This window comes from Argiope bruennichi, chromosome 5 (assembly GCF_947563725.1).
Source record: "Argiope bruennichi chromosome 5, qqArgBrue1.1, whole genome shotgun sequence".
Taxonomy (NCBI): Eukaryota; Metazoa; Arthropoda; class Arachnida; order Araneae; family Araneidae; genus Argiope; species Argiope bruennichi.
The window spans coordinates 131,496,211-131,640,389 of NC_079155.1; the positions used below are offsets into that span (position 1 = coordinate 131,496,211).

A 144,179-nucleotide genomic window follows, 5' to 3' on the forward strand; every position below is an offset into this window, starting at 1 on the left:
AATATTCACACATAAAATTCTGCTCTCTAATGAAATATATAGTTGAGAACTGAAGATATAGTATACAGATCTAATGAACAAATATAAAACAATTCTTGAATGGTGGCAAAGTGAATGTGCCCTGCAGTCATTTGTAAATACAAATGGTTTATTTCAAATATTTTAATTTTCTTCTGACTCCAGTGAAAAAGGAGGACAACTGTCGGAATTTCTTCCAAATGTTTACCATTGGAAATTTATACATCTCTGTTAGGTTGTACAACACTTCAACCTATTAAACATTCATTGTTGGAAGCATTTGATGCATCATGCAGCACTAGCTTGATATTTTCTTGAAAACGAAATCATATTATTTTTATATAAAATTTCCAATTATGATACATGAGTAGTATGTACAAAAATGATTGATCAAATAGTTGATATCTCCCTACACACTGTTTAAATAAAGGTTTAACTTTTGCATTATATTTAATAGAACATATTTTGTTCCTGGTGCAACATGAAAACTTTTATGCATTGAACTATATTTTACACTTAAAAACCTAGTATCATATATTACATAAACTATTTTGCCTGGTAATTTGTCAAGTATTTGTAAAAGGTTAAAAATGAAGATGTGTTAAACATAATGCTGGAACAGTTTTATCCTCAAATTAAGTTCAGACTGACATGCTACAAAAAATAAATCTTTTTAATCAACTCATATTACTTCTGTTAAAAAAAAAAATACATTGCTATAGAAGTTTATTTTTCAATTCTGTATGCTCAAGACACATTTTCTCTCCCTACCCACATTCTTGTAATTTTTACAAATAGAATAATTTTCAAATCTCTTAAATTGCATACATGTATATAAACAATATTTGAAATAATGAGATATTTTTAAAAAACTGAATTTATATTTCAAGTCATAAAAATGTTGAGCATGCTTTAGATATTCCAAAATATGTATAAGTACTTTTCAAATTAATTTGTATACTTTAGTATTTATGCTATGTATAGTTTAATAATAATATATGTTTATTGATCACAATATTTACTCATTTTAAACGTTTGCAAAATAGGCTGCAATTAATGTATGGCATTTTGTAGGGACAACTTGTTTCAAAATAACTACTTATAGAGTTATCAACAGAATATGATTTTTATAAAATATTCGAACTTCTCATGAGATTTGAATTGAATTTCATTAGTAAATCTTCCCAAAATTTATATGTATTAAGTTTTAAAAGTTTATTTATTCAAAGCGAAATTTGGGAATAAAAAAAATTGTAAAAAATTACTGGCCTTGTCTGCATCTTTTGGGGTAGGCTTTTATAATAAGGTCAAAATCGTTCTCTTTATTAAAAGATATAGTAAAATAACTTCAAAGTTTTTTAACCTTGAGGTTAAAAAAAAGTTCCATCCCCAACAATTTACAATCATTAATGTAAATATATTAAATTTCCAAATTCAGATAAATTTTAAATAGAAATTGCATATACAATTTTGTTATTAATTTTCTCATAAGTTGACTTCAATCCATAGGTAGCTTGTAAAGCTATTATAATTAGATTTGCATACACTCATTAATTATAATAGCTTTACATTGTCTCTAGCTAATTGGAATAGATAAAATGTTAATGATATTTAAAAAGAAGGGGATCCTACTCTTTGCAAAAGAATGAATTTATTTATCATTACTTCAACCACAGAAAAATGACTTTTCAGAAGAGAAGTATTTTTATTTCTGAAGTTTTCTTTTTTTAAAACTATACTCGCACTTGAGATTCTAAATGAAAGTTAAGAAAAATGCAATATTCTCATTCTTCTTTTAAGAAGATCAAACTTAAGTACAATTTTTAAAAAATAGACCAACAAGTAGATATAATACAAATCAATATATATATGTGCTAGGGAAAAAAAAAAATTCAAGTGTCTAATTCAGCTTTAAACATTAAATCAATATTTGTTAAAGTTCCTCATTTCAGTGTATGTAAATAATCATCACATTTTATCAGAAACAATGCATAAAACAATATTAAAATGTAATGTGGTTCAAGCTATTGAGAAAATAATTCAAATTGGTATGTAATGAAAACTTCTCATGAATTTTCTTTCAGGGATGTTAATTACTTGAGAATTCATTCCTATTTCAGTCAAATCAGTCTGCTTTGCAACTGTTTCTTGATATTTAGTTTGTATCATCAAACAAATTCTCAAGAAATACCTTCTAAAATATAAAAATTAAAGATATTTTTGAATGATACTGAGTCAAACAACCGTATCATCATAAGAAATTGCTTTTAATTCAGCTAATATCTTTTACAATCAGTAATATTTACTTCAAGTGAATGTCACTGAATATAAAAATATCAGAAAATCTACAAAAATCAATACATTTATTTCCAACAGATATTTTGGGCTCAACGTATGGAAGAGCATTTTGTTTTAAGTAGCACAATTAAAAACACTGAAAAAAGAAAATTCAAATTAATTTTCTTTTAATAACAAAAGTATTTTAATAAGTTAAGATTTGTCTCACACAAAAACCAAAGCAAGACTTGCATGTTTTCATCTCACCTTCATACATTATAAAACAGATGAGTCACAAAGATTAACTTTCTAATTACATCCAGCACAAAATAAATATGTGATGAACTGAGAACTTTAAATGAAATGCATTCATAAAAATTTCTAAAGAAAAAACACCCAGTGTAAAAAAATGCTAATCAAATCACACCCAAGTATGGAAATTTATCCTTGTTGGTCATCATACAGGCCAGAAGATAAAACAAGCCAAAAGATACATTCAGTTTGGCTGTCTCCTTGGGAACTTTTTGTAAAGTCCGGTCCCTAAACATCTTTTCTAGCTTAAATGCAGTTGGAAGGGTAATCAGTGGAAGCAAAAAACAAAGGCTGTACTGCAGACCAAGAATGGAAAAAAAAATATAAGGAAAGAACAGGAGAACAGCATATAAAATGTGGGAACCAGCATAGCCAAACAGTATGGCAAGGGTAACAACACCTGCTCTGTGATCATTCTCCATATCACGGGTATTGTTACTGTGCAAGATAGCTTCGGTATTCAATGCCAATGGCATAGCATAAAATAAGGTGTAAAAATCCATGTAGCCTGTTTGTGCCATAAAAGAAAAGAGAACACTTAGGGGACCAAAGGTTACTATAATTAAGACATCCCCCATAGCTATATACTTTAATCCTATACCCCCAGTGTATAAGAAAGAACTGGATAGACCTCCGAAATAGACAAGAGCCAAGTGTTCCATCTTGGCTGTGGATAGAAGAACAATGCCTATAAACCCACAACAACCCAAAGTGTACAGAATGACACCCAGATGGACAATCTCATCTGGTGTCAATATTTTGTCAACCAAGGTTCGATCATCACTTCGCCGACTGTCTATTCCTTTCATGTAGTCAAAATAAGTGTTAACAACATTCCCAGCTGCATGAACTGACACTGCTGTTAGACAAGTTATGAAAAATATGATAAAGTCAAATTGTTCAGTGGTCTTGTAGGCAAGGACAGCTCCAATTGCTACAGGCATAAGTGATGCACTGAAAGACCATGGCCTTAGTGCATGCACATAAGTGGAAAAAGTTGATAACTTAGATGATTGGATGTTAACTGCATTATGGGTATCATTCTGATGGTTTGGAGCATCTCCTTGCTCCTGAACTTCAGAATTTTGTTGATGATGCACTGATGGCATAGTGACTGGACCACCTACAATAAAAATAAGAAATATATGTAATACATATTATGATATTTATTTTTATTTTTATATTAGATCACTAATTCTAATTTCTCTGAATACTTCCTTAACTTGACACAGAAGAACAAAATGTCAAAAATTTGTATCCTATTAAATAAAAATTACTAGGAATTTTTCCATCCTTAAAAATGAGATTAATAATCATTTTGATATTCAATTTCTATTTTAATCATTTGATTTTTTCAACTGAAAATAACAAGCAAATTTGAAAAGGAAGCAAAATGAAGAAATTCTGAGATCTTCTTATTTAAAGAAAAAAATAGACAACTGGCAGGTATCAGTTGAATCTTTTACATACAAAATGTGATTTATTCTAAAATAATTTTCTATTAAATACTTTGTGCAAATACAAATTTTGTTACAAATATACTTTTTAAAAATAAAGAATGATTTGAAAGAAAAATGGTAATCAAAGCATCAATACTGCATGCAAATGCTTTTAGCTTTGAAAAGAATAAATAATTTGATCATACAAAAGGAAAAATCATTGAGAATATGTAAAACTGCTTCACTATAGATACGCTGCAACAAATTTGAAGTATTTCCAAGTTCTGGATACAACTTTTAAGAGTAATAGAACCAACTGAACCTTAAGCATGAGCTACTATATAGCTTAAGAAGAAATTTAAATAATGAAGGGACACTTTCAATTTAAATACTTCTATTGGACACTATTACATTCATCCAATTTCTCACGCTTAAATTTTCTGTATGGGATCATATGAAAACTTTATACATCCTACAACAGTCCCAATAACTATGACAAGTACATAATTACCAGGTATTCTGCAATTGTCATACAAGAAACATCTGTGTTCTCATTAATATCTAATAATCATTAGATTAATTAATGGTGTAAAATGTAATCCTAAGGGGAAGGAAAGGTACGACAGTAATAATATACAGGATGATAATTTAAAATCTTGACACGCCAGCATACAAAATAAGCATATATTTTCAAAAGACAAGAAAAATCTTATAAGATGACACCATGTTCACAAGGATATCAATTTCTCACGAAATCTTAATGTAAAGCTAACTCGAATTGGCACAAAAAACTTTTAATATTGAAACCCCAAATATCATTCTAGCTAACAATCTGTCAAATTTACACAAAACTTACCAATTGTATCAGCTTTTGAATGAGCCTGAAACCATATCACATGTTAGATCAGGAGCAATTTTGCCTTAATTTGTAATATGTTCATGATATTAATATTCATCAAAAAAGAGAACTCTTGCTTTTTTAGCTACCAGGTTTTACAAAATTTATGAGAAAGCTTTCTAGAATTAAAAATTTTTAAGTAGACCTAATACTCAAAGATAAAAGGAACTCGATATCCCATGTGGATATTTTTTCATGGTTTAAATAAATAAACAATGTGCAGAATACAATCATTCATATTTATTAAAAATACTGATGGGTTTTTTATATACATATTTCATTTAATAAGCCAAAAAACTTTGCTCATATCCATTTTTTCTATAAAATAGAGAAATTATTACAAAATAAATTGGTCATGGAAAGATCCATGAAAACTCATCGACATATTGGTTTTAATTATGTTCCTCTCTACATTCCAAAAGCAAATATGTGAATCCATTTACTTCCTTTGAAAAAAATCTGTAATACTTTATCAAGCATTGAACCATATAAATTAAAATCAGTTGGACATAAAAGACATCAGCCAGTTAAATAAAATACCCTTAATATATGGAGCAATGCTAGATGATATTAAGTTAAGCATTTTGCTGACACATAGGGGCTCTTTTTTTGTGTGTGTGTGTGCAATTATGCTGTATGGAGACATTTTTCATAAAAAGTTTAAAATGTCTCTACATGCATTTATAAGAATAATGTGCAGCATGCATGCCAAAAATCGCTTCAGTTCTGAATCAAGCATCACATAGACAAAATAAATGGCATTATCTCTAACTGCCGGATCTATTGAAGATTCTTGTAAATATAATCCTGATTGCTGTCACTTTTTGCAACTATATAAAAAGAGACACTGGTGACAAACAAAATTCCCACATGACATCTTTTTAAAAAAAGATGCTAAATCAAAACAATTTAGTTTCCCTTCTCTAAAAAATTAACGAGTTTACATTTCACCTATTGTCAAAGGATTTTTAAGGACCACATGAGAAATCAAGTACTTTTATGGGTGTCCAATTGCATCAAAATAAAATTCTGAAAGTTTCCAAAGATTACATGAAAATGCATTTTCTTAATCTGCCATCCTACAAGCATACCATTAATGCAATATGCTTTCATACCTTTAGTTTCAACCATTCATTGTATGATGATTAGTGATTACATAATGCATTTTAAAGTTTGCAACAAGAGTTTTGAAACATCTCATAAATACAAAATGATAATTTTGAACACTTAAATGTGTGATAAAATGAATGAATTATTTCTATCATCACAGAAATATCCACTCAGCTAAAAATTTCCTATAATTTTTAGTAATGAAATAAATTATATCAATAATTCTCTTAAATCTTGTAAGTTTTGGAACATGATAAGCAATATAATTTTTAATTGTTTAAAGCTTCATAGAGTATAAAAAAATACTGGAAATTCTAAAATTAACAATTTTTTTTAAAAAAATCATGATAAATAAAAATCAAATTCTGTAACCCAGGAGTTTCCAATTTTTTAAAAATTATGACTCGCTTCATTCTACTTACTGAAACATACTGAATTTTCTTAAATATGAACATCACATATTTTTTATGAAAGATTTTATAAGGCAAAAAGAAACTTCCATGAAAAAATATTTATAATTCAATATAATTTTACAAAATAAAAAAATAAAATAAACTCCTAATGTGTGGCTTGATGAAGATTTTCAACCCACATTGCATCTTTGCAAATTATGGAAAAATATAGATACCTTCTTGTCATACCCCCCCCCCAAATTTAAACTCAACTCAAAGTATGAATTTTTGAAAGCCAAACAATTGTAATTTCATTATAAGATCTCTTCTATAAAATCATTTTATTTGAAAGTAAAAATTTCAATTAATCATGACTAGCAGGATTACAATGTGATTAAAAAATAGAAATGATAAATATAAAATTTCCAGATTGAAGCATGCTCATTTCATATCCTAGATAAAATCTCTAAAATGGAAACTATAGGAAGGAGAAGGAAAAAGGGTGATAAAAGAGAATAAGTATCTGTAGGTTGGCACTTTATGCACCAGTCTATCTGACATTGCACTACCAAATTTAACACAAATGCATGTGATAAAAATGTAAACTTTGGTGCTATTTCTTTTTTAAATTTTCATTAATTAAAAATTTATCAAAATTTTGTCATTTTTCTGCTAAAACTTCTAAAAATATTATTACAAAAAACAGTTTTCACAAAATTTTAAGATTAAAAAAAATCATTGTTTTAGTTTCTTCTTAAGTAAATGACTCATCAATCTTTTCTTTCAGAATTTACTTGCTTAATAAATACTGAAGTTTGTTTTATATGAGGAATATCAGAAGTAGAATACATTTGGATACTATAATACATGACTGCTTTGTATCATATATAATCCTATTTTTGGAAATTTTTATTCTATTGATGTGATCCATACGAACAGAGTTGTATTTACTTAATAATTCTATAAACTTAAAAAAATTCCATTATTAAGCTTTCTCATTATTCCATGTTTCCTAGAAGTGAAAGATTATTATATCCTAAAAATTGAATCCCATCCAAAATTCTTTGAAATAGTAATTTAAGTAATTACATTTCCTTATTTATATTAACTTGATTTTTTTTATCAATAGTCCAACATAAATTTAGTTGTTTCAGTAACTGTTTCCAAGCAATAAATAAATTGTGACCCATAGAATACTCATGATCTTGAATTACAGTTGATAACTTACTCCAGTTATTATAAACACCTATTAATCACGTAGATTTCTCATTTCCTCTGGAAAAAATATACAACGAAAACAAAACACCAAGTTTTGCGTTTTTGAATAAATCAGTCAGCTGTGAAGTTGCTTTTCACCAATTGGCACTTTAAAAAAAATAATAATAAGTTGAGGAAAATGATCTACCATCAGCATTCTTAGTAAAATCTCCTTTGTGTTGACAGGTCTATTTTTTAACATAAAACATTTTAAACTTATCATACATAATGCTTAGTCATAAACCTGAATCCCCTATATGTACTTGATGACATTTGTTATTGTCATTACTTTCTGATTCAATCATATTTGCATAAAAATACGGTTCTTCAAAGATTTTCACTGTTTCTTCACTTTCCTTGCAAGATTGTGTAGTTTGTGCAGAACTTTCTTCTCCAGTTGAAGCTTGAATTGCGACTTCTGAAGGCGAAGCAATTTCATTGCCAAAATTACTTTGTAAACCAGAAAACATATATTCATGACTTTTTGAAATTTAGCTTTTCTTCTTTCTTTTCTATTAATTTTCTTTCTTGAAACAGAGTCTTGACACCTAGATAAATACTTCCTTGGCATGGACATGATTACATCTAACAATATTAAACCTATTTAAGTATGAATTATCAAAGCTATATATGCAATTTAATTTAGTAGGCGAGGTAAATGACTGTACTTTATACTTATAATATGTTTCACACTTGCACTAAACTGTAATAAATCTGTAAACTTTGTATATATCAAAACCCATCAATATTTCCAGTTAAATTTTGCCCCTTCTTCGTTCCATAAATCTGTAAACTTTGTATATATCAAAACCCATCAATATTTCCAGTTAAATTTTGCCCCTTCTTCGTTCCTTACTGCTATTAGCATTCAGAATATTATTTTAGTTCTTGATCACATTTGGGCCCCTCGATCATGGGACCCCGTTGCATAGCATCCACCGCACACCCCGCCAGATGGCCAGCCCTGCCACTAAGAGCTCTGTAAAGCAAGTGCATACAAACAACTATTGATGTGAAAATGAGTAAAATATCTTGCACAGGAATGTAGAAACATTACTTTATATATACATATATATATATATATATATAGCAGATTTAGCATGACCCAAGGTGCACCACAAGGAGGATTGCTCAGATTCACTATCAAAGATCAATTCTTGAAGCATTTATAGTGCTTAATTAACTATAAATAAAACTTAACTATATATAAATAATTTTTAAAATATTTATTCAATTATATAAACTGAATGCTACAGAATCTCAAAATCAAGAGGAAAAAACCTGTGCAGCTCTAAGTAAAGATGAAAAAAGCTACTGATAACACACACACACACACACACACACACACACACACACACACACACACACACACACACACACACAAAACTTCAAAGACCCAGAATAAGGGTCAGTCATTTTCAATAATTGTAAAATTATCAAACAATATCCTTTAAATTGAATTTATTTCCCATGAAAAAAAGAGAAGAGCATAAAATGAAGACACAGATGTTCCCTTTCCATCGTAGCATCGAGGCCCAAAACATGTTCAATGTAGTTTCCTGCTGATGGAATACCTACTTTATTCCATGATTATATCTACATTTTCTATTTAAATTTTCTTTAAAATATAGAATAAATATTTTAAGATACAGTTGATAAAATAACAGAAAAATTTTTCTATTTATTATTTTTGTATAAGGAAAAAATTTAACAAAATTCTTTGAAGAAAAAAAAAAAAGGGTTTTGAATAGGACGTTATAATTGAAAATTTATTAAACATTTGATTTCCAATTTGACCAAAATGGCTGGTCATTCAAACATCCACAGAACAGCCAAGCTGTTGAAATACCATATGTTTATTTTCTTCCTTGTTTTAAAAGAGAAATGAAAAAAGGGGTGGAAAGATAATAATAATTATTATATATTTTTTTTGACATTTACACAAAGCTTTCTAACTGCTAACAACTAAAAATCTCTTGCTAAAATGCCTGGATATTGGGAAGTTTCAACTCAAAGAGAAATTAATTGTGTGATGATACAGTTGAATCTGATTTAGGTTTAAGTGACGAACTTCAAATTTTTTTCAAGATGAAAATCTTTTTTACTTTGCTAGAAAATTATTCTGATTGTGAAGAAGATATTGAAGTTTGTCAAAATATTAACACGGAAAAGATTATTGAATAAGTATCAAATTTGGCAGAAAATCGAAATATTCAAATTCCAAAATTTGATCATCTCTTAGGTCTAATCCATAACTTATCAACAATTCTTCAGCTTTGCAATATTTAAAACAGTATTTGACTGACAAAATCTGTAAATATATGTGATTGAAAATGAACAAGTATGTGGAATACCATATGAAACAACAAAGACAAAAGATAAATCTTGGGTCCAATTGCACGCAAAATAAAAATTGGGCCATTTTTTAGTTTTCTTTGTAATGAGCATAGACAAGATGTTATGATTAATAGATTGAGCAAAAACTGTAACCCTTGGAAAATGAAAGAGTGGAAAGCATGATAGGGAAACATAGTTTTCTGAAAATTAAACATTCTTACATAATTGATGGGGGATCAGAATTAAAGAAAGATGAAAATAACTTCATTGACCCTGAAAAAGGAATTCAGAGGTTAAAAAAGAAGTCAAAAGTGTATCTTAAATCTATATTTTATATTTATAAATTAATTTAACAGTTTAAGAAGGAAATTAAATTAAATGTTCCATGCAGTGGAATACGACACAAAAAATTAATGTAAAAAAAAGCTATGTTTAGAAATTAATAAATGCCATCCAACATCTTCTAATTAAATTCTTCTGAACTGAAACTGTTTAATAGCTGAACAGGTCCATAAATTTTAAACAGAAGAGGTTTGAATTTGCTACAAATCGAGACTTATGCTGATTAATTCTACATGGAGCATTCAGAGGATTAATTTAATCAATTATTAATTTATCCAATATAACTTGTAAGAAGCCTGTACTGATATGATGAACTAAGACTATTATTTTAAAACAAAAATTACTTCTTACAAAATTATGATTTTTGTTTTTATAAATATTAATCAGATTGATATGCTAGTTATTAATTTGGTTAACTACACAAATTTGTTACTCAAAATGTTGCTTAGAGTTATAGACCACTTACAAATACATGATCAAACTATTTATATCAAAATTTTTTTAGAATTAAAAGTCATTTAATATATATTTACATTAAATAGTCTCGAGAGTATAAATTAATATTATGCAGGTAATATAATACATAATAAATAAAAGTTATCTAATATTATACAATCATTCTTTATCTATAAACATAACGACATAAAAGACTTGAAGAAAAAGATTTAAATTACAAATTAATTAAAGATTAAGATTAACACATTCATCAGATTTTCAAATATTAATTGCAAACATTTAAAACTAAATAAGCTGTGCTAGTTAAAAAAAATACCAACAATAATAAATGATTTGATATTTGTTAACTAATCCCTTTTTGAACTCTGTTACAAAATTTAAAAAAAACCAAACTATGAAATTAAAAAAAAAGAAACTGTCTTCATGATACATGCCAACTTGATTAGTTTTCTACATAATTTTAAACATAGCTTTTATATTTAATATGATACAAAACTGTATCCTTTAGAAAAAAGAAAGAAAAGAAAAAATTCTTTTCATTATGTATATTAATATTTTCTTTGCTTTAAGTTACTATTCTGTATAAAGCTAATATATGAATATATTTACTTGTGAATGAGATATTAAAAAATATAAACGGTAACAACATTTTCACTGGGAAATGTTGCATCCAATGATGTATACAATTAAATTAAATGTCTACAATGATGAATACTTCACACTAAAAGATGCTGTTTTTTTTAATTGTGAATTTCAATTAATATTACGCCTACAAATTTATTACTTGAAACTATGATCTATTTCTTGAGTGTTAACAAAAATAAAAATCCACTGTAATAAAAATAGTAATTAGTACTAAAAAAATTAAAATGCATTTATTTACAATACAAATTATTTGCATACTCTGGAATTCAATTATTTCAATCATAATTTAATTTCATGTTTCAATCTAAGAACAAATTGCTTTCTTTTCCTCTGTATGCATATTATATAATTTTATTTAAAAAAACACAAAAATAATATTGTTTATATCATCAGTTCCAAGTTTTTATATTATATTAAATTTTAAAATAAAAATTGTTATATATAAATCATAATATATAAATTATACTTGCATTTTTCAACCACACTGAAATGATAAAGAAGCTTCCATTTAAAACGATATGTAGATTTATAAACAAGTATGCAATTAACTTATTGCAATTTAATATGGAAAAATAAGTATTTTATACTTTTGAAGTGAATATTTTAAATAAAACATACAAATTAGAAAAATATTCAATTCAATATAATTTGTCGAAGATAGTAACTGATTTTGACTCTGAATAATGATGATATGAACAAGAATAACTATTTATATCACAGCACTTAATGAAATCCCCTCCTAAATGCTATTTTTAACAATGCAATAGTCATAAAGGATATTTCTAAAAAATCTATGAATTTTAACCCAATATTAAATCGGATATTTATGACCAAGTATTCAAAGATGTGTGTTTTTAGTTTCAATATCTTATTTAGTTGTATTTTTTCATGCAGTGCAATCAAGGAAAAACCCCAAACTGGAAGAAATATATTAAAATGCAAATACATACTTTTCTAGATATAGGTGAAATAATATTAAGCTCATAGATGCAGGTCAAAGCTCATTTGAAAGTACTTGATAGACCTTTTTGAATACATTATGAGCTATCTACACGCTGTATTATTAATTAAATTCTTTATGCATAATAAATACACCTACATTTCCCCCAAAAAAGTAAATATTTAAAGAATGGAAAATAATTAATGCACTTGTTTTAAAATTAACTGAAATTTCGCATTTTAATTTAAAAACAAAAAATACCAACTACCGCAATTTACAGTCAGCCACCTATTTTATTTACATTTGCTGAGATGAGTTGTTAAAAAATTCTTGTTCGTTCTTTTTTTTTTTTTTTTTTTTTTTTTAATTTCTTTAACTTTATATCATTATCCTCTATTCAAGGTTTTTCGGTTAATTGAAATTTCTTGGATGTACAATATAAGGAAATTAATTTGAATTACAATTTCTATACATTTTTGAACAAATATTTTTATTTGATCAATACTTTTGAATATTCTTGACTGAATTTTTTTTTCTGTCTCTGAAATAATAAATTTGCGATAAAAAAATGTAATTCATTTTTTCATCTTATTTATGGAAAAATCAAATAGCTATTAAGGCAATATTTATATATAATTTAATGTAAAGATGATTCAGAGTTCATCAAACAAATTTTTATAAAATGGCTTCGTTCTAAAAACTGGCATCTTACAATTATTGTTGTCAAAATAAATGCTGATCAATTTCGGCCGCATTTGGGAACGAATTGTATAAGTATTGAAATGGCTAATTCTAAGGATTATAAAGATATTGGATTAAGTGAGAAAAATCAAAATGTATCTGGTAGTTCTCCTAGTAGTGATTTTGATCGTCTTGAAGATTGCAACGAAGCTGAATTCCGTGGTGCTACTCTTTCTCTGTCTCAAGAAACTTCTCCTCCTGAATCTATTGCAGCCAGTGCCTGTGGTAAATTGATCTCCTAAAATAAATTATATTACTCTGAAGAATACAAAATTCATACTATTAGCTTTGTGAAGTTAATAATGCTATTGAAGATATTTGACAGTTAGCTGTTAGGAAGTGGTTTTATTTTATTCCGTACCGTATGTTTGTTCTGGGCGAGGTCGCGTAAGTATTGGATGAAACAATTTGATAACTTAAGCATTTCTCGCCCAATGTATTGCCATCTGTTTTCTTTTGCAAGGATTATTTTTATTATTAAAATAGGCATATATCTTCAAATTTTAAAAATAAAATATGAGATTTAATTTACTTCTTTTAGTTCTTATAATGCATGTTATATTATATTCTAAAAAGAGAGATAGGAAGAGTTCTGTTGTCAGATTGCATTTGTGTGATGAAATTATTTGAAATATAAATTTTTAAAAAAATTATTATTCTGAATTTTAATATGTAAAAACTATTAAAAACTGAGTTTAGATTTTTTTAAACGCGTCTCATGCTGATTTTATTTGAAAATTTAGTAAACATATTTACTGATTAAAGGATGTAGGGATCAATGTAAGAAACTTAAATTATTTTACCAATTTTCTTCAAATTTTCATTCATTTGTTGCTTAGTATATTCATAGCATTCAGTTATTACTTAGTACCATATCTAATTTATTGCTAGTATGTTATCTGAATTTTTAAAAAACTTATCTTCTAAAAATTATTATTTTTTATCCTTTTTTGAAATTTAAGAAGAGAATCTTGACTTATCCTAATGGCATGCGTAATTATTAAACTTAATTCCATCTAGTTTTAATTTGAGTAGATTTTTTGGGGAGTTGAAATGTGCAATTTATTGTAATTTTAATTGGAATACTATTTAATTAAAATTTAAGCAAGATTTTCATGTTTTCCCATGATATCATTCAAAACAATTATTGTACGAAATTGAACTCTATAAAACTTTAAAACTGTCATTTTAATGACACCAATTTAAATTTTTCCAAAATTTTGACATTTTTTTTAGAAATGATTTTTGTTGTTGTAATAAAATTTTAATTGTTTTATCAAATATTCAGTTGCATGCTCATTTTTTTTTTTTTTTTCAATATTTGAAAGCTAAGGAAAGAAGATTCTATCCAATATTTGTTTAATTTTCATGAGAAATAAGGAATGACCGTTATGATACCATTTATGCTAGAAAATAAATTATGCAGACAACTACATTTTTAGTATCACAATGATGTGGAATCTGGCATGATAAATATGGTTAATATATATAAAACAAATGGAATGAGTGTAAAACTGTTACATCATGGCTTCAATATGTAGCCTGTTTAGGACATTTCAAACAATCAAGAAGCTGACCAGTGTTTTGTAATTTTATATGTAGTGAATTAATGAATCATGATGCTAATGATTTGTTTAGGAGTATATAATTAAGTTAAGAATGTGTGTTAAGTTTTTGTTGGAGATACAGATTCAATTCCTAAATACAGGTGTTTTTTTCATTATTTGATTTAATAAATTATATGAGTTAAAAGTTAAATTTAAGTTAGATTTTTTTCTTAATGCTGCACTCTTAGAATCATTATACAGGATGGCCAGCCGACATTTAAACCGAAAATTCTGAACAGTCGGAAAAAGTCAGGAAAATTTATTATAAAACTGGAATTTTTTAGTTTAGTAATTCTTAGCAAATTTGACAATTTGTTGTTATTTTTTCATACATTAAAGGAAAAATCATCAACATTCCATTGGCAATCAATGAAAATCAATCATTTGCTCATAATCAAAAACAGAGAACATCCTATTTTTATGCATACTCCAGGTAATGGAAGATTTACATTTAAATTTCTGAGGAACCAATTTTCAGTTATGTAGCATCATCAGTGCTGTATTTAAAAAATTCTTCATCTCTGAAGAATAACTATTGTGCATTTAGTTTATATTGGATTTTAATTTTAAAAAATTTGTGAAATCCATTCATGTCTTTAAAATATTTTTCTTTTTATTCAACAAACAAAAAAAAGATGGTAAGGACCAATTTTCCACTTTTTTTCTGTACATTATGGGTTAAACATTTTGCCATTGTACAAGTGATGTTTTTGTAATTGTTTTCTTTTCTGTTAATAGAACTATTGTTCAGTTCTGATTTGTGAGGTTAATGAACTGTATGAATAAGGGAGATTGCACTAGAAGGAAACAAATCGCATCATTCTTAAGCAATCTGTTGATGTGCATGTGTTTTCATACTTCATCTCTCCTGAATAAATCTGACAAATAATTGTGAGATATGACTAGTTGGCTAAAATTCAGTCTACAAGGGCATGCATCTTCTAGTATTGGTTAATATATTTACAAAAACAGGAAAGGGTTTACTTAATTGATGCTTATCTGAAATCCAATAGATGAAAATAATATTTTGTTTTCTGAGCATTTAATTTTATTTTACATTGATTTTCATTAAAAAAGTAAAATAGATTTTCATGTATAGTTAAGAAATATCGTGCAATTAATAAAGCAAAGGAAATAAAGCAGCGTCATTCTGAAGATATTAGATACATCTGAAAAAAAATCAAGGAATTTTTTTATAAAGCCTGGTAATATCAAGGAAAACCAAACTGCAGTAATAATGGCTGCTCTGTTATAATTAATTCTTTCCTCTGTTATCTTGAATTCTTTTCCCCCCTGCTGTGAAGAATAGAGTAAATTTTTAAACACAAAAATGTTTAAAATATATGCTTATAAATTTATTTTTTTTCAATTTACCTTTTTTTTAAACATCAAAGTATTAAAAAAAAAAACCTTTTATTGTAGAAATTTTTTAGTTACTAGCCATTATCAATGGCCAACTAATTTGTCTACCTAAAACGGAATGATTAAATCAGTTCAGGGCATTGCAATACATACTTTGCATTTTATTTGAATTATTTAAATTTATAATTGAAATTCATTACTTTGAATCTAACTTATCTAATGAGATAATTTCAAGTATAAGATATGAACCAAATAAACAGTTTATTTTTTGATTAAAGAATAAACTTAATTCTTACAAAAATGACTTTTATAAGCCTTATAAAGTGTTAAAAAAATTAAATGCATTTTTAATGATTTACAGAGCACAGTATGCTATGAAAGATAAACATTTAATGATAAAATTGTGAGAAGCAATTTAGAAAGTGAAATAACAAACTCTATCTATTTCTGTTCTCCCCTCCTGCAGCATTGCAAAAAGAAAACACAATTTTATTATCTTGTCTGCAAGCAGATTAATCAATTTATTAATGCTATTGTAAGAGCATATTATGCCTTTGAAAATTTGACACAATTCTCTACGGATCTTAAAATTAATATAATTTAAAAGGTCATTTTTCACATTTTAAAATATTCTAAAAATTATGTAACATAATTTTTTGAAAAATTAGTGATGGAAACTGTACATAATAATCATTCTTATTATCTAAAAATTTAATAAGTTTTTGCTCTTCAAATAGTTGATAGTATTTTTGTTTCAATCACATTTACTTAATTTCATCAAGATGAAACAAAAATGCACTCTGCTCTGTGTATATTTTAGTTAGCTTAGTTATATTAACATCCCGTTTTAAAGCAACTTTAGTACTATTTTGGCATAGACCTTGTAATTCTGAATCGCAGTCAAATGATGAGGACAGCACTTGAGCTGCCATCCCCTCTCCAAACTTCCACACCGCACCAGCAGAAGAGCCTTTAACCTTTCACATGTATCAAACCCACTTAGAGGATGGTTCTTCGATAGAATCGGGTCTTCAACCTGAAACCCTGCGGTTCCGAAGCCGAGATCTTACCACCAGGTTTTGCTTTATTTCTACTAATAATACAGGAAAATATGTGCATCAAAGTGATTTTTTAAATATTTAATTAGACTTTATTTAAAAATTAGGCAAGGGTTTTTTTGCAATAACTTTCAAAAATATTGAAGAAACTTATTTTTTTAAAATAAAATTTTATATTTATGCAGTAACGTAAAAGATTACAGTGTTAGTAGTACCAATTTGGTTGTCCTCCAACTTCCCCACCACCTCCACCTAAATTTTAACAACTCTTATAAAATTCTGTTTTTTTTTTTTTTTTTTTTGCTTAATCTTAAACAGTTTTCATGTTTATAATGAATTCCAATTTGTTTTATTATTTTTTAAATATTTATAATTGCATAATTTTCATCCTTTGTTGAAAGCTAAGGAAGACAGTTTTTATTTATTATTTATACAATTTACATGGGGAATAAAAATTGGAAGTTATAATTCAATGAAAGAAAATGTAGAAATGAAAAAATTACATGGAGATATTTTTTAATGGATATATGTCATAAGATTTGATTCCAAAAAAAATGTTTATTAGCAGAATAGGTTAGCCTTATATTATGTGTATAGATTTAATCTAGAGTACAGATAAGTAGGTAGATTTAATGTCTACCTTAATTATTAATTACTGCTTAAAATACTTTGTTATCCATCAACTTATGCATGAAATTTATGAAATATTAAAACTCAACAAAATTCATTGGTTTATATGTCTTTATTTAGAAACAACTTGCTTATTTTTATGACATTTTCTTTTCTGTTTGCTAATTCCGAAAAATTAATTCTTATTTGGTTAAAATGAATAATTTACTTACCTTTTTTTTTTTTTTTGCAAGTTTTGATTATTGCTATTTCATATTTTTAGATGATCCCAATGGCAATACTGAAATAGATGGAACAGCTGGCAATCGGCGATCATCTTCTATAAGACCACTACATACCAGCAGCATTCAAGATTTTTTTGCTGTTCGAGTAAGTAAATATATAAAAGTGTGAAATAAGGAGTAATGATACACATAGATGCACAGAACTTAATTTCTTTAATTTGCTTGCAAATTTCAGTCTTCTGTAATTTATTTATTTGATTATTACAAATAACCAACAACTTTTCCTCATTATTGATATGTATATATTAATGTAAACCAAAGAAATCTGCTGAAATAATTCAACTATTACAAAATAACAAAACAACATATATTAGAGATTAGATAACTATAAACTTTGCATTATCATTTAAATAAATGAGGGTTGAAAAAAATCAAATATGAAATTCTAAATTTACTTGTTATCCTGTAAAATATGGTATGCATGGTAAAGTAGCATTAAAGGTGAAAGTGGTGAATTTTTTTTTAAAGACTATTTGAAATATTCAGTACTACCTTATTAAAATATTCTACATAACTCTTTATTTTATAGGAAGTAATTATTCACTTTATGAGCAAGGAAATAACATTTTATTTGTCAGCCTTGAAGTGCAATTTCTTTACAAAATGAATTTTATTAACAAGATTATTTTGTCAGCATTTAAAGAAAGAATGCAATATTTAATCTTTATTAATTGCTAATCATTTTTAAGAACTTAGAATCTTTTATAGTTTAATAATAATTAACTGATTTTCATGCAAAATAAAATATATATGTGATAAAATAAAATGTAACTAAATTTTTTATACTTATTTGATTCTTAATGAGCTTTAGAAATTGTATTAAATATGAAATCTTTAATACATGTTCTTGTGAAATAAATTATATCAAAAAACACTTCCTGTGTTTAAAAAGTTTTTGATAGACATATTCGTGTAAATTAATATGATGTAGGAATGTGTTTTCCCATGCCAGAAATTTTTTTTTTCATCTCTCTCTCTCTCTCTCTCTCTTATCCTAAGTTTAAATATTATTATTATTATTTCCTTTCACTAAATTTAGTTTGTCAGTCCTTATCAGTTTTTTTAATAATGCATTAAATTTGTTTAAGAAATTAATGATAAAACTTCAATATTATTTATTAATAATTAATTTAATATTATTACATAATATTTACTATGAATAATTTCTTTTGTATATTTATTACATGATTTTTGCATTGTATTTTTTGGGGAGATTTAAAGTCAGTGGTATTTTTTCATAATTACCACTGTTTAAAATATTTATTTATAATTTTACAAATTATTATTTTTTTTTTCCTTTTTCTCGGAGATTTTTTTGTTGAATTATGAAGTATTGGACATTATTACTATTATTTCCTTCTTTTTTTAAAAAAAACATTATGAACACAGATACCAAATTCTTCATATGAATGGATGCTATGGACATTATTACTAATATTTTCTTTTAACATTTTTTTTCTGGTGTTTAAAATTCCCCATCCATTTAACAAAGTGCTCTATAATTTTAAAATGATATTAAATGGAAAAGATTAATTTGTTTGATATATTATAAGTACATTTACCTCCTGTAATTTTTCAAAACATTTTTAAAAAGAGAAGGGCATCATTTAAAAGACAAGGGCAGTACGATTGGATGTATATAAAACTGTTTGCCACAAAAATTTACAAAATTCATTCATACTACCTTTTTTTGAAACTTAAACCTCTAAACATTTTTCTTTTTATGCAATATTTTCTATTTTACAGGTTAAGCATTGAACAGTGTGTAGGCATTTTTTAAAATTATAGTTAGTAAGCTAAAAGTCAGTGCAATTTTGATATCATTGAAATTTTTTTCTTATTTTAATGCAGAGATTTCATTTTATATTTTGTAAATGATTTCTTTTTCTATTAATAAAATTATTGTTCAGTTCTGTTGGCATGTTGATAAAAAGTATGGATCAGGAAGACCCAGTGGAAGGAATAAATGGTTTCATTCTTAAGCACTCAGCCATTGTGTATATATTTTTATACTGCATTTTTCATGAGTAAATTTAATAAACAGTTCTGAGATATGACTGGTTGGTTAAAAGTTTGGTCTCCATGGGCATGCATATTCTGATGTTGGTTAATATATTTTAAAAAGAGTGGGAGGTTTTAAGGGAAGGATTTTACATAATTGAAGCTATCTGAAATTTAATAAGTGAAAATGCTGTTTTTTTTTCTGAGAATTAAGTTTTATTTTATATTGATTTAAGTTCAAAGAGTAGAGAAATTTTTCAAATAAAATTTAGAACATATTGTACAATAATTAAAAAGAATAAAATAACAACAATACTTAAAGAGAATAAAATAAAGCACTACAGAAGATACTAGAAACATCCAAAAAATATCTGGGAACTTTCTTTAAAAAAACTTAGAAATGTCAGGGAAATTCAAACAGAAATGCTGGCCACCTGTAAATGCAGCATTATTCCTGATTGTTCTTTGAAAGCTTACATCTCATTTTTGTCCCATTAAATTTCTTTCTCTTTAATCAATGCATTCTGCTTGATTGATATAACCTTTTCAACATAATATGCAGAAATGTGGAAAGAAACAATCAATTTTTTAAATATTAATTGATGAATGATAATAAGAAGTGACAAATTTTATTGTGTGTTATAAAAATATTTGAGTTTGTGACTGATCCTGCTCAGATTTAATAAAATACTGAAGGTGGTTTTGCATTTCAGATCAACAGTATTCTGTTGCTGGAAAATAAGTCAAAAATCTTTTTTCATTACTAAAATGAAATGCATGCTTATTAATATTTTTAAAGGGGTGATTTTTTTGCATTTTAAAGTGAATTTACCATTTTTGTGCAGTAATATTTTCAGATGTTATCATGGAAAAAACCCTGAAAAATTCTGCCTAATTTTTAAGTAATTTAAATTCTGATTGAAAATTTTTAAAAAAAAAAGATCACTCCAATGTACACTTTTATAAGTGCATGTGCTGAAATTTGGTAGCTGTAGATCTGGTCTATTGAACTCCAGCATACAGACACAATCACATTCATCTTTGTTATTATTATAGATTATTTTATGGTGGATTATAAAATTATTAGAAGGATGCAAACATTATGGTCATCAAATTCATACTCGAATTTAATTTTTGGTCTCTTTTGCTCTTGTGCCATGATGTAAACTGACGTATTTCTTACCACTTTTTTTTGTACATAACATGCCTCCCGGGATGGAATAAATCGAGTTTTAAAAATTCAAAAGTGTCTTCTAATCATCCATGACATTGCTAAAAAATATGTTTATATATATATATTGTTACGAATTTCCTGCGATGTGCTTAGAGTAAATTCAATAAGCAGAATCCTTTTAAAAAAAATAAATAAAGCTATTTATTTAACGAAGACTACAAGAATAACACTGCGCATTCAATAGCTCAGTCACCAGCCTACAGCTTGCTTGCTGTCTAAGGCTCCAATACAACTCCTAATCTTTCGTGCTTGTTTTTATATCCTCTCTGCCGGAAGTGACGTCACTAACAGGAAGTTATGTCATATTAGAAAAATCCAGAACCTTGGAGAGAATTCAAGAAATCAGGATCCCTCTAGAAAATTCTCTCTGTCGCCAAGGTTTCCAACTTCCGTCGCCAAACTGGGCGAAATGTCGCCAAATTTGGCGACAAAAATTAGTTGCCTAAAACATCGCCAATGAGCCAATATCTCGCCAATTTGGCGACTTGCTATTGAAATACAATGGGATACATAGCTCTCGTGTCGTACCTGGTCTTCATCTTTTCCGTTGCGATGTCGATCCGATTACGGGCGAACTCGTGCACACTTTCTAAACGTTCCTGTAGTTCATGGACATATTCTTCAGGAGAAGAAGGCACATCAGGAGGGCGCCCAAACCGGAGATTACAGGGCAGACGGAGTTCACGACCGAAGAGCATCTGGGAGGGAGTGAATCCAGTGGTTTCATGGACGGCACTTCGATAGGCAAGCAGGAACATAGGAAGCTTCCGATCCCAGTCTTGTTGATTCATGGAAACGTGGATAGAGAGATGGTTTAAGATCGTTCTATTAAATCTCTCAACCATGCCGTCTGACTGGGGATGTAAGGGGGTAGTTTGTGTCTTATCAATCTTAAGAAGGACACAAAGTGCCTTGAATACAGCAGAAGTGAAATTTCTGCCTTGATCAGAGTGCATCTGAAGGGGCGTCCCATAGCGAGAAATCCAGTTCTGCAGTAATACTTCGGCAACTGTTGTAGCTTCTTGATCAGCGATCGGGTAAGCCTCGGGCCACTTGGTAAAATAATCCTTGACAACTAAGATGTATTTGTAGCCATCATTTGAACGTGGGAGAGGCCCTAAGATGTCCAACGCGATTCTTTCAAATGGTGCCCCTACATTATAGCGCCGTAATTTTCCACGGCATCGTGTTTTGGGTCCTTTTCGGGCCCCACATGCATCGCAGGACTTGCACCATCTTTCTACGTCATCTCTTACTTTGCTCCAGAAAAACCGCTCCCGAACCTTTTGGATGGTCTTCAATATTCCAAAATGACCTCCGGTTGGACTACTGTGTAATTGTTCCAACACTTCCGGTATTCTTGATCGTGGGAGTACTAATTGCCATTTTGATGTTTTGCCATCCTCAGACTCCCATTTTCTGTATAATACACCATTACGAATATGGAGTGAATCCCAGAGAGCCCAATAGCGTTTGCTATCCGGACGATAGCTGGAGATATCTTGCCAACTGGGTCTAGTGCTAGATGATTCAAGAAGTTCCAAGATAGGTTTTATGTCGGGATCCGTAAGTTGAGCTTCTCTGACTTCTTTATCGCTCCAACGGTCTATTTGTGTCGATACCGAATCCTTTATTTGACGAATGACAGGTGTTATCATGTCATATTTCTTCTCGACTGTAGTGCAGTAAGAACAAGCATTCGAGCATGGTCTTCTTGATAAGGCGTCAGCATTACCATGAAGGGACCCCTTGCGATGTTTGATCTCGAAATCGTACTCTTCAAGTTTCTGAATCCATCTAGCTATCTGGCCTTCGGTGTTCTTAAAATTTAAAAGCCATGTCAGGGACGCATGATCCGTTCGGAGCAGAAACTTCCGACCGTAAAGATAACTATGAAAGTTCTCAACAGCTTTTACAATGGCCAGTAATTCTTTTCTGGTGACGCAGTAATTTCTTTCAGGCTTTGAAAGACACTTGCTCCAGTATGCGATGACATGTTCTTGGCCGTTAATTTCTTGGGATAAAACTGCTCCGACACTTTCATGGCTTGCGTCCGTGTCAAGAATGAATTGCTTTTCGGGATCCGGATAAACTAGAATGGGAGACGATGTTAGAGCCGCCTTCAAGCTATTAAATGCTTCCTCGCATTCGTCTGTCCACAAGAACTTCTGTTTGTTTTCAGTCAGCCTGTGGAGAGGTCTCGCGATTGAAGAAAATCCTTTAACAAATCTTCTGTAATATGTGCACAGACCGAGAAAACTTCTAAGCTCATGCACATTTTTAGGGCGCCTCCAGTCTTTTACAGCTGACACTTTCTGTGGATCAGTTCTAACACCATCAGCAGAAATTATGTGACCCAGATAATTCACCTCGTGACGGAATAAGTTGCATTTGGTGGGGTTTAGCTTCAATTTGGCCTCTTTCAATTTTTCAAATACTCTCCTTAGGTTGCTGAGGTGTTCCTCGAAACTTTTCCCTACAATGATGATGTCGTCTAAATAAACAAGGCAAACTTCAGGAGTGAGTCCGTTCAACACTGTCTCCATGAGGCGTTCGAAGGTAGCTGGTGCATTACAGAGACCAAACGGCATGACCTTAAACTGCCAAAGTCCTTGTCCTCCTGTCGTGAATGCTGTCTTTTCACGGTCTTCAGGATGTATCTCTATTTGCCAATAACCGCTTTTCACATCCAAGGTAGAGAACCACTTGTTTCCGCTAAGAATGTCTAACGTGTCATCGATTCGTGGAAGTGGATAACTGTCCTTTTTTGTGACATCATTGAGCCGTCGATAGTCTACACAAAATCTCGTAGATCCATCTTTCTTTCGGGCTAACACGATGGGAGAAGCCCAGGGACTCGACGAAGGCTCGATGACATCTCGTTCCTGCATGTCCCTTAGTAGATCTTTAACTTCTGTTGTCTTAGCAATTGGTAGTCTTCGGGGATTCTGTTTAATAGGAGAGTGATTCCCAGTTTCAATTCGATGTTGAGCCAATTTCGTTCTCCCGAGGTCACCAGATGTACAGGAAAACAGTTCCTCGTATTCGTCAATAAGCATCCATGCTACACTTTTCTGTTCCTCATTCAATTCAGTGGGCTTCAACAGATTCAGTTCGAGTTCTTTAGAAGGCTTTTTCGACATGATTTCGGGATGTTTCTGTATACAGGTGACTGGAGCACATGTTGCTAATACGTCGCCTTTCCTGATTGTTTTAGGATTACCAGTTAGATTAACAACTCTGACTGGTACAGTTTCCTTCGAAAGATCTACCAGTGCGGAAGCAACCAATACACCTTTTGGAAAATTTTCAGAGTCCGGAAATTCAGTTAGACCATGTCGAAAGTTTTGACTTTTCTCAGCGGCCCCTCTTACAAGCATCTCAATTCGAGCTGGAATAGTAATATCACTTTTACAAGTTATTCGATGACACGGTTCTCTTTCAACAGCTCCTAACTGGAATAACGCTACATCTTCCGAATTTGAGCGTAGCACATTATTCTCAAAGTCAATTACAAAATTATGTTTTGTTAAGAAGTCCAAACCGAGTATAAAAATGTCGGTGATTTCGGCTACAAACACGGTATGGCCATATAACACATTTCCAAACTTAATTGTTATATGCATCTTGCCAATAATGGGGATTTTATCCCCTTTCACGGTCTGAAGGGTAACGCAGGGCGGTGTCCGAAGAATTTTTACGCCAAGTTGTTGTGCTAAATCTTGGCGCAAAATGGTGACATTGGCCCCTGTGTCAACGACCATTCGACACGGAAATCCATTTACATTCGCTTCAATAAACAGTCCATTCACGCTGCTTGATGAAATTTGTAACACTTCAAAATGGGGCTTTTCATTCTCTGGCAACCTCCGCCCCGCCACTACCTAGTTTTCCTGAGTATTATTCCTCGACAGGCTCCTAGGCCGTTGATCTTGGCGAGCCTGGCATTGCCTTTGGAGATGGCCTTCTGCTCCACATTTCCAGCAACGGGCGTTGTTTCTTTTAAATTTGCCTGTCTCCTCTCCAGACCTCAGCTTCATCCCCCGGAACTCCTCTAACAGTTGTGTCATAACTTTAAGTAAAGGATCCTCATCTCGTTTCACCTTCGCACCTCTGATAAAGTGACGATCCCTTCTCGATGCTTGTTGTGCCGCTTCAAACTTGATCGCGTAGACTAAAGCGGACTTCAGATCCTTAGTTTCCGCCATTCGTAGTGCCTTTTGTATTTCTACGTCTCTGACGCCATCGACGAAATACTGCACAGCTAAAGTCTCTCTTACTTCAGTAGGACAATCGGAGAAGGCGAGGTGGGACAGCTTTTCAATGTCCGTTGCGAGCTCTTGAAGGGTTTCGTTGGGTTTTTGTTGGCGAGTCTTTAACTGAAGTCGGCTATAATCCTTCAGGCATTTCTCGCCAAAACGCAACTCTAGGGCACTTGAAAGAGCATCAAAATTTAACTGTTCATTATCGGGAATGGTCCTCAGTATATCTGCAGCTTCGGCTCGGAGAGAAGAAGCCAATTGGCGAGCTTTGGTAATTGGATCCCAGCCATTAGCTTCTGCGACAATGGCGAACTGCGTCTTATACACCTGCCAAGATGTTTGTCCGTCATACGGCAGTAATTTCATACAGGGTCTGTTGACAACAGGCATATATCGAGCATTTTGAGATTGATTTGCAGCAGCCAATCCAAATTCTTGAGGAGTTTCATAGGACTCTCTTGATTCTTCAGTAACTTGAACTTCCATTTCTTGCTTCAATTTCTCAAATTTCTTTTCCATTTCTTCTAATCTTCCTTCAAATTCCTCTACTTTAGCATTGGCTACCTTCACGGCGTTATTAATTTCCTTCATCTCAGATTTAATTTCTGCTTGTCCTGCTTTCATTTCGACTTGTCCTGCTTTCATTTCTGTTTTCATTTCAACTTGTCCAGCTTTCATTTCTGTCATGAATGACAAAAGTTGCGTTAATTTGTCTTCCAATGCGGATTCTTCCTTCTGCTTTTCTTCCGCAGCTTTCTTACTCTGCTCATTCGTTTCACCAACGTTGTCGGATATACCACCACAACTTTGCTCTCTTTCAAGAGCTTCTCGAAGACGTTCGATCAAGTCATCTTTCAGTCCTGATGTGGGCAAATTCCTCGCCGACAGTTCGTCTTTCAATGCGGCCACAGTGAGTTTCGACAGAGATTCTCGATGAAGATCAGCCATTTTCCTTTATCTTCACTATTCGATCCCACTTCTGACGCCAATTTGTTACGAATTTCCTGCGATGTGCTTAGAGTAAATTCAATAAGCAGAATCCTTTTAAAAAAAATAAATAAAGCTATTTATTTAACGAAGACTACAAGAATAACACTGCGCATTCAATAGCTCAGTCACCAGCCTACAGCTTGCTTGCTGTCTAAGGCTCCAATACAACTCCTAATCTTTCGTGCTTGTTTTTATATCCTCTCTGCCGGAAGTGACGTCACTAACAGGAAGTTATGTCATATTAGAAAAATCCAGAACCTTGGAGAGAATTCAAGAAATCAGGATCCCTCTAGAAAATTCTCTCTGTCGCCAAGGTTTCCAACTTCCGTCGCCAAACTGGGCGAAATGTCGCCAAATTTGGCGACAAAAATTAGTTGCCTAAAACATCGCCAATGAGCCAATATCTCGCCAATTTGGCGACTTGCTATTGAAATACAATGGGATACATATAACATTCATTATCATAAGACAAATTACACCAATTTACAGAATTCGTAACAATATAATATATATATACATACATACAGGGTATTGCCAAATTCAACTGATAAATTCAGAGAGGTAACAGTAGGCATCAAGAAAATGGAAGTACAGTCCCAAACGACTTTTATTAGGTGAAAATTGCAAAAATATAGGGTATCCAAGAATTGTTGAAAACTGATATTAAAAAAAAAAAAAAAAAAAAAATTATTTACCGAATCATGTTTCAACTTTGAATTTTTTTTAAAGTAAAAACACGTTCAAGATTTTTTTCATGTGGGTTATATGACGATTTGATGATTCAGGGTGTTGTAAATTACTGAAAACAAAAAAGTAATTTTGAACCCTAATCTGCAAAAATATTAAAACTTGAAGAAAAATAAAAATTTAAGGAATTTTACATTCTTTAACTTGAAATAAACATGTAGTGTGAAAACTGGAGAATTTTTGAGGCATTCAAAAAAAAAAAAAAAAAAACTAAAATTAAGCATCAGAAAACACAAAGCAACATCACTACAGTATTTGCAGAGGATGTTGCCAAATTCAAAAGATAAATGCAAAGAGGTGATAGTAGATGTTTTGTGTTTCTAAAGATTAAATTTCTTAATTGATATTTTACTGGTTTCCTAAGGTGCTAGAATTTTGAACTATCATACACTTACATGCTTCAAGATTTACATTATAATATTTTTGAATATTGCGTAATATTTTCAGAACTTAATTATTGGTTAATTGATTTGTTGAATAAAACATTGATTTCACAACGGTGGCTCCACCTGTTATTGAATATACATTATTTCTTTGCATTTATAATGAATAATAAATTAAATATCAAAAAGTAGAAAATGGATTCTTTTTAATTTAATTAAAAATTAAACAAAATTTTGGTATTTTTCTATGATGAATTCCAAAATTATTGAAGAACTAAAGTAATTTTTATATCATCTTCAAATACAAAATGTATCTTTTCAATTATATCTATTATTTTGCACTATAATTTATTTTTTAATTAATTTCTAAAATAGAATATATGCATAATTCTTATCAGTATATTTCAGCATGTTTAAAACGCATGTTTGGTTTCACGGGGGGGGGGGGTGAATTTCAGTTCAGATTTTAGCACAGATGACAGGAAGTAGAAAAATGTATAGTTGAACAGAATAATGTAAGGTTTCTAAAATAGTGTGAGTTATATGATTATCAAAATTTCAAACTTAAAAATTATTTTGCTGAAGAAATTGTAAGTTAAATATTTAATTGAAAACTCTAGCAGTCATTTATCCTGACAAACTAGATGGTTGCCAAAGGTTGTTAATGGATTAATACGGTTGGATAAGCTGTAAAAAACTTTTTTTTTCTTTCTTTATAGGAAGGTGCACTTCAGAAAGCTGCTGAACATTGTCGTCCTGTTATTTTAGATCATATGGATGGAGATCTTCGTGGTATTTGGCTGCTTACAGAGTAATAACTAATTTATTAATTTTACATATTTATGCACGTGCAGCTTAAATTAATTTATACCTATTGTGCTCTTAACATAAGCATTTGTGATTTTTAACTTTTAATGATTTTCTGTTTTTCTAAATTTATCTTTAGATCATTACTAGTTTTCTGAAATACATCCCATGTTTATTTTTTCATAAAGAATATTTAAAAGAATAATTTTAAGATTGCTTTTCAGAAGAAGCAAATGTTTTCATGCTATACTTCATAATTATCAAAATACCTAATACATATTTAGTGCTTATTAACATTGAAAATTTTATCGATTAAATAACATTTCAAAAGTAGCTGACAGATTGTTCTGCGGCTAAAAATCGTGATGATGAACAATTATAATAGACATCACTTAGTGAGATCATGGTTAATGCCTGGGGTTTAGGCCCGGGATAGTCTAGTTGGTAGAGCGTCGGATTCGCATCCCTTAGGTTGCGAATTCGAACCCCGCCGGCCGAAGATTCCCTGCATGCCTGGTGGCTGACGCGCGTTAAATCTGTCGTGGTCACAAAGTCCTCCATGTTGAGAGTAATACCACTGAGGGTACTGGATCAGGGGTGATCGTTCTCTGATTCAAGTCTAAATTACGATCTGTGGTTGAGTGAATGAAGTCCGCCCCATAAAAAGGGTTGTGACGTGTGTGTAGCTAAATCGTTCTCTTGACCCTAGATGGTGCTACTATAGAAACAAGAGGCGCTCCCCCTCAGGCTTAAATCGGCTGTCTTCGAACAGCGGGCTTGTCCATGGCAAGTTCCATAAGAAACAACAACAATGGTTAATGCTGTCATTTGCTTTATATTATTAAAATCACTATATTATTTAATGTGTCAATTTTTAAGTAAAGAATTGGCGAATTCTTCATTTTTAATCAATATAATGACTGACATTTGTGAAATATCTCATTCCACCTGTAAGAGAATATTTAAGCCTTTTTTTTGTTGCCCATAAGATGGGATTCATGTTCTTTTTCTTTAACAGGAGCAATTGAGATTTATTTAAAGGGACAGTAATGTTGCCTACTATTAAAATCTGAACAAGCATAAACCACTATACTTGCGAATGAATTACAAAACTTATATGGATTCTTTACAAAAAGAAAGAATTGATTTGAGTGTTAAATGTAGAATTGAAATTCTTAACCAGTATGTAAGTTTTAAAAAAAATGTGTATACCCTGCAATATGGTTAAAACTTTCACACTCTCTCTGTAAAATTATTAAAATTCATTAGCCGTTTGTAAGCAAAACCAAGCAATAAATGTTGATGATCCTGACAGAGATGAATGTGTTGAAGAAAATTCGCTAAGAAATGCCTAAACGAATCAAGCTCTTAATAATTTGAAATGATGCATGCAGCACCCATCAATAATTTTTTTTAAAACAATACTATGGAAATATGTAAGTGGATTATTAAAGAATAATTGTCAACACATTACAATTAATGGATTTTTTTCATTGCTATTTTTTTAATTGTCAATGGCCCAGAGGTAAGGTGTTTTTTTTTTTTTTTGATGATGTAATAAAAAGCTATAATTTTAATTTACTTGCCATGGAAATTATTCTTATTACTTATTGTTGAATGGCAACAATCAAATATAAACAAAACATCATTAGAATGTTTCAGATTACTTCATTTTACATTTTTATAACTGCACTTAATTCAATATTTCATTTAGCTAATTAATGCAGCAAAATTTTTGAAATGCCAGGAGAAAGTTTTGCTGTAAGTAAAACTAAAGAACACAGTAGAGAATTTTTGCCAATCTGATAAATCTTGCTAAATTATAGAAAACTCACCAAATGTTTACTAAAGAATAGAGTTAGGTTACCATAAACTAAATAAAAAAATAAAAGGTAAGAAATAATAAGGAATTTTATTAGGTGACTATATTTTTAATCGTAGCATATACACATTTAAATTTTCCTATGAATGATTTATAATTGATTCCTTTTCATTTATATTTTTCTGTCTTATTAAATAACAAGATGAAATCTTAATAAATAACTTCATGTTAAGAGTTTTACAGCCAGAGCGATCAGCATTCCAGGTAAACAAGTTGATCTCGAAGATGAATAGAATATCTGATTTTACCCAATTTGGTTATTGTTATTAATCTTTTAATAACAATTTAACAGTAAATGTATTTTCACCAAGTTAATAAAGTAAAAAAAAATTAACCTGAAGTAAATCATTAATCTATTAAAAGTATGTGAAATTATGTTTTATTAAGTGCTCTGCCGAAAGCCACAAAAATACCTAAATCTGCCCCTGCATAATTAAATTGTTTTTATTTTTGAATTTCGTATTTGGATTATATTCTAAAATGGAAGGTATAGAAAACTGTGCAACTTCAGACACACACACACACAAAAAAAAAAACATTTTTAATTGTTGTATGTTGATAGAGAAATAAAAGATTTCCTAGCAAAAGATTTTTTTTTAATTGAAGAATTATAATTTTTCTTATAATATTTTCTTTCTTATTCTTAGAATATTATAATTTTTTTCTTTGAATGTTTTTTCATCTTCAGACTAGTTTTAAAGAATGTAGGTAATTTATATTTGCTATCAGTCAGTGCTTAGTATATCTTGTTTATTTTTATTTATTTATTTATTGTTTTTTACTTATAGAATTGATCACTGGGGTGCTGAAAAGGAGAGATTAATTTTTCTGACAGAGAACAGTTTGATATCATTAAAGTATGACTTTATAACTTTAAAACTTTTGGATTATACTCGACATTCTTTGAAACAGTTTACTCAGATTATAATTGGGGAATTAAAGTATCCAGACAAATCTTTAATGCCGTAAGTATAATTGTCCTATACCATTCTTTTTTTTTTTTTTTTTTGAAATTTTGTTCTAAATATTTTCTTATTTTGAATTTTTGTGCTTCATAGAAAATAATTTATTTTAAAAATTCATATTGTGTCATTTTGAAACCACTAAAAATTTCTCAAAAATAAAATTAAATAAAATATAATGTATTTCTTCATACAAAACCTCATCCCCCTTCAATAAAATTTTCATTTCATTTGGATTATACTCGACATTCTTTGAAATAGAAAATAATTTCTATAGAAAATAATTTATTTTAAAAATTCATATTGTGTCATTTTGAAACCACTAAAAATTTCTCAAAAATGAAATTAAATAAAATATAATGTATTTCTTCATACAAAACCTCATCCCCTTTCAATAAAATTTTCATTTCATTTGTGATTTTAAAATCAAATCAAAATAGAATACTCATTTTCTTTTAATACATTGTTTTGAACTTGTAACATATAATGTATTGAAATTAAATTAACTAATAATACTTTGGAAAAAATATTGAATATTTTTATTAAAAAATTATTTTTTTTATTAAGTGCTTTTACAATAATTAGAATCTAATGCATCAGTTGGCAAAAAGTTAATGCAGTAAATTGTAGATTAATTGCTACAAGTGTATTATAAAATGAATATGATGGCTCATCCAACACTGAACGTTGAAGGTATTTTTGAGTGCTGACTGTACAGCCAAGTATACTTTTTAGATCATGATGCTTTCAATGAAAGAGTCAATCATCCACTTAATTTCGGAGTTAGTACCTTAGTAATGAAGGTATTGGAGTATATTACTCAAGCACACAATGGTTACATACAGGGATATACAATGATGTGAGAAATAGAGGAGTAAATGGATTGAGTAATTTCTGCCCAAGGAATACCCCCACCATATGTTAAAGTTTTATTATTCAGATTTACAGAGCTGACTGATCATGGAAGGTTTAATAGACTTGCCTGTAATGAGGTTTGTACAGTGTTTACAACACTTAATGCTGTTCAAAGCTTTCCAGATAATGAAATGGTTATTCACCCACATATTAACAATATTGTCCATTTGAAGAGTATTGGTAAGCAAGCCGAGCCATACAGTCATTCAACTTGGCTTAACTGGCACAATACAGACTTTCATTTCAACTCAAGTTTATTTAATTATTAGGGAAAGTACCATCAAAAGAAGGGCTTGATTTATGACATGCATTTAATGCGCTTCGTTTTTGTGGCATGTTATTTCAACAATATTTAGTGCACACATACATTTGTTTAAAGCGTGACCATATTCAATTTATAAAATATAATCAAAACAAGATTCTCGAAGAACAATATATAGGAGTAACCAGTTTCTTTAATAAATAAGGCTGGAATTGGTGAAAAGATTATTTCACCTTCCTCATTTCCTGGCTCAATAAGATATTACACAGAGAATTTTGGCTTAGATTACCTTTTTTTTTTTTTTTTTTTTTTTATTGTTATGACATCGAATTCAGATTAGGCAGAAATAAAACAGACATTGCAAGTAAAATTAGAGGACAGGACAATTTTGGAGCAGCTACCATAGTATCACCCTGACTTGTGGCTCGAGTTGCTAAATTGAAATTTTCCCAAATTGTAGAAGATTTGGATAGAAAAAAAACAGATCTTTGGAATGGTATACTATAGTATATACTGTAGAATTTATATATACCATGGTATATAGAGTTTCTATTTACAATGGTATGTAGAATTTCTATATACTATATTACAGTATGCATGTACTATAAAATTTCAGAAAAGAGGATTACCACATATGCATTTGCTATCATTATGACGTCTGATGACAAGATTCATCAACCAGAAGAACACATTGATTTGGTTTCAGATGAAATATCCGGAAATCATGACTTAGAGTTAAGAGAATTTGTACTCAAATAGATGATTCACAATCCATGTGGAGAATTAAACTCCAACACAACGTATATAATTTTTAAAAAAATGGAAGAACAAGTATTGCTTCAACTTTCCTAAATTCTTCCAAGAAGCAACATCATTGGCAGATGATAGAAAACCAAATTACCGACAATGCTACAACCCACATTTAGACTCCTAAAATTCTCAATTTTTACACGAACCTATAATTTATCCCTAAGACATAAACAGTTGTTGTATAACATGAGACAATCATCATGCTGCCTCTACAATGCATATTTATTGAAAAAATTTAATTGTCATATTAATGTTGAATGTGTAAGGAGTATTTTGGCTGTGAAATATCTTTATAAATATATTTATAAGGAATATGACTGTACATTGATCAAAGTTTTAGAAGAACATAGAATGTTGATTTATAATGAGGTGAACACCTACATTGAAGGATGTTGTGTCGCACCTTTAATGACATTGAGGCTTATGATGTTGAAGTTAATCAAAATACCCAGAATATGGATGACTCATCAGTTTTAGGGGAGCAAATATGTTAACTGCTAAGAGGAAAACAGACAGAAATTGTTAATGCCATTCTTCAAGTTGTAAATAATACAAATGATGAAACAAAATGCTTTTTCATTGATGGTCCAGGGGGTATTGGAAAGACCTTCATTTATAAAACTTTATATTATATGCTTATTGGTAAACAGTGCAAAGTGAAATGTATGGCTTTTACCGGAATTGCATCCATATTGCTGCCTAATGGTCATATTACTCATAAAACTTTTGGATTGAAAGTATCTCCACTACTTGACTCGGTCTTCAATAAACTTTTGTGATCCATTACAAATCAAAATGTCCATTTCAGAGGTAAAGTAATAGTATTTGGAGATTTTTGTCAGTTTCTGTCTGTACAGCCTGCGCATATTTGAAATCAAGTGTTGTTATTTGAAAAAAATTGAATTTGAATAAATCTAAATGTGAGGGTGACCCCTTATGTGAAAAAGCATTTCACACACTTATAAAGAACACATTTCTATAACAATAGATATTTACAGTTTTATTATCCAGTAATTAGTTTAGGAATAAAGAGCAGATAATCTTTGACAGACTATACAGACTTATTTGCATAAAAGTTGTTACTTGAATTGGGATATCAAATAAAATTCTAACATAATAGCTAGGATTCCTATATAAGGTAAAATAATCGATTCAAATAAGGACAAAAGTAAAAATATTTGTTGACATTTCTATATGTAAAGAAAAGTTGTTTTAAAATTACTAGCAAGTATGAAAGATCACTAAATTTTGAAGTTATAACAAAAAGAGAAACAGTGATGGTAGATGTTTGACAAATGATTTATTACTTATCAAATGTATTCAAATGAATGACATCTGAAAGTAATTTAAGGATTTAATACAATTTCAAGATATCCTGGTTACATATATGTCTGGCTTTTTGTGTAAAAAATTGCACTCATTTTGAGCAATTGGCTGAGTTGTTTGTTAAAACAGTGTAAAATTGAGAATGTATGCTTTGGCATTTTGTCAAAATGAGGTTAGTTAAGTTTTTGTTTTGCTTTGAAACTAAATGAGGGCTTTTTTGGTATCATTCTTCAGATTCTGAAAAGAATAATGCCTATATTGACACCAAATCTCTTACTTTTATACCATACCCACAGGTAGATATTTAATGTTGACACATTTAAATTCCATCACAAGATAGAGAAAGAATTATGAAAAGTTTTGGATTTCTTTTAAAATAATAATATTATAAATAAATTATATAAATTATTTCTTTATTCTTTTATTGAAATATGCACAGATCAAAATAAATACCCTGATTTCAAAGCTTTGCTATATAAGATTTTTTATATTTTTAAAAAATGTGTACTTCAAAAGATAATATTTTTGAAGCAAGTATTTCAGATGCTCTATATGTTAACTTTTGATTATATGTTATGCATCAAATCTGTAGTGCAATTTTTGCCAAATATTCTATTGCATATCACTATTGTAATATGGCCAATTATGATTGTTAGTCATAGAGATTCTGCCTTAATTCTATGTATTCACACCAATAAATTGATCATCATCTACTAAAAATAGTAAAATTTTATCTTGACTACTATGATATTCTAATTGTACTCTGAAAGAATTTTTTGTACGGGTTTTATTGATGACTAGCCGCCTTTGGCGACCAGCCGGTTCTCCAATCTTAATGTTCGTTAAAATTTTAATAATTAAATATTTTATGCAATTCCAACTTTAATAGATTCTTCATCAAAATATTTTAAAACTTCAAATTTTGATAGTCATATAATTCACTCATAATATTATAAAGGCCTTCAGTCATAACGTGATATGTATCTCTCTAATTTTCTGTTACCCCTCGTAGAATTTATGCTTTAAATTAAAGTGTAAATGATTAATCTGCAATTAATATAATAATATTTTTTACTGAAACAAAGCATTTTTTTAATAATATGATTACTGATAATAGAGTCATTGAGAGTTTAAACTTTATGGGCACTAAAGAATACCTTTCTTAATTTATGTAATATCTCAAGAATTTGTCAACAAAATTTTCTCAGATTCATCATGAACGGATCGATTCATTAACAATGTTTCATTTTAAATGCATCAAACACTAAGAAAATAAAATGAATCGTTTAAAATAATCGGTCGAAAACAGGTTTAAAAAAACTACTTAAAAAACGATGTACTTAAAACTATAAGCATATATAAAAAAATATATAACTAACATAAATACAATTTACTTACAAATGCATACAACTAACCAAAAAGTAATTTAAATCGTCCGTTGATAATGGTTGCCATGCCAACAATCAGAATGCGCATGCGTGAATTTTCTTCGCCAGCTCCGGTAACGCAAATGCGTGAATTTTTCTACGCCAGTTGGGGTAACGCTATGCAGATTATACATTTTTAATTTCCTTTATTCTCTGTTATTTTAATTCAAAAGTACTTCAGAATGAATATGAAACATGGATTAATTAACAATGTTTAATTTTAAATGCATAAAACATTAAGAAAATAAACAGAATCGTTTGAAATAATCCGCCGTAAAATGTTAACCCTAGCCTTATTACTGTTGGGAGAAAAAAAAAACAAATTGCCTTACTCATGGGGAAAATGAAAGATTTTTTTGGCGAAAAAGTTGGCGGTGGGGAAAATGGAAGATTTTTTTGGCGGGAAAGTTAGTTTTTAATTAATAATTAAAATTCTAATTAAAATTTCAAAAAAAGGGACCCCAGATGCACATTCCCAACCTCTAAGGTATACATGTACCAAATTTGGTAGCTTTATGTCAAATGACCTGGCCTGTAGAGCGCCAACACACACACACACAGTGAGCTTTATTATAAGTATAGATAGTGAATGTGTTCAGCTATATTCAACAACCCTCACCAATTTGAAAAAGACTATTATTTCCAAAGTTATACTTTAGAAAGATCATAGTGGCCAACCTACTGGAAAACCGGAAAGATTAGAAATTTTTAGGATTTTTGAAAAAGTTAATTTAATCTAAAATTGGCATTTTTTTAAAAAATAATTCTTATTGTTTCAGCAATTGTCTGATCTTTTTCTCACAAGTTATATGAAATCATATTAATAACTAATGAAAATCAGTTATTTACGGACACTTATAATTGGGGGCCATCTGCATTTCAATGCATTCTTCAAGCAGTGAAATATTTACATTTAAATTTTCAAGGTGTCCAAAATATTGGCTATGTAGGATCATGAACACCATATATGAAAAACTCCTAAGGTTTTAAACAATAATGTCATGCATCTCATTTATTGCAGGATTCCTCCTCAAATTATGTTTCCTGCTTTGAATCAACTATCTTGTTTATTATTTGTCTTTTGTATTCTATATTAAATGCATTTATATAATTATTGACAAAAAATAGCTATTCCTTCTCTGTCATTTATGATATTTCTATAATACTCTGATGGCATTATAATTTATCATTTTTAGATTGTGTTGCATTTCAGGTTCATTTTAGCATTTGAGATCCTGACCAAAATGGTTTAGAAATTATGAAATTCCTTATATTAACATTTTGAATTGCAGTGTAGAATAACAATTAATTGCCATGTCTAATTTATTGCATACATATGTATATTCCTTGAAATTTCCCATTTGCTTTTTCCTTTCTCTCTCTTCAAAACTTCCAACTTAATTGACATAATTTATGAAAATAATTTTGCTTTTCACGTCTATGATAAAAGCAACATATAACAGAGGTTCAATTCCCATTGCTATTATAATTTTCAGCTTTAATCATCCTTTTTTATTCAAAAAAACAAAACAAAAAATGCTTTTTCCCCCTTAATTTTTTAATGTCACCATATATTATGAAAATGAAAGTATAAACTAGATGTGAAATATTGGCCCAGTATTATTATCCAGAATTAATTCATTGTAAATAAATAAGTAATGCTTTACAATTTATTTATTTTTCCACTACTAGGATTTTTTTTTTCCCTTGTATATGAAGTAGCCAGCACTATTGCTTGCTTTTTTGATTTTGTTTCTCTGAATATTTGAGAATATTATGAATATGGAACTTTTGCTATACTACAGAATCTTCAAAGTATCAAACGCATATTATTGCTACTATTTTTTTTTCAACATTTTTCATTCTCTGTCTCTTCAAATTTTCATTATATTGAACAAAATGCTTCTAAATTTATGTTTTAGTCTTGTGTATATTGGTTGGTATATTTGCAAAAAAAAAAAAAAAAAAAAAAAAAAAATTGAAAATGAAGCTTATTTGAAACCTCATGATTGAAAAAGTTTTGTTTTTGAGCATTAAATATTGTTTATTCTACATAGATCCTAGTTCAAAATAGTAAAACTATTTTTCATATACTATATTAAGACAATGCAATAAATAAAGAAAAAAAATAATATGAAATCATTCTGAAGATTTTAAATACATCTTTAAAAATGCAAGGGATATATATATATATATATATATATATATATATATATATATATATATATATATATATATATATATATATATATATATATATATATATATAAACTGGGGAAAATTTAACAGCAGAAATGATAGCCATCCAGAAAAACTCCATTATAGAATTGCTTTGTGTCATGTAATAATGAACATCTGTGATATTTACATTATAAACCTGTTGCCTCTTGGAATATATATCTTAAAAATAAATGTAGTAACAATCCTTGAATATCTGGTAATCAATTTGACTGATTCTGTATTTGCATGAAGATTTAACACTTTTCATGCAGGCATATTTCTCTGTGGACTGACAGTTTTAACAGGCTTCCCAGTGGAAATCTACTAAATTCATATTTTGACTCGCACACTAGTAACAGATTACAAAATAATAACAGTATGTTTTTTAACTGCAATGTGCTAATGATATCATCATTCTGCACAAGTTTTAAGATATAATCATTTAATTGTTCTAATTATTTTTAATCTCTATTTTGTTTGTTGTCCTGTTTCATAAGCACCTTTCAAAATGTTTGCAGGTTTAATTTATGTGTGTGTATTTGTGTAATTGTCTGTTTGCTTTTATTGCTTCTTGCTAACAGAAAGATCAATGGAGCCATGGATTTTGTTAAACAAAGAATTATACCAAAATTAAGGCAGGGTCGCAGTTTCCGCCAACCTTCTAACACGATGCAGCTCTCTGTTGTTGATAACAAGCCAAGATCTGCTGTGTATGTTTTCTATCTTTCTGTCATTTTCTGTTTCTCTTAGTGTTTTCTTTTCCTGTCATTTGTTAGTGAAACTCAAATCTATAAACATCTTATACTTTAAGCTTATGGTTTTACATTAAAAAATTAATAATGGAAGATACTAGTGCTTGCATTTTATGTTTTTCTTTATGAATATTTAAATATGTTCAAAGAATATGAGATAATTTAAGAATTTCAACATTAGGTATTTAAAACTGAAATGAAAATACTGTTTGTAGAAATTATTATACAAATAATTCATTACTCATCATTTAAAAATACTAATATATATGAAAATATAGTTCTAATGATTAATAGATTGAATACATCTAAATACATTTTACTTGGATTAGCAGAATAGAATATTTATTTCAAACATGCTGTATTCTTCCCTCTTTCAATTTTATTTAACATTGAAGTTTTTTGAAATTGTTTCTTTGGTAAGAAATATTTGATTCATTATAAAATGTAGATAAATAAACTATAAAAAATAATCCAAGCAGCATTATTTTCTCTTGATCTTAAAGCAGCAATTTACATTTATCTCCAATTGGTAATATAGATAGGTATATCTTATGCTTAAGCACAGGGGAGTTGCACAACTCAGTAATTTATTCAGTATATAAATATAATTACTAAATTATTTAATTTTGTTGAAAATAATGAAATCCATTAACAATCTGATGCAGTTTCTTTTTCAGTTTTCAATGGAAATGAAGGGTATGGGGAATTTATGTCTTTTTGTAAAAGGCAAAAGTTTCTTAGTGTTACAGGATTTTCACAGCTCTTGAAAATTAAATGTTTTATATTCTGTACTTACAACTCCAAAAAAGTACTTTTTTTTTTTCTTTTTTTTTTTTTTTAGATCTTTGAAAATAAGCTTGAAATGAAAAAGGCAAAGAAATTAAAAACCAGATCTGTGGTTTCACTTTCATGAGCTATTCTACAGTCAAAAATATATTGCAAGAATTTTGTTATTCTACAAAATTGGATTTTAAAAAGGTTTTATCTATCCATAGATGATCCATTAGTAAATTGGAAGTTTGTTATCATATTAAATTTTGAAATACAATAAAAAATTTTAACATTGTTAGTGAATGTAAATCTGTATGTTGTCAACAATTCATTTAGACATGAGAGAATAGTATCATTTGGGATATTACGCCCTTTTTATCTAGTGAGTGTCATTTATTTATCCCAGAATTTTTCAAAATGTGGAAAGTTTTCCCCATTTTTTTTTTTTTTTTTTTTTTTTTTTTCAGAACCAGGTGGGTGGAAATGTGAAATGAGATTTTGTTATATCATAACTCCCCCCACCCCACCCCAGTATCAGACCTGAGAAATTTCTGGGGACTTTCCTTTTATACCAGCAGACTCAAGTTATCCATCTCAGAAAAAAAAAAAATCCTTACACATGTCAGACCCCAGATTTTCTAGTAATCATTTTTTTCTCTCCTCAAATGTCAAGCTGGAACATAATAAGAGGGAATATCTTTGGTAAATGAATAATTAAATTGATTTAGTCTTTTGCCTCATGCTTTATCAAGCAATGTAATTTTCTCAAATTATTCTGAGTCGTCATTATTTATAAGACCTTGAAAGGACCCTAAATATCAAAATCATTTTAGAGCACCCCTAAAAGGCCATGATTTTTTCCCATGGCCCTAAAAAAGCTATGTTTCTCTTCTGAGACCTTAATTTTCCCCTCACTTGAAGTCTTAGCATGAAAATTTATAAAAGCGAAAACCGATTTAAGTATAGAAAATCAAAAATTCCTAAATCAAATGCACATTCAACATCAGTATCAGAAACTGAGACTAAGTGCTCTAAACCACTGACTTACAAAATAGTGCTATCACCCTGAAGTTATATCCAGTTTTCAAGAAACGTTCTAGATGTTGCAATAAAATGTATGTTAAAACATATTACTTCATATTATACATAAAGTTTCAAAATTGCTCTTTGTTTTATTTCACTGTTGTATAATCCCTTACACAATGTTGAAAATTATATTTTGTCTATTAATTAATCATTAAACAATCTCTACGAAGGAAACAGATGAACATACTAAGTGAGATTTTAGAATTCAAATGCACAAAAAGTTAAAACAAGGTATTTAATCTGTTTTTGTGGGTCATTCTAAAGCAGAAGACACCTTAAAGGTATTTAATGATGCTGCAAGGAAATCAGATATAAAAAAAAGGTGATAGATCTAAAAATGGATGGACCAGCAGTTAATTGGAAATTCTTTCACATGATTCAAAAACAAGTCAGAGATGAATTCCATACTAAGTTTGTAAATTTAGACAGCTCTGGCTTGTGTGTTTTAAATAATATGTTTAAAGGAAATAGAGCAGTTGAGAGGAATTTGGGCAGTCTATTTACAGATTCTTATTGGTTATTTAAAAATTCCCTAGTGCTTAAAAAAAAAGACTATATTAAAATTTTTCCAAAAAAATGCTATGTAAATTTTGCTTTTATAGATGGTTAGAAAACATGGCTGTAGCTGAAAGAATGCTAGAATTTTGGGATGACATAAAAAAATTATGTCTAGAGTGTTGAAAAAAGGAAGTTTCCAAAACCTGGTTGTAAATTATGTGTCATAGTATTACTAACTATTAGAAGAATAAATTAATGTAGTAATAATTATAGTTTTATTTATTTTAAATAAAATAATATTTAAAATAAATTTCTTTCTTACTTTGGCCAAAATGATACTACCATTTATCAATATTACATTTTATGCTATTCTTGTTGAAGAAAAATAAAACCCTGATCCTAGTTGTGACTTATACATGTAATTATGAAAAAGAGTCTTTGGAAATCATGAATAGCATTTATAAATTATCAAAATTTAATTGTGAAGACAAGTTAATTCTTACCACTCTATCTAAGATAATTGCGTATTAGTTTCAGAATAGTTAGATACTTATGTTGTGTTGATCAAAGAAAACTGGCTTCAAACAGTGTTGACTTTTGGAAGACATTGAAAAATGTATTGCCTCATTTAGTGAAAATATTGTGTATGAATGTAAATGAATATGATTATATATTGTGTTCAATTATTTTCTAAACAAAGCAGTAATACTAAAATCTTGAAAGTTTCTGAAGTAGGATATATCAAAAAGAGTTAGTATTGACTTTTTTTTTTTTTTTTTTTTTTTTGTATGTGTGTTTAAGAAAAGTTAAAACCTTTAGCAAATTGTGGAAAATAATACAAGCACAATATTTTTTTGTGGATTGCCAATATAGAAAGTTGTTGTTATAAAAAAAGTCAAAATTGTAAACCTAAAAGAATATAGCCCTCTTTTATAGCCCAACAGAATATTATTGATTATTTAAAATATTATGAAAATCAAATTGCCTTGAAATCATGGGAAAAACTAAGATTGTCTGTAGTAAACAAAAATATTTTGCTTATCTTGAAGATCAAAAGATATCGAAAGAAAAAGAAATTCTGCATATTAAAGAAAAGACTTTTATGATGATTAACTTAAATGAGCTAAAAAATAAGATGCTTACAAAGTGCAGTTGAAGATTTGGAAAAATTAGATGAGAAAGCCGAATTGACATAACATATAAGAGATGTCTATCTATCAAACAGTTTTCACCTCTGAGCATAAGTGAAAATGCTGGGGAAAAAATAAGGAATTTTATTTCCCCTTGTTATGATATTTTTTATATATTCAAGAGTTTTCTGTCTTTTGAAGAAAAAGTTTTCTTTGGAAACATTATTCAAATTCAATAAATTTTCAAAATGTCAAATTGCATATCGCCTATTACTTTGCATCTTTATAATTTTATTTGTTTTTGTTTTATTTAATTATTTATAAAGGCAAATTAAAAATATTATTGTAGTCTACATGGGAATTTTGAGTTCAACTATTTTTATAACAAATTAGTTAAATTAATTGTTAAAACTGCATGAAAATATTATATTCCAAATTGCCTAAAAAATAAAAAAAATTTAAAAAAAATTTTTAATTTTTGTGAAGGAAAACGATACGAACTCTAATTTGTATTTATAGAGTGAAAGTGTATCCAAAATTAGTTTTAATCAGCAGGTGGAAAATTGAATACATAAAAATAAATCTTATATATAATACATAAGTATGTTATTAATTGCATGATGTGTAGTATTTTAAAGCTTTTTAATTTAAGAAATGTTAATTTTAAGAATAAATAAAAATAATATAAATTGAAAAAATTTAAAACTTTGACTATTTTCTCCATTTATTGATTACTTTAATTTAAAAATACTCGAATTAAAATTGCTTTTGAAACTTGAATTTGAATATAAAATGCTGAATATGCAAACAAGATTTAATGAATATGTATGTTTATAACTTTTAATGAAACCAATTCATTATATTTCATTCACTAATGTATTTAAAAAAGATAATACATAAAATATATATGACAACATGTTGAACAATTTTATTTTAAAAAGGATTAACACTGATCATATAAAATCATGTATTTTTGAATGCAGTAATCTTTATATATAAAATTAAATGTCTGTTTGTTTGTTTCTTTTAATTTTATACATTTCCACTTTCCCCCAGTATTCAAATGGAATGCAGTACACATGTTCCTGGAACTAGGAAGAATTAAATGTGCTATTAAAAAAATTAATTTTCTTTCTAAAGGATTAAAATGGAGGTGAAAAGATTTTCTGTTTTTCTGCTATAACTTTGGAATGTAGAAACAAATGTTTTTATACCACTTTCAAATGTTTAAAAAAAATCATTTCAGTAATGTCAGTTTTATAACTATACAAATTTTCTTTGATTTTTAATCAGTTTTTCAAATCTTAATTTGAACCCGGTTTGTGTCAATTCATTTTTTCTTTGAGAACATTATATTTATTTTACTATTTAATTATATCCATCAATTTGAATTTGCAATAATTTATATTAAATACCTTCTTATGAAACTATTACAATTTTTCAAATGTTTGGCGAATTTTGTCTCATATTTTAGAACTTTTGAGATTTTATTATACACAGTTGACATATAATAAGCTTTCTATTTACAGATTCTTTCCCCCCAATTTGAGTTTGTAGAATAAATCTTATTTCTCTAGCTAAATTTGACAGCATTATGTGCTAGTTTTAATGCAATTTTTTTTAATATGTCGATGGACATTTTTGCTTAGCCTTTCTTTTCCTAACTAGGAATTTAAAACATGGTTTTTAAACTTCAGACAGTTTTTTATGATTATTATTATTGTTGTTGTTGTTGTTTCCAAATTTTCAGAATTTAAGAACTAGATTTTGAAAATTTGATTAAACGTTGTAGAAAATTAGAACAAGAATGCTCCTGAAATGGAACAGATATGTATGCAAATTGTTGAATCTACTGCAAGCCAAAAATAATTTTTTTTTCATCATAAATACAGCACATGCATATAAAAAACATTTAATTAAACATATGTTTAATTAAATGTGTTTTAGTATTCATCAAAATCTGCATTGCATTTTACTTCATGTAAGTTATTTACTTACACAATATCTTAATTTGTAATTGTGGAATTTTAATTTTAGTTGGAGTTTATGTTAAGATAATTAAACGTATTGCTTCAAGTATTAAATCAAGGGACTATTATACACAGTTCACTTTCTCTTATAAAATTCACATTATAAACCTTTTAAAAAAGCCAGTGTGAACTAGAAACTCAATGATTTACTGTTGGCTTGTTATATGTTAATAACTCCAAGCAGTGTTTTAATATTGGGTTGGAAACTAAGTGACCGCCAATTTTGTCAATAGATGTAGCGCATCTTAGCACATTCTTTTGTTTTGTCAACGTGTTCAAAGGAACCTAACCTATATTATTTTCTTGTTATTTGGACTTACCCTTTAATTTAGTTTTAAAAAATGTATCGATTAGTTATTTAGTTTCGTGTTTACACCTATTTAAAAATTTGAGAACAAGATGCGCATTTCAGGCATATTTTGTTGTATTATTTCCAAAAAGGCAAGAATGCATCGCAAGCACACAATAAATTATGTGCCGTATGTGGGAATAAAGTCTTGAAAGAAAGACAATGTCAACATTTCGTTCTGGTGAAAAACGTCCAACAACCTGGCCATCGAGTGGACCTGCGTCAAAGCCATTGGCGATTCCTATCGTCATAGCACAGCACATTTGATTGTGGAGACATTCAAAAAAATGATGGGCTATGTCAAGAAACTCGATTTATGGATCCCTCGTCAACGTATGGAAATTCATTTGACACAACGTATTAGCATTTGTGATTCGCTTCTGAAACGCAACGAAATTGATCCATTTCTTAAATGGCTAATTACTAGCGACAAAAGTGGATAGTTTATAATAACGTTAATCGGAAAAGATCGGGGGGGGGATACAAGAATAACCAGCCTAGACTATACCAAGAGCTGAGATCCACCATAAAAAGGTTATGTTGTCAGTTTGGTGGTATGATAAAATACAGCATTTTGGACTTTTACCAAGAAACCAAACGATTAATTCAAAGATGTATGTTCAATAATTCGCACAACTGAGCGATGCAGTTTAAGAAAAGTGACCAGAATTAGCAAATTGTAAGGGTATTGTTTTCCAGCATAATGCAAAGCCCCACACATCTTTGGTCACTCGCCAAAAATTATTGGAACTAAGTTGGAATCTGTTGCCGCATCCATCATATAGTCTTGACCTTACTCCAGATTACCATTTATTTTGTTCCATACAGAACTAAAATGTGAAATTTTGAATGATGCTGATTATGTAAAATCTTATTTAATTCAGTTTTGTGCTGACAAAAATCGGAAATTTTATGAACATGGAATATGACGTTGCCTGAATGATGACAAAAAGTCTTCGACAGAAACGGACAGTTCCCAATTGAATAAAGTTATATTTTTAAGCAAAAATTTTGAATGACTCTTATTGAAAATCCGCAATCATTTAGTTGTCAAAACATTATGTGCGGCAAATGTGAGACAAATAAATACAAAATTATAAATTAGTAATAAATTACTGTTGAAGAATTTATATTTGTAAAAATATAATTAGTTATCAATTTTTTTCACTCGATTCCTAATAGGCAAAAGATTACAGTTATGTACACCTATGTATTCTCGATAGTAATACACCATTTTAATATTTCCAGGTCATAATTATCAGTTAATAGATGAACTTTATTCCATAGATGTCATTGTCTGACTGAGAATTTCAGAAAAATTATCTTCCTCTAATATTTACAGTAAGGAATTATTAATTAAGCATGAAAATATGCGTAAATGACCATTAGGATTAAAAAAATTCTGTTCTTTGGAATACTAATAATTCTGGTTTATTTATTTTAATCAAACTTATTTCCCATTTCAGAGCCAGAAATCAGTTGGGTGTCCAGTGTTCGTGGCATAGTTCAGAACAAATTCCAGTTCTGAAACGCTGGAATCCATGGAGTCGTGACATACCATGGGTGACTTACACTTCTCATCCTCTCTTCAAAATGGATACAAATGAAAAGAATAATTACAACATAGAGGATTTCTCCAAGAAATTAATGGCTACAGTTTGTGGAGACAACATGACTGAAAATTCAGTCACTACGCCTACAAGTGGATCTTGCAAAGTCTTATATCAACCAATTATTATTGAGAGTTATGCTGGACTTGCTGCAGCCCTCCACAATGCCAATGAGCTTGGCTTCTTCAAATCTCGAGGCAAAGTTAGTTTTTAGAAAATCCAATTGAGCTTAAAATGAGTGATTGTGCATCAAAATTTCTTTGGAAAGCTGAAGGAATTTCCAGCATTGAAATGAAAAATTACATACAATTTTTTTTTATGCAGTGGAATTTGTTTAATTCTAGTTTTTTAATTGGGTTTCCTCAGTACTTTTGAATTTATACCTCATCCTTTGATTTTGTTATTAACATATTGTTAAAATATCACCTATAATTCACATTAATTTTTTTCATTCCTGTTTTTTCCTTTCTTTCTTTTTATTTAAATAAGTCTGATCATAAATGAATGCTTTTCTCCGGCCCTTAATTTCATTCAAGAAAATTCATTTCTGTATAAAACATCCAATAAAAATAATAAAAAGTCAGCAATGAAATGTTTCTATATTAAAAAAAAAATAGCATAGAGCATGTTGGATATGAACCATACTTTTTATTTTAAAATTTAACTGTACAATTGTTGCATTCAAAGTACTTTTATTTAGTAATTAAAATTACATTTTTAATAAATTATGATTTAATATTTTTGTTGAAATTAATTTTTTAATTTGTCACATATTTTATGTACATTTTTATTTCCCTATTTATGAAATATTAACAAATTTTTAAAATCATTTATTAAAACATTTTTATTATTAATTATGTATTATTTATGAAAAATAAATCCTTTGCTATCATTTTCCCTTTCTGTTGTTATTTTCAGGCCCAATTTTACTTAATGAAAATATTTATTATCATTCTGACAACTATGAATTATCAAATTCCACTCTAGTCATACAGGAAAATTTAATAACATGCCGTTATTAACCACTTCTTGCTTGCATTGTTTTCCAAATATGTGTTATTTTTTGTTTTTTCTGTATAATAAAAAATTATGTTGCTAAAATATATTTAAGCGAACTATCATATATATTTAAAAAAACAGAGCAAATACATTTTAAAAATTATAATTTATTATTACAATATTAAAGTAATTAACAATCTCTAAGAGGAACTTATTTGTAACAAACAAAAAAAAAATCTTGTTGAATTCTCCCCTCCCCCCTCCCACTTTATCTCATTTTGTGTTTCGTCATTTACTTTTTGCAATTTTTTTTTAATGACTTTTTATCTCTGAGGATTTTATTTTTCATTCACAAAATATATATTTTATTTCCTTTCTACCTTTTTTTTTTTTTATTTAAAGAGAAAAATCTATTTATTTTACGGCGAATTAAAAAAATGCATTATTTTTATAATTCTGAAAAACTTTATAAATCTAAAAATCATTTATCATGTCCTAAATTCATTATCAGCTTTATGGTTTTTTTTTTAATCTAGGACCGGATAATTAAAAATCAAGTGTCAAGCCATATCTGTCGGTAACAATTCCATATCTAGTTTAAAAAGAAAGAAAAAAAAGTCATTTGCTAATATGTAAACAAAATTTTCTTGCTATTGCAACTGATTAGTTGTTGGAAAGTTGTTTTTTGTGTCTGTGTGAATTTTCAACAAAAATTATTCAGAATTTGAAAATTGTTTATTGATGATTAATGAGATATATCACCATTTGTAAGTTGTTATCTTAACTTCTGTTTATATTGGTTTGTTAATTTCTGGAAGATCAAAAATATAAAAGTTAAATTTTCATACTTATTATATATATAATGTGCCCCTTTAAACTTATTTTTATTTTTTGTATAAAAAGGTTTTCTTCCACCCCCTTTTTTTTATTAGCCATTTCATTCTTACACTCATTCTAATGATATTGAAGTTTATTTGAAAATTAAGATGTATTTTTACATTTTTCACTTATAAAGTCATTCTAGTGCTCAAAAACTATTGCTACATGCAATTGAAAATTGTCAGCTGTAAAAATGATTGATTTGGTATTGTAGTTTTTGTATTTTACTTTTTTTCTCATTATATGAAAGCTCCAAACAAAAGAGTTTGAAATGCTATCATGTGACCAGCATCATCATAATCCAAAACACTTTTTAATGAATAACATACTACAAAGAAATAAAAGAATTTTTTAATACAAAAAATTAGCATATAAAACTGGTAAAGTACTATATGTTTTATCATTTGGTTATTTCTCATGCAAAGTTTTGATAAGATTTGTAATATAGGTCCAATTCTTTTTAATGCAAATGTTTCTGCTGTCAAAATGAAAAAAAAATGCAAGTGTCACTTTCTTCAACATCAGAATTATGAAAATGATCGACATTTTTCTTTATATTGTTTGAAGATCTATGTCATTTATAGAATGATGTAGAACTTCTAAAATAATCTCACAAATGGTGCTATGAAAATTTTTTAGAATGGGTTATTCAACAGTAGCATTTCTCTTCAAATGAAATGAGATGTTTTCCAGAAATTTTGACTGAACATCACTCTTATGAAGAAACACATCAAGAAACCACTCAATTGCCTTTGGGAAAAATATAGCCTAGTATGAAATTTTTGAATTCTGATTGTAACTGCTAAACAAAGAAAAAATATGCTTGCTTTTTATTTCTGGTTGTGCCAAAATTAATTCTAGTGACCACCATTTGAACCTGTGAAATATATATTATGCTGTTATAACTGTGAAAAACAGTCCATTTCAGTCTTGCTTGCTCTCTATTCAAAAGTTTTATCTTTATCAATGTTCATATAATAGTAAATATATTAATTGTTTTCTAATTTCTATAATAAGCTAGAAAAAGTAGTTGCATGAATTTTTGTAAATAAGCTCTTGGTATCACATGTTCATATTTACTATTAGCTTTATGGAAATTTCTAGTCATGCTCTTGTTAATTATAAGGGGTTGAGACAAGTTGATGAATGTTTTGAGAATTTTGTTTTAAAAATATGCAGTGTATTCAAGTCTTATTTTTTATATGTTCTTTGAATATTTATGAATTAGAAATAATAGATTAATCTAATTGTATCATCAAACAGAAGTTTTAATAGAGAAGGAAAAATAGGGAACTTGACTGATTCAAGTTTTTCTCTAATTTCTTGAATCTCCTATAAATTTAATATTAAAAAGTCAAATTCAAAGTCAAAAGTAAAAACTTTGTTTTGTTTTCTTCTTACAAATGAATAATTTTAATAAAACCTGTAAAAAGTTTTTCATAAAAAACTAAATATAATGAATTATACTGCGTATTTTGTTAGAAGATATATATAATGTGTTGTGTCTTGCTTATTCATTAAAACTGGCATTCATTTATGAAAATTACTTTCTCTTTGATTATTTAAAGGATTAAATATTTAATACATTGTTTCATCGTATTATACTCGTTTTTAGATGTAAGGTCTCTAAATTTTTATTATGTAGGTCTTTAAATATTTATAAGTTCTATTGGTAATGCTAAAGATGAGCACATAAAAATGGAATCATTTTTATCTCGATAAAAGAAATTTAAATTTGAGTTAAATAAAAGATTTTGAAATTCATCAAAGAGAAGTTTCCAACCAAACTTAGGACATGAATTTTCTTTCATAAAATTGCACAATTTGTTCAGTAAAATTTTAATAATTCAAAATGTTAAAAAATATAATGTAGCGTATTTAAAAAACAATATATCTTTTCGACCATTAACCATCTGCATATTTTTTAGATAAAATTCTGAATATTAATGAGAAGGATATTGAAATTGTAATATTTTTTAAAGTATTTGTAAGATATCATATAAATATTTTTTGTTAATTTGTCATCCTTATTTCAATATATATCTGGTTGTTTTAAGAGAAAATTTTACATGTTTATGTCCAAAAAGGTCAAACTTTTATTTGACCCTGAAATGACTGATACTTATATTGTGCATTGTGTGGCATGTCAAAGCTTTGATATCATTCCATTTTACAAATGAAACTGGAAGAAAATCTAGTCAGAATAGTTTCTTTAAGCTGTAATCCATTTGAATATAAATCCTTTATAAAAGGGTTACTCTCCTTGATGTTTTGCTTTACTATGTTAAAAATATACATATTTTATGATGTTTGCAATATTTTACAGCAGAGATATCTGTTTGCAATAAAAATGATATGTATAATGAAGAGTTATTGTTTTGTATATTATAAAATCTAGATTTTTAACAATATATTGCTGACCATCCATCACACATTAAATTAGAAAGACCTTTTAAAAGTATACATTTCTCCACTGCTGGAAATGATTCTTTTCTTTAGAATTGTGTTTGTGAACACAACTCAATTAATTTCCCCCGTTGCTTCACATTTAGGCAGGAGAATTATTGGTGTCCCAAAGATGGCAATTCAATGTTTTAAATACCTGAATGACTCTTCAAATTTGTTTAAAGAGGACTTGAAACTTATGCTGTATAGACTTCTGATAAATCTTTCTATTTCAACTAACTCTCCAGCCCTAATTAATATTTGCTGATAAAAAGAAAAATAAATTTGTGTTCATGATGATGTATCTCGTGCATTATTCAGATCTATAAGAGCAAGTTACAATATTGGACAATTGTTTAAAGCAGAATCCCAATAATGACATATAATCATTAGCACACTATGTAGTAAGAAGAAAAAAACAGATGTCTGCATGTTTTTGTTTCTATATAGAATAATTTTTATTCACAAAGGATGTATATTGAAGGAGTTACAAGAGATGCAAAATTAGACATTGTCCTTGAATGTAGAAATCGAAACATTTATTTTCCCATTAAAAGCAACAATCAAAACAGCTTTAGGTACAATAATTCGTTCAAATGAGCTGCCCCATGGGAAAGAAAAAAAGTCATATCAATGCCCGCATCCAATGAATGAGGCCCAAGAACATTAATATGAGATGGTATTTCTTAGCAATGAGAAATACTTGCTAATATTTTGCATATTAAGATGCACAAATTATAAATTTTTCATGTGAAATAACATGCAACAGACTTATAAATGTGAGAATTTTTAAAGAGTAGACAGATTTTCTGGAAACTTCACTTCAGAATGATTATTCTAAATGCTTTTTTTTTTTATTTCAATTCTATTAGGTATAAGAAAACAAATTTTCCAAATATTTATTGAATAAATTATACAAGAATTAAAACTATCTTTTGTGACAGGAAAAACATTGTGGTACTTATTATTTAATCTACTTGAAATAGAAATGGCAAATAGAAGTAACCAACAGAAGCAAAGTTCCATTGAGGAAAGGTAAATCTTCAAGAAATACATTTTATCGAATAGCAATCTATTAATATATATGTATATATATTTCCATAAAATTATATCAATTAAAAACATATACTATACAGCTTTAAAAAGCACATCACTTACTCCATCATCTAGCCCGTTTTAAAATTCGACCCCCCCCCCCAACCATAAAAACAATCCTTTACACTTAGAAGCATCAAACAAATCTAAAATAAATAGCACAATTTATCAAGAAACATTTTTTACCACTGGTGACCCAAGTGAAATCTTGGATCCTCTATACAGGGTTCCTAACTTTCCACACATGCACAGAAATCAATCCTCTCATGCAGGGTTTCCTTTTACCATAGGTAACTGCTTACAGACATCAGAAGAATTAGGCGATTGTCTACCAGACAGAACTGCTTTTCATTCCTTAGAATCCTAATAATAAATTTTTAATTAGAATAATTTTTTAAACTTTAACTATAAATGCATTATTTAATTTGATAATAAATTTACTATTACCCTTTTTGTACAAATTAAGGATTTAATTTAAAAAAAACAATATTTTATATTAAATTTAATTATGTCATAATTCCCATGTATATATAAGTACATATAGATAAAGGGGACCAAGAAATCTGAAATCAACAGGAATACAAAGTTAGAAATGAATTTTTTTTTTTTTTAATTTCCTGATGATATGTGTTCATTCCTCAAAATCCCTACGTTTGGTCAACTTAGGAGCCCAAATCTTATATGCAGATCAAAAAAAAATTATTAGACTGATTTTCAACCTTCCACAGAATAGTAATTTCATATTTATATCTAGGGTCTTAAAACCATAAATACAACTTTTCATGTACTGTTGGCAACTACAGGAATGTCATCATTGATGCAAAACTTTTTATTTGTAATTTCTTAGAAATACTAAAGAATTAAACAGCATTGTATATTCAAGAACCTTAAAAAAATCATGCATGAGAAGATTAATAATAAATAAATTGTATTTAAAAAAAGTTTTCAATCCAACTGTTACAATCCTTATAGCATGTTATGAAAGTTTACATTTGAAATATTATCCAAATGTAATTATTTTAATAAATATGATCGCAAAAAAGAAGTTAATTTTTTTAAGCCACAATGAATTTACATTTTCTTTAATACAGTAAAATATTCATATTACTCAGGAAAAATTTATATCATTTAGGATAGAATTCCATTAATGGGACCCCAAAAAGAAATCTACCAAAACTTAGGGCCAACTATTTTTTTTTTTTGTTGTTGGGGCATCACAAAATAACATCAACATTCAAGCATGATGATGACTGGACTCCCAGTAACAGTAAAGCCTTTCACTTAATTTTTATTGTACAGAATACCTTTCCTAGAAATTCACCAGCTTTGTTAGGAACCCTAAAGCTAGGACTAAATAAACATATGTTCATCAGCGAACATTTTACTTATTTATACACACTTCTACATAATATTATTTGGGACTCAATCAACAATTAGTTATTTACAACACATAATTTTACAAAATAAAAATATAGGACTACTATATAATTGGAGGGATTATATTTTATCGCTTCTCGAAAAGAAAAACTGCTCTACAGGTGCATCTGTACTAGACAGGCAATCGATTCTAGTACACTACTACGGGATAGTTACAATATACTCATTGATGAACAAAAGGACCCGAATTTCATGAACAGTTATTATAAATTCATGGATAGAAAGACAGTAAAAGACTCTCTATAGTATAAACTTCCTTTCTAAATGGTTTATTTTTTTATTCTAAAAATGATGCTAAAAATAAAATGATAAATGCATAAGGAAGGGAAAAAAAATAGAACTAGAGTGGCTCTGTGTATTCTTTATAAGGTAACAAAAACCATGTTTTTGTTAACAAATCACTTATAGACCACAGCCTAGAAGGGTAAAAAAAAAACTATAAACACTAAATTATTTGCAAAATTACAAATACATATATAGCACACAATTTAGTGATAAAATAGATAATTTAATTTTTGACAACTTTTCACAGTATATTAACTTTTTCAAAGTGAGTAATAAAACAGTTAATTTATTATTAGTAAATTGCACATAAGTTTTTATCTTGTATCATATGAATCCATTATAATAATATAAACTATTATAATTTGACTTACTCAACAAATATTTAAAAAAATAGATGCCATTTTGAAACTATACCGGTGACTCTTTAGAGGTGAGCATTATTAATTTTGTAGGATAATAAAGACGACACATAAGTAGTCATTCATAGTAGTAGTTATCCTTTCCACAGCAATTCATTGAAAAGACAGAAGATTTATTACATGAAATATAATTTAAATGTGAGATTTAACTTACTAAAAAACCTAGAAAGGCAAATCACTTCAAAGAGATTTTAAAAGTAAAGAGATAAAAGATTTTTAAAGTAAAAGATAAAAAAAAAAAAAAAAAAAAAAAACACTATATTAGTAATTCTAACATTCTGTAAATAAAACTATTGGAAACAAAAATTTAAGCTAGCATAGCTTATTATTTCTAGAATATAATAAAAACAGATTCGTTAAATTGAAGTCAGAAAAAAATTAGATGATACATTCTTTTAACTTCTATATCATTCTAATCATCAGGGGAAAAGATGCACAAATAATTTTCATTAAATCAATTCTTTAGAAAAAAAATAGTCATATACATAGTTCTAAATTATTAAAAATAAATCTAAGTTCAAGCAAAACATAATATGTAATACTACAATAAAAATAATAAAAAATGTAATACGACCATAATGAATCTTAAGCATTTTTCAAATAAAATAAGTGATAAATATTTTTACAAATTATGTGCCTATGTAGATACTATTCAATTACCTTTTTTTCTTTGGTGTTTGAAAATGGAAAAAATAAATCAATAAACCAATGCTTTTTTTAAAAAAATAATTCTGGACTTCTAAAGTTTTTTGCAGCTTATACTATAGGGAGCCAGTCCAGTGTATATGCAAGCTACCAAATCAATTTTTTGATTTACATCAAAATTTGAAACTGTAGCATTTACTATCTTAATAACCTTAACACTTTTTTTGTGATCATATGTCTGAAAATGTTACAAATGGCTTAACTTTTAGTACATACAGATTGAAATTAGGCATTCAATCATCTTTCTCCAATGCCTATGCACTGGCTTTATATACAGTTTTTAGCTTTCAGCACAAGAATTTTTTGCAATCATGGAATAAAAGTCGAAAGCTCAATTCACAATAACCTAACAGCTCTAAAGTAGATGACAGGGCTTTTAAGAAATAACAATTAAGAGATCATTATGGAAAAGGGCCAGAGATGAAACTAGATGGAGGCATTTGTTTTAGGTGCCAAATCTGTAGATTCCATTTTCCTTTAATCAGTGGCCATAAAACAGATACTTAATCCTGGGCAATAGGCAATCTAGTTTCATCTTTGTAAAAAGGGTCACACAAATTAAAAGAAACAATAAGTGCTCGAAAAGTGAAACACTTTGCATTTCTTTTTGAAGGCACCAAATATTATAGCTGAGAACAGAAGTAGTCCTAAATTCTGAACTTTTTGCTTCAATTCTTACCTCCCTTCCTCTAAAATATTGTTAAAACCAAATCCTGACAATCTGTTATAATAAAATAAAAAATCACTTCAATATCTGGTAAAATAATATTAAGATGTGAAATAGTTGATTAACTTTTTAGTTTTATAATTTTATATTAAAATCCTCCACCTCTCCCATTATTTCTATACATGATATTATACTTTTGAAAAAATATTTTCAAACCTTCTCAGATATTATTAAACATACAGAAATTTAAATTTTAAATCGAGTCAAATCAGAGAAGATATGAAAAATAGCCTGCGAATATACTTTTAATATCCATTTCTTAAATTTTAGTCAGAATTCATGAGATAAAATTTAATAATTTGAATTGTAAAAATAGATACTATTTCATTTTTTAGCACTAACTGCCTTGAAAATAAAATTATTGAAGGATGTTAGCGTTAGTTAGGCAAAAATGATTTTTCGAAATATTTTTAAGATTTTTTAAAGATTTATACTTTTTCCAAGACATTTTTTGCACAACTACATTTAATTCTAAAATAATCAAAAGCCCACAGGATTTGAAATAGTTAATGTCTCTGGTGGCAAAATGAAACCATTTGTGCTCAAAATATCAACATAAATTAGTTTCAAATTAAGAGGTCATGTAACAGAAATTTAAATCAATAATAAGTTGTACGTTTCCAAATAATCCACAAAACAATATATATTGCATTATTAAATACCAACATGAAATAATAAATATGGTCTTCTATGACACTATTTATCAAAATAGGATATTATATAAATCAAAGTTAGTAACTAATTACATTTCTCTCATTTAACATAATAACAGTCATCCCCCGACCGGCATAATATACAGGCCATGTAATTCAATGTTATGTAATAAATTTTGTAAATCCAGAAATTATTTACGAAATACATTTTTTATTAGCATTATTACATTTTATTATTCTTATAAGAACTTAAAATATATGTCCGTATTTTATTTACAATTAATTATAATTTCATTCATAATATTTATTCAATCCTGCACACCAATTTTATAATATAGAAAAAAAATGCACTTTAACCTATGCTTTCAATTAATTTGATACCTTTGAATCACAAACATATATTTAAAGTAATCTATCAAATGATCAACATATAAGCATATGGTGTAATAAGCAATCTTCATGTGATATTACATTTAAGCAGAAAACGAGACAACCGGAAAACCTTAAAATAACAAATTGTACCAAATATAAACATACAAAAATAAAATAAAAACAATTAACTGAAGAATAAAATGAATAAATTTATGTAAAAAGTGCTTGCTATATTACAAATATTGTAGAATTATTTCATAAAAGAAAATCATTCGATTTTAAGGATGGTAAAATTCAAGGTCGAAAGTACTGAAATGGGCAGAAATTTGTCATGTCTGGTATTTATCTACATTGCTAAAGGAAATTTATGTCCTATGTCACACTTTTATAATTTTCCAATATAAATTTACTTACATAAAATTCAGCTATGTAAAAGTTATAAAACTAATTACTTATGCAATTGGGGGATGACTTTAAGTAAAAATTAATTTCAAATAATAATATCATTAAAATCAGATGAGTTGAAAAATTTTATAAAAGTTACTAATAAATTTCTGCAATAAGTTATGCAACAGTGAATAAAAACTCTCAAATTTTTTTTTTTTTTTTTTTTTTTGGTAGCTTATCCATAGCACAGAGCAAGAATTTCCAATTCAATTTCATTCTTCATAGAAGAACTGCACTAAACAATATTTAAAATGTATCTTGTCAGTTAATTAACACAGTGTTTTAAGTTGGAAACTCGGCATTCAGAAAGACAACATACTTTTGCTTTCACTTTCACAAACTGGTTACCTTCATTGAAGAGATCAGATAACTTCCAGAAATGTAAAGTTTTTGCCTTCCATTTCATAGATAATTGCCTTTATCATAGATATCGGGTAACTTCAAGAAGGGCAACACATTTTTGCTCATAAATTGTTACCTTCGTTGAAGAGATCGGGTGAGAGAAGCTGCAAACAGATCAGTTCAGGAGAGAGGTCCAAACAACAGTGAAAGTGGGCAGGCTGCAGCCTTGGATGGATGATGTAAAGTTTTCTCAACGAGAAATGGGGTTGCCAATCATAATGATACAACTTTTCAAAGCGCTTTTTGGTAAAAAATAATAGTAAATATTTCTGGGTCCGACTTTCCCCCCCCTTTGTAAGTGCTGTTAGTGGGTATATAAATGCAAAAGAAGGGGGAAATCAGAATTGGGGCTGCCATCTATTATCCTCAATAAATACTAAAATCATATTTCTGTTATTATTAAAAAAACTTTCATTTCATTAAAAAAAAAAGCTCTTAAAAAGGTGGCTTCATATGTAACCACCAACCTTGGACAGGTTTTAAACAGTCAAATACACTACCTGAGTAGAGTGATAAGTGACAAAATTGCAAGATTGCCTACCTTATATTACACTAGAACTTGATTAATTCAAAGATGATGGAATTGTAATAACAATACAATTTATTCAAAAATTTGTTTTAGAGAAAACAAGACCAATAGTGAAAACTGAAAAGAAAATAACAACTTTTATGCTAAATAGGGCAATTTAAATTTATATTTCATATAAAACAGCTTTAAATATTTAAAATATAATAATTATAATTAAAAACATTTAATGTGTTAAAAATAATAACCTCAATAAACAAGAAATGAGTTTTAATAAGTAGTATTATTTGCATCTAATGTATTCAAGGATTTTTTTTACATTGAAATTTGTTTATTTTCTTTTTAATTAACTGCCTTATACAGCAAAAAGTGAATCTTCTGTGAATTATAGATTTTAAAAAATTAATCACATAAAATTACTAATGGCAAAATGTATGAAAGCATTTAATGAAAATAATTGCTAAATAAAAAAGTACCCCCAAATGCTTACAACTTTGTTTTGCTACTGTTAGATGCAGACCAACAGAAGTGTCAATAAAAATCTTCAGAACAGATTGATTCAATGAAATAAAAGATTTTTACCAATTTACCAGCAGCACAATGAAAGAAAAAGGAACTACAAACACTTAGTTTAGAATGAACAATAATCTAAAAATGTTTATAAAAATCCTATTTTTGTAGTTCTAATTTCATTCATTTCTTTTTTTTTTTTTTCCCTCAAATTTTTGCAATTATATCAGAACTAGGCCAAAAAATCAAATGTGTAGAGTTGACAAATAATTTATTTTCAAAATGGACCAATCTCTGATAAGTTAATAAATAATTCTAAACTCTAAAAAAAATGAAAAATTACACACTTTGAATTCAGATATAGAAAATTTAAATTCCATATAAATGCTTTTTAAATAATAATAATTATTATTATTACTTATTCTATTTTTTTAGTCATCTCACCAAAATAAACACACAAAGATCTCTCTTTTTCATTTTTGCACAACTCCACATAATACTAAAATATATGTAGATAAAAAAAATTCTAATAGATGCAAAGACATAGCTTTTAACATTATATATTTTAAGATTCATAGCATGCAAATTAAGAGTTAAATTTTTTTTAAATAAATAAAGGGTTATGTTTTTTACTCATGCAATAATTTTTAAAAATTGGCCTTTTTTCCCTCAAAAAAAAAATTCTTGGTGAAATGAATTCTAAAGATTTGCATTTGAAGAAAGTATGCTGCTCTAAAACTCTTATAGGAGAAAATATAAAATCACTCATCATTGGCAACCCCAGACATGCACTTCCTATGTACAGATTGCTCACAGTTATTTCTATGCTTTCGAGTCACCGTTTTCATGAGTAATGGTTCGTTCTTTATAATAGATCTCTTCTGTTTCTTTGTCACAGAGCAAAAGAAGTATGGCACCAAAGAGAAAAATGGCAGCACCCCAGGCTACACCATAGGCCCAACCAAATTCCCACACAGACCTGTTGCTGCGCTCAATTTCTGAAGCAAAACAGGCAGGATATATCACCAGTGCAATCAACACAGAAAGTACTGCAACAGAAGGGAAATTGTATTAATTTTTTTCACCCACACAAATTTACATGATTATTACAAGAAAAAAGATGAACAATAAAATAAATGATATGATGAAGCTTTGCCAATTTCATAATAAAATGGAATCATAATAAAAATTGGAAGTATGGAAAATTGGGTAAAAAATGAGAGTAGCACAAAAAAATGACAATTTTTAAACTAAAAATGAAATAATTCTAAAATTTAAAGGTTTTTCCTTATTAATAATAAACAATATGCAGTAATAATAAACAATAAATAAAGTGATCATTATAATTAAAAACTAATTCAAATAAATAAATAAATTTAATAAAGAGCAAGCAGAACTTTGAATACAATGAATATAAAAGCTTATTTCAAAATAAACCATGCAAATCACAAATAACAAATGCAAGGCCTTTTTTGAAAAATAAATAGACATTTTTATTGCTCTTTTGATTGAATGCATTGTACAGCAAAAAAGTTTTAAGTAAATTATAGACTTTAAAAAGTATTCACTTACAATAATTTAGAACTCACAGTATGGAAATATTCAAATGAAATAAACACATTCCAGAAATAAATTAATCTACAACAAAATACACCATGAAAATCTGTAACACTAGGAAGAATTTAAAAATATCCCTGTCATTTCAATCTGCATCATTATTGAAATCAAATAATGACGTCAAATCACAACTTTGTTTTGACAAAAAGCAAGTCAGAAAGGAGGGTATTTTTCCCCCTTTCTTTATATATTTGATTAAAATGGTTGCTTTATTTATATGTGAATAAAAGTAAGTATAACAAAAGTAGTTTTTGGATTATAAACTTAACAATTTATTTACATTATTTTATGCTAAACTGTAATAAAGGTCAATCAGCTGAGGTCTTTATTGCTTTACATTTATGTTTTTACTTTTTACGCTCATTTACTTTTTATGCATTTATGCTTTTTACGTTAAATTTATATTATTACTTTACATTATATTCTCCTCTCATGGGCGAATTGTTAATATTTTCCTCTGGTAATTTTTTCTTTATTTTATACTATGCATTGAATTTTTTTCTATTAGTGAGCTATTATTAGTTTTCAGTTGAGTATTTATGATTTTTTTATTTTTTATTTATAGAATTCTGAACTTCTACTGTTTATTACAACAAGATTATATATACATCTAAAACAGATACAAATTATATTTTCTTTCATTTCTTATGCACTCTGTCCATATGCATGCAATCTTCTACAATAACTTTCATTCATTCATCTATAATAATCAAATGAGATATTGCTAACAGAAGCTCTAGATGAGCACATCTTCTTTTAATAATAATAATAATGAATATATATTTTAATTCTAATTTTCAATTCATCAAATAAATTGTTTAACAACTTCATTTTTATAGAAGACATTTTAACATCATTAATAGAAAATTTAAGGGACCAACAAAAAATTTAAATTAAAGATAATGAAATTAATCAAATACTACCACATTAACAATTTATTTAATCTATTACAACTGAATAAAGCTTCATGAACTTCAAAAATATATTTATTTTATTCACTTTAAGAGTTTACAGAATACAATGAAGACCTCAAGCAAAATGTTTTCTTCCCCACTAAGCTGTAGTAAGAAATGCAGCTAAATCCAGTTAACAACGTTTAATAACCATTCAGTTAACCAATAATCGACAAATGAAGTAGAGCAGAACAAAATATGGGGGGGGGGGAATCAATACACTGCTATTCTTTACATTGAATATTTCTATTTTCTGCATTTGATCTTACACTTTTACATTACTGGGTATCCCAAAAATACGTGACAAAAATGAAAATGAGGTAGAGATTTAATGGAAAGTGTGAGTGGTGAAGGCAAACTGTGTAGGTGAGATGGATAGGGGTGTTGTTTAAATCTTAGCTTAAAAAGTCAGCTGTCATGTGATGTGCATACGATGGAGCCGCATCTTCAGCCGGAATGTCATTCATTATCTGGATGCCTCATACTCCTTCTCAAAATTTGGAAGAGTTGGAGTCCTGATGGATTCGGGGTGAAGGGGGAATGTTAAAATATACAAGGTGTAAAAGGAAAATGCATCTCCTCCCCCCCCCAGAATCCAAATATTTATACAACTATGCATGCATCTTTGAATATACATAGTTGAATATTATAATATTATTCACCCATTCAAAACAATTTTTCTTAATAGAATGTATTATTTCTATTAAGAAAAAGCTCGAAAATAATATAAAAAATATATTTCGAAAACATAAGGCTCTCTTTAAAACAAATAATAAAAAACAGTTAGCTAAAGAAAATCTTCTCAACTGCAGCAAAGACTTAAAAATGCGACTGTGTAGGACTAAATGAATTCAAAAGTGATTGCAGAGCTTTATTTTCCTAGAACTCAATCAATATTACAATAATTATTTACAAATAGTTTGAAATGTATCTAAATTTTGTTTCTATTCTGAAAATTATACTGATCTTTCCCACATCAACAGAAAATTCTATTCTATTTTGAGATTTTACTATATATTATTGCGCGTGTGCGTGCGTGCGTATGTGTGTGTGAGTGAGAGAGAGAGAGAGAGAGAGAGCGCTTGTGAGCATGTGCGCGCGTGCGTGCAAACAAAAGAGAAAAATTCAAGTAAGAATACAACAACAAATAATAAAGTAAAAACTGAAATTAAATCTACACCATTTTATGAAAATGTCGCAATCCGTTTGGTGGCCCATTGATTTCACCCCTTGATGATTGATGAGCAATGAATGCATTGATTGCTATGATATACCTTGTTTTAACATTTTGTCACTTCCTGACTCGTTTTATCTGTCAAATCAGAAGTGGCCAAAACATTGCCTTATCAATCTTATCTTATATCTAAATCATAAAAATAGTAGTTCAATAAAAATGACATTTATATCCTTAGTCTGGAAATTCGCATACCAAATTGTATTTAATAATTTTATTAAGTAATTATTTTTGATATTTGACTTATTAACGATTATTTGTGTAATTTAAAAGTTAATTTACTAAAATTATTAATTATTATCACGTATAACTCACATCCTTGGCAGTCCAATTTGTGCAATGTAATAAATTATTTAGTTATATTAAATTTGTTGCAAGGCCACACAAGTCAACTTTATACGGCCCCGCTTTTATTCGAACCGACCCACGGCAGAGTGCATTGGCACCTTAACCAGTAGGCTCGACGTTCATGAGTTTCTTCTGGGACACTGAAAAACCCATCGAGATCGATGAGGGTCATTTGCCCAAACTGCCAGCTGCTACTGGAAATATTCACTAATGCATTTCCAATCCATGTGTCGCTTATATCATTGCATTATTCAATTGTGTTGGTAGTCCCTCTTCTAAACTCTTATTGAAGAAAATGTAACCTTTACTTCCTTTCGATTTTCTCACTTAACGGTTGTTTGCGTTCTCTTTAGGTGCTGAAACATAAGTACAAATTTTTGCAAATTATTTCCATTACAAAATCTGCTTATTTCGGATGCCACCACATTCCAGAGGCCTCCTTTCGTCTTAAGCATCATTATGTATGAAGAGGCATTTTCGGTCTTTTCTCACAGATCAATTCAGTCTAAAATTTATTCATTTTTATTTTCAAGTCAAAACAATATATAAAAGTAATTTTTTTAGCCCGTAGTGTTTCTGCATTATCCCGTTCCCACGAACAGACAGACACTAAGCAAATCGAATTAAAAACTTGACATATGTCTAAACTTCTGGCGATAAAACCATGTATTAATTGTCATCTTTACGACTCGTTGTATATTCAAAGTGGTCATCATTTCTGCTATTTGAATTTTTCTGACTTTTCCCTGATATTTCCAGGGTTTTTGAGAAATGTCTCTACCTTTTTATGGATGCATCTCATATCCTCAAAATGATGTTGTTTTCTTTTATTTTATTTATTTATTGTACAATACGTTCTTAAATATATGTGAAAAATTGTCCTATTTTTTAAACTTAAACCTATTTTTAACTAAAATCAATGTAAAATAAAATTTAAAACTAATCAGTTTTATTTATTGAATTTTAGATAAGCTTCAAATATGTAAAACACTTCACTTTTTTAAAAATATTTTACTTCTTTTTATAATGCTTCTTATAAAGTACCAACAATGCTACATACTTGAAATTTCGATTCCTAAAAAATTTAAATATAAATCTTCCCCAACCTGGTGCACGCATAGAAACGCGGCTGTAAATTATCGATATTCATTAGTTTATAACGATGTTTCTTTCTACTTATTACTAAACAAATTGTCATTTCCGATAAGAATTATCGATTTATAAAAAATTTGTTTTAGAATAAATTTCCCCGACTTTTCCCCTGTCTTCCAGAATTCCCTGAAGATTCAAGGTTTTCTCGGTCACCTTGATGTCAAATTTATTGAATGAAAAATTTCACAGGTTTGGCATGTAAACACTATCCACCAGATTTCATTTTTGATTTTTCATGCTCACACACACGCAAACAAGCATAGTTCTAAGAATATTCTTCTGGACTCGGAGATGCATTCAAATCGGGGCCTGTATAAAGCAGCGGTGGTTTTAATCACCAACCCTTCGTGTGCAAAAAAGAAGGGAAAAAGAACACAGAATACTTACATGCTCCCACCATGACATAAAGAGCGAACCTGTACAGAGTATATTTCCGTGTCGGGTCTTTGCTGCAGAGGCCCATACCTGTCATCACAGTAGCAGCGATATCCAACAGCAGCGTGATAACACACAAAGCAGCAGCCCACTGGATATAAGCTGCAAGGAAAATTTTGTTTTCATTACATTCACTTGCCCCTTTTAAAATTTATAAAAGCAACATTTCGCATTCTCTTTTGCACTCATTTTTTAACAAAAAATCAGAAAACTCCAAAGCAATTCAATAGACGTCATGTTTTATGAATGCATTATTTGTAAGGTTGTTAATATATGTATTACGATCAGAAATTAAGTTATTCAAATAATGTTCATGTTAACTCACTTTGGATAAGTTATTTATGCATAGTATTTATTGTTCAGTCTTCCAAAATTATTGCTATGGCATCTTCATTTTGAGCACTGAGTTTCAGTTATTTCCCATGTTTTGCTATTTAAATGAGATTGAAATTCAATTCTCGAAAGTTTAATTTTTTAAAGAAAGTTTAACTTACATATATAACAACTAACAAGGGGAGGGCACGAGGTTGGAAATGGAGTCCGGGAGGAGATTTAGTATAATGGTAGTATGCATTTAGAATGTTCATTCTTGAAAATATTAAAGCGCAATAGCCAGCCAATTTCGAGAAAACGGCCCTCAAACTTTCAGCTTATATACAAATAGCTTATATACAAATTCATAGCTTATATACAAATAAAGTGACGTCTCTGCCAACTAATATATTCCAACAAAAACTCAATAAGAGTTCATAAAAGTTGAAAATTTTATGGCTTTAACGAATTTATGAATTTTAGAATGCTAAATCATCCTGAGGCGAATAGTATTTCGCCCTCCTCTATATAAGCCTTAGGGCTAGCTCGTTGGGCGTTGTAACTCCCAGTGAAGGGACGCCAGAACAGCGCTCAGCAAAGCTGTCCTGAACAAAGGGATTTCTTCCGCTTGCGGAAAATCCACACTGAATATTTTAGGATACTGCCTAGAATGCAAAGCTCCAGTTCGAAAGTTCGAACCTTATAAAGAAGTTCAAGCTGCCGATGACACCGTGTTATATTATGATGATTCAACTCCGGAATCTAACGTGGAAATCCAAGACAGCACAGGAAACTGGGCAGATAGATCAAATCATATCACAACATCCAACATCTTCACCCCATTAGAAACCATCTCCATCAACCCAACTCCGATCAAAAATTCTACTTCAATTCAACATTCTACTCAAATTCCCAATTCCGATGTCACCATGGCTTCACCAAAATCAGACAAACACGACTCCCAAGATAACTTCACTCTTGTCTCTCCAAGAAAATCAGTAAAAAAGCTTCGCACAGAAGAAAACTTCAACATCAGCACAGAAAATGTATTCTTCCATCTACAAGAAGTAAATGACAACCCAACTAAAACCGCAGCATCAATTAGTCTAGTAATAAAAAAGAACTACAACCTCATTCTTCAAGAAATCAATAGAAAATACCCTGAAACAGAAAACAAGTACCAAAATGGCCATATCCAGATCCTCCCAAAATCAGAAGAATCCAGACAAGAAATTATCAAATTTTACAGATCAAAAAACAAGATTTCATCCTGAACGAAACCCCAGAAGAGAGACCCATCAAGGTTGCCATTAGAGGACTCCCCATCAACTCCAACCCTGACGATATCAAATCAGACCTAGAAACCAACAACATACATATCCAACGAATCAGCGAGATGAAAAACTTCCGATCGAAAACCCTACTATCCCTATTCCTTGCAGAAGTCAGAAAAATAAGCAACTTCAAAAACATCTACAACATAAACCACCTCTGCTTCCTGACCATCAAAACAGAACCCTACAGAAATAAAAGTATTAGAAGATATAAAAGAGATGCAAAATAATCTAAATGACATCAGAGAAATTAAGGAACTCTTCACAGAATTTCCCAACACCTTACAAGTTAAGCAAAAAATAAACAAGAAAAACTACTAATCATCCTAGACGCACTCCTCCTAGAAAAACAAACATCCAACTGACCACGAAAACAAGACTCCTGATTCGTCCACCCCTACAGCTCCTCAGTATTACAAAAGCCGGTGCTCCTTTCCTCCCAACTTCATTCCAAGACCTGGCTCACTCCAGTCTAGACCATGTCGATCTGAACCCAAGTTATTAGTCGATCGGAGATGGCGCCCTCCGAGCGCCGGCACTCCAAATTTTTTCCTTGTGTCGTCAGGTGTTGAATCGTTAAGTTTTCTTTCGCGCTGTGTTCGAGTTCGCTGTTTTCGCTCTGCTGCCGCTCAAAAGCTATCTGTAGCGGCGTTCGTTTACCTGTCTTTGCGGACTGTGTTTACTGTGCGCAGGTCTGTACTTGCGCTGCTAGTAGTTGCTAACTGCTGGATTGATTTCTTTGAATTCCTTCGTAAACTCCTTCTGTAAATACCTGCCTATAACTGTAAATAAATTTGCTTGTGCCGTCTTCGTAAAAAGTCCATTCAATCTGAACCCACTACAGTAAAAAGCTAATAGTAGCTTTCAACGCAAAGTCCCGGGAAATATTTGCAAATATATCGAGTATCATCTTTACTAAATATCCTGACAAATAATTTTATCGAGTTAAGTTTCATGTGAATTATTTTATTTTTATTAACCAACGAATCAATGTTAACATTCATTTCGCCCGCAATCAGCACTTTTTTTCCCAGTGATCTGCATATCCCGACTATGCAAGTAACAAATGAAACGGCGATGCAGGGGTACTTTGTATATCCGCTTTAATTGTCCCAGGAGGAAATTGATCATGTTCATCAAGATCAACGATGCTCCTGATAACACAGCTAAGATTATTCTGATATTCGTCCTTAACTTTTACAGAATAAGAAACTGATACCGATGAATGGTAATTCTTGTAGCATATTTATATACACTTTGAGCCAAAATGACTATAAAAAGTCTCAAATAAAAGCATGTTTTCTTTATCATATTGTATCCAATGTAAGGAAATTGAGCAATATTGCTGCAATAAAAAAAAAATCTCTATCTTGACTTATGTATGGAAGAATTTTTATTCCCCTGTTTTTGTAAACATCAGGCTTAAGACAGTTTATTGTTATTATTTAGAAGCCAAAATTTCTGAGTCTCACTCGGCCGGATTAAATTCTCGTCTTAAATCATTGAATTTTCCTTCAGAGTGCTGTGTGGGACTTATTTTATACTAAATTCAGTGCTCTCTGTAACTTAGTGTAGCAAAAGAATACCAGGCAATGAAGTGAAATCTGGTACAGGAATATCACTGGCAAAGGTCGTTTTTTGGCTTCTAAATCAGGATAATTCCATTCACTTTTTTTTACAAATAAAAATTTTCACAAGACAAAAAATAACAGTGTGGTGATTAGCAGGTTCTTCTCGCACCATTAACATGTAAACCTGCAAGCATTTTTCGTGCATTTGTTAAAATTTGATTCAGACAATCCTGATTGTGGTATAAAATATATAAATAAAGTAGTAATTAAAATCACGTTAATAGTAACAAACGCCATTGAAATATTGAAAATATGCATTATTCCAAAAATTAGAACCAATTCAACAAAATAATAAGTTTTTAAATCAAAAGCCCCAAGAAACTCTAAAGTTATTAAATTTTCCTAGACAAATCAATTTTTTCTATGCAGTTGTAGTGAATAGCATATAAGCCAATTAACAACTACGCTGCACGAGCAATTGCTTTTGTATCGTGGTATGTTACTGGGCTGCGAACCATAAGCTCCCAAATTCTATCCTCGCGCATCTCCATTCGCTACATTGGTGACCTCGGACGATGAACCTTCAACCTTCGTACAGCTGTTGTGGCGCCATCTACCCGCAGCAACCAAAGTCATCAGATTCACTAGACGCAGCAACTACTCACCCACACACGCTCGCCGCAACTCAAATGGGTACAGGCGCATTAGAATCAACAGCTAATATATCACCACTCAACAACCATAATCCTCGTCTCACCGCCGACTCACTGGAGGGAGAGTCTGTAGTGAATAGCATATAAGCCAGTTAACAACTACGCTACCCGAGCAATTGCTTTTGTATCGTGGTCATGTTACTGGACTGCGAACAACAAGGTCCCAGGTTTTATTCCCGCATACCCTAATCCACCACACAGTATAATAAATAAAAGCATATGCATGAAAAAATGCACAATTTTTCCAAATAAGCGCTTAAAACGACAGGCGGGGGAAAAAAACAATTTCTCAACAAAACAAACATATAATTATCAAAGATTATAATTCAAAAAAATTATTACTTTTTTTTTTATTAAAATTATTTTATTTTAAAAGTGCATTTTTCCGCTATTTTTAAGGACATTTTCTTTTTAAAAATTTTTATATAACTTGGATTTGTTTCATGCTTATAAAAATGGAATTTTGTAATTAAGTCTCCATTCACTTCCTGTTGTACAGATGTACATGATTCGATGATACTGTATTATTTCAAAACATTTTCAGAAATTGGTTAGTCAATTAATTTAATTAAATTTTAAATTTATGCGAGTAAAGACTGAATACAATATTCTATAGTATATATATATATATAATAATGAATCATAAACTGACGACTAAGAAGTAGAAAATAATAAAAAAGATTTATCCTTTTTAATACTCTAAAGAAAGTAGTTTTCGAAAAATACTTTTATTAAATTCATCTTGAAGCTCGACCAATATCCTACTTTGAAGACTATCTTAGAGATGGGTCCTGTAATTTTGAATTACGGTCATATGATAAAAACGATATTTCAGCCTCCTCATAACATCGATATACGAAGTTTGACCTGCAACTGATTCAGAAGTATCGGACTAATGCTGTCCTCCCCTCTCCCACCAACACTATGTGATTACAGATCCAATTTTATATAGACATTGGGTGCTTACCAACTTTCCTGGCCGCATAGCATCCAGGCTTGTACGTAAGCTCAAAAGGCAGAGGCTGCATGGCACCGGGGTCTATGCACTGCTCCCATAAACCCTGCCGGAATTTTTCCGCAGTTAACCAATTAGACGATGCCAGGCAGAGTATCATCAACAAGATAACAATCAGGCCACAGATGAAAGCAATCACCTGAAACAAATAAAGGTCGAATTACGTTACACTTACTTTTTCAGCACTGTTCGGAATGGAAATTTTTTTTCATGTCTTTTTTCGTATCTCCACAATTTCATTCTTGATTAAAATAGGAAAATAAGTTATGCCAAATTGCTTCAAATCATATCGAAAAAAATAAGATCAATTATAATAATAATATCAATAATTTCTATTATAAATTATTGATAATTTTTAGAGAACGATACAAAATGTAATAAAGCATCCCGAGTAGAATAACATAAATAAAACGACTTAAAATATCCAGTATTTCCATGGTTAAAGATTTTACAAGAAGTCGAAAAAATATTCCCGACCCAATTCAATGAACTCGATTGCCCTTCAAAAAGAGGAAAAGTGCAAGTGCACTTCATTGTAAAATTCAACATTCGCCAAAGATACTGGACATCCATTTTACGTTAAAGAATTGGAACACCTAACATATTCGTATTACTTTTTATCCATTACAAGATTAATAGCCCGAATTGTTATGATATAATATGATACCACCATTCTTTTAAAACGTGTTGTTGTTGCTGTTTATGGCAATTGTCATTAAGCCGAGTTTTAGCTTCTCTTGTTTCAGTAGCGCCATCTAAGGCCAAGGTCTTAGCTACTCATAAGTCACAACCTTTCTCACGGGCGGACTTCATTCATATATTTCATTCGTTCATCCACAAATCTTCATTTAGACCTGAATCAGAGGACGATCACCTCTGATCCAGCATTCCTAGAGGTATTGTATCGGCTTGGAGGCTTTGTAGCCACGACAGATTTATACGTGCGCCAGCCATCACACACACACGAAGAGTCTTCAGTCGGCGTAGTTCGAACTCACAACCCAAGGGATGCGAATCCAACGTCCTACTAATCAGGCTATCCCAGCCCTCTTTTAAAACATAAAATGTACGAACATAGTGAGTGTCCTTGTTCTGAATCGATCTTGCAATAAGAAGGATGGCTATTACAAAGAGACTAATGCAAGAAAAAAATTTGTGCAAAAGTTAACAGTTCCCCCCCCCCTTTCTTTCTCTATTCTACCAATCTTCTACGGAACAAGCTGGCACACCAGAAGGTTAAGTCGTTGCATGGCGAAATATCGTCCATTTGAATACTGCAAGTTCCCCCTCCGACTGTGCTTTTAAATCAGCATCAAACAAAAACCGACAAGATCCATTTCATTTTTGGCAACAAACGGCACGGTGAAATTGAGACTTTCTTCTACGCAAAAACCACAAACACAAATCAGTTTCTCCAGAAAAACTTCCTCTTGTATGACCCCTCCCTCTCTCCATATCTGACTTACCCACGAGCTCCGAAGTCAATTCCTTTGCCGAGGATCAATCATTCGTGGAGTTGATCCATCAAGCCTGACCACATGGCAAATCGCGCCATTATTGAAATCCGACGATCATTGAAAAAGTATTCGTAATTATTAAGTATAAGAAAATATTTTACTTCTGGTGTACGAAATACAGGAAAAGAAAATCGACGTCCAGATTTGAATGAATTAGAATCTGAACTCAAAAAGAAAGCGAGATAGATGTTTGGTGCGTGGTTTAACACGCATTGCCAAATTTACTTTAAATTAAAGTATTAAACATTTTTACTTAATAAAAACTGCCAGCCATTTAAATAACAAAAATAAATTTTAATTAGAAATTAAATTAACAAATATATATCATGATACATTGGCCGTAATTCCATCTACCAGCACGAGGCAGAAGTTCTGAGCCATCTGGTGAAGAGTCACTCCGTATCCGTTGGAGAGCAAAGTTCATCTCCAAAGGTATGATTGACGCTTATCGCCAACTGGCGAAACAAACAGTCATTTATCGCCTGTTTGGCCGCTGCACACTCCCTCCGCAGTCTCATTGGAAATGGACATAACGACGTGGGGGTCGAACTTGTCGCCCTGTGCGAGTTGTTTTTCTTGCTGGAACGACGATGGATGCCTTAGCTGGAAGTGTCTTGGTACACTCAGTAGTAGAACTTGCTTCTTGCTTGGCTGGTGGTATACTGGAACACTCAGGAGGAATAATAAAAGCAGGTTTCAGACGGTCTATAGAGATGGTATGGGAAGCTCCCTTGATCTCGAGATCAAACGTTTTTTGTCGCCTGACAAGAATTTTGTATGGTCCATCATATGGTGCTTGTAGGGGTTTACGCACACCGTCATGTCTCACAAAAACATGTGAACACACGTTGAGGTGAGGATGCACAAAGATTGTTCTTTGTCCATGACAGGAACTTGGAACTGGTCTCATCGTTGCAAAATGGCGTTTTAAGTCCTCCACGAGTTGCTTGGGTGATGCTTCTCCGGGTGTTGGATCGAAAAATTCTCCCGGTAGTCGCAGAGACTTGCCATATACCAGCTCAGCTGTTGTCGCTTGTAGATCCTCTTTGAAGACGGACCGGAATCCGAGTAACAAGGTGGGCAGTGCTGCAGACCACTGATCGGTGTTGTACGCTTTCAAAGCTGCCTTTAATGGGCGGTGGAACTCTTCGATCAAACCATTGGCCTGAGGATGATAAGGAGAAGATCTGATCCTTTTAATTCCTAGTAGCTGAGAGAGAGCACGGAACAAATCACTCTCAAACTGTCTGCCTTGGTCAGTAGTGATTCTTACATTTGGTGCGTGGTTTAACACGCATTGCCAAATTTACTTTAAATTAAAGTATTAAACATTTTTACTTAATAAAAACTGCCAGCCATTTAAATAACAAAAATAAATTTTAATTAGAAATTAAATTAACAAATATATATCATGATACATTGGCCGTAATTCCATCTACCAGCACGAGGCAGAAGTTCTAAGCCATCTGGTGAAGGCAGGAAGTGAGTCACTCCGTATCCGTTGGAGAGCAAAGTTCATCTCCAAAGGTATGATTGATTGACGCTTATCGCCAACTGGCGAAACAAACAGTCATTTATCGCCTGTTTGGCCGCTGCAGATGGATAAAATTAGTTGTACAGTCTTATCACTAAAATAGTTGATTTCTGTACAAATATGTCAACGTGAACACTATTAGTATATTATTCAGTGATTGTCGAAAACGAAATGAACTATATTATATACGTTAAGATAGATGCAATAAACTGGAGATTGTGTATAATTAAATTATTGGTAATTATAAATAATCATCGGATAAATAACACATAATAGTTTAGCTTAGTTTAATATATAAATGCCCAAATATGAAGCATCATGAAGACTATTTCAGGACGGATCTCGATTTTAAGCACTGATCAGATGACAAGAAATACACCTGAGACAAGTTTCGCGACATATCACAGAGAGAACTTTCGACCACTACGCTGGTTTAACCAGTACCAAGCCCACATACATAACTGATTTTTTTTTTTTATTTTTTTTAACGATTTCATGCTTGGAAGACCCTATGGATGAAGCCGAGTGATTCCAGATTGATTTTATCATTAAGCAACCACGCCTCCCTAGAAATACAAGATTCGGTTTGTATCGCCAAACATACAGATCTGTACGGAATTAGGATTCAATTCGTCAAAAGAATGATTACTTATCACTTAGTTATTCATATGCATGTGTTTGCGGTAACTCAGAAAAGCAATAATCTGGAGTAAGTTTAGTCTTCAAAGATGACAACTATAGTTTTTCGTTAAACTTTTGACTCAATCGGTCACTAGGAAAAGGTTCTGTTCCAAAATGCATACTCGATGCACTTCCAACGTTAATTAAAATGTGAAATTCGTGTTGAGAACACACTGTCAGAGCGGTGTTCACAGGAGTTGAATTAGCGGTACATATATATCAGTACAAGGAGATGAAATCGAAAAAGAGGCTACTGATGTAACAGGAAGAGGTCAATGTCACATCGATCCAAAGAAATACCGGTTTCTACACAGTTCTATCTCTTACTCTGAGTGAAAGAAAAATTTCCCAATCCAAATGCATTGAAATGGGCAGAGACCGCTACTCAAGCGAACTTTACTGAAAACTATTTAAAGGACTTAAGAAGTAGATGAACAACGAAAGAAGCAAGATGCTCTGCACGATTCCTTTCTTTAAGAATTTATATAGATTGTAAGACGTATTGCTTAAAAACAATAATCCGCATCAAACACGTTCAGGGAGAGGAAAAAAATAATATATAATTATTTATCCTCTCTTATATAAGAAGAAACGTTTAAAAAAAATTCGACCTTTGGATTAATTTCACGTTTCAAGTGTTCTTAAGACCTAAAAACATATTTAAAATAATCTCTCTTGGCGAATAAGTTATCTCAAAAGAGAGGAGATTTATAATGATTTTCGAAATAAACTGCATATTTTTATCACATTTTGAAAAACCGGTTTTAAAAAAAAGGTTGTTTTTTTTTCATCCGTCAGATACAGAAAACTGCGTAAGTATTGCATATAAAAAATAAACTAAAACACTTTTTTTAAAACACACTTTTATTCATAATCTAAAAAGTATATTATATATATATATTTCATTTAAATATTTGCTACTTTTTAGTCTTCCATTTATAATTCTTTATTATAAATTTTACAATCAATTACAGAATCAGAATATAACTATCTTTCAATCGTTTAACTGATAATTAAATTCTGAAAATATTAAGCATTTTACTGCCATGCAGAATAAATAAGTGCACAAAATTTCAGAAATGTATTCTTAGGAAGTAATAGAAAAATCAATTCTAATAATTCAATGTAATCAATAAAAAATTATTCTAAAACTTAAACTCTTTTATTTTTAACCTCTTTGAGGATGTTACAAGGAGCAACAGAGATTTAAGATTAATACTTTTTGGGTCATAGATTGCAGAGCTTTAATTACAGACACTTTTTTCTATGCACTTATAGTAAGTAGCATCAAAGCTCTGAAACGATGTGTGTCCAAAAGAACGATCATTTAAAAAAAAAAAAATGTCGAAATCGAAACCCTGGAAATGCGGTGACGCAGGTCCAGACGACATCCGCTTGAAGAACAATGAGCTTCGTGTCGGGTGACGCAAAATGAGATCGCCACAACAGTCGGGAGATGACACTTGACACATTCTCTCTGTCCTCTCTGTGGAAGTCCCGTCACGCCCACGCAACGGCCGGGAACCGAGATCACGTGACGCTGGGAAATGTTCGTTTGCAGCTAATAAAGTTATACCTGTGCCCCTTAAAATGCAGTTTGGGACATGAGGTAGCAAAAAGTGAATTTTTAAACATTTGTACACAAAAACTACGTAATAAAATCGCCTGTGAAATGTTTCTACTACCAAGGTTGCCCTACCTGTCGTTTCCACTTGGCATTTATCCCGCGATTCCATCGCTACACTGCAAAAGGTTCATGAGCCACGCAAATCTGATCGTCAACGAGTGCAACCCTTCCCAACTTTTACATTACTCCATACAGAAAGGGCAATCAGCGGGTGACTAGAGTTTGCGATGTATTCCACCCCGGATATTGGAGAGTACACGGATCGGAGAGTACATACTTCATACCATTTCTTATGATGCATTGGTAGTGATTGCAATCTGCATCCTACTGAAAATGCCTCCATTCTGTCGGTTGTTTGCGGCTCTTGTTAGAATGTAATTCAATAGAAGAACATGCTTTTCTTAAAATTATAGAAGAAGTCAATAGTGAGTTGAAAGCATATGTCAGTCACAGGTGGCACGTTGCTTAACGCCAAATAATTGGATTAAGCATTACACGAGACACCCGGAAATGTTTTACACTTATAAAAATCAATAAGCAAGATATGCCTTCTCAATATTTTTCATTCAATAAAGTTCCTTTTCTTTTTAGCAAATGAAGTGAATGCAACAAAGAATGGCATTCATACCACTGACGTCACCTACGGTAATTGCACAAGTTTTTGTGATTTATGATAATAATCATTTTTGGGCAACACAAAACAAAATCCACTCTCACAACCGACGATTTATGAAGAAGATAACGGATTTATGGCACAGTACGTTATTCTAATCTATACTACTACTAGCCGCCTTTGGCGACCAGTCGGTTCGCCAATCTTAATGTTCGTTTAAATTTTAATAATTAAATAGGTTGAACCGGAGTTTAACCCCCTTCTTTGCCAAGTTGCGATAACGCGCCAAAGCTGGTAATCTTTATTATGCACTATAATTGAACATCTGCTCCTTTGCTTTTGAACATTTCGCAAGACCGTTGTTGGCGATTTTTAAAAATTGCGCCAAGCAAGGGGTTAAACTCCGGTCGTACCATTAAATATTTTACGCAATTCCAACTTTAATAGATTCTTCATCAAAATATTTTTAAACTTCAGATTTTGAGAGTTATATAATTCACTGATAATATCATAAAGGCCTTCAGTCATAACGTAATATGTATCTCTCTATTTTTCTGTTACCTCTCGTAGAATTTATGCTTTAAATTAAAGTGTAAATGATTAATCTGCAATTAATATAATAAAATTTTTTACTGAAACAAAGCATTTTTTTTAATAACATGATTACTGATAACAGAGTCACTGAGCGTTTAAACTTTATGGGCACTAAAGAATATCTTTCTTAATTTATGTAATATCTCAAGAATTTGTCAACAAAATTTTCTCAGATTCATCATGAACAGATCGATTAATTAACAATGTTTCATTTTAAATGCATCAAACACTAAGAAAATAAAAAGAATCGTTTAAAATAATCGGTCTAAAACAGGTTTAAAAAAACTACTTAAAAAACGATTTACTTAAAACTATAAGCATATACAAAAAAATATAACTAACATAAATACAATTTACTTACAAAAGCATGCAACTAACCTAAAAATAATTTAAATCATCCGTTGATAATGGTTGTCATGTCAACAATCAGAACACAATGCGCATGCGTGAATTTTCTTCGCCAGTTACGGTAACGCAAATGCTTGGAATTTTTCTACGCCAGTTGGGGTAACGCTATGCAGATTAGACATTTTTAATTTCCTTTATTCTGTGTTATTTTAATTCAAAAGTACTTCAGAATGAATCTGAAACATGGATTAATTAACAATGTTTAATTTTAAATGCATAAAACATTAAGAAAATAAACAGAATCGTTTGAAATAATCGGCCGAAAAATGTTAACCCTAGCCTCATTACTGTTGGGAGGGAAAAAAAATGAAGCCTAACTCATTTGGCGGTGGGGAAAATGGAAGATTTTTTAGCGGGAAAGTTAGTTTTTAATTAATAATTAAAATTCTAATTAAAAACTCAAAAAAAGGGACCCCAGGTGCACATTCCCGACTTCTAAGGTATACATGTACCAAATTTGGTAGCTGTATGTCAAATGACCTGGCCTGTAGAGCGCCAACACAGACACACACACACACACACACACACACATTGAGCTTTATTTATAAGTATAGATTATAAATGTGAAAGTTTGGATGGATGGATGGATGTTTGTCAGTCAATCACGCCAGAACGGGATTGGATGAAATTTAGCACAGAGATAGATTATAGTCTGGAATAGGACATAGGCTACTAATTATACCGGTTAATTGAGTAGTTAATTTTTTATTAATTAAAAACTAATTTTCCCGCCAAAATCTGAGGCCAAATCCTGCCAAAAATGAGTAAGGCTTCAGTTTTTTTTTTTTTTTCCCTTACATTAATGAGGTTAGGCTTAATATATTTTCGACCGATTATTTCAAAGGATTCTGTTTATTTTCTTGGTGTTTGATGCATTTAAAATTAAACATAGTTAATTAATCGATCTTTAGGATTCATTCTGAAATACATTTAAATTAAAATAAAACAAATTAAAGGAAATTAAAAATTTCTAATCTGCATTGCGTTACCACAACTGGCGTTGAAAATTCACGCATGCGCAGTGTTCTGATTGTTGACAATTGTGTTTTCATTTTAATTAAAAGTTAAAAAATTATGTGTATTAAACTGTTGTAGCTATCTCAATCTCGATTGATAAATAAAATAGACTTGATTTGATTTTAAAGAAATACAGACTCGCTGTTTTGTTTTATTTCAGGTTACAATATAAATCAATTGTTTTTAGATTAATTGTGTGTTTTTTTAACTAAATTGTATTTATGTTAATTATATACTTTTCATATATGCTTATAGTTTTAAGTGCATCGGTTTTTAGGTTAGTTTTAATTTTTTTTTTATTTGTTATTATTTGATAGTTTTTCGAAATGCCAGAAAACGCAAATCTTATCTTTCGAAGAAGAGTAATAAAGCTCGAGCTATGAAAGTAGCTAGAAGACCTGTTTGTAATTTTAGTGAGCACTTGCGGACTTCAAACCCCCCCTCCAGCTGTGGGATAAATACAACGACGCTTTATCAAAAGATATCGTGCATAGGCTGGATGGCACTCAGAATAACCTAATCATTAACGAAGCTTTGGTATTGATTGAGGATAAAATGATTTCCATATCTGGAAAATGTCTCACTGTGGCCTCTTCCTCTTCTTTGTACTACGAAATAAATCTGGGCTTCCGAGACAAGAGCATTAAACGTTCAGTTTGGATGAATCTCCACCGCGGCGGGCCTGTCTCAATACACGTTGAAGCCAGAGAGGCAAGGCATTCCTCTCTCCCTCCATCGTGACTGTGGAAGTCATATCACTGCTTCTCCGACCCGTCTCGAAGACACACGGATAAAAAAAAAAAAAAAAAAAAAAAAAAAAAAAAAAAAAACTGAATGACCGGACCGCCGCCGGTCATTCAGTTCCTGCAACAACAACACTAGCGGGAACTGGTTGAGTCCTAAGGGCCATCACCGTCTACGGTACAACCCTTCCCTAAGGCAATACGTCCCGTCATCGAAGGGAGTATCCAGACCCCATCTTTTCGTTTACGCACCAGAGTGGCGAGAACCAACCACCATGTCGAAAGCTTCTCATCCGCATTTCGAGGTGCCCCCCGGTGGATCTTAATAGGGGAATCGAAAGAAGACTGCCGTAGGGAAAGATACGTTTCGGACACTCTATATGCATCACGCTTTATAAATATTGTTACATATTATTGTTGCAATTCATTGGAACAATTAAATAAAAAAATTAAGAGTGTGTTTTTATTTTATTTTATTTATTTATTTTAATTTTACCGTTATTCCTTTAAAAAAACATTTTCAAAATTATAATTATTCATAGTAAATTTTTAATAAACAGACTAGAAAAATCTTTGAATGCAACTTCTCTTATTCTGGAGATGGTTATTTTCCAAAAGATTTAAAATGATGGATTATAGAATAAATAACATAGGTGCTGTTTCGACACTCTTACACTATATCCCCACTATGTTTGAGAGCAAAAGGACTTTTCCAGTGACTGTCAATTTCCCACGGGCCCTCGCTAATGCGCGTTTTGTTTGCGATGACACACATTTCCGGTAACACCCACGACAGACGGAAACTATAAATTCCATGCGGCGGAAGAACTTGGTCACTTTTTTATTTATTATTATTGTTTGTTAGAACCCACTAGTTGAGGAGAAAAAGCTGTCGAGAGAAATGGATCAATGTCCACAGACCACTCGAAAGATTGCGTTTTCAAACATTGTAGGATAACTTCAGCTAAATGCATTTCTTCATCATAAATCTATTTAAGCCATCAATATTAAAATAACAAACAACAAAAATGAAAAAAGAAAACCCATAAACAAATTCACTAATAATAAAAGAAAGAAAAAATTATAAATCGTGAGCTAAAGAAACAAATAAAAACAAAATAATAACTTTTTTTTTAAGTTTCTCCTCACAAATACTATAATGATCGACAAGTTAGTGAAGGTTTCACAATAATTAACTAAAAAGTTCATGTTTAGTGCTCTCACTCCATAAGACAGGAAACAATAGTTTGTTACAATTTGAATATGTATAAAATGATACCTCTTCATTTTTCAAGAAAGAAAAAATTATAAATCGTGAGCTAAAGAAACAAATAAAAACAAAATAATAACTTTTTTTTTAAGTTTCTCCTCACAAATACTATAATGATCGACAAGTTAGTGAAGGTTTCACAATAATTAACTAAAAAGTTCATGTTTAGTGCTCTCACTCCATAAGACAGGAAACAATAGTTTGTTACAATTTGAATATGTATAAAATGATACCTCTTCATTCATTTCCTAATTTTTATCTTAAATTAACCCACGTTAACTTCATTCTAAAATGTTCTGTTATTTTCTGATCCAATTCCTTCTTTTTTTCTTTTTTTTTTTTAATTATTTTTAACATGCGCTTAACAAAATTCCCAACTCCGTCGTTCCTAAGCCAGGAACGAAAGAATAAAAATCCTTATGATCCGCACATCTTTTTTTAAAGGATACCTAAGATTCTGTTGCCCAATCGACAAGTGGGAAAGAAACCCCTGTCAAAATTTCATAGTAAAATCACTGAATTGAATCATTTCATTCAGTTTTGTTCTTGCGATGTAAATAGACGTCATTTATCACCTTTTTCTCTTGCACACATTATGACTCCAGTGGAGAAATAAATCGGAGTTCAAAATTAAATTTCAAAAGTTTCTTCTTTTCGGTCTAACACCTACAAAATTATGTTTATGCACACATACACATACTAAGTGATCGGCTAAGTTTTTTTTAGACATTAAAATTCAAAACGGCGTCTCGCACAGACAGAGAAGTAATGCGTATTTACAGTAAAAAGACTATGCTGAATTTATTAAGACAAGTTACAGCAACCCTAACGGCTTCTGCGAAAGATAACTCAAAAAATACAGGGGATCGGCCAAAAGGAACAACTCAAAAATAAAAAGTATGTTATACCGTAACAAAAACAGAGAGAAAAGTTTCATACAGTTACCTGTAAAATCGGTGGAGAATTTTGCAACTGAACTTTCATCGACTTTAAAAAAATTCGCCCAGAAACTGAAAAATGTATTATGATTCCCGACTAAGTTCTTCAAATTTTATTGTTGTTTACTTTCTTCATTGCTTACATTTCACTTCGTCATTGCTTGATTCGCCAAACTACATGAAGAATATATATATTTTTTAATTCTCTTTTTCAAAACACGGAAAGTTCATAATTGTAATCGCAAATACCTCCGCAAATAACTCCATGAAACCTGTGCTTTTAGTACGACGGTAGAGCGCACATTTTTCTTACTTTGCCGATTTCTTATATTCTTTATGACTTCCTTATTCCGCCTTCCTTTTGTCTTATTAATTTGCTTAATTTTCAAAATTAGGTTGTACAATGGGAAAAGTCTATCATTTGCTTGCATTACTTGTGAATTTAATGCAAACTGATTTTTATGTATTTTTTCTGTAATTTTACAGCAAATCACTTGATAACAACAGTTATCACTACGCTAAATGATAATACTTTATCAAATTAATTTAATTTAATCACATTAATTTAATTTAATCAATTTAATTTAATTTAAATGCTTAATCAAATGTTTTTAAATGCACATTTAATTTAATAAGATAATGGTAAAGAAAAAGTAACTTTAAATATCGTTGTTTTTGTTATAATTTGATCCACAGCTGGGACAAGTTGTGTCAGCCGACAAGTTAAGAAAAAAAATTATGGCGTAAAATCAATAAAATCTTTGAATGTTTTTATTTATTCATATGATTAATAAATAGCTAACCTATAAAAAAGGTTAGAAAGGTAAGTAAAATTAGGGAACCGCAAATACATTTAAAAATATTAGCATTATTTTTTCCCCCTAAAACCTTTCAAGCAACCAACCCTTATGGCTTCCACTGCCCAACAGCATCGGAAAAATATTTTTTTTTAATTAAAAAAATGTAAAAACATGATATGTAGAAAGAAATAATAGAAGGCTATAAAGTTAAATGAATATCTTAAGAAGCAAAAATTCTCAAACATTTATTAGACAAAAATTAAAATATAAATAAAAATCCCAATTTACTTAAAGCTTTCCTATCAAGTTTTTACGATTTTCGTTTTGCCTTATAAATTCTTGCTAAAAAAAAGCATTTTTCATTTTTTAATACACAGATAAAGCAATTTTTTAAAAAAAAGTTTATATTTATTATTTCGACTCGCATTCCACTTTTAATCACTGCATATACAGCAGTATTTTACTTCTGATGCTTGCAAGCACCATTCTCCCCCTTGAGGCCAAAGAAATCAATGTAATCGGAGGACGAGTTTCATTTTGTTGCTCTTCTATACTCCACGTACACCAAATACAACTATCAGATTCCAGTCTATCCTGCTTAACGTAGCAGGAAGACAAGTGTTACCAGAAAAAGGCGGAGTTTTATAAGTGTTCGCTTCCCAACCCATTGAACATGCGCTATTTATACCAAAATCCAATCTTGTTCGTCTTTAAAAACACATTCGGCATTTAATAAATGTTTATGCACAGTGCCAAATTTCAAAATTCAAAAAAAAAGAGCAGTAAAATTATTCTGCAATATTAAAATGAATTTTGTAACATCTATGTAACTTCATTACAGGAAACAAAAATCATTCGACAAGGTTCCTCAATCGCGATCTTCCTCTATGCTTTGCGGGCCAGCAAAGATGAGAGTAGGCAGCAAATGTTTAAGAAAATTTTCGTACTTTCATTTTTAAAGCTCCCGGCTATAAATAATTTTTAGTAACAAATTACATCACTCGCCAATGTCCGATTATTAATCGCACGATAACGAAATACCTGCTCTCGCCAAAACCATCGAGTATTTTAAGAGCGAGAAATTGAATTGAGTTGAGTTTGTTTTTTATGGCACAAAAGCCATCTTCGGCTAAGCTGAGCCACATTCTTGAAATTAAAATATTTGTATCAATGGATAATAAAATCAAAACATGGAATGCTTACAAAATCCAAATGTCTAAAAGCGTAAATCTGTGAGTCATGAAAAAGCGTAACAATGATCTAAGGTATGGTACTGTGCTAAAAAGCGCGGTTAATGTTTATATATGATTATAAAATCCAATATATTTTTTTAAAAACTGCGTTTCCCTTTTAAGTCTCTTTAAAGCTTGTTGGCAAGTCTAGTTTTTAACGAGGAATTACTTTTCAACAAAGCCAGACAATCGTCAGTCAGTTGTAGTATGGCAAGATATGGCCAATTGACAAGCTGTGGCCAAGTTTGTATTTTTTAAAAATTAATACAACAAAAAGGACTGTCTGTCAAATGAGAGACAAGACACATCATCCATTGAGCGAAAATAATTAAACCGCTACTGTCAACAAGCATTTCTCCATGCGGATCAGGCATTTTATCTGAAAAGTTCATTTCGAGAATTTAAGTCCATTGTTCATCCCACACACAACTTTTATCCAAGGAGTAAATATAAAAAAGAAAAAGTTCTACTTCCCGAACAAGAAGAAAGAGGACAGATAAAAATTAAACTGCTTTATTGATTCTTGGTATATTACTCCTAGACCTTCGTCCGTGTTGGGGCCTTTGCGGTCATCAAATTATGGACACGGGCGCAGTTTACGAGCTCCAGAATTCCAAACTCAGAGGCTTGCTTTTATCTCTGCCAATAACGAGCGGAGAAAGAAGGAACTTTTAGGAGAATTTAATCTAGTCTCTAAAGCGCTCAGACTTAGAGTCGCCCCTCCCAGTACAGATAACCAATTCCTCTCCTCGGACTTAATCGCCAGAGATATCATTTGTGAAAACTCTTTCTTCAAAATGAAATTTCAGTTCTTCAGAAGTTCTAGTTCGAAGTTTGACAACGTGCTAATCAAGGAATGACGTCCATATGCTTTTGGAGAGAAGGAGGAATAAAAAATTGATATTCAAGGAATAAAGCAGAAATTTCGCAGTTACCTTTTTGAAAATGATTAGCATACCGATGCATTTGGGTCTCAGACTCAATAATGAAATTCGCAGTTTCAGCTGGTTCCGCAGATAACCAATGGAAGCAGTCTCCCCATAACTTTCTTGCATGCTCTCTAATAAAAGGTATTTGTGAACCCCTTGCATGACACTGAAGCGCAACAGGTACGAAATATTAAGCTTTGACATGAATTCGGCATTTTTACTGAATCCATCGTGTGATTCTTCACGATTAACCCCTGGCATGCGGTTAATAGTATCCGAAGATCATATGTGCATAGATGCGTTTTTCGCAATCGATCGAAACTAAGATTCACCTCATCTTATACCTCATTTAATATATTTAAGTCACTGCGCTTCTGAATTGCATCGTTTACATGTTTCTGAAAGTACAGACCGACAGACAGTGGATCAGTTAATGAATTGGCTCAACATTTGGCAGGTATCTACACTATAGGTATTCAATCTGTGTAGCGAATCTTATCTATCAAGCTTTGTTCGAACAGCCGGACAGAAGAACTTACTCTAAACATATTTTATTCAAAATTTGATAGAAATCTGTAAATTTGGTGTAAAGACCACATACTATATTTCAATCATCTAGTTCAAAGCGTTTTTGAGTTCTTTGTCACAGACAGACATGATGCCAAAAATGAGTCTGAAACGTGGAGACGAATCGAAATCTCGAGTTCGAACTTTTTGATGAATACAATATTTTCTACATACTTCGTATACGAGAATGTATAAAGACGAAGTTTCGCAGCTCCCTGTAATGCATCCAACAAAAGAATTTCTGCATGCAAACAAACCTCCATTACTCGCATTCTTCTTGTGTGTGTGTGTATATGACAAAATGAAGAGTTCTCTTCTAGACTTTCAATACAATTTTACAAACTCTGTGCACAGTTGCTTCACACAGCAAAGATGTTGAGTATACATTTTGGAACTGTCTCTTTCCAACGAATAACTGGATATTAGCAGAATTAAAATATTAGGTGTCATAGATTCACAAACAATATGCTGAACTGTATTATTTTAGTTTGCCCTGTCTCCGATTTATCCCGTTTACACACACACGAAGAGAGAGAATCTCTTAAATAGATTAGGTCGAAAACTGGATGCATATTTACAATCTTGACGATCAAAAATATGCCAAATTTCATGTTTCTAGTTCATTGCTCTCCTAGATTATCTTGTTCACATGTACAAGAAGGAATGATGGACTGCTCTTAATGGACGATTTTGTCCAACATTTTACAGATGTCTACAATTATAGTAATCATTTCATCTACCATATTTATCTAATAAGTCTAATAGGTAAAGATTTTGGGTATTTTGCTCACAAGATATAATTTATAAAATTGTTTATCTGAGACTCACGAAAACTTTGCTGTTGGAAATAGAGCGAAATCGAATTTTTTTGGCGATTACATTACTTTTTCTTTATGCATGTTATACACTAGAAATGAAGTATTCAAGCTCTCTATTCTAAATGTTGTCATATTTTACATGCTAGGCTGACGCAAGAGCAAAGACGATGATACATCTGCTTTCTGATGGTAAAACGCCCTTCTTTTTATCTATAATATTTTATCCAGCTTCATTTTATAAATACCACATTCTTTAACACTTTTTACTGGTTACTACTCTAACTTAAGAACGCTCCCAATGTCCATGGATGATCGATTCACCACACGCACAACTGCACTGCAACCTAATCTGCATAAAGAAGTATAAAATCTGCTCTCCACTTGAAGAGATCCCTCTTTTGATGGATGGTCCGGCCGAGTGGAAGATAGAGATCACGAATAAAACGTCTTCATCCCCCATCAAAAGACAAATTGATGATGGTCATCAGGCCCAGAACAGATCGATGAGAGATTCCTCTCCCATGCAGTGGCCCCAGTCATTTCATGACAGAATACAAATCAGAAATAAGGAATTAACGTCTTTTTGATACGAAAGATGAAGGATGGTTCTTCGAAAAGAGGATTCAAAGTTTCGATAGCTCATCGTTTTTTTTAATACAAATTATTTGTTTGGATTATGCTTGGGTTCAAATGCCAAAATATTTACAATCCGATTTATAAAATTTTGTGTGACAGCAACTATTTAATCACTTTTCGTGAAATATTGAATCTTAAGACATCGCGAAAAAATAACTTGGTAGTTATCGGTGGACTACGTGAATGTTATAATAAGCGTGATTCAATTTTTACATATGACATCAGATCCCTTCTGAAAATTAACTCGCAAAACTCCAGTGAAAAAAAAATTTACTTCAATCCCCACCCCTTTATCTGTTACCAGCGAGCGCAGAGTTAGTAAGTGGAAACATACTAACGGCATTCGGTATAGCAAATAACAAGAATTGCTTGATAAATCTAAATATTTCCTTTCTTTCAAAAAAAATAACAATAATAATAATCCCAAAATAAGAACCCATAAGACATGCTCACAGAATTTGCTTGCAAATAAAAATGAACTTCTAGATTTTTCAATTTTCCATGCAATTTACGCCTACCCCTCCCAATTTGTAATAAAATAGTAAATCCAATTTAGCTTTCGATTTTAAACCCCATTTGGGATACCAAATCGCATCTTTACCAAAAGTACTACAGCGTTATGTATGACATTGGCCTCACTAGAGCCACAGCATATATTTAAAATAAATAAATAAAAAGCTGATTATCTTTAGGCATTTTTCACGCATTTCATATAAATTTTTCATGATTTTAAAGCTTTACTCCTCTAAAATATTAAATGATAACAAGGACAAAAATGCTGTCGACCTTCTCTTTTTACATTCATTATATTTTTGTACTAATCACTTCAAACAAATGAACATAAAGCACAAAATTTTTGCCTCATGACGAAAATTTACACCGCAAAAACTACGATATTTAGAAACATATTTACTTTTGTAAACTGTAAATATCATAATGATAAAATATTTATCATGAAACCACCTACTGCAACAATAGATACTGCTTTTAACCTCGAAGAGGATCAAGGTAGTAGTCCCGTTAACCAGACACAATGTCTGCTATTCCAGTCTGCAATGCGTTAATATTACAAATTACGGAGTCTAAATAATCCTTAGACAGAAACGGAAAATCAGGATTCAGAGGACTACAAATCGAGTCTTTTTTTGTTTGTTTGTTTGTTTGTTTGTTTCTCTCCCATCGGTGTCATTTCGTCAAAATATTAATATCGATTCATTAATTATGTTCATGAACTAAATTTGGAACATATTAGAACATTTTTATTTTATAAAACAAAACAATGTAATGATACAAATCTTTAACCGTTATTTCACAATAATGTTTTTAATGTCAAGAAAAGAATTTACTATCCTTTTGCACTGCCATTTCAAAAACAATCAATGATTCAATTTGAAAGTGGGGGGGGGATGTCTGCTCCCATTTTGAAGTATTTCTCTGTAATTAAAATTATTAATAAAAGCATTTTAAACCAAATACACTAAAGCACAAATGACATATTAATTTTGAAATATAACCAGTCCACATGATTGCGTCGTTACGACAAGCTGAGAAGCAAATTCAGTTAACCTTTAAAGTAACAGGATCACCATACGCGGACATAAAACACTCTGTCTTTGTTCACTCGCAATTCAATTCCTCAACAATTTCACAAACACTCGAGCAATAAAAGCAAAACACTCTTTTAGTCAACCATTTGGCGTTCGAAAATTCTAGTCTCCTTTAAAATTTCCTAAAATGGAAATTTTCAGCAGATCAAATGATAAGCGCTGGCAGATGGAAGGGGAGGAGAGAATCTCTCCATACACGGAAATGGCGGGAACCCAGCAAAACCATTTTTATTCTAATATGAAAACGAGGCGTCCGGCCATTGATGACAAGATCGATAACGAAAAGAGTCTCTAGTGTTGGTTTTTCTACACAGGTGCTTTTCCCGCACGCGAAGGTGTCGGCAGGGCGGCACGCACACTCCACTAGTTTGGTGATGTGAACGGTATTCCAATAAAAACGATGTTGAGTGATTTCATTCTTTCGGCTCCTTTCCCGTCTCTGCTGCAATTTAAAATTAAAAACACAGGCAAAAATGATTCATTCATCCCCTCTAAGCGAACTGCAGAAAGTTGACAGATAAAACACGCTGAAAGAACAAGTTTCAAATCATAAAACAGGAAGCGTGCTCTCCTCACGACCTCCTTCCTTTATCCTTTACATGACGCGTTTCATAAAATAAGGGGGAAAATAGAACTTGAACTTTTATATGCCTGATTGTGGTCACATTTTAATATCAACACCAAATTTCATTTATGAAGCTTGCTGCGTTTTTTTTTTTCACACATAAATGAATAGACAATTAACCATTCGACGTACGAACTTTCATACACATCTATAATTCTGAGGACAAAATTATATTTAGCTCTTGAGTTTTCGAATCATAGTTTTTACTTCCAGGTATGCCAAGCAAGCTTCCTATACACGGCCCAAAATGCAATAAAAAATCTACATTTTTGGTGTTGAGACCGTATATTAAGTTTTATACTTCTGGCTTGCTGTGTTTACGAGTAATCGTGTTATATTAAAAACACAAGTTTAGAAGAAAAACTGTATGCGACAGAAAAGTTAAAGATTCTAGCTCTGAGGATAGTTGTCACGATTTTAAAGGTAGAAAGAAATTCATGCAGTACTCCTATTAAATAGCATAGCCGAAATATATGCAAGTTGCCGAGATTTCCGAAATCATTGTGAAAAATAAAATCATGTAACAGTTTAGAGTGTGTGGCCAAGTTTTTCACCAATTATCATTTAAAAAAACAAATGGCAAGTGGAGGAAAAAATTAAACCAGTTAAACGGTACACAAAACCACACGATTCCCTAAAAAAAATTTTAATGTGCGTGTGTCGCAAGCAATCTTTGCACAGTCTCCCGTATGTTTCAAAAATTGCTTGCTTATATTTCGGAGATTTTGAAGACGGATTTCACCGCACAAATTCGAAAAAATCATTTTCAATTACGATTTTTAAAATACATTGTATTCTTTCTGCATGAATCGATTCGAAAACATCCTAAACATGATCTGAAATATTCCACTCAAAAAAGTATTGACTTTTCTGTTTTTATTAGGTAGCGAATTCAAAATCTGAATATTTTCAACTGGATTTAACGTCAAATGAATTTAACCCTTGGAACTCGGACATCTCCTCCCAAGCACCAATTAAGACGTTGTGACGGTATTTATTTTTTAATTCGATTGTTAAAGATATCTACAGTGGTAAGAAGATGTTGATGAATTTTTCGGAGAAAGTCAACTTAAAATAATTACTGTTGTTCATTTTCAGAGCAATAAATGAGTCATTGTATTTAGTGAATAAATATGCAATGAATTACATTTTGGAGTGCAAAGAATTAAAACATCTCATTTCTTAAGCAAGGTAAAATTTTAGTTCTCATTCTGAAACATCTAGCGAATACAATGAAATAAAGATAAGGAAAATATGATTTAGCTTTACGAGAGTATTGATATTAAGATGTAAATTGATAAATATAAAAAAAACATGTAGCTAATACTTCTTTCATTCAATCGGCAATACAAATATTCTGTAATTATGTATATATTTTAATCTGAGTAACGCATTTTGTTACTTATTCAGTGGAACTTGATTAATATGGCTATAATAGAATCATCCTTTAAGAAAAATGAGTACAAAATTGGGGGGGGGGAAGACAAATTTCAAATTAAAAATGGCGTCAAACATTATTTCGAATATTTCACTGTTCCAAAATAGAAAATACATTATAAATATATAACAGTAAGTCATTTTAATAAATAAATTGAATACATTATAAAACACAAAAGACCTTGCATGAACAAAGGACCTTAAATCATTCATTTACAGTCATTTCAGATACAGATTATAATAATTCGATATTATACATATTGCATTATACCAGTAGAAATTCAAGAGATTAGAGAAAAATTCGAACTGGCCAAATTCCACTGTATTTATACTGTTGGGTGAGAAACTATTTTAATTGGTTTCCTGTTTACAGCTGAAAAATGATTTCAATATTAGGAAAAAGAAAAATTTGTATGGCATATAAATTACATATAGCTTTATAAATTACACTTATTTGATCATCAGCTGAAGCGTATAAATCTCAAAATATCAACACTTTTTCTCCTCATTTCTATAGTTTTATTCATTTAAACTTGAAATATTTGTTCTCATTTTGAGTAAACACTTTCTTTGATATTTTTTTTCAAGTTTGTTTTTCTTGCAGGTTGTTAAGAAAACACATATAGCCTAATTTCATTAGGTGATTGAATTTTGTAATTAATTTTAGTATATTCTCTCGTTAATAAATCGCCATTCCCAATGAACGCTGCTGCTCTGTTGTCGTTTGTAGGTAAAAATTTAAGTATTCATTTTTTTTTTCACTGGATAATCAGCGCCAAAAAGTATGAATACTTCACAAACATTTTTTTAATGAAATTAATTTTTTAACGAAAAATTAGAGATACTCCTACTCAAATTTCAATCGTAGGATTGATTAAACTTTTTTTTTAATCATTTCTATGTTTAAAAAAATAAGTGTTAAATAAATCAAAACTAAACATAAGGAATGATCTGGAATAACAGCTAATTAGTAATTATTAACTGAACTTCAAGAAAACTATTAACTTCTCTTCACATTGCCAAAACTCAATATCACCAAAATGTAAGCACACGGGTTTTACTTTTTAAATGAAAAAAAAAAATTCAAATGAAGCAAGATACTCTTTTTTTTTAATTCTATTAGCCAATATTATTTCCGTTTTTGAAATGGCACATATCTTAAACGATATGATCTCGCGACACAAGCTGTTTTTTGCGAGAGCAACAGAGTTAATCAACTTGTTTGAAGATTGGAGCTTAATAATAAGAACTTTAGAAATTACCTGAATAAAATCCAGTCTCCTCAGCAATCCCGTGATACAGCAACAGTCCCGATATTCATACTCATCTTCGTCGTATTCTTGATATTCATACAGATCAGGGACATTCTGCAGTCTGGGGGTAGGGCCTGCTGCGCGCCTACCGGCAGAACTGCCATTCCTCATAGTACCGTGACTCACCAATCAACTGAAGGAAACTGCTTTTTACGGGCAAATATCGCTGAACAACGTTTCCATCGCAAACGCTTTACGGAGATACAAATATTTTCGCAATGAGCCTGCAAGTGTGGTTAAATTTCACGTGGCACTTGCAACATTAAGGATTTAATTCAGGTTATTTACTTCCTTCTTAATGAATCCAGCAAAATCAGGAAGAAAAAAATGCTTTCAACACGAAATTCAAAGACTTCACAATAATGACTAGGAAATAATTCAATCAAAAGTAGCGATCTTTGCAGGGATATAGATATGGTGACGATTATAACACAGTGGAGTATTAAACTTCAGAAGAAAAAGAGATTACTCTCTCTCATTTACGAGCAGTGGCGATTCCATGATACAGTAAATAGTATTTTGTTACCGATTCTTGCAGGGATAAACAAAAAAGCAACTGAAATAATTTAAGATCGCACAACTTGTGAACGATATCCTTCAAGGAATCACAATTTTGCCCAACGTTCCAAGTCCAATAATAATGTTCCACATTTGTAGCAAAAACAAACAGAAGGCACCTGACACCCTTCACGTTCTACTGCACTCATAAAAGACCATACAGCTGAGAAATTCACTCTAACATATTTTTAAACGACTGGGCAGAAACTAAAGACACCCCCGAGCTCATACTTTTCTTCCATAAATCCATCAAACGGAAGACGAAAATAGAACCAGCCGGATAAACATTAACCAGAAAGAGTAGTCCAAATTCACTACGAGAATGAAGTTTCCCAAAAGCGGGTCGACAATGACGCAAAAAATAACGTTCCCTGGAGTATGAAACTAAAGGACAATTTTGATGCCGAGGAGATGAAGAACACTGGAGCCACCTGCGAGCCACGAGAACAACTCTATTAAAGGTGCAGCGGCCACACCCTATCCATTTAAGAATAAAAGAATTGAAGCATCACTAAGAAGGAACATGAATATAAATTACAGAACTCGCGGCCTGTTCATAATCATCCACTAACAATAAAAGGTCTTGATTTCATATTTGTTTCTATTGGATTAAGTAGATGAATAAATACTCATACCGAAATTTTCGAAAGGCTGCCGCATTAACGCTAGTTAAGGAAAAAGAGTGGCGGAAATTTTAAAATATTTCAGGGGTCATGTATTTGAAATTTATCTTTCGTTTGCAAAAATATTTGGGTGGTGGTAAGCGAACGTTGCCGCTGAGCTACTAAAAAAACTTTACAAAGAACTAAGTTTTAAATAAAAATATTTTATGTGACAACACACTTTCGAAATGTGAAGTGAATCTAAAAAGGGCTGTAGAAATAGTCATGAAAAAAATATGCAAACGCTATGATGTTAGAAATGGATTTCTGAATAAATAAATACTGCTGGTGCAATAATTTTCTCAGAGAGGATTCTTTAAGAATATGAAATAAGCATCAAAGTACCTATTCTTTCACGAAATAAAGAATAAGATTAAAAAATAAAGCTAATGCTGTTTACGATTCCACATACAAGCAAAACAGGTCATTAATTCTTACGAGAAAAATTCATCGACAGGAAGTCCGTTAAACAGAAGGATGGACCATTTACAAAATGATGATGAAAACCGACACAGAATCCTAATGAAAATTCGAATGCACTCACGCATATGATTCATGCACAGGTGAGGATAATTGTTTTATACCGTTGCCACTAAGTACTTATAAAAAAAAGATTTCGTCGTTTGAAGGCTTTTAAACATTATTGATGAATAATCCAGCGACAAATTGCACAGGGTGTTTATGGAAGAGATGTGCAGAAAAGCCAACAGTCAGGAAGAGAGGGATGGTCGTTTTCTGTCGGCAGCTTTGACGGCAAGAGCTCTTTTTCTCCTTTCTCTGAACGGGGTGGGGGAATGGAAGGATGGCAAACGCAGCGCAAACGACGCATTCACGTCATTTGTAAAGGCCCCATCATCTTCGTTCGTCAGTTTGATCCACCCCCTCAGTTGGGAAGAGGGGAGAGGAAGTAGGGCGGCACAAAAACATTCATTATCTGATAACAGAGCTTCCCCATAGGGTCGCGATTTTGTGCAGGTAGGTGAATTCGCATTTTAAAAAAAATCGGTGGGAAAGAATGGATGATTTGATTTTGCTATTCATATCAATAAATATGAAGTGGATTTTGCATTATTCAAGCAGAGTTACGAAATGGTTATCGAAAGAAACAGAAAACATTAAAAAAAAATTAATTAAAACAATTAAAAAATGCATTTTTTTTAAATGAACCAAAGTGTAAACTTTTCTATTTACTTTTAAATTCTTTTAACATGCTTCACATTTGCTAGCTTTACAATGTTTCATTCACTTCCTAATATGAGAGAATTTCAAAATTCTCTACGCTAGTGTATTAACGATGGCAATACAGTGTTTAAATATTTTCAGAACTTTATATTATATATTAATATATTAAGAGACAATAATATATTGTTATAATATAATAATTAATATAATTCAACCTGATTACACATCAGTGCCGTCATGTGGCAGTGAATTGTAGAAAAATAAAAAAATATTTAAAGATTTCTTAGTATTTTAAATAATGTATAAAAAAAATTGAGCGTCGGTTTTTTTTAATCTTAACATTTACAATGACACAACTTCAAAATGCATCACAGCACAAAAAAAAAAAAAAAAAAAAAAAAAGTTCTTAAAATTTAAAGAATTAGCTTTATAGTAACAACAATCACATTTTCATATAATCATTCCTCGATTCCTTCGCGATTTGTAACAATTTTTTTTTTTTTCTGTCTGAATATTAAGCTTTTCCACACTTGCATCGCATTTGTCCTTTTTAGAGTAAGCCCGCAAGGTTACTACAACATTTTGCCTACAGTAAATAGCATTTTATACTTCATTTAACAGCATTATTTATTTAATTGCATTGATATTGTTAACAAAACTGATGCAATTTTGTCTTTTTATTTATATGTCTATTTGTTTTATTTGGTAATTGAAGATGAGAATGAAAAAAAAATATTTTCATTTTTTTTTTAATTAAAATATTAAACTTTCACTGATTTTCAAGAAATAAGTGTAAGGCGACAATAGACTCAATGAAAAAAATTTTATTTCTCTTTATAAATTTGTCAATTTTTATAGCACTGATATATATTTAGTCGTATCACCTTTAATTTTTTTTCATGTATGCCGACAGACATTCCTTTCGTATTTTGGTTTCTATTTTACTTCGTAGTATCTAAAATTCAGATATTTGTTTTTGTTATTGGGTTTTTTTTTTTTTTTTTTTTTTTTGCTAATCATTATCGTTATATCATGAAATTTAATTTTGACTCCAACTGATTTTTGTATGTTCAAACCAGACTATTTTCAAGAATTACGGCGAAAGATCTTCTCAGACATTTGAAGAAGCATTTATCCTAAATCTTTATGTCCAACGTTTTCCTTATGCCCAAGGATAATTATATTCGCATAATTAACCTTACAGTTAACAATAAAAGGAAACGTGTTCACGACCTACACATTTTTTTTTATCTCATATGATATGCTTTTAACGCTTTCAATTTCCAATTCGCTTTGCTTTCGGAATAACTCTCATCAAAGATGGAAGAAATTCGACAAAATGACCGGTTCATTCACTCTTTCCCCACGGTTAGTGAAATGTTGCGTGTTATTAAGTAGAAACTTCAAGACGCCAAGTGATGAGACTAAAAATGTAATGTATATCCGAAAAGTTTGGAGCAATAATTAGTTGTCTGTCATAAATTCTACGTAAAAATTCTGAAATCTCTTAAAAAGTGGAAAATCAGATCTGGAAAATGGTACGACGTAAACCTCTCCAATTTACATTTTCTTTCATGCCTACAAAACCAATGAATACAAGAAGAATCAATGGTACAACATGGAATGGCTAGAGAATTATAAATTGAAGAATAAAAAGTTTAGGATTATAGGACTTTTTTATAGGACTTTATAAAAGTTTGCATATATTGTTCTTATAAAATATCTAGTCATTAAATTCATGACAAATATAATGAACTTGTGTTAAAATTTCACTACCAGCCACTATTATTGATCTATCAATCTATTACTTGATAATTAAGTTTGAAAATTTTATTAAGTAGAGTACTACATTTCTTCAGGAAGTTATCCATTCCAAAACTCTATCTTAACGAATAATTCGAGTTCAATAAGTGTGCAAAAATGCATTTTTTGGGTGACGTAAATAAAAGAAAACAATAATTTAATAAACAGATGTCACTTGTTAACTATTTTGGTAACATTGAAAACCATTTTTTTTCCCCTTCTTCTTCGAATGCACTTTTAAAGGGGTACTACCGTAAGTTAGAGTAAATCTAAATTAGTGTATGGCTGCCAAAATTTGAAATAAAAAAATATTTCGCTATAGAAGTTATTAAAACATAATTACATAAAATATTTGATCCTGGAGAATCAACTGGTCGGTGTACTGGCTAGTATCAAATAATTTTATATGTCGTCACCAACAAGACATAGCTGATTGGCTTTGCGATTACTTTGTGATCAAATATTTGTATATAATAAATATTGCTCACAAATATTGTATAAAAGCAGGTTTTAGAGACAATTCATTAAAAAGTTAATTTTTTTTCGATAAAAGACATGAAGATATTTTCATCTTAATCAAAACCAGGTATATAAGCGATAATTTTACATGAAAACAACCGAGCCATTGAATTTGATTTGTCAAAGGATTCTACACAATAGCCACCTTTAAAATAAAAGTCTAAATACAATCACATTTACAAATACTCGCTTAAGAAACAGTAAGATAGGGGCCATTCCGAGCAAGCGATGTTCCGTGCCCAAGTTTAATCGAGCACAAAACGCGAAATAAAATTTCGTTACGAATTTAAATCCCTTCCGCAACACATCACCGCTGCTGACAAAGCTATAGTGAGAGGAGAGGTGGCGAGAAATCGATGGAAGGGGAAACACGACAGCTTTTTAAAAGTTGTTCTCCGAAAGAGCTTCCAGTTTTTCGCTCTCCGGTTTTCACTGGCCGTGCAATAAATTTAAAAGCATTTCGTCCCATAAACATCGGAAGTTCTTTACGGCACTTCTCAATTAAACAAGGACAATAAATATGAATTTAAAAAAAACTATCTCACTAAAGTAAATTTTTGTTTTCATGTAATTTCGTTCATTTTGTTTTTAGTTTTCATTGAAATATTCGGGCTTTTCCTCCTGAGATTCAAGATAATCTCCTCCCACCCATGACAATATAGAGAGAATACATTTGACTGAAAACTACTTTTGCTTTCTCGGATTAAAAGGAAAACCGTTTTTGTCATCTTTAAAAAATTCGACGTTGAGAATTTGATATTTCAAGCCCTTTCGAAATTAAAAATTCATTGTTGAAATTATGTCAATAAACAAAACTCTAAAACACACAAAGGTTCAAAATGACAAAATATGATATATGAATTTATTATGACTTGGTTTGCCGCGTAAAACCGAAAAACAAATAGACCTATAAGTTACATATATGAAATTCGATATTTGATCTAGGCATCAATACTGAAGACTTATGCGACATTTTGGATGTAATTACTCAAAGAGAACAGATACAAAAAAAAATGTTTCAAAAAAATCGAGATAACGACTTCAGATTTCATCAGATTTTTTCCTTCTATGCAATACGTGCGTATGAAAAATTCCAAAAATATCGCCCAAATTTCTAGAAGTAATAATTATAACAATTTTGTAAATTTAAGCTTTTATTAAATTTAATCCTAACCTAATTAAGCATTCTTAATGTTCGCATTTTAATACTTGTCATTTTTTTTAATCGAACTTCTCTAAAATTATTAGTTTTTCATATAAATAGGGGGGGGGGGTCGATATTTCATTCTCTTTCTCTCCCTTCCATATCCGAGAATAAACGTAGAAGGAGAGTCAATCTAACAATTCAAAGCAATGAAATAAACTTAAAGCATCATTCCGACTGAATTATAAGCATTGCCTAATAAAGAGGGCATAGTTCGGGATGAAAATATTTTCATTTCTAAAGTAAAAATCGCCTTTTTAAAAAATGGCAATACATAAAATCGTCACATTGTCTACAGCTTTATTTTTAATTAAAAAGAGAATATTAATGGCACCGAAAAGTAGCAGAATGTACACAATTTTTTAAATCTTCAAAATTTAATTTTTTAATAAGTCATTAATAATTTTAAGTCCCTTCAGCCTTAAAGCTTTTAAAATTTAGTATTATGAACGGTTTTCATATAACGATTTAAAATATTTACATAATTTCACTTCACAGGATGGCAATATGAAAAATAAAATCTTTTCCATACGCTTCAACATAGTTTTAATGAATTTAAAAAAATTACTGATTTATATAATTACTAAGCGCCTTTGGCGACCCGCTTGCTCGCCCAGATTGTTGACTTTTCAGACTGTTAAATGATTCATATAGAAAGTATTTTTCTAAAAACTTCACTTTGTTATTTGATACGACATGAATTCAACAGTTTAAGTTTACTACAAACTGAAAAGTGTAGCATATTACGAAATAAAAGAAGAAATGAAAATCCTTCTAAGGATTAATAACATGAGCTTTGAATGTTTTGAATGGATGAGTTAGAGTTGCATCATAATATTTAAAAACTTTGTTACGAATTATGTATAAAATGGAATTAAAATATATTACTAAAATCAAAGGAAAAAAACCCGTATTGATATTATTAAAAAGGTATTCTTTTGAGCCTTAAGATAAAACAAACGATCATTTTTGTACGATAATTGTTTTGGGTCATATGAATATTAACGTCTATAGGTAAGTCATAGTGTTTATCCGATACGATTTAATGTACCGTTTTTCGCCAAGCACGTCAAAATCGAAAAATTACCAAAACCAGAATCCAGTTACCAGTAGAGCCAAAAAGTGGCTTTTAGGGTAGTAATAAAAAGTTGCCAAGATTACATTTGGCAACAAATCGCCTTTCAATAATTCAATTTCTACAACTGTACATTATTCTTAAGTAAAACTATATTACCCACCTGGCAACAGTTAAATTTATTTTTGCGCTAAATCAAATTTTCGGTTTAAAGAATATTCCTTGATTTCTTTTGTACCTATCTAATTGGATTGGACCCTAATGGAATGTTTTTGGTGGCACAGCGAAGCATCCTCAAAACATATTCTGTAGCTCCATTCATTCATTAAGGCTAAGCGCTCAATTCAGTACAGCTATAAAAATGTTCAATGGAGCAGTCTGAAATTCGTACGATGGTTTGTTCACATTTGATTGTAGCCTTTCAACAATAAGCAAACGTACATTAGCGTTTTATATATGGAGTAAGAGAGAGAGATTATTTTCAAAATTAATTATGTATTACCACGAAACCTTCCTCATATTTCAAGGAATGAGAGGAAATTCTATTCAGTAGTTTAGATTTCTTTGAAATACAAACTATTTATACTTTTCCACTTTTTATTTATATTGATAAAATGAACAATCTTTCATTAAAAATGGAAAACAGTTTTATTTCCTTAACCGAAAAGATTGTAAAATAATGCGAGACATTGAAATAAATTTTCACCATTGTGAAAAATAACGTAAAATTTTGAAAATTTCGGTCTCAAACAAGATAGGCAAGAAGAGAAATTCGATGCCTTTAATGCAATCTTTGATGTAATAAATAATGTTGATAAAATCTAGCGGCTTAAATCGATGCTAAACTTTCCTTTCCTTTGATGTTTAATCCTTTAAATAAATTCTTAGCTTTCAGGAAACATAGGAAAACCCAATTCCAAAAGTGAATATAAATTTTAAAAAGTTTTTCGTGTTGTAATATAAGTAATAATGAACAAATATGGAAGAGCGCATCTCCAAATAAAAATTGAAATTCCCCGAAATCGAAATGAAAGTCCTCAAAATGCAGATAAATTTAAAATCGTGTTCGCCATACTTCTAAAACCTCCATGCTTAAAAAGTTAATAGTATGGCAGCATTACGAGAAATGTTACGCTTATTAATTTGTAATTTATTATGTTTTTCCTTTAAATAAGAAAGAACAAGAAACAAGTTTCAGGTCCAGACTGGAGTTCATTTGCTCCAGGGTTTTTTTTTAATGCATATATGAAAATGAGAAGTAACATGCAATAACTAATTTAATTTAGTCTTTAATTTGTAATAACATTACAAATCTGTGCATTTTTAATACTAAGATTAAAAAACAATTCAACTCCCAAAATATTAAAATAGCCTTTTTATTATAAATCTTTCTTTTATAATCTTGTTTGAGTTACCAATACAATTGTCTATAAATAAATATTATGCATTGGCCATTTCAAAATAACAACAGAAAAAAATACAACTTTTAAAAGTTATTTCATTTAAAACGATAACTATTTAAATAATTCCAACGAAGAATCTAAAAAATACCTTACTAATAATTTCTCCCAAAAATAACAGCAAATTAAAAGCAATTTTTAAAAACACATTATTGCAAAGTGTAATTAATACATTTTTTGAACTTAAAATATACATAGTAGAAAATAATTAAACTTATACGAAATTTTGTAAGCATTTATTTTAAATCCACTACAAGTGGCCCCATACTTACGGAATGAACTGAATTAAATTAAATGATTAACTGCTAGTGAAGTCTTGAGAGCATTAAAAAAGAGTATATAGGCAAAAATAAGAACACAGAAACATTCAAAATTTGAACATTTTTAGCATAAAAAAAGTGGTTGATTTAAAAATTCTACCGACACAAACATAAAATTATTCATTTCAAAAAAAAAAAAAAAACGAAAACCAGCACATGCTGTTAAAGAAGTTGTCTAAACAAAAAATAATAATTTATAAGTTGTCGCCGCAATACTACGAAGTTAATACGGTATGGAAGTTTCGAGGGGGCATCGCTCTCATTAAGTTTGCATTCCCAGTTCAAAAGATTAAAATCCGTAGCTTCTAAACGAGTCTCAACTAAAATAGTAAGCTATTAATTACCAGCCAATCACATCTGCTAATCAGTTGACATAAATTTTTCAACGTGATAAGAAAAAAAAGGAAAGGGGACAGTAAGAAGTTGCTTCATTTAAAACTCTGCATGCATTAGGTTTTATAATTACATATTAAGAAGGTACAAAACACAGGAATGACTGCGACCGAAGATCCGCATGAATAACATCGAATCATTCAGGTTGTTAATGTGACGCACATGCATGGTTAAAAAAAATCAACAATTCGGCAAAGAGAACAATTTTGAAAAAGAAAAAAAAATCAAAAGGTAATAAATATTTCATTAATAAGCATGGTTTTAAATAATTTTGTGACATTCATACTTTCAAATAATTTCAGTTCAGCTATGAAAAGTGCAATCTTGAAAATAATTATTCACTACATCAATTCACAATATTAATAACAATTTTTGAAATTAATAATTGCAAGCTTTACGTTATTTTTTGGGAAAGTAGAAAGGTCTGGCAATTGCTGTGTCCTCAGTCACTCAATGCAAATTCAATTTTCTTAAAACAATGACTTTTTACTTATCCTTTCTAGCAGGGAAAACCAAGGCTGCATGTTATATTCGAATCTGAAATGAAGCACCAATTAAAATTCCTTTTCTTTTGCTTATTAGCAGCTTCTATTCCTCGACAACTTTTGGACAATTTGAAGTTAGTAACAAAAAGAAAACATTAATTATGTCGTTATCTGTCAGTTGTTCTTACAGTGTAACAACTTGTCCAGAGTAAATTTTATAGTATACATTTTCTCTTTTAACTTGTCATGATCAACTAACTATACATTAAAAAAAGGACGAATAAGAGTTCACTCGAAAAAGAAATATTTCAAAAGGTAACAGTAGAAATGATGATTAGTTGTTCAAAGTGATTGGCAGCTATTTAATGTGAAATTAATTTCATGACATTCCAGAGATTTTGCAGCAAAATGAACACTGCTAGTAATGGTAGGCTGTCATTCTAATAAACATCATGCTCTAATTTAACGACTTTAAAAATAATTAAATTTAATTAAAAATTAAGAAAACAATGAAGATAACTTTTATTAATTTTTCAAAGTACTTCTAAGGGTTGCTGCAAATAAATTGCATTAATGAATCGTTTTTCTTTCAGATCTAATAATGTCTATAAAAAACTCGAATTTTCACAGATAAACAGGAGACGGGGCTTCAAAAACATATTAAGGCCTTTCTACCAATAAAATATTAGAATTGGCATATCATTATTCAATTATGAAATAAAGATCCAATAGAACTGAAATGAAGGTGTCACTGGTTATCAGCTTCTCAAATGGATAAATCACATCACTGACTCTCCAGCCCGCCCGAAGGCACAGGGATAATAAATACTGAATAACCGGACCGCTGCAACAGCAACACTGGCTGGAACTATGAATGAGTCCTAAGGGCCATCATCGGCCACTGTGCAACCCTTCTCTAAGGAAGTACATCCCGTGATCGATGGGAGGAGCCAGACCCCCACCTTTTCGTGTACCCTCCAGGGTAGCGAGATACAACCACTATGCCGGAAGCATCTCATCCTCATTTCGAGGTGCCTACCGGAGGAAAATTCTCAAATGGGTAAAGCCGAAGTCTTCACACTCACTCTGCAGTCAATTAGTTGAATAGAACTATGAATTTTAATAGGGACAGTATAGACATGATTCTACAATCTTTCCGGTGCCTTGGGTAAATTCAAATTCCAGAGCCAAGATATTCCAATACCATAGAGACTGATTGACAAAAGTTTAGAAACCAAGAAAGAAGACAGAAAAGGCACTAACCAGCAAAATAAGAAAAGAAAGTAGGTTTATTACGAATGGATCTTGCTATTAGTGTAACAGCAATTCAGATCCTCTTTCTTTTTTTCCCCTTTAGAAAAAATTTTAAACTTTACTTCCTTTCAAATGCATCTGAAGGAAGTGCAGACTCAGTGAATAAATTCGTATAGATGTAAGGGCAAAATATCTCAAATTTCATGAAACATCAAAGAGAAGCGTATCCTATTTCTGAATAATCATCGATATCATTTCGACTTGCCAACTTGAAAAATACGGAGTGATTCTTTTGTCTTACCCACTTCACACATGGCATAAATTGCAACCATTAAGCAGGCCTATTAAACATTTTCACCAGTAGTATCATTGATTCATGGATGTAGCACAACCTTTAAAAAACTATGTCCACGTATGACATGTTTTCCATAGTGAAATGTGCTCTGCCAAATGTTACAATATCGAAAAAGTTTACAGTAATTTACCTCGCAAATGGAATTTGGCCATTTAATTAGAGCATTTTTGGTGATGAAGACTTCATGGTCGCCCTCAATCAACAAATTAACCAGAATGACGAAACATGCGCGAAGCAGTATTGCAAAGCAGAAGGAGTTCCTTTTGAGTGAGAAGGAAGCCCTTCTTCATCATAAACAAATCTTTTATTAGAAATAGTCTCTACTGCGAAAGGAGGAGATATCTGTGTCTGGCCATAGGAAATAAGACCATTTCCAAAAGCTGACTAGAGGAGTTGTCGAACCAGAAATTTTTTGACTAAATTGCAAGACTATTGTCATTAAAAAAAAAAAAGAGCAATTCTTAGGAAAGTTTTATTCGATATTATCTCCATTTAAGGTAGCCGACTACGTTCGAAGCAATATTTTTGAAAAATTGGATTTTTTAAAAACTATTTATGGTTTTTAGATGTATTGTCAATTATAAACACTATATATACAAAAAAATTATTTGGAAATATAATATATTTTGAGAAATAAGAAAATTTGTAGTAAATTTTAATGAAATTTAACCTAAACGGTTAACACTCTACACAAAATTGTAATGCAGCAATCCTATTTTTCTTTGTACGCAAGTTATAGAATATAATGATGAATGAAATGAACCAAAATCTAAGAAACATTTTGAGATGCAAAGAAATTATGGGTAAAAATGTACGTATATATACATTTTTTCCATAAATTTACAACTTAATTTTTCTAAAAACACCTATAAATGAAAAAGTATTTCACCAACAATAAAACTTTTGGTTCATTTCATTGCCCACAGTATTTAAAACACACGCTGAATTTTTTTATGTAAATACCTCTATTAGTTTTTGAGATATCATGTTAACGGTGGATAATTTTTATAAAAATTAAAGTTTAAGAAAATTGAAGTTAAAGAAATATTTTAGCTAAAAAATTGTTTAAAATTATCCTGGATGATAAATCAGACCTTCCTTTTCCTAGAAAATACTATTTTGGAAAGAGGAAAACCTGAACTACAAGAAGTAATAATGAAAGAAGAATTCGCCAATGTGGTCGAAAACCAGTGTTTTTAACGTAGTCGGATACCTTCAAACGTTATAACCGATTCTGCAATAAACCACAATTATTCTTTCTCACAAAAGTTGCTAAAGTACGAACATTTCTGAAGTTTCCCAACGATAACGAAACTCATTTCACACAGCAGAAGGAAAAAAAACGCACACACACGGGACAAAACGATCTTCGAAACACAGTTTGGAGCAGTTCAAAGAAAACAGTTTAACGAAAAAAAGGAACAATGCGAAACGGGAATCACCTCGAAGAAGCTGGATGTCTCATTCGGTGAGATAAGAAAGGGCAGCAAAACAAGAGAGCAAACTAAATCGACTCATTAAAACGCTGCCATCTCTTTGTTTTGGAGAACCCCTCAACTACTAGATGCGACAGTGCAACAGTACGAATGTTCCCTAACACTAAACTATAGATAAAAAAAAGTTTTCTAAAAAGAAAAAAGGTCGTCGGCAAACCGCCAGGTAGGCCACGCGGAGAAAGAAGTAGAGAGGTACGAGACACATAAGATGATTTTCGCAGATACATCTTGAAAGGATCTGAAAAGATACATTTGCTCCACGTTGGTGATTAGAATCGGATCGGCGTTTAAAATAGATACCATTTCAAACCATTATCAATTTTATTGATACCTTCCACAACTCCACTATTTCTTACGATAGAATTTATTAGAAAAGATTTTAAAAAAAGGGAAATTATAATGTTTATTCATCAATTTTTAATTAGTAACTAAATGATATACAGGAATCGCATACAATCCTCTCATCGTTTACTATTTTAAATGAGATGAGAATATAATATTTAATATATAATTGAATAGTTTAGATTTCTAAAAGCTACAAGCTCATTAAAGAGGCTTTATATTAATAATAGCTGCTACTACTACTATACACCAGGTCACATTTCCATTCCTAGAGCGCTACTATTATCAAAAATTTTAAGTCATCAGTGCTGTGTCAAAGTTTCAAATTTCTGCTTCAAAAATGCCCTATTCGTGTGCTTCGGGAACAAGTTCTCGTCTAAATGAACGAGTACGTCCACTTGAATAAAAAAAGAAGTATATATCTTTCGCTTAGGAGTCAATGAAATTTGACACCGAGCGAAATAGCCTTTCGCTCACAACAGGGAATTCCCACCAGCATTCATTGATAAGCAAGATTGTCGTATATACAATTTAAGTTTATTAAACTCATTGTTGCTTGGTGAACTGAAGAATAGTTGAAACAGAGTCCATCACCTTCGGAACTATTCGAGATAAAAACCTCGTCAGCTGCACAAACACTGAAAGAAAGAATGCCGCTCTGAAATTCCTTTCACACTCACAGCCGTATATCATTCTTGATGACACACTCAAGTGACCTCAGCATGAAACAAAACCTAGAATCGATCCACTCTTCCTTTCTAGACTGTCGAGAGTATCATCAAAACAGAATTTTTCGGATTTGAAGCCGATTTGAAAATTTTTAGGTAAATGGTACGTAGGTTTTTCTAGCTCCGAATTTTTCGGAAGAAGGAGTAAGAACTCCAAATTTTTCTGCTGAATGTGAAAACTGTATTCCAATGTGGCAGTGTTTCGGCAATTCAATCGCACATAACGAGAGTCGAATATTCATTTTGAAGCGGTACTTCTACCCTTTCGCTAATTAGGTCCAAAATTCGACACGAAACAATAGCAATGTGACTAAACATTCAATACTTTAGCAAGTTGCGATTCTGACACACAGCATTCAGCACATACAAAAAAAAAAAAGACAAATCCAGTCAAATCTTTGACGAATCTGATTCAAACCTTGAAATTGATCTAAAATATTGATCATAAAAATTTGTTACGAATTTCATCAAGATTTAACACTTTATTATTGTTATTATTATTATATCGTCTTTTAAATAAAATAAAAGCATTCTGCACACTTCCCATATGAACAGTTTCTTCAAACAAAAATCAATGGGTTGGTTGGTTGGTTTGTGCGGTTTATTGGCGCAAGAGCCATAATTGGCCATGCTGCGCCAAACACAAAAATCAATGATTTTGGAGTTAAAAACTATATACCAAATTTCACCTATTAAGCTCCCTCCGTTTTGAGATATCGTGATTATAGATCGATAGAAATATAAAAAAATGTTTGTAGTTATATTTTCCTTTCCCCACGAAGTAAGAATAAAACAGATGATATATTGAAATCTCGAATTCGAAAACATTCGAATACTATTCAATTCCATACTCCTTCGCAGCTGAGAGCTTAAAAATTAAGTGATGATTAAATGTCATCTTTTGAGTGATAAGAGGTTAAGAATTACATTATTTTCTCTTTTTATACTTCGTGGAGAAGACAGTTTTTTTTTAATGAAAAAACAAACAAACAAATATTTAACAAAAAAAAATCTCGACATCTAATTCAGATTTTAAAAAATTAAAATATAAATTTGAGAAAGTTTATTATATCAAAAAAGGATTCTTAGATCTCCTTATCTAAATGCACAGCGGGAGGAATTATTTTAAAATTACCATCAAATACTTTCATTTTTACTACACACACAAAAAAAAAAAAAAAAATGCACTTTAATATTATTATAAATCCTCAAGCCAGGATTAGAATTTAATTATCAAACATTTGATCAATCAGACTTTTCTTTGATTCCGAATACAACCAAGAATTACAATAAACATTTTTTTTAACTTTTTGAATAAAACAACACAGAAGAATTTTAAACTACAAGAAATGACTGAATGCTTTGTATTTTGGTTTCTATCATAAACTAGATACAATAAGAGTCATTTAAATTTATCTTCTTGTTAATCCACTTCTGACATAAGAGGGACAGTGTAAAAAAAAACTAAGACAGTTCAGGGATCAGCTTAAAATACAATAAACCCCCAATAGACCGCGCACTTTAGTGATGTGGCAACCGGGACTAATAAGTAAAATGGCCTAAAGAGGGTATATCACAGAAATACAAGCCTCCTTTATTTACAGTATATATTATAGTTATGACTTCATAAATAGTACATTTCTGTACTTACAAATTTGTTGTTTTACTTTTTTTATAAAAAAAATCTATCAATTATTTTTCAGCTAAAATCCGTTTCTACTTTTTTTTTATACGAAGAGAAAGTATTGGATTGTATCAAAAAAAAAAAAATTAGAAATGGAAATTTGGGTGTATCTTCGCGTTTCAGAGCTCCCTGAGACCGAAAAACATAATTTTGGAATTATGTTTGTATTTGTGAATATAACTTAAACTCACTTTGAGCTAGATGAATGAAATTTGGTATGTGATCTTTACACTGAATTTACAAATTTAATTAAATTTCCAACGGAATCCATTGAAAAGAAGTTCATTTGTCTAGAAGTTCCGAATACGATACGATACACGATAACTAAAAAAACTTTTAAGAGATACCATAATAAAATTTGGTACACAGATTGAACATCTAAAATGTTGACATGTCAAATTTTGAGCCAAATCCCATCAAGTAGTTGACTGTCTATCAATCTATAAGCAAAAAAACCGCACCGATTTGCAGAGATGAAAAATCTTACACAGTGTTTTACCATCTGAAATATAGATTTTATCAAATTTTGAATAATATTCTTCAAAAGATTGACCATCTGCTGCTCTGCACATTCTCAAATACGTAAATGTGACAGCTCAAAAATGCATGCCTTAAATAAATAAAATTTTAGTTGTATTTCGACTTTTGATTTCAATCCGAGAAAAATGTGGCGTCCAAAATAAATACATCTTCCATATATTAAGAAGCGCAAAACGTTCATGACCAGAATGGTGAAAATGGAAGGAAACTGAATAGTGTTCACGCCTTCCAGGTCCAAACATTTATGCAAGGAGAAGAGCGATAATATTTTTATTAAAGTATGCGAGAAAGTTTCCAAAAAGCCAATCCCTCTTTGTGACTGAAGTTTTCTAACAAAATCTATGGGGATAACAACCCATGGATAATTCACAAAGGGTATAATTCATCAGAGGACAATTCTAAGCTTACGGTATAGCAAATGTGAGGTAATTCCAAACGAAACATGAATTTTCAAGAATTCGAAAACAAAAAAGAACAATATATCGATTCTGGTTAATGTATATGAATGAAAACTGCAGAAAATGGTTACGATGATCAGTGAAGCATTAACGCAAACAATTTAGCACGCATCCTGATTATAAATTCAATCTCACATTCATTCATTGCATATATTCTTAAATTATTTACAAAAAAAAAAGACATGACAGAAATGGAAAAGCAAGCGAATAAATGAATATACACGTAAATCTGTCGTTTTGACGGCTGCTATAACATTAAAAGCTTAAATTTATAGACAGTTAATAGGCCATTATGAATTTTCACTTCGATAACAAGGAATTCAAAATAAAAATTATATACAATTTTACAATTTATTTTGTTTATTTGCATTTCCGGTTATTTTAATCCATTCATAGATCCAAACAACAGCTATCAAGGTTCCACATTTTAAAAGAATAGATCATCCATCAACTTGAAGAGTCTTGAAATACTATCTAACAAACAAAAATTAACTCGGGAATTAGATTTTTAATTATATTATAAAAAACTTTTGGTAAGCAAAAGGCAAAATAATTACTAAGATTTAAAATAAATTTAAGGAAATAACGGTACTTTATTTATCTATCTCTTCCATTTGATTTGCAAAGCAAGGGTGCCCCGTTGCGAATTCGGCTAGAGTGACGAGAGTTGCCATCCATACTGCTTGCTGCCTGGTGCCGAGTCGAGAGGCCAGTTTTCAACCTCATCACGAAAATAGAAACAAAAATACGAAGCCTTCTGAAGAAAATGATCAAGTCAATCATTTCCAATGTGGCACAGATGCATTATTCAAATAAAAGGGTGCATTTCTGTTCACTGCCCAAGGTTGCGCTGTTCAGGAGAAACGCAAGCAAATGAATTGAAAAATGTTATTAGTTTACTTACCAAATAAATTTGTTAAAAACAAAAAGAACTATGAATTAGAAAATATTAACATTTTGTGAAATGTGATTGAACATTTATTTATTATAGGATTTATAATCACCAAGAGTGTATTCAAATTCATGCACAAACAGTTATATTATAAACATGATCTTTCCAGCAAATGCATAAATAAAATTAATATGTCATCTTTCCCAATTACATGTTACATTCAGGCAATCACAAGGATTTTAATTTTATGAATCGAATGACGATTCAAACCAGCCCTCTCCCCAAATCTCTCTCGCATACTCTCTAACAAACTTGTTTTGCCAGAGAATGCCTGACTCTGGCGTACAATAATTACAAAATACTAACCTTTGGAGGATTTTTACTGAATCTATTGTATGATCCTTGAAGAGTTATTTGGCGATTCATCTTCGGTATGCAACTAATAGTATCCAAAAATCAAATGTGTGTTACAAACATGTTTTTCTCAAGCGATTGAAACAAAAATTTAACACAAAACTGCACTTGTAGTCAAAAACTCTCACAGCAAATTGGATATATTTAAGTCAATGCGTCGTTTTTGAATTATTGCGTTTATTTATTCCTGAAAGTACATACCGTACCAGACAGACAATCCGCAGTTGGATTTGGCTCAACATTTAAGAAATGCCTACGCTATAGATGTTAAATCTGTGTACCGTATTTATCTATCTAGCTCTGTTCGTTTTGTAATTATCGTGTTACCATATTCGGACAGACGGACTTCCTCAGAACAGATTTTACTCAAAATTTGAGAGAATCTGCAAATTTGTTATTATTTTTTATTATGACTTTTAACAGCTATAAAATAATACGACTCAACGATTCGAAGACGTAATGATATTGTTTAGAATTTCGTTATAATAAAAATCAATGTTACAAATTCTGTTAAACTGATTTTTAAAAAATTATTAAAACTAAAGAAAAAAAAGGCATTTATTCAAACAAAACTGGTATCATAGAAAAGCCTTAAAAATTCTTTAAGCTTTGTTGCTTTGATGTTATGGCGAAAGCATGCTAAAATTCTTTTTTTTAATTAAACTTCGAATTAAAATTTGGAAAATTCGTTCTTAATGGGTCTCTCTCGCCCCAAATTTCATGCTTTTAATTTCAATGATTTATGCTGCACGTTTATCAGAATAAACGTTGACATGTAAATAGATACTTTAATAGGAAAAAATATCCATATAAGAGTTATAAAAAGAAAAACAAATCAAAACAAATCTAAATCCAAAAGAATAAAAGCCTGGAAAAACTTTTTTTTTCTTAAAAAAAATTTTAAGTATCAGATTCAGCGGGGGGGGGGGGGGTATTTCTCCCTTATTAAAAACTAAAATTTGGCGAGATGGGTCCAACAAATAAAAATTTTCAAATAGATGAGAACATTCAAAAAGTACCGCGAAAGATATCACGAACATTAAAAATTAAAAGCTTCAAATTAAAATTTCATCCTACAAGATTGACTCGATTGGCTAACGCCATTACATACCGCGATTAATTACAATTCAATATAGTACGGTTGAATAGTAATAATCGTTTAAGCGATTGCTCCAAAACGGCATATTAATGAGAATAATTATCGAATACGTTACTTTTTTCAGAGCAGCATTTCCCATGTTCGATACATCTTTAGGGTATCAAATTCATTCTGCTGTATTCTTATTTTCCGTTGATCGGACAAATAAAATAATAGCACATAAAAGATTAAACATATAAGCATCAGGCTCAACTTGAATAAATTCTTCATCCAAAAGACTAAAAACTGAAGCTCGAACGTTTTTCGAATCGCAACGTGCATGGCACAGTACGCACTTTGTACTACCGCTTCCAGGTAACTATTCTAATATTTCAATAAACGGTAATGCACAAAAGGAGGGAGTGGGGGGGGGAGCTCATTAAGTGTTATTTTAATATGTGTTGGAACTTCTAGACCTATTTCACCCTGGTAAACAAGCATTTGCGATCATGCTTTCGAATGCTTTTCTACCTGTGGGGAAACGAATATATATATATATATATATATATATATATATATATATATATATATATATATATATATATATATATATATATATATATATATATATATATATATATTCGTACTTCTCGAGAAAATGAAGCATCTTTTCAGGATCTTTTTTCAAAATTAAGCGCTTTTAAGATGCTTAAAAATAGTTTTTGAATATCAGTACTTTTCATAATGTTATGCACTTTGTAGAATCGTATTTATGACTTATATCCAATTAGGAGTTTAACTTAATCATATCAAATACATTGTAATAGCTTAATGACAAGGATATTTAATATTACTTCATTCAATAAGTCATTGAAGAGTTACAAGAGCTTTTTTGCTGTTGTTGTTACCCTTGATTGACGAAAAATGTTTAAGAACATACACTTACAATTCCTGTAAGTATGAAATCTTTGCAAAGCATCAAATTCCAAATATATATATATAAAAAAAAAAAAGTGGCTAATAAAAGTTTCCAGGCTTTCTCTTTACCTATCATATGCCAGTGATTTAAGAAAAACGAATTTTTAAGAAAAAAAATTTATAGAGTATTAAAATTTAAATCCCCTATGACTTTGAAAATTTCATGAAATATGATGTTAGGAGAAAAATGTATTTGAAAATAAAAAAATAAAGTTAAATCAATACCTATTCAAATACATGTTTACATTTTTTAAAAAAATCTATGTTTCATTTTTTTTCCCCCTTTCATTATAAAAAGTTATCTTCTGAATATATTAATGACTTTTTTTTCATGTCTCTGAATTAATCCCATTGCATTTACTTTTTAATGAATGAGTAATATATTTGCAATTTTTCTTAGTATATATATTATATAGAGTTTATATATGTGTTGCATAAAAAATAAATTCCACCAATAATTCACAATATAGTTGTATTATTACATTTACAAGTATACTGACAAATACAAATTATCTTCCAGGCAAGATGAAGTTGTTAAACAGATGTTTTGTTTTAGTTGTAATCATATTTTTTAAATCGATATGTTTATTGTATCTATATAAAGTGAATGCGAGATAATGGCCCCTTGGAGATTTTGGTTTAAAAGTATTCCCTCACACAGTTTGATTTCCATACCTTTTTCCAATTTCAGGACAACTGAGACAAAACTGCAAAATAAACAACAGTCACCACTTGACTGTCATAACAGGCAGCATCGAGCTTCAATCAACTGATAACAAAATACGATTCCTCATTAGATACCAGTTATGTGAAAATATAATCCAAGATATGTGTATGTACACTTCAATCTAATAATAAAAGATACACCATCTTACAAGGCACACCACTGGATCTAGACCTACTAAATATATATAGAATTGATATATTTTGAAATCTAGGAATATATATCTCAAAAGAGTTTTTATTAATTAGTTAAAAATTAAGTGAAGTTTGGCAGTTTTTATAAATTAATTCTTATTATAGAAAAATTAATTTAAAACAGTTTTAAGCTTTAAAAAATGTTATCTTTTCAATATTACAAATTTAGCTGTAAAATGCTTGACAATGTTTTAAAGAAATAATAAATTCTTCAATACTTTTCATTTAATATGGAAAGTATTAAACAATTAAAAAAGTAATCAACATTTTAAGTTTTAATACTTAATTTGAGTTTTTAAAATTATTTAAAAAATTATTTGTTAAATATTTTTTAACACATTTTTAAGTTTTAATACTTTTTATTCAATATTTCATTGCACAAGAAATTCAAAATTTTTCCATTGTGCCTATCAATATTAATCGCATATTTCTTTTCAATTATCGAGAGTAACTAACCAAAATTTTGTTAATCTTTCATATTCTTAGGTAATGCGATATCAAAAATTTACTATAATAAAATCTATAAATCTATAAATAAAGCCCTACAATATAAAAATTAACACATTTAATATGCTAAATGATTATATTTCTGACATTTAATATTTTTTAATTAATCAGCATGCCTCAAATCAGTATTATATACATACATTACATACAGAATGTGCTAAACAATTTTAATTTTGAAATCTACTGCACTTTTTGTATGAGAAATAATAAAGTTATGGATCTACATATAAGACAAAATGGAGTTTAAAGTTTAATTTTTCATACGGCTCCATCATCATATGACCTTGGCACCAGTGGGAGGTTCATGTGGGGAAAAAAGCAATTAAAAAAACTAAAATAAAAAATAATAACACAGCTTAAATGAATAAGATAATCTGAAACTAAAATGTAATGGCGAGAGATCAAAATATATTACAAATAAAAAAAAATAACAGAGTATAAATAGGAATTAAATAAAACCACATTCCTGAATACCATTAGTGACATTTTTTAAGTGTTATATTCTACACAATTTTTCTTTTTAATAAAAAGAAACTTAATTTTTGGATATCTTAAATAAATGGTCAATATGCCTACTGGGTATTTATTACTTTTATTTACTGAAACAACTCAAAAATATTCTCACAAAAAGGTTTTTCATATATAACTATTTAAATAAAATTACTTACTTTTAAGGGCCTTACAACTGTGACTGTTTCAATAGTAGTTGCAGGAGCCATGTTTGATCTAATAAATAAAAACATGAAAAACAAATTATTTCAAACCCCCAATAAAATGAGAAATTAATAAACTGGAAATTGAATAATTTCCATTTTTTTAAATAAAATTTGCTTTTATATCAATTTTCTCTGATCACTTCAATTTCCAATTAATATAATGTTAATTATATTAATTGACAAATAATTTCAATTTATTTAGATTGATTTGAAGACAAAACTAAAAACTATTTCTGTAGGATTATTTTTGTTTTTTAAATGCACTCATATCTTAAGTTCACAATGAATATGAATTAACTATTCTTTGAAGTCTTAATCCTAGTCTATTACTGTATAAATTTCTATATTTTGAATCAAAAAGCTAAAGTCATAGATTTTTTTTTTTTTTTACATTTAATAGATAAGTAGTTTAATCTTTCTTTTGAAGTTCCATCTTACAATTATAATCTAAGAATAATATACCAGTTACTGATTAAAACACACTATTTATTAAAATTATCATTTAAGACATAAATAAATGTTTAAAATAATAATATTCTTTTAAAATAAATTTCTAAAAAATGTATTAAAAGTAAAATTGTTAAGTTTAAAAAATAAATTGCTATAATTGCATTCAATTTTTTATAATCTGAATTTTTTTCACAAAATGATTTTTTATCGCAGGCCTATCAATTTTGAATTAGCCAATTTCCTCTTGCTTGACTGAATATTAGCTATTTATTCAAAAAACATTATAAAATTAATATAAATCATATGCACAAATTATTTTTATTTTTTTACATAAAGAGGAACTTATCCCTAAAATTTAAAAGACAATGCATTCAAAATCAAATTTCAAGGATCTGAATTGATAGAAAATTAAATATACAATATTATTTCAAGTGCAATAAATGATATTCCTAGAATAAATAATATCAGTTTTGTTTAGAAAGAATAAATTTGTCTTGTTTTCTTACTCTGATGTAACAAAAATAAATATTATATATTTTCTTAAATTATATAAATGATAATTAGAAAATTCCAAACGGTTTATCACTAAATGTATATCAGCATTTTATTAATGTATAATATTCTCAAATTTCTCAAGAAATATTAATGTAAATTTTACTTCAAAATGCAAGTAAATTTCTTTATGAAATTCTTGAAAAAAAACTGAAATAGATATGAAACTATGGTCATATGCAACAAAAATATCATGAAGTAATATTTCTGCACTTAGAGCAATATGCTTACATAATGGCATCGGCTACAGATGCAGTGAAGTTGAATAACACATTGTAGAACATATGTATGATTTATCACCCTCTCATCATATTTGATATCAAAAGCGACATAAAATAACCAAATGTTTAGTCTCCATGACACACATGAAGTCTGGTATCCGAGAATCTCTATATCTCCATGCACTCTTATTACTATGACAGCGACATTCATTTTAAATAAATCACAATCACAAAATCTAAATTTTAATTAAATTCATGTTGCGATTCATGTTATTAGTACATGACATGTAAATTATTTCATCTCGATCAAGAAATTTTACCGACTAACCCAGGATGAAAATAATTATGCCAAAATTAACTTTTTTAATTCATACAAATACAGAAATTTCCTATATTTCCCCAAGGATAAAATATTAACAGATTTGTGAATGACTCAAAATATTCATAACAACAGCAGCTTTTTATGGTTATCATAAGTAAAGACAATCAAAAAGCATTATCCTTACAAAATAAGATTCCTTAAGTTTTAAAATATCTACCATCTGAGTACTTTAAATTTTAATTCGTGTAATAATCATCACATTTTTTCATTATTAAGTCCATAGAAAAATAAATATAGAGAGAACTACTTTCACGTAAAGCAGTAAGAACTGTATATTATTATCAATATAAAGTGAAATAAATAAAACACCTGAAGCTTGGACAATACAGTAATTGCTGATACGCTCATAAATTTAAAAAATCAAGTTCACAAAAAAGTGTAACTAGTATTTAATACAAATTGAAACAGAATAGTATAAGTGCACCTAAATTCAAAAGTAAACACAAAATTGTTAAAATATATATTAAATTCTCCATGATGCTTTTTAAATATTTCTTTTCATTTATTTTGATCATTCAAATATAATTTGATAATGTTCCCTTGTATTTTTTTTTTTGGGGGGGGGGGCTAAGTTTTTATATTTCAAAGAATCTAGGTATAGAATTATAAAGTTTCTTTAAATCTGAATTTCATAAAATAACAAGAATGAAATATCTACGAAAACATCCTAAATTAATTTCTATCGTCACGAAATCTTTAATATGTATCAACAAATTCATAAAATGTACAGAAAAAGTTTGCGGAAAAAGCATATCACGAATGTAAACAGAGTAAAAAAGTGCGGAATTTTTATCACACCAAGAGCGAAAAGCTAGGTCATTCTACACTTTTGAGGCTTCGAGATTAAATATAAGCAACTGTTAAAGAGCCGTTCATCACTTATACGGCTTTACAGCACAAAAATAAATTTTAAACATAGCTTACACTTACCCGATTCAGCACAGAAACGGATCACGTCTTTATAGAAAAGAAAAAGAAAAAAAAGGGTGAAGTAGAACAATAAGACTTTATTCTTTATGGATCAATGTATTTCTTTCACCTCATATGCATTCTAGTATGCATTCAAAAAAGCAATCTGAAACATTTACACCTGACAATACAGTGACAACACTCATTTTAGCAGACATCGGAATTTTTGATTACTCCACTATCGTTTCAAGAAGAAACCATGCTGAATTTTATTTTAACGCATGCGCAGACCTCAGCTTCACGTCGTCTGCGGAATGCATTTCAGTTTCCTTTTTGTCTTTTTTTTTTCCCCTATTTTTAATAACAAAATAGTAATCATAGGTTCCCAAGATTTGATTTCAATTGTGATCGATTCTTCAGTTTCGAAATCGATTCAAGAACTTTTTGATTATAGTTTTTAACAGTTTTAAATAGCCAAATGGAAACTGCAAATTTTAACAATTCCGATGATTATAAAAACATTTCAGTAACAATATGTTATAGATACTTTATTGATTGTTATCGCATATTGTCTATTAAAAAATTGTCCAAAATATTTTCATTTTTTTTGCCATCACCTATTTTTTACGAAAACTGCAGAAATTCGATTTTCAAAACATTCTTTTTTGTGTGACTTTATTATATGACAAAAAAACGATGCACAGTGAACGCAAGTTAGAAATGAAATGTTGTTAAAACTTTGAAAAAAGGCTTTATTGACTTCATATTCTTTTACTATTGATTTCTTCTTTCCTTTAAAAGTAATCTTGATCCTTAATAGATATGTTTTCAAACATTTGCTGCTTAAGTATAAGTAAATTAAATGTGAAATTCTTTCATGAATAATCAATTTCAAGCATACCTTCTTCTTCATAATGCCCGGCCATCGGATCATCATGGCGTTTTTCCATTATAGAATCACGTTCTGAAGAAGGAATTACCAATTGTGCCTCTTCGGAATCAGCATCTGGTAAATATCTGTAAAGAACACCTTGATTCATTAAAAACCCACGTTCTGCCCAGTTGGCATAATCTTCTGTTTTCTAAGTAGATTCGAAACTTGTCAATAATCTTTTTCAGATTTTCATCAGCAAGTTGGGCTTCATGCATGTCTTTAGCACATCTGACTGGCAAGTCAGAAATGGCTATGTTACACACTTCATAAGGAGATTCTTTCTCATCACATACAGGTCTACTGAGCATATCTGCAACTACATTGGCTTTTCCAGCAACATACAAAACTTTCAGGTTGAAAGCTTGAATTTCTAGAGCCTATCGAGCAAGTTGTCCCGTTGGGGACTTTAAAGTTAAGAGCCATCATAAAGGATGGTGGTCGGATGATACAGTAATTTTAGAACCTTCTAAATAACCACGAAATTTCTTTAAAGCCCAAACAGATAGAGCTTCATGTTCTGTTGTTGAATAATTGCGTTCTGCTTGAGTGAGCAGTCGACTTGCTTATTCGATTGGATGTTCTTTTGATCCGGTACCTTGAAGTAAAACAACTCTAAATGCATAGTGGCTTACATCAGTCCGGATAATGTATGGCTTGGTGCCATTAGCTTGCTTGGACACTGGGGGTGTTGTAAGGCACTTTTTAAGGGTTTCGAATGTGGTCTGCTGGGGAAATACCCAACTCCAAGGAGATTTCTTTTTTGTGAGGTCAATGAGGGGCCGTGAAATCGCGGCAAAATTTTGCATATATCTTCTGAACCAGGAACAAGTCTGTAGAAACGATTGGGCTTGTTTAACATTCTGCAGAGGTGGGATGCTCTGGATAGAGGCAATTTTCTCAGGATAAACTTCTATTCCTTTCTGAGTTATCCAAAAACCTAAATATTTCACTTTGCAGGATGCATACCAACACTTCTCGCGGTTGGCTTGAAGTTTAAAGAGGATTAGTCTTTCAAAGACACACTGCAAGTCTGAGAGGTGTTTTTCAAATGTCTCTGACAAAATGAAAATGTCATCTAGGTATGCGAGAGTAAAGATATCTTCCAAACCATTGCGGAAACATTCTATTAATCCTTGAAAAGTTGCCGACGCATTTCTGAGTCCAAATGGCACCCTTTTGAAGCTGTATGTTCCAAAAGAGCAAACAAACACTTTTTATCTTGGTCATCTAGATGGACCTTTATTTGATGATAACTGGCTTTCAGATCAATTGCTGACATGAAAGGGGTCGGCTTTGCCTCATGTTGAAGATCATTCATTCATGGCAATGAATAAGAGTCTGGAACAGTGATGGAATTCAGTTTCCTGTAATCTATACAAAGCCTCATGGTACCGTTGGCTTTTGGAATTAGGACCACTGGAGAGGCATATGGTGTCTCGCACTCTTTAATAATTCCTTCAGCAAGGAGTCTTATTCAACGTTTCTTTTTTAGTTGAAGACATCCCATACGGTGGTACAGCGATTGGGAGATGATCAACCGTGTTGATTCGATGCTCGATGAAAGGAGTTGGTTCTCCCCCTGGTTGGAAAAATTCCTCGCGCCTTTTGAGCAGGGAATTGAATTTCGTCCGTTGTTCGTCCGAGAGATGGGTACCCTCATTTTCTCGAAGTTAACAGGGATGGGATGCAACAGGTACAACCAGGTGAGACTAAATATCAGCCGGAGGTTCAATAAAGTTAAACGATTGCTGAGGAGCCTCTGAGAAATACCAAAGTCCTTTCTAAGATCCAGAATGCTACCTGCGGCTCTCAGAAAATCTGTACCGAGAAGAGTTCCGTTCCCTTGGAATTCTTCAAGACTATTAAGTTTCGTGGGGATAACTTTTCCTGTCACACCAATATATCTACAATCGTTGTGAGTATATCTGTTTTTTGCAATGTCCGTCGGCTAGGAACATGTCAATAGTACTATTTCCCAATCTTCGTCCATTATTCTTGAGGGAATGGTAAAATTTTGCATTTGTTCTAAAAAATATCATGCTTCATATTTTATTTCACGTGTTAATAATTACATTTTCCTAGATTTAGTTTTTTTTTTCAGCCTATTAGTTTTAGTTTTTTTTTGTAGTTAATTAATTTGAGCTTTTGTTAACATGATAGCAAAACATTGAAAGATCTTTTTTTTCCCCTTCATTCAAGCATAATGCATTTTTGAACGTTATATGTCTTGTGTGTTTGTGTATGTATGTATATAAACATACTGTTGAAACACATGTTTAAATTATTTAAAAACAGACTGAAAATTGAAAAGAATTATTTTTGGTTGTTGCAATATTCAAAGATTATTGCCAAAAACAAAGACAACAACAACAACAAAAGATCTAGAAATAAGATTAAGAAAGTGAATACGGCTTTTAAGTACGACATTTAAGTTAAAAAATGATTACATTTTCAATTCCTATAACAGGATTATTTCAGATGCAAATGAAAACCACTTTAATTGAATTGTCATTTTCTATTACTCAAAAAAATTTACAGTACATTTCAGCTTACATTAAATAAAGCTTCCCACATTTAAAAGGTTTCTTGAACATTCATGAAAATTAGTTCTCCATTCCAATTTCAATGCAGAATTGATTACTTCAGCTGAATCTAAAATACTTAAAAGGAACTTTTCTAAAAGTTAAAAGCTTAAGAGAAAGCCAGAAAATATCTAGACAATCACTTAAACCCAACCATTGGGAATGCTATTCCTTTATTAGAAGACAAAATAAATAAATTGGGATTTTTAATAATGCAAGCAACAATATGAATACCTAACAATTTTTTCAACCCTTGAAGCACATAAAAAAAAAGCACACACTTCACTATCTAGAATTCACATCATAATCTTTTAATTTATATTACAGATTTAAATTCCATATACTTACTAGGAAGTTGGGTTCTCCATTCTCACATCAATGCAACACTGATAATTGGCATTTGATTGTTACTGAAACTGAAATAAAAAAGGAATTTTCCTAAAAGTTAAGAGCTTAAGTGAAAGCCAGAAAATGTCTAGACAATCACCTAAACCCAACCATTGAGAATTTTATTAATATAAAGTTTAAAATATTAATGGTGTACAGCCCAATTCCAATTTTTTTTATTACTTACTAGCCGCCTTTGGCGACCAGCCGGTTCGCCCATCTTAATGTTCGTTAAAATTTTAATAATTAAATATTTTATGCAATTCCTACTTTAATAGCTTCTTCAATAAAATATTTTAAAACAAATTTTGATAGTCATATAATTTACTCATAATATTATAAAGATCTTCAGTCATAACGTAATATGTATCGCTCTAATTTTCTGTTAGCTCCAGTAGAATTTATGCTTTAAATTAAAGTGGAAATGATAAATCTGCAATTAATATAATAATATTTTTTACTGAAACAAAGCATTTTTTTAATAATATGATTATTGAAAACTGAGTCACTAAGCGTTTAAACCTTATGGGCACTAAAGAATATATTTCTTAATTTATGTAATATCTCAAAAATTTGTCAACAAAATTTTCGCAGATTCATCATGAGCAGATCGATTAATTAACAGTGTTGGATTTTAAATGCATCAAACACTAAGAAAATAAAATGAATCGTTAAAAATAATCGGTCGAAAACAGGTTAAAAAAACTACTTAAAAAACGATATACTTAAAACTATAAGCATATACAAAAAAATACATAACTAACATAAATACAATTTAATTACAAAAGCATACAATTAACCCCAAAATAATTTAAATCAAGTCAGCATTCGTTGAAAATAGTTGTCAACAATCAGAACACAATGCGCCAGGGTGAATTTTCAACACCAGTTATGGTAACGCAAATGCGTGAATTTTTCTACGCCAGTTGGGGTAACGCTAGGCAGATTAGAAATTTTTAATTTCCTTTATTCTGTTTTATATTAATTCAAAAGTACTTCAGAATAAGTCTGAAAGATCAGTTGAATGAATTGAAAGATGAAATGAAGATTTTTTTTTGGCGGGAAAGTTAGTTTTTAATTAATAATTAAAATTCTAATTATAAATTCAAAAAACGGGATCCCAAGTGCACGTTCCCGACCTCCAATGTATACATGTACCAAATTTGGTAGCTGTAGGTCAAACGGTCTGGCCTGTAGAGCGCCCACACACACATTGAGCTTTATATAAGTACTTGCCGCCTTTGGCGACCAGCCGGTTCGCCAGTATTACCGCTCGCTACAATTTTCAATTAAACATTTTAAGTAACTGGTCTCTTAATAGATTCTCAAACAAAACATTTTTAATCTTCAAATTTTTATAGTCATACCAAACTTATACTGTTGTTTAGATCGTTTCGTTCAATTTACTATATGTATTTTCCTAATTTGTTGTCATTTCCGGTAAAACTTCAACTTTAATTTAAAGTTGAAATGATGAAATTGCAATTAATATAAAGATATTTTTTAATAAAACCAAGCGTTTTATTTTATTTATCATCTTTATTGTTATTTATTTATTATTATTATTATCGAATATGAGTATTGCAAACAGAATCGCTCGGTATTTAAGTCTTATGTGAACTACAAAATATTTTTCATAATTTATGTAATATCTCAAACAATAATTCAACAAAAATTTCTCAGATTCAGCATAAAATTCGGTTTTTAGTTTTGCTTTCAAAAGGATTGAAATGAAATCAATAATAATATTTTGTTCCGGCCTATAAATATATTTCAAAAATTATGAAATCTAAATTTAATGCAGTAAGGTATCAAATTCTGGACACACCAAATTTTAAATAAATGAATGAATGTTTCTATTTTCCACGATCAACTAAGACTTATTTATGAAGTTTTGAATGTTAAAAATTTAGAAAAACTCAACATTTTCATAATCTTAGGCCAATTAATCTTGAGAAACCTGCGCGCTGATTGGCATATTTTCTTTGAAACGATCGATGAAAAATCTAAAATTATCCCTTTTTTTATTGAATAGTGATATATAAATTTTCATAAATCAGCCAGTTTAAGTGATTGATTTAGTTGATTGGAAATTAACTCTTTTTATTTAAAATATTAGTGTTTTTAAGAACATTTTGTTATTCGTGATTTTCACAGCAGAAGCTTTATATAACATCAAAAATTCGTTATTTATTAGCGCATTTATTGAATCAAGTTACATAAAATATAATCATTTTCCATTTAGACCATTTTAGCAGATCTGTGTCTTACTAAAGGTTTACAAATTAGCTGTGTGGCGCTCATTTGAATGGATATCCTGTTCATATTAAACAAAACTTGCCTTAAAATAAAATTGATTTATTGGATTAATAATATAGAGAGTGTAAAAGATCATAAAATAATTTTTCTTGAATTTATTTTTTAAAAAAAATAATATTTCATATATGTTTCATTTCCTACAAATACGTGCCGAAAATTATATTTTTGCACATTTCATTTCCAAAATGATTTATTTTATTTTTAGCTGGAGCTTTAATCAATGTGATGGCAACACGTTGAAAAAAGCTAATTTTTTTCATATGAATGCGACACGTGCTCGTGCAACTTAAATTTTATTTTTATTTTGTACGAAAAAAAATTGTTGAAAAATACAGTTAAAATATTTATTTAAAAAATTCATTAAAAATAGAAATTTAATTTTGAGGTTAAAATAACCCCAAGGTGCACATTCCCGGACTCCAAGGTATACACGTGCCAAATTTGATAGCTGTCGGTTGAATGGTCTGGCCTGTAGAGCGCCAACACACACACACACATTGAGCTTTATTATAAGTATAGAAAGAAATGTAATGAGCATACAATACTGAAAATGTGTATTCAAGACAAAACTCGCATTTCAAAACTTTAAGAATGCAGTGATTTGTACAAACAGCAATGCTCTAAAAGCAACTATATCAAAATTTTCAGTCAATAATAAATTGTTTAATTCTTGATACACATAGTAACTAATATAGACACCACAATTAAAATCATCTATTTAATTTACATGAGGTGGAAAAACAATCTGCCAGTGACTATTTGAATCGAACGAATAATGCAATACTGTACACCAACAGTATATTAATGTTGAGGTATCCTTATCTGGCTTATAACAAAATGGGTCAAAATATTCAAATATTTTATTTTTCAAATCAGCTATAATTAAAGTCCAATGGGAATTCAAATTTAAAGGAATTATAAGAAAATCAAAATTTGCTATTTCTCGAATCCAAGGAAATTGAAGAATGTTTTTTTTGATTAAAAATCAAAAGAGAGTGAAAAGATTCTAAAGCTTTGAAATTCGTGAATCTTCTATTTAATACAAAATTAAATGCATCAATAACTGAATCGTATAGCCAAACTTTTTTGAAATTTCTTGATACTGTTTTAAGATATTTTTCTTCTTTGACAGTAACATATGGATCTGAAGATTTTAACACATAAAAGGAAAATAAATATTATTAATAATTAATATTGTAGCAGTAGGATTTGTGACATTATACTTATTAAATCCATGAAACACATCAAGATTAACACATTCAGAATTTTTAACATTAAAAGATTTTAAATCTGCCTCTTACTCAAAATGATTATTAGGTTTATCAAGAAGTTCTTAATTTAATTTTTGCTCCTTATTGCAATTTTCACGGGCCGAGCAGTTCTTTTTTTTTTTTTTTTTTTTTTTTTCCCCTACGAGAAGTTTTAAAAAAACCAATCTGAGGTTTAATTTTTTGATTAGTTGCAACATATAATTTAGGTGTAACAGAAGCCAGATTATTTTTATGATTCAAAACCCCACGCATACCAGCTACTAAATTATTCAAACAATTAACTACATTATTTAACATGATTTCTTTAATCTGAAGAATTTCTATTAATTATAATATTTCAGAACACAACTTTTCGCACTCTGCCTCCTTTGATCCGCACTTCTCGGTAGATAACATGTTGGGATTTAATTTTTCACTTAAAATATCAGAATTAATTATAAAACTATTTTCTTCATAAAATTTATGAAAATCATCAGTTGTGTACATATTAGGTTTGGAAGACATTAAAGGAATTTTATGTATGTGCTTACACAAGTTGCTGCAGTCTTCGCAAGAGCAATGATACGAATGACTGCACAAGGTGGCACAATTAATACTTGAACATTTAAAGCTGCAATGATCCAATAAAATACAAGCATTTGCAATTTTTCTTACTACATATATCTTTCCTTTTGCAGGTTGAGATTTAACCTCCCAATGATTGTTATATTCTGAATCTTTACAGCCCTGTCATGTTTCTCTTTAACAATTTTAATGGAATGAGTAGGAATATTATTAATAACATTACAAGAATCTTTGAAAAATCGATCCCTTTCCATTTTCAAAAGATTTGCAACAAGATCATCTATTCGCCTATTCTACTTACGCTCCAATATATTGTTTTTAACTGATTGTGAAAAAAATTCGCAATAATTGTTAGTATTGGTATTACCAAGTGGAAATCGCATGTGCAGTCGATAAACATTGAAAGTTTATTTTCAAAATTTATTTCAGACACTTCCTTTATTACTTTTAATAATGCGTGTAACATTTATTGACAGCGAAAGTTATCACATACACTTGAAGTTAGCTGCTTTTTCCAAGCACGAAAACGTAATAGCAGATGTTTTATATTTGGTCCAAATACAGAATTAAATGGTTTAAAGGAATAAACATCATCATCGGTCATTTTAGTATTTATATTCAGATCAGGAATCTGACAATGTAAACGTGAAAATAAAGCAATTAAGGTATGGTAATCTAAATTATTAGTGATAAAATGTGGATAACCTTGACCATACTCATCCTGAACATGGAGAGAAAGAAAACAAAAGACATAAAAGCACAAAAATCCTTTTGTGCATTATTCTGTAAACCAAATGCAAAAGAACTTTCATAATTTGGCAAATTATCTAAATATGCAGGGCTCCAAATTGTTTTTGATTTCTGTAATTTAAAAATTAAAACAGGATTGTATGGCTCTTTCCTTAATTCCTCTACTATACAAGAAACAGACATGGCATCTTTCACTGGTTGAATTGAACAGTGCAAGCGTCTAAATTATTCTGCATAAATTTTACGAGATGTGAAAGCTTACCTTTTAGGAAAATAATTTCTATTACCTCGACATCCTACATCGCCACGTAATGAACTTGCAATTTTTGAAATGGGAAAAGAAAGTAATAAGTAACATTTAATTAAATTGCGTGAACTTTCCTTAAGGGGGATATTTAGTGTTCTTGTAACCGACTTGATGGTTATGAATGGAATAATATGTAAACGATATCAAATTCTTCTGTTCACATACGCAAATCTTAACGGGACAACTTATACTGAAAGGAATTACCCCCTTTTAATTTTTACGTTTACCATTTCATTCTGCCCTCGAATAAATCCTTGATTGATACCATGGATGAAAAAATTGACATGAATAACAGAATGTTTTCTCTCTGCATATTTTTTTACCAGCTGATTTTTTAAAATAAATATGAGTACCAATTGTTTCAGATTCTAACCAAATTTTAAAACTTGTCCTAGAATTGAAAGAATAAGCTGTGATGTTTTCAATGTCATAAACAGCATTAAGATGCTTATTTAAATTCCATACACTAGCATAAGCTTTATTACATTCTGTACAAAAATACAATTCATGCTTCTAGTTACCGGTACAATTTTTTTTGTGTTCATTCAAATATACATTACTGCTATAAAATCTACCACACTCTAGACTCAACAAGGGAGAATTTTCACATTTATCAGTTAAATGTTGATTATCTAAAGTTGTCTCGACTGGCACTAAACATAATTCGGGTTTTTTTACAATTGCTTTTTGGCAGAGTTAAAACCTCACAAAACTTTGATTTACAGCATTTTAAAATGACTTTTAAAAGAGGATCTTGAGAAATAAGATTTTAAGCATACCTCACATTCTTTAGGATAAGTACTCTTCACAGGATTAACTAAGAACTGTCTTTCAACAACTATAAAATAATTTGAAAAATTATAAGAATTTCTTTGTCATTCTCAATTCCTAATGTTTATCTGGAGATCAATGTAAAAATTAATTATAATTTTATCATCAGTGTTATCATTTCACACCATAGATGCCTGCTTTTGAATGGCAAATGTTGTCAAAGGCAACCAATTATGTGCAATGCTAAAGTACACTGCAAATAATTTTCAAAATTTAAATTTTTAAAAATTACTTGAAGCAATATTGAAAAATAGTAAATATATGATAATCTAAACAAACAAAAAAAAAAAATAGGGAGGCTCAGAAGTCTGATGTAAATTAAATCATAAAAGGAAAAACTTTACTTATTTAAAATAGATCAACACTTATAATAATTAATAAAAAAAGAGCATCTAAACTTTTTGATAGATACTAATAATAAAATAACAAAATCTACAAATATTATATATTCTTTAGACAATATTATTATATAACTGAATAATTACCATTTGATAATATTAAATTTAACTGCATTAAGTGTGACACTCATGAATATGAGAGAACATTCAGTCACACAGCCTGATAGCATAATTATTTCCATATTTTAACCAATGTGCAACCATTGTTTCAGAAATCAATTTAAAATCATAGACAATGGAGAATATTTACTGAATTTCATTTTTAAACATTTTAAATAATTTTCTTAAAAGGCCAATGTGCAAGGCCGATAAAAAAAAAAGGAAAAGTACAGAGGGATGGAAAAACAAATATGTACCTAAATTTTTGCTTTCTGATGACTGATCAACGAAAGAGGGAAAAAAAAGAGCTAGGAACATGTAGATGATTCCAAGCATTGCTTATTTTATAATATTCTACGAAAAAAATGACATATAAAACAAGATTTAAGTAATCATTAATATGAAATCATATTAAACTATATTTCAGGTAATATTTACCAAGAATCTAATATGGATTATTAATACGTTTACAAAATACAAATCTTAAAGACAAAGAATTAAAATAAAAATTCGAACTCATAATACTATTATTAATATTCAAGCCTAACTGAATTTTTCAGAAAAAGTCCAACATCAATCAGAGTAAAATTCATTCTTTAATAGAATAAATTAATCAACACCTAAATGAAATATTACTGATAATATGAAAATCATGGTACAATTCACTACATTATTTAATTTGAATGACTTTTATATGATTATTTAATTTTCCAGTTACAGAAATGTAGGAAAAACATGTTACAAAATGCTCACATAATGATTTTAACACTGTATCATAATTATCTGCCTACTGTCTCTTTTTAAATTAATCTTATTAATTATCTTTATTTTTTTAAATAATTATTTACATTTTCTATTAGGTTACCTCCTTATTTGATTTATGAATCGGTTATCTTTTTTCCTTAGCAATACTGAATCACTTTTTAATGGATATTGAAAATACTAAATTCAGAGTTGACATATCTTTCACTGAAATGTAATAAGTATGGATAACTTCCTACACTCTTACTCGATACTATTAATGCATTAATCATCAAAATGACGTTTAAATATCAGTAATTGAAAATGATTAATACTAATTACAAAATTCAGAAAATATTCTAGTATATGGATTAGAATATTTACTTAAATTCATGCAATCTTATCAAACAGATAAGAGTCAATATCTTTTCGATCAAATAAAAATTCAGTTCCCACCAATAATTAAATGATTAATGCTATATTTTATAGCATCTTATGTAAAAAGAAGTCATCGATATAACACAAAGACTAATAAACCCCTAAACACAAATGAGACTCGTTAACCGGAGGACGCTTGAACCCCCCATTTGAAGTTGAAAGGGGGGAGCAGTGGGGGGAAGCAGCACTGGAGGACGGATTTCATTCCGGTAGTGATGGAAATGGGGGAATCGATGTATGGTTGCTTACGGAAAAGCTTTTTTCGCCAAAATTTGAAAATTTATTTACCCGCCAAGAATGAAGCGCATTTTTGGAATGTATAGGGTGGAGTGTGGACGAATGTCGGTTGGATCTATGATGAAGGCAGACCTTATTTATGCACGATCTTTTTTAATAAAAGAATAATACCGTGTTATAATATATTTATTTTTGCTCATAATTACGTTTTAGGAATCTAATTTTTGACTAGAAATTAATGTTGACTGTGGCTGAGTACAGTGGGAACTTGGGAAAGCTGAATTTTCTACAGGCGCCTTCTATTTATAATTAATTAAATGGCAAGAAACTAATATGTTAACTCATAATTAAATTCTATCTTCTATTGGTTTGTTAAATGAAATTTAAAGTTTTCACAAAGTAATGGAATGAATTTACAAGTTTCATTTAAATTCTTAATGGAAGCTAAAAATGATGCTTTATTTGGAATACAAATTCGATGTAGTTTTAATTTTATTTCTTGCAATTTGCTGTATTCATTGGAAAGTATTTTAGTTTTTTTTATACTATTAATTTTAATGCCCATATTTTGTTTGTTTGTTGTTGTACAAAGCTAAATGTTTTTTAAAAATTAGCTAAAAAATTTTTAAATGATGCTTTTAAAAAATTATATATATTTTTACCTAATTAAGTAATAAATTAGTGTTATAGAACATTTAAAACATTTTTTATAAGATTTTGTTATTTGCTAGTATTTATAGTAGCAATAAAGCATTTATATTTTGTGGTCTAAAAATTGCAATAGTAAAAATCTGTAATCTCTTTCTTGCAGTTTTGTCCATTCTTTTTTTTATTTTTTTTTTATTTTATTTTAATGTTGATAATGTGCATGATGAACTCTTTAAAATTTGTTTTCAAATTGAATAATTCATACTTGTAAAAATATGCATTGTAAAGATATATATATATAATTTTAGCTAAGTTTTTGATAAAATATGGCTTATTCTCTGTTAAGAAAGTATGATAACCAAAAATCCTCAAAGGAATCATCAAAATATTCAATATTTTCTATTTAATAAAAACTAATTTTTGTTTTGTTAAAATAAGATTTATATTGAATTAAAAATTATATGCATAAGCTGATTAATATTACATGATTTTAAAAAGTACTTTTTCAATACATTTATTTATGCATACAGCAATTTAATTCTTCTTTTAATGCTAAAAATCAGAATTTTGATTGAAAGTAGCCAAACTAAATTTGAAAAGGTAATAGAATAAATTATTTCTAATTATACGATTGGTGTAATAATATTTTAAAAGAAAATTTGTATTAAAAATTCTAATATCATGGATAAATTTGTTCTAAATGTTGAATTTTCTACATTTATAATAATGCACAGAAGTTAAAACTTTTAAAGAAAATTTGGAATGTAATTTTTAATCTCAAAAAATAAAAATTATTTTTTAATTTAATATAAAAATATTAGTGTATTCTAAATTAGTCAATAGAATTTTCAATTAAATTGTTAAATATCATTTGTTAATTTTTGCATAATATTTAAGTCATATTTTATTCGACACTTACATTTTCTCAAGAAATTTTTCTTTTTCTTAGTTTTTTTAAGCTTAATTTCTTCTCATTTTGATTTTCAATAATAATTCATGAAATAAATATGATTTGCTTCACAAGCATTCATTATTGTATTATACAAATGTATATTAATTAACCAAACCATTAACAAAATAAACATTTACTCCACCTTAAAAAATGCTACACTAATATTGTTTTAACTGATTCAAATGAGTGGATAAATACTAAGTGATGAATAGTTCTGAGATAATGTGTAAAAAAATTATAAAGGATGATGAAAATCCTTAAAACTTATATAGTTTATATACCTACTTTATCTTTTAGAATTAAGGTTTTGACTAAATTATTAAAAAAGGCAATTTCTATGAGGATAAAGAAAAAAAAAAATGTTTTAGAAAAATAAAATGGGAAAATAATTTTTTTTGTTTTAAAGTAATGAATAATTATAATGGAATAATGAATTTTAACACTGTTTATGTTAAATTGAAAAAAATTATTTACAATTTAGAATCAATAATAAAAATAATCATAATCTCTGAATCAAATTATCTGCAAATTCATTTGTTCAATAGGAATTTAATAACTTGGAGAATATGACTTTAGTCACTTGGAGACTTTAAATCAACTTCCATTGTCCCCATTACAAAAACGTAAAGAAAGGCTAATTTCCAAAAATAATTTAATATTGATTCAATTCACCTTCAGTAAAAATTTTAAACTACTGACAAAAGTAGGTTAAAACTGTCTGAGTGGTTTAACTTACATATATCAATTGGATCAATAAAAGAAAATAGATGGCAATCAACTGAAGACAGATTTTATTCATTATAGAAAAAAGGATGGACAGAGAATGAATAATGTCAGAAGGATCACAAAATATGTTCTGATCATTGTTTTGAGGAAGGAGTTTGTATGAAACCAGTATTTTAAAAATCAAAGTAGTTTTGTACATTTTAAATGCAACTGAAAGAACTTCCTGGGCCATTGTATTCACAAAAGAAGAAAAAAGAAATCTTTTAGCATATGAAAGAGCAGTTGAACTTGGATATGTACCATATAATTGGGAACTTCTAAAGAGATAAAGATAACTTGACAGGAAAAAAAAAAAAACTTAATGAACAAAGAGAAAGCACAATTATTTACAATTGGAATATATGATATAATATATTCTCAAGGTATTGTATCAAAGCTGATAATCTATGCAACTCCTCTCAAAATTCAAATTCTACCTCTAAAACATGATTCTTATTAATGCTTAAACCACAGCCTGAAAATTGGAAGAAAAAAAAACTGTAAACAGTATCTTTCACTTTTGTTTCCAATATCATTTTAAATAAAAAAAAAAAAAAAAATCTTTCTTTTTTATTTAGTTAAAATTACTTTTTAAAAAATCGTCTACCTCATTATTATTCATTGTAACTAAAAAGAATTTAAATTAAGTATGTTAAATGTATGATGTGTTATTCTTTGTTTTTTTATTAATTTTTTAAAAATTTTATGAAATAAAAAAAATTATATGCTTCCCTCCCTTTCTATCTTTTATATTTATACTTTTTCTGCCTCTTTATAACATTAGCATATAAGATCATACAGTTTTTTTTATATGAATACAATTAATTGAAAAATAAATAACCATCGTGGATATTTATCCTTAAAATTAGATACCTGAATGCCATCACTAATCAACTCGCACTAAAAGAAAATTTTACTTTTGAAGAAAAATAATTATTTTGCGAATAAAAGAAACCTTGGTTAATGCTTCAGAAGAAAATTTCATAATTTCCAAATGTATTTTTTGAAGTTTTAAATACTAAATCTGAATGATAAAATGGTATTTTAACAAAATTTCGAATATGGCTGTGTTAATTTACCTAAGCATTTTTATTGAACAAATAAAATATCTTGAAGGGTACGAGAAATTGTGTTGTTTCAAGATGTCATAAGGAATTGTTTACCTCGTTTGTAGATTTTTCAGCTACTACTGTAAACATAATATTCCATTTTTTTTCAAAGATTATTATTATCAAATAATATTATTGCTGCCATACTTTTTTTTTTTTTTTTTTTTGTAATCACTATATTGCATACAAACAAACGCGTAATGTTGAGTGACAGAAAAAACAAGTTTAAATTAATGACAAAAGAATAAATTCATCTTTACTTGATTAGTTAAATTTTGATAGTCTTGGGAATGAAATGAATTTTATTACAATAATAAAAATTATTGTAGAAATACATTCTAAAATATTTTTTTAGTTTATTTATATTAAAAAGACAATTGTATGATAATGAAATTGATATCAATAAAAGGATTTTGATATTAAGTTTGGAAAATGGTGTTAGTATTATTTTTGTACAATAATATATTTGGGAATTATAAGAGGAAAACATCAACATTTTGTTTAGTTAAAATTTTAACTGGAAATTTTGATGCATTGCATCAAAGCACACGCTTTCATCTTTTAAAGCATGTTTGACAGATTTTCAGTTTCTGGAGTCGGCAGTCTGTCTTATAATTCATGTTAAAGTATAGATAAATATATGAACAACTATATATTTCTTCATTAAGATTGAAATTACAATTGCATATCTGTATATTGACCTAATGTTATTCTTTGATTTGATATCCACCGGAATGCAGCATCTTGTAAAATTTTTATTTATCTACTATTCTATTTAAAAGTGAAGGTTTTTTTATCAATTAATTTTAATAAACATTATTTTGATATTTTTCTCTTTTTTCTTTAGCATTTTAATCATCAAAATAAAATTGCTTAAATGTAGTTTCTCAAAGAAAGCTTATTTGCAGAAAAGTATTTCTTAGATAGCGCAGTAACCGATGCTTTTATGAGCATAAAGAAAGAAAAATAGATACTTATGACAGTTCTGTAATTGATTTTTCCACTTCCATCTACTTATCTATCTCTGCTGCTTTTGAAAAGCTACCCCAATTTGCTTACGGCAACAAAACCACCGGATGGTGGTAAACAGATGCGCTCTTATCTAGTATCATATGTGCTAAAGTTGCAGGATTAACGGAATTTAATTACCTTTTAGAGAAAACTTGGTAAACAGTTAGAAAAGCTGTAAGGAATGCATATTTCTCATTCTTATAATGTGAGTGATTGATGGATAATGATTCTTTTTTAAGGGATAATCAACATTTTTCCCACGCGAAACTTGATAATTACACTTTAACCCATGCCTGGAGATGGGAAAATTCAGTGAACTCATGATCTAATTTCCTTCAAACAAATACCTTCATTTTATAAAGGCAAATGAATAAATTTTTTATTGAATTAAAAAAAAAAGACAAATTAAGGAATAATTAAACAGACAGTTATTTGTTTACACAAATGATATAACAAAGTATTTGACATTCGCATTGGTCTGTGAATATCCATTTTGAACGGATGATTTTTAAGTAAAGTTGATAAAACTGAATCTATTTTTCCCTTGTAGCATATAAATATTACAAACACTTGATAAAGAATATTGGAATTATTATTACGATTTATTTCTTATTTAATACTTTTTTATCGTTGTATTTTAGTCAGTTTTTGAGTTCGCTGTTTTGAGCTGCATTTTAATATAGTTAATGTTTTGATAGCAATAATGGACAAAACCACTTTTTATACAACCATGTCGAATGAGTTTTATCCCAATATATAGTATGTATAAATAAATATATATATATATAGAGAGAGAGAGATTAATTAAAATTATAGTTGTAAATTTTGATAAATTGCCTAAAAGTACACATTTTTATCCTCTAAATCACGTTTGCTAAATGTTAAGCTTTGGGGCGGCAATCTGTCTTGTAACTCATGTTAACATATAGATAAACACATTAATAATTATATTATTCTTCAGTAAGACTGAAATTACGAACGGGTATCAGCATCTTACTCTAACGTTATTCTGTTGATTTAATATTCATTAAAAAGGACCGAGAAGAGCTATTTGGAAGGCAGCATATAGCAAAATTTTTATTATTTTTATTAATCTGCTTAATAATGAAGATTTTTAACCAAAAAATTTTAATAACATGAGTTTTATATTTTCCCCTTTCTTGTTTGGTATTGTATTCATCAAAGAAAGAAATCGCTTAAAAGTAGCTTCTCAAATAAAGGCAATCGTTTGCAAAAATAAATTCAAGTTAAAATATCGATTTTTGTTTATTCTTTTATTATTTTTTTTATTGGGCTCAATTTTTCATTCGATTGATATGTCTAATTTTTCTGAAAAGGATGTTGCATTATTTACAAAAATTTTAACAGGATTAAATTTATAGATTGGATGTTGTCTCTGAATTAAGTTAGAACATTTATAAGGCAAAAACATATTCGAGATTTCTGAAGGCTAGACCGTTCGACCGAAAGTTGGTTCGTAATTTGAATAATAAATGTTCACTAAGAAAAGTTTTTAAAATTGCAAATAGGTTTTTTTCTTTAAAAATTTATTGACGTTTTAATCCTTCGTCTCAATAACTTCGGAGCGTATTGTTGCATAGAAGTCATTCTTATGCCATTTTAAAATTCAAAATATTAATTATTCAGTGATATCAATTTTATTTCTGTGTAATTTCTTTTCATATTTTAATTAAATATTTGAAAATATTTTAAAGAATATTTTATAATAATACTTTCTAGTACCTTTGTTACAGGGTTTGTCTTAGAAAACGCGAGGCCCAATCTGAAACTATTTTCTATAATACTTATTTCTAGACCATTTTTACTAGTTATATAAAATAACTTTTGTAAAAAAAACACTTTTTAAAAGATATTCTAATTAGTGAATTAAAAGTAGATTTAAAAAAATTTTAATTTATTTTTTTAAAATTTTTAAATTATTGTTACTATTCCCCTTTGGCAACTAGCTGGTTTGCCTAGAATTAACATTTTTAAATATTTTATGTAACTCTCTTAATAGATTCTCAAGCAAAATGTTTTTAAGCTACAAATTTTTATAAACATATCACCGATACTATTATTGAAGCCTTTCCTTATTCTGTTTGTTCTTCGATGCCTTTCTCTAATTTTCTATGAGCTCTCGTAAAATGTAAACTTGAATTTGAAGCCGGAATTGATAAAACTTCAATAATTACATTTTTTAAAAACCAAACACGTCTTTAAAAAATATATGAGTTCAGAATTAATATCTAATTTGTATTACAGAATATTTACATATTTTATGAATTAAATAAAAACATAATTCAATAATATTTTCTTTGGCCTCGTCATGAAATTTTATTTTTAATTTTGCTTTCTAAAAGATTTAAATGACGTAATATTTTATTTTATTTCATTTAAAAAAGTACTTCTGTAAACGATTATGAAGTCTAAATTTTATACGATCCTTCAGACCTAGGGATCCTATTCAGTAAAATAATCTTGACCGTCTAACGTTTCCATCTTTGCGGCAAATCTGACCGAGTTATAAAGCCTTGAATATCCTTATTTTAGGACAATAAAAAATGTAATTATTTTAGATTGATCAATCTTGGGGAAACTCAGGGCACTGATTTTGTATCTTCGAGGCAGTCAATGGAGTTCCGCATTTTTATAAAACAGTGACATTCAAATTGTCATAATTCACTCAGTTTTGGTCACAAAAGGGCGAACTTTTTTTTTATATAATGTAACAAAATATACATAGAAAAATTATTAAAAGCATGCCTCATATTTAAGTCAACTCAACATGGGAAAATAAACCAAACCTTCATATCAGTGGGAAAAGGCTAAGATGAGGTATTAGGAGCAACAATGTAAATGGTTTCAGTTTCTCTTCAGTAATAAAATACAATGTTGTAAAATAAACTTAAAAACTTTTAAAAAAATAAAAAAAAATTATATGGCAAAAAAATTTTCATCATTAAAAAGATAATGTTTTGAATTTTAAGATGCTGTACAAATTGTTTTTCTGCTATAATATTTTCAGAAATTATTTCAAAAACACCAAAATTTCACAAATTTTAATTAACTGAAAATTCAAAAAATCCCACCGAAATTTCAAATTTCCGCACTGAATATATGTGCAAAATTTGGTTGTTATAGATCAAACGATTTTCCCTGTACAGTACCAATACAAACACACACAAATTTATCTTTATAATTAGTGCAGATTATATGCATTATGTAATTTAAAAATAAATTGTTTTTTTTTCTCATATTCAGTACCGGATGACACTACTCATGTGAAATTAAAAATTAAGTAAATTGACAAGTTAATTTCTAGCAAAATTATGTATAGTCATAGAGAATACAAACGTGTAGTGCAATTTTGAACTGTGTCACTTGAGAGGGTGAATAAAAATTCCATAACAAAACTTCATCTTTACAAACATGAAATGCATTATCTACTAATAATAAAGCGTATTATTAGTAGAGCGATCTCTACTAATAATAAAGATCAATATGTGTCTGCGTGTCTGTATATATGGGCGTTGACGCTCTATTAATCAAACCGTAAGACATATAGCTACCAAACTTACTATGTTGGGCGGATGAAACGTGCACTTCGGAGCAATTTTTTAAAATTTCATTTAGAATTTTAATTAATTAAAAATTAAGCAAGTTCTTGATGTTTTTTCCCCTCGATAACTTTCGAAAATATTACAGTATAAATGTTATTTTTATATATTCAGAAATTTTTTTTTTCAATGATTGTAATTTTTTGCAGTATAAATATTTTTTTCATATTTAATCAATTTTCTAAAAATATTTTAGGCACATTTTCCTGCAAAAATCTTAAGAATTCTGAGCAAATAGTAAGCGTATCAAGAATAATTATACAAAAGCATAAGAATTCTTGATGAACACCAAAGTTATTATTAAATTTGCAAAAAAATGTTCAGTTTTCGTTTTACTGTGCGAATTATTATTCTGCCCTTTAAAAAAATTATGACTGGCAAAGCTGATCTCAGGAAAATAAGCAATATAATTATCTAATTCTGCAAAAAAAAAAAAAAAAAATTCTGAAAAATTTACATTTAAAATATTTTTAATATGAAGAAAAATGCCAATTTTTGTTTTGCTCTAGGTTAGAAATTAGATTGTATTGTTAAAAGACTAAAAATATCAAAGTGCATCCACGATGGTTAGTGGCTTTGGCAGAAAATAAGGAAAATGCATAGTAAAATGAATAGAATCATAGAAGTCTTCTAATATAATATTTATTATAGACTATCTATCAAAATTTGAAGCTTATAAATAATTTGCTTAAGAAGCTATTAAGACCCAGTTATGTAAAGTATTTAATTGAAAATTTTAGCGGTCATTAACGTTGGCTAGCCAGTTATTAGGTGACTAGTATTAAATAAAATGTTGCTATAGATATAACTCAGCAATAGAATGGAAATCACAAATAGAAATTAATGCTAAATAGAAAATGATTAAAACGTGTTTTTCACACGGATTAATAAACCAAACATACTCGTAAATTTATATATAATTTAAAACATATGCTTTAATTTTTAATTCATGAATACACATAAGCTAGCCAACAAATGGACAAAATACTATTTGTAATAAGTAAATAGGTCACTATACTATTTATTTCAGTGACTTAACAAAGATTTATGAAAATTCTTTATTTGGTACAAAAAGAAAATTGAAATGCAAGAACATTGTCAGAAATAAATAATTTTTAGGACTTATATAAAAAAATAATTGAAAATTCATAGATCATTATTGTCGTTTATTATTAGGGAGCAATTTTTCTTGTTTTTATTTCCTTTTGCGAACTTTTTATATAAATCCGAAATCCAGTTGATTTCAGATCCAATCGATATATCTGCCCAACAATTTAAGCGTCCTTGCTGAATTAATGATCGTAAGTTTGTTTTATAATTAATGATTTAATGATCGTAAGTTTGTTTTATAATTAATGATTTAATGATCGTATGTTTTATAATTAATGATTTAATGATCGTAATTAATTTCAAGTTGGAAAACTTTCTTTCTATAAATGCTAAAGAAACTGAAACTGTCAAGAGAATCCGTAGATGAATATATAAATTTGAAATGCGTCTTATCTGTTACCACAAGCCAGAAATTTAAAATTTTCATGGTTTTATTTTTATTTTTAATTTTATTTTATTTCCAAAGGCATTCTTCAATTTCCTCACAAAGCATTCAACTATCATATTTTCATTCAAAAAAGAAATCGGATTGGGATTTTTTCCCCTTCTGCAAATTATTTCACGAAAAAAAACTATATTATTCCAAATGTTCCCATTAATGACATATGGATAAATGCGTCTTGTTAAAATGGTGATTAATAAATAAAAATGTTGATAGAATATCCATATCTACGATAATAAAAAAAAGTTTTAAAAATTAAAAAAAAAAAAAAAAAACTTATTTTTGTGAGCATTTGAGCTTGCAAAAGTTAAAATAAAATTCTTAAAAATAAACTTTCAGGATTACAGGAGAATTCGAATTAAGAACAAATATCTTGTTTTTGAATAAATTCAGTGCAGTATAATAATTTCATAAATTCACATTACCTAGTTAAAAGGCTTTTATTTAAAAATTCCTTTATTCAAATTTTATAGAAAACACCACTTTTATAATGAACCAGAATCCAATGCATAAAATGCTAATTATTTTTTAAAGAAGAAATGCCTTGAAATTTTTATTTTCTGCTCATGAAAAGTTTCGCCACAGATCCATTAGTAAATAGCATGTTAAGTGGACTAGAAGTTAATAATTTCCGTTGCTGAAGAGTTTTAACTTTCTGAATTCTTCTAAATTGTAAATTCTAAAAAAAGATAGAAACAATGATAGACAAAAAACTGGTAACAATGATGGAAACAGAAAAAAAAAAAAAAAAAGCTGATACAAAATTAGTAGTAACATTGAAAACGGCTTTGAGCTTTTTTTTTTCAACAGTGAAATATATATTGTTGCAAAATACGTTTAAAATATATTTCAAAAAATTTATTAAATATTGTAAAAAAAATTGTATGATAAACAAATTTGGTATCATTAAAAGGATATATATATATATATATATATATATATATATATATATATATATATATATATATATATATATATATATATATATATATATATATATATATATATATATATATATATATATATATATATATTAATTTTATAATGCTATAAAAACTATTTTTCTACTGTAAACTTTTAAAAAGTTATCCCGAATAAAGACCAATATTTCGCTTAATTTTTAATTAATTAAAAAATTTTTAATCACTCTGAAAAGCACATTTTTACCCACCAAACTAAATATTTGCCAAATTTGATTGATACATGTCAAAAAGGCTGGTTTGTAAAGTCAGCACATGTACAGACAGACAGAAGCTTTTTCCTTATGTTTAAGTATCAAAATTTAGTTAAAATACCAATACATTTTCTCACTAAACATTCTTGCCAGCAGGCTTATGCGTTTTTAGCAAAGACTAATCACTCTCTAGCCCTTTCTTCAATGAGCAAGAATGATTTATTGGACGTTTAACTCGTACGGAAATGTCTGGTCCCAATACCCTTCTCGTGACCCCCCTTTTTTTCCCCTACTAAATAGACAAAGTAGCTGTAAATTTTATGTTACGAACATACAATACCCTTCGTAAAAAGACTACTAGGATTCTTTTATGTTTGTTAAGGTCCATGGCAAGGCGGAAGAAAAATTAACCCTGTATGCAGGAAATAAGAAAGAGACCTTATGAACGTCGCCCAATTGGAAGCAATCGACTAAAGACCGATCCTGCTTAATTCTTGGTCTTATACTCAAGAATGTGTTTGATATTGTCGATATTAAACACCATTTTTATTTACTTTATTGCTGTTGTAATTAAGGAAAAAGAACAATATAAAGATAGATTAAAATGAAACCTAAAATATTATTATACTACGATATTTCGAATTAAAGGTTCGAATCACCTTAATATTTATATTTTGTAAAATTTCTATGATAAATTTGAAAAGAGAATATAAGTAGTCTATAGAAAATATAAGGATCTCTTTGATCTGCCGTCAAAGACATTTTTTTCCTTAATCTGTTCTCTCCTAGCAGATAACAAGTGGTCAAGATCAAATTACATGATGTCATTGATACCGGATAAGATTAATGTATTAATCATTGGAAGGAGTAATAGGATTTAATTGAACAAAATTAAAACACAGTGCCTGAAAATTTGCCATTGTAGGATATCCCCTTTCCGAAAACTAAGAGAACTGCTCCACTTCGGGCTCCTTCATGGTTTTTTTTTTCTATCATTTTTCCTGATAGGTTTTCCAATATCCTTCTATTGATAGCGTTTGTAAAAGTCATAACAATAGTTTTTGATGCAAATTTAATTGAATTTTTTATTTCTTAAGATTTGAAGTCTGATTGGAAGAATTTACTTGATAAAATCAAATATCATAAATCCCATTATGGGTTTGAAGGGGTTTATACATTCCAGCTTATTTTCATCAAATAATCTACAAACAAGTTCATTACATTTTCAGAGAATAAAAGCAGATTATTCAAAGAATAGTAGTTGATCAGAAAAGATATGTAGAAATTTATAGAACAATTAAAGGTCCATGCTACACACTCAACATTAATATAACAATATAGGCGCATACCCGGCTGCTGAACATAAATGCTAAATAGAGAATCAGTCAATAAATAGTAATTTTAGATTTTAAGAGGAGTCGGTGCATAATTAAGCAGGTATTCCATGTATGACATAGCTAGAGCCGAAGAAGAAACATGAGCTCTAATGTTAGCTGACTATTTAATATATAAACACCACGTTCCCCAATGATAAGTAGACTGTTTTGTTTCACATTGAAAACACATTTACATTATAAGGATGATTATTGTTAGATATATACTTTGGAAACGAAATCGAAATAATTAGGGATGTACCAGCTGCTTTCGGTGACCAGCTGGTCTGTCCATCATACATTTAGTATTACTTTAATTATGTCAATTAAAGTATTTGCAATAAATTTAATTTTTGTTAAATTAATGCATGAATTGCAAAAAAATAACAAATTATATATAGTTGTAAATTATTATAAAAAATACTGTTTATGAGAATTTTTTTTAATACTTAATTTTAGTTTAATTATTCTTTAATTCTTAGTTTTTTAGGAGAATTACTGTTTAAGCAAACTATAATATATAAATAATTAACATAACCTTCGAAAAGAATTATCTTGCAGTTGATAGAGGACTTATTTAATGATTGAGCTAAGAAGTAAATATATTAAAACTAATAGAAAGTTAATTTTTAAAATTGCTTTTCATTAAATGATAGAAAAAAGCCATAAAAAGCTGGTCAAATAAAAAAATCAACTGCATTTTATTAGGAAAAAAAAAAAAAAGATGATGCTCCAGTTATACCTAATTTTTAATTTTATGTTAACCTAAAATAAATGAAATAAAATAAATAAAAAATAAATAATAGAAATGAAAATAATAAAGTAGATCTGAATCTTCATCCAAAATATTATAGAAAGCCAAGATTGTAGATTTTAATTGTTTAGTTTTATATTATCTTTAAAAAATTAAAATGACAATAATATGCGCATAAAATTGTATTGAATATCACTGCAATGTGCTCATATAGAAGTATAGTTTACTAAACCAATGAAAAATATTTTTGAAAAATAAGTTTAAAAGTATTTTGAAGAATACTAAGATCAAAAAAGAAAAATATTGAATGGAATTAAAAAAAAAAAAAAAGATAACTGAAAAACTAATTTTTTAAAAATTTAAAATGTTTTTGGTCAGTGATATGTTTCGAAGTTATAAAGAAAATGCTGGAATTTTGTTAATTTTTTATTGAAATTTTAATTTAATTTTTGAAACAAGATTTCTTAATATTGCTATCTAAGAAATAGCTAATTGCCAGCCAATAAATTTTATTAAGCTCTAAGTCCAACAACCTGCCTCGAAAGATGCAATTTATTGATGGCATGCCAGCCTATAAATTTTATTATATTAAAAGTATGAATAATTTTATCTCATATTTTTTAACAAAGAAAAATCGTTCAGCTTTGATTGAAAAATGAAAATGATTTGTTTTTCATTTACGATATTGCTAAAAATCCAAAATTTAAAAATTTGTTAAAATAAAGACTATCATAAGATTTTATAATTAAAAAGATATATGTCTAAATATACTTTTATTTTAAAGATGAATTAAAATCTTTTTTTTTTAATTTGGAAACATTTTCGAAAGTTATTGCAGAAAAACTTCAAACTTTTTCGCTGTTTTTAAATAATAAAAATTAAAAAATTGCTCTACCAAACATTACACTTTCCTACCCTAAAAAACATATTTATTCTTCTCTGCATACACAAGCGCACGCTCTCTTTTATTAGAAAAAAAATTTGCATATAGTAAAAAATTTATATATATATATTATATGGAGAGTCCTTGCAGTCAAATGTTATTTCGAATCGCAATAACATAACATTTATTTATTCAAATTTCGCATGAAAATATTTCTATTATTTTCGACTGTTGGTGACGTTTTCTTTCAAATGAAAAATAATTATACAATAATAAAATAAAAAATAATAAATAAATACATTTATATTTTCAATATGTTATTTAATAAATAATAATTTTTAACAAATGACTTAAAAAATTCTTAATAAATAAATACATTTTAATAATAATAAAGAATTTATTTACATCAAAATCAATTTAAAATAAAAAAAAATTATGATGAATTTCTGAAAGAATTTGAAAGAAACGAGTAAAGTTTCAGAAAGAGTAAAAGAAACGAAACAGTTTGACGATTCCAAGTTTTGGCGGAATAAAATAAAAAACAAAATCGCGTAATAGGAAATGAAAAAGATTGGCATAATTCGCCACAAATGTGCTTATTTGCCAAATCTTATAACCCCTATTATAGCTAATCTTGCAATTGGGATAGTTCTTGTTAGCGCCTATAGATGGCTGTAGACTGCTGGCGCCGTCTACAGGCACTAATTGGAACTTAGCTTGATCCTCCAATACGTCCTCCGGTTAACTCTACCCAACACAAATGTGAAATAAATAAGAGATAATATCAATATAGATACTCAAAACGTTAGCAGCACTCACACTTTGTTGTGACAAAATTCGTAACTATAGTCGTAACAAAATTCATAATTATTCACATGATAGAGTATCTCAAACATCTGACGCAATTGTTTCATTTCTGTTGCAATGGTTTTTACGTTGAAGATTTAATTTTCAGCATTGGAAATCTACTTAGCATTTTATTTAACGATGTTAATTAGTATTTGAATTTTTTTATTGTCATTGCTTGAGAACTATATAAAAATATAAAATCTTATGTTTTTATTTCAATTGCTTTAGATGTTAAATTAAATTCCAAATCTCAGTTTTTGAAATAACTATAATTATCACTTTGTTTTGTAGTATTTTTATTGATACGTAGACTTGTCTTGTTTAAAAGTAACTCAAGCACTGCTTTAATTACTTGGTTGAAACCTCACTGCTGCCTGAGATGGTACACTACTCTGCAAATTTCTTAAGATGTTTGATTCTTAATTAACTGGACGGTAGATTTAACTTTGAAAAAGTCCACATAAACTGTAATTCTTCTATAAAAGTAAGTTTTGTGTAAAGAAAATTTTCAAATATCTAACACTCCCATTAAGTCACCGTAGCCTTCTGAAGAATTTAAGGCATATAAATTTCGGTCCCTTTTTAAAGCAGTACGAAACTTATTTTGGAAAGGAATTCGTGAAAAAAAGCTACCTTAACTTCCACAGGTGAAGGAAATCAGATCTTCACCATACATGGAGGATATTTAAGGAAATCAAGTTTGATACCTGGAAACTAAATTTTACACGCCGGGGAGAAGTTTTCGATGGTATAATTCGAGATAGAAATTTTGATACTCAGTTTATTCCAATTTATAATCAAGTGATTAATTCAAACACTAAAATAACTCATTGTCAATTAATTTTAACTATTTATTGAAAATAAAAATAAATTCTTTGAATGGTCGACTGAAAAATTTCTTTAAAAAAATGGTGGAAAAAATGGTACTTAAAAATTTGGTGAAATGTGATTTGTGTTGATTATAAATTTTTTATGTTATATTTTGGAAATACAAATATGTCTCTCAGCCCTAAAATGTAACATACTATTAGGAAAATTAAGGTACAACTTAAGGAATGCCAGCTGTGTAACAAACATTTCTCTGATTCCTCTTTGCTCCATGTTAAAAATTATTAGTATATAAAGCAAAAATCTTAGATAATCACACTTTTTTTTTTTTTGCATTTGAAAGAATATGATTTTTTTTTTTTTTTTTTTTTTTTTTAACACCTGGGTTAAACTGGCCAGTAAATGATGTACTTCAATATTTTGTAAAACCATATGAATTTTTTATGACTAATTTCTCCCTATTTTATCAAAAAGAATGTATAAATATAAAATTTGCTGGTCTTTTATGCAAACTAAACATGGACTTTTTCGATAATCATGAAGTGCAAATATTTTTTTTATTTCTTCTTTTGCTAGGATGATTATAAAATATAAAGTAAAAATGATGAACTGTGATTTGAAACCCAGTTTTAATTATGAAAAAAAAAGTGAAATATTTGTGACATTTTTTGGAATGTTCCTTATTTGTAATATTTTATTATGTATGGTCAATAAATTTGTTTTATAACATTTTAAGTCTGTCATTTATTATAAAAGTTTGGAGCAAAGCTAAATAACATTTTCTCTCTATGGTTACAAAAACTGATAATTAACTTTACAAATGAATTTTCTTTACCATAAATACATTCCATAATTTTTTATATCTTTGAAAAATGCATGAGAAATTAGGAAAAATGAATTTATTACTTCAATATATTCTCAACAGATAGCAAGAAGTTAAATTAATCTCCCTAAAAAATAATTTCCTGGGGTTAATTTATTAAAAATTATATTTGAACAAAAAAAAAATTGAGAAAAGAATAAAAAGAAATTAATTTGAAAAATACTTTACACTTTTTAAATTTTTTTTATCCTCGTGTTTTAAAATATTCATACTCTATGAAAGGGATAATTATTTTCTGTTCATATATAAAAAAATTAATGTGATTTTATTTAAAATAAACTTAATACTTTTTTAATGACATTTCCACATGCTTTAAATTATTAATTCTCTACAAAAAGTAAATCTCAAATAGTGAGGAAAGAGTGCTGGATTAGAATTTTTTCATAATAGTCATGGTGTGGATTATTCACACAGATGAATGAGAAGTAAAACAAGCTTAAAATTTCAGTCCGTCGATATCTAAAAATAAAGTACAAAATCTACTCCAATCTGTTGAAAAAGTTGAAAGACTCCTTACATTGATGACTAAATAGTAATTCTAAATTAACAATGCATAAAAAATTACGTCTGCTCCTAAATTTCATAATTGTCGAAGCATTGTAAAAATTTAGGAAAATTAACGATAGCAATTGCAAAAACTTTTCACACCATTGTGATGGCGACAGACATCCTCTCCTATCGTGATGACGTCACGATGTCGTAGACCGGCTAGTTCAATTGCGGGAAGTTAGAGGCGCTACTGTCTATGGGAAGCGCTATGTTAAAAAAGTTGCCATTAGCGTCTATGAGAGTGAGACTCTCTTTGCTTCTCTCCTTCTTTGTGTTTAAACCTGTGTCTTCATGTCCTATTTTGCTTAACAGTATTGCCTACAGCGCCATTGCACTCTTGGTGGTAAGTTTTTGAACTTTATTTGGGGGTGGGGCAGGAAAGAAATTTCCATGACCTCCTTTAAACTATACTGCTCAAAACAATGAAAGGATATTGAGTTTCTGGGTTGATCTTACACCTGAAGAATTGTTTGAGTGATTGATACATTATCGACAGACGTAGTAGGCAATAGGAGACAAAAATGACATTTGTTTGGCAGAAAAAAAATGCATTTTATTGATCATTTGGGTACAAAGGAAAAAAAAAAAAAAAAAAAAAGAAAAGAAACGAAATTTCTGCATATGAGAAAAACAAATAAAAAAAGGTGTTTCCTTAAAAGAAAATCGTTTTTAGTTGAGGGTATGGTTTCTCCGGACGGCCAGAAACGTTGAACACCTTTGAAGCATCGAATCAATGAGGCTATTGATGATAATCTGGGTACAATGTCCCACTCCTCCATAAGAGCT

The 144,179-nt window shown here is 29.5% G+C and overlaps 3 protein-coding genes across 8 annotated transcripts; 1 reads left to right on the forward strand and 2 right to left on the reverse strand.

Annotated features, from left to right (window-relative positions):
• Window positions 1-2,266: 2,266 nt before the first annotated feature.
• LOC129968803 (ubiA prenyltransferase domain-containing protein 1 homolog) lies at window positions 2,267-12,724 on the reverse strand. 3 transcript variants are annotated; one of them, XM_056083060.1, is made up of 2 exons: window positions 12,434-12,724; window positions 2,267-3,730 (listed from the first exon to the last, which is right to left on the reverse strand). In XM_056083060.1, the coding sequence occupies exon 2, from the start codon at window positions 3,714-3,716 to the stop codon at window positions 2,712-2,714; it is 1,005 nt and encodes a 334-aa protein (XP_055939035.1). In that variant the 5' UTR covers window positions 3,717-3,730; window positions 12,434-12,724; the 3' UTR covers window positions 2,267-2,711. The 3 variants fall into 3 exon arrangements, with proteins under 3 accessions (XP_055939035.1, XP_055939037.1, XP_055939036.1); XM_056083062.1 differs by having other exon boundaries at window positions 12,692-12,710; XM_056083061.1 differs by lacking the exon at window positions 12,434-12,724 and adding an exon at window positions 11,954-12,026.
• A 397-nt stretch (window positions 12,725-13,121) lies between these two features.
• LOC129968531 (tumor protein p63-regulated gene 1-like protein) lies at window positions 13,122-50,804 on the forward strand. 2 transcript variants are annotated; one of them, XM_056082517.1, is made up of 6 exons: window positions 13,122-13,389; window positions 18,084-18,190; window positions 28,442-28,533; window positions 31,200-31,376; window positions 38,915-39,043; window positions 46,416-50,804. In XM_056082517.1, exons 1-6 carry the CDS (start codon window positions 13,206-13,208, stop codon window positions 46,771-46,773), a joined length of 1,047 nt encoding a protein of 348 aa, XP_055938492.1. In that variant the 5' UTR covers window positions 13,122-13,205; the 3' UTR covers window positions 46,774-50,804. The 2 variants fall into 2 exon arrangements, with proteins under 2 accessions (XP_055938492.1, XP_055938493.1); XM_056082518.1 differs by lacking the exon at window positions 38,915-39,043.
• Window positions 50,805-51,315: 511 nt separating this feature from the next.
• LOC129968466 (transmembrane protein 47-like) lies at window positions 51,316-114,905 on the reverse strand. 3 transcript variants are annotated; one of them, XR_008784410.1, is made up of 5 exons: window positions 90,000-91,398; window positions 69,097-69,283; window positions 64,152-64,301; window positions 57,342-59,509; window positions 51,316-52,340 (listed from the first exon to the last, which is right to left on the reverse strand). XR_008784410.1 is itself a non-coding variant. In XM_056082370.1 (5 exons), the coding sequence occupies exons 1-4, from the start codon at window positions 90,159-90,161 to the stop codon at window positions 59,283-59,285; spliced, it is 726 nt and encodes a 241-aa protein (XP_055938345.1). In that variant the 5' UTR covers window positions 90,162-91,404; the 3' UTR covers window positions 51,316-52,340; window positions 59,275-59,282. The 3 variants fall into 3 exon arrangements, 2 of the variants coding, with proteins under 2 accessions (XP_055938345.1, XP_055938346.1); XM_056082370.1 differs by having other exon boundaries at window positions 59,275-59,509; window positions 90,000-91,404; XM_056082371.1 differs by lacking the exons at window positions 51,316-52,340; window positions 90,000-91,398 and adding exons at window positions 112,024-112,081; window positions 114,607-114,905 and having other exon boundaries at window positions 54,409-59,509.
• Window positions 114,906-144,179: the final 29,274 nt, after the last annotated feature.

Excerpts from the sequence above, each read along its gene's own strand:
- LOC129968466 (XM_056082370.1), bottom strand. The coding sequence starts at position 90,161 with ATGAGGAATGGCAGTTCTGCCGGTAGGCGCGCAGCAGGCCCTACCCCC. Across the intron at positions 69,284-89,999 it reads GGAGACTGGATTTTATTCAG|GTGATTGCTTTCATCTGTGG; the intron begins GTAATTTCTAAA and ends TATTTGTTTCAG. Across the intron at positions 64,302-69,096 it reads CTATGCGGCCAGGAAAGTTG|CTTATATCCAGTGGGCTGCT; the intron begins GTAAGCACCCAA and ends TTTTCCTTGCAG.
- LOC129968803 (XM_056083060.1), bottom strand. The coding sequence starts at position 3,716 with ATGCCATCAGTGCATCATCAACAAAATTCTGAAGTTCAGGAGCAAGGA.
- LOC129968531 (XM_056082517.1), top strand. The coding sequence starts at position 13,206 with ATGGCTAATTCTAAGGATTATAAAGATATTGGATTAAGTGAGAAAAAT. Across the intron at positions 13,390-18,083 it reads TATTGCAGCCAGTGCCTGTG|ATGATCCCAATGGCAATACT; the intron begins GTAAATTGATCT and ends TCATATTTTTAG. Across the intron at positions 31,377-38,914 it reads CCAGACAAATCTTTAATGCC|AAAGATCAATGGAGCCATGG; the intron begins GTAAGTATAATT and ends TCTTGCTAACAG.